This window comes from Microcebus murinus, chromosome 2 (genome assembly GCF_040939455.1).
Source record: "Microcebus murinus isolate Inina chromosome 2, M.murinus_Inina_mat1.0, whole genome shotgun sequence".
Lineage (NCBI taxonomy): Eukaryota > Metazoa > Chordata > Mammalia > Primates > Cheirogaleidae > Microcebus > Microcebus murinus.
The window spans coordinates 100,101,025-100,226,787 of record NC_134105.1 but is presented as its reverse complement, the minus strand read 5'-3'; the positions used below and the strand labels follow the sequence as shown (position 1 = coordinate 100,226,787).

General features: G+C 44.7%; 11 protein-coding genes across 22 annotated transcripts in view; 5 read left to right on the top strand and 6 right to left on the bottom strand.

The window, feature by feature from the left end:
• Positions 1–4,540: 4,540 nt before the first annotated feature.
• VPS72 (vacuolar protein sorting 72 homolog) lies at positions 4,541–18,336 on the top strand. Its single transcript, XM_012767551.2, has 6 exons — positions 4,541–4,753; positions 9,322–9,474; positions 9,652–9,766; positions 10,154–10,330; positions 17,261–17,405; positions 17,756–18,336. The coding sequence occupies exons 1-6, from the start codon at positions 4,637–4,639 to the stop codon at positions 18,141–18,143; spliced, it is 1,095 nt and encodes a 364-aa protein (XP_012623005.1). The 5' UTR covers positions 4,541–4,636; the 3' UTR covers positions 18,144–18,336.
• A 415-nt stretch (positions 18,337–18,751) lies between these two features.
• Positions 18,752–23,441, top strand: TMOD4 (tropomodulin 4). The gene is made up of 10 exons (XM_012767552.2): positions 18,752–18,887; positions 19,888–20,052; positions 20,259–20,415; positions 20,714–20,830; positions 21,397–21,486; positions 21,671–21,801; positions 21,896–22,003; positions 22,397–22,540; positions 22,786–22,930; positions 23,331–23,441. Exons 2-10 carry the CDS (start codon positions 19,930–19,932, stop codon positions 23,351–23,353), a joined length of 1,038 nt encoding a protein of 345 aa, XP_012623006.1. The 5' UTR covers positions 18,752–18,887; positions 19,888–19,929; the 3' UTR covers positions 23,354–23,441.
• A 516-nt stretch (positions 23,442–23,957) lies between these two features.
• SCNM1 (sodium channel modifier 1) lies at positions 23,958–36,363 on the bottom strand. Of its 2 annotated transcripts, none has more exons than XM_076000119.1 (7): positions 36,274–36,363; positions 26,396–26,466; positions 25,936–26,024; positions 25,741–25,838; positions 25,534–25,622; positions 24,609–24,794; positions 23,958–24,112 (listed from the first exon to the last, which is right to left on the bottom strand). In XM_076000119.1, the coding sequence occupies exons 2-7, from the start codon at positions 26,410–26,412 to the stop codon at positions 24,013–24,015; spliced, it is 579 nt and encodes a 192-aa protein (XP_075856234.1). In that variant the 5' UTR covers positions 26,413–26,466; positions 36,274–36,363; the 3' UTR covers positions 23,958–24,012. The 2 variants fall into 2 exon arrangements, with proteins under 2 accessions (XP_075856234.1, XP_012623007.2); XM_012767553.3 differs by lacking the exon at positions 36,274–36,363 and adding an exon at positions 26,730–26,899.
• Positions 27,010–36,804, top strand: LYSMD1 (LysM domain containing 1). Its single transcript, XM_012767554.3, has 3 exons — positions 27,010–27,829; positions 35,505–35,869; positions 36,280–36,804. Exons 1-3 carry the CDS (start codon positions 27,650–27,652, stop codon positions 36,416–36,418), a joined length of 684 nt encoding a protein of 227 aa, XP_012623008.1. The 5' UTR covers positions 27,010–27,649; the 3' UTR covers positions 36,419–36,804.
• A 693-nt stretch (positions 36,805–37,497) lies between these two features.
• Positions 37,498–40,283, bottom strand: TNFAIP8L2 (TNF alpha induced protein 8 like 2). The gene is made up of 2 exons (XM_012767556.2): positions 40,203–40,283; positions 37,498–38,579 (listed from the first exon to the last, which is right to left on the bottom strand). Exon 2 carries the CDS (start codon positions 38,545–38,547, stop codon positions 37,993–37,995), a length of 555 nt encoding a protein of 184 aa, XP_012623010.1. The 5' UTR covers positions 38,548–38,579; positions 40,203–40,283; the 3' UTR covers positions 37,498–37,992.
• An 8,454-nt stretch (positions 40,284–48,737) lies between these two features.
• SEMA6C (semaphorin 6C) lies at positions 48,738–63,324 on the top strand. 5 transcript variants are annotated; one of them, XM_076000117.1, is made up of 21 exons: positions 48,738–49,026; positions 50,993–51,042; positions 51,384–51,438; positions 52,745–52,916; positions 55,851–55,965; positions 56,243–56,306; positions 56,454–56,510; positions 56,871–56,972; positions 57,200–57,290; positions 57,498–57,617; positions 57,804–57,892; positions 58,178–58,395; positions 58,673–58,804; positions 59,450–59,602; positions 59,856–60,029; positions 60,303–60,449; positions 60,702–60,779; positions 60,907–60,962; positions 61,138–61,182; positions 61,541–61,636; positions 62,074–63,324. In XM_076000117.1, the coding sequence occupies exons 4-21, from the start codon at positions 52,799–52,801 to the stop codon at positions 63,108–63,110; spliced, it is 2,892 nt and encodes a 963-aa protein (XP_075856232.1). In that variant the 5' UTR covers positions 48,738–49,026; positions 50,993–51,042; positions 51,384–51,438; positions 52,745–52,798; the 3' UTR covers positions 63,111–63,324. The 5 variants fall into 5 exon arrangements, with proteins under 5 accessions (XP_075856232.1, XP_075856229.1, XP_020139623.2 ...); XM_076000114.1 differs by lacking the exon at positions 61,541–61,636; XM_020284034.2 differs by lacking the exons at positions 51,384–51,438; positions 61,541–61,636.
• Positions 63,325–77,876: 14,552 nt separating this feature from the next.
• GABPB2 (GA binding protein transcription factor subunit beta 2) lies at positions 77,877–104,597 on the bottom strand. 3 transcript variants are annotated; one of them, XM_020284041.2, is made up of 9 exons: positions 103,772–104,596; positions 96,536–96,681; positions 94,972–95,139; positions 93,878–94,072; positions 90,480–90,630; positions 82,637–82,750; positions 80,606–80,791; positions 78,414–78,538; positions 77,877–78,267 (listed from the first exon to the last, which is right to left on the bottom strand). In XM_020284041.2, the coding sequence occupies exons 2-9, from the start codon at positions 96,641–96,643 to the stop codon at positions 77,965–77,967; spliced, it is 1,350 nt and encodes a 449-aa protein (XP_020139630.2). In that variant the 5' UTR covers positions 96,644–96,681; positions 103,772–104,596; the 3' UTR covers positions 77,877–77,964. The 3 variants fall into 3 exon arrangements, with proteins under 3 accessions (XP_020139630.2, XP_075856227.1, XP_075856226.1); XM_076000112.1 differs by lacking the exon at positions 93,878–94,072 and having other exon boundaries at positions 103,772–104,597; XM_076000111.1 differs by lacking the exon at positions 82,637–82,750.
• Positions 104,598–107,790: 3,193 nt separating this feature from the next.
• On the bottom strand, positions 107,791–117,328 carry MLLT11 (MLLT11 transcription factor 7 cofactor). 3 transcript variants are annotated; one of them, XM_012767534.3, is made up of 2 exons: positions 117,250–117,328; positions 107,791–108,207 (listed from the first exon to the last, which is right to left on the bottom strand). In XM_012767534.3, exons 1-2 carry the CDS (start codon positions 117,250–117,252, stop codon positions 107,929–107,931), a joined length of 282 nt encoding a protein of 93 aa, XP_012622988.1. In that variant the 5' UTR covers positions 117,253–117,328; the 3' UTR covers positions 107,791–107,928. The 3 variants fall into 3 exon arrangements, with proteins under 3 accessions (XP_012622988.1, XP_012622989.1, XP_012622991.1); XM_012767535.3 differs by lacking the exon at positions 117,250–117,328 and adding an exon at positions 112,825–113,023; XM_012767537.3 differs by lacking the exon at positions 117,250–117,328 and adding an exon at positions 112,566–112,742.
• Positions 113,716–121,851, top strand: CDC42SE1 (CDC42 small effector 1). Its single transcript, XM_012767538.3, has 5 exons — positions 113,716–113,873; positions 116,865–117,181; positions 117,721–117,831; positions 119,204–119,292; positions 119,584–121,851. The coding sequence occupies exons 2-4, from the start codon at positions 117,128–117,130 to the stop codon at positions 119,276–119,278; spliced, it is 240 nt and encodes a 79-aa protein (XP_012622992.1). The 5' UTR covers positions 113,716–113,873; positions 116,865–117,127; the 3' UTR covers positions 119,279–119,292; positions 119,584–121,851.
• Positions 121,852–122,596: 745 nt separating this feature from the next.
• Positions 122,597–125,110, bottom strand: C2H1orf56 (chromosome 2 C1orf56 homolog). The gene is made up of 2 exons (XM_012767495.3): positions 124,044–125,110; positions 122,597–122,730 (listed from the first exon to the last, which is right to left on the bottom strand). The coding sequence occupies exons 1-2, from the start codon at positions 125,019–125,021 to the stop codon at positions 122,710–122,712; spliced, it is 999 nt and encodes a 332-aa protein (XP_012622949.2). The 5' UTR covers positions 125,022–125,110; the 3' UTR covers positions 122,597–122,709.
• A 200-nt stretch (positions 125,111–125,310) lies between these two features.
• The window catches only part of BNIPL (BCL2 interacting protein like), a 12,242-nt gene continuing 11,789 nt past the window's right edge, over positions 125,311–125,763 (bottom strand). For all 3 annotated transcript variants that reach the window (XM_076000108.1, XM_076000107.1, XM_020284100.2), the window contains one exon: positions 125,311–125,763. This exon is cut by the window's right edge and continues 185 nt beyond it. The gene's annotated coding sequence lies outside the window, so the exon portion shown is untranslated.

Sequence of the window (125,763 nt, the reverse complement as noted above, 5' to 3'; positions counted from 1 at the left end):
TTTTTTTTTTTATAGAAACAAGGTCTCACTCTTGCTTAAGCTAGTCTTGAACTCCTGGCCTCAAGCAATCCTCAGGCCTGGGCCTCCCAAACTACTAGGATAACAGGTGGGAGCCACCGCACCCAGGTCGTGGTCTTTTTTGATAGGTCTTCATTTATGCATTTATCAAATATTTACTGAACTTCGTCATTGTGCCCAGCATTGTGCTTATGGCAAACAAAACATAGATCTATTTCGAATGCTTTTAAGGAGGAAGGTAACACATGCACACACGTTAAACTAAATAGTAAACATGGCAGTAAAATCAGAAAAGGGCTGGTAGGAGTTCTTAGTGGCATATGATGTTTTGTAATATTCGACAGCCTAATGTCTCTGACGTGTACTTAGTAAGGGCTCAATTTGTGGAATGAATAAATAAAGAGGAATGGAAAAAAATCCTAGGTTTTGCAACCTCCAAGATGTCGTGGTTATCCTCTTTCCAAATATCTTCTCGGTCCTCATAAGGGAACGTAGGACCCAAGCATCCATAGACTGTCCCCATACATTTACCTTAGCCTTCTATCCCTCCCTCATCAAGATCTGAAATAATTGTTTCCTTGCTGCCACCTGCTGGATTATTCATCCTTCTTTGGGCACTGAAGGTAGACAAACTTGAAATGATTAGATTGCCATTTGTAATTCCTCAGCAGTGGAATTGTGTAGTGTTGAAGTATTTTATGATTGTCTGTGCCTATACACTCTACCCAACTACAGAGGATAGGAATTAGTGTGGGGTATACTGTTCAGCACCAGATTTGGCTCATAGGTATTCAAAAAATAAATAATTGTTGAATAAATTATCCTTGTTTCCAGAAGAGGCATTGTGTTGCTACCATTTCCTGAGTTACTTCAGAAAATAAGCTTGTGTTGCTGGGTGCTGTGTTCTGTGCCTGTAATCCAAGCGATTAGGCTGAGGTGAGAGGATTGCTTGAGCCCAGGAGTTGTGGGCTGTAGGGCACAGTAGGTGTCTGCACCAACTTTGGCATCAATATAGTGATCTCCTTTGAGGGTTGCTGGTAGTGGTGGTGGTGGATCAACAGGTTGCTGAAGGAAGGGTGAACTGGCCCAGGTCAGAAACAAAGCAGGTCAAAACTCTTCCTGCTGATTGGTAATGGGATCACACCTGTGAATAAGCACTACACTCTAGACTGGGCAACATAGCAAAAATCTGTCTATACAAAAAAATTTTTAATTAGCTGGATGTGGTGGTGCATGCCTATAGTCCTAGGAGGTTGGGAGGCTGGGAGGCTGAGGTGGGAGTATTGCTTTAGCTCCAAAGTTCAAGGCTTCAGTGAGTTATGATTGTGCCACTGCACTCCAGTCTGGACAACAGAGCAAAACTCTGTCTCTAAATAATAAAACAAAATAAATTTATTTAATTTAAAAAGAAGTCAGCTGGTTCAGAGGTAAAGCTGTTTCTGATTCAAAAATTGGAAATAGACAAATAAATCCCTGAGTGACCAAGACAGTCAAACAGGGGAATCTTCTCTGTGGAAACTGATCTGTGAATTTGATTTCAGCCCTCCTAAAAGGAGAAATCCCTGTTATGTAGCTTCCTAGGGGTGTTTTTCCCTTCTTTGTGTATCAGAAAATGACTACTATTACACCTACTGCCTTGTATTATGTCAGTCTTTTTACTTGTTGTCTGCCTCATAAGACTGAACTCTTCAGGGCAAAGATTACAGCTTATCCACTTTTCTATCCCAAGCATCTAGAATAATGCCTAGCACAGAGGAGATGCTCAATACATGGCTACTGAATATGTGAATGGAAGAAGGCAAAATTCAAAAAGTGGAGCTTAGGATATTTAAGAAGCTGGTGTCTCCTATCTTTTCCTCCTAAACTTTGTTTCTGTCGTCACTCCCACTCAATCCTTTGGGTGCCCTCTGAGTCATGGAGCCACTCTTCCCCAGTAACATTCCAAGCATAGCAGAAATGGGGTGACGTGGCAGGGTGTGGAAGCAGGGGCAGAGCAGGATACCTTGGCTTGGTGCCCCGAAGGAAATGGAAAAGGGAGTTCACCAATACATACTTTGGGGAAGGGAGGCAATCTGGTGACCTCAAAATAGGACCATGCATACAGACTTGAATGCATTTGAGCATGCACAAATACCTTTATTAAAGCATCCTTCATGTTTTAGAACAGTACCTAAGGTCAAAATGAAGGAGCTGAGGACTGGCAGACACAATGTAGAGGCAAGAATAAGAGTATGGGTACTTTTTTCATTCAATTAGTCATTCATTCATTCAGTTAAGATTATTTAGCCCCAGCTATATCTCAGGCACTAAGAGAGTTCCTGGTATAGACAGATGAAGATAAAGCCCCTGCCCTCAAAATGATCACAGACTAATGAGAGAAATAGACACATAAATCATCAGAATAAAATGTAATAGGTGCCATCATAGAGTTTGTATAAGGGCTATGGGTTGGTAACTATATTTTCAAAATAAAAAATGGGAACAGGATCTTGACAATACAGCAGACTATTTGGGATTGGAACTATTCCAGAGAATCTAGAAGGCATGATCTCTATGATTATGGGAACTGTGCCTGGAAGGAGAAGAATAGATGTTCGGAAAGACTTCACTGTCTTATAAAATTAGAATTGTGCCAAATATGCAAGAAAGGAAAGGAATTCTAAGGAGAAGGAAAAGCATGGAGGCATGACAGACAATTGGGTGTTGGGGGAGTGATGCTGGAACAGAATGATGTGGCTGGCAGGAGGTGAGGCTAGAAAGACAGAGAGAGGCTAAATTATGAAAGATCTTGAATGTCATGTTACTAGTAATCACCTCCTAAACGTGATTTAAAGCATGTAGTAAAGCCCGTTTACTACGTGCTTAATAAACACTGTGCTAAGCAGTTTACAAGGATTATATCTCTTAATCTTCTCAACAATCCTAAATAAGAGATAGGTATTATTATTAGTGCCACTTTACAGATGATAAAACTGAGATACAGGAAAGAAAAGGAACTTGTCCAAGGTAACATAGCTAGAAGACCTTGAGGTTCATGCTCAAATTCAGGTCTGGCTGGCATTAAGACTCTGTTCTTTTCTTTTTCAACTTGTTATCTATCTATCTATCTATCTATCTATCTATCTATCTATCTATCTCTATCTATCTATCTATCTATCTATCTATCTATCTATCTATCTATCTATCTATCTATCTATCGACAGGGTCTTGCTCTGTTGCCTGGGCTAGAGTGCAGTGGCATCAGCATAGCTCATTGCAACGTCAAACTCCTGGGCTCAAGCCTCAGCCTCCCGAGTAGCTGGCACTATAGGCACGTGCCAGCATACCTGGCTATTTTTGTTGTGTTTTGTTTTGTTTCAAAGACAGGGTCTCAATCTGTTGCCTAGGCTGGTTTGGAACTCCTGGCCTCAAGTGATCCTCCCTGCCTGTACTCCCAAAGTACTGGGATTACAGGCATGAGCTACGTGTTCCTGGCTTATTTCACTTAACATAATGTCCTGCAGTTCCATTCATGTTGCAGCAAATGACAGAATTTCATTCTTTCTTATTATTTTCTTCTTTTTTTCCACTCTTTTTTTTTATTTCGGCATATTATGGGGGTACAGATTTTAAGGTTTCAACAAATGCCCTTTCCCTCCTCCCCTCTTCACTCTTTTTTTATAGCTGAATAGTATCCCACTGTATATATATAACACATTTTTAAATCCATTAATCTGTTATTAGACACCTAAGTTGATTCCATATCTTGGCTATTGTGAATAGCGCTGCAATAAACAGGAGGTTGCATACGTCTCTTCCATGTTATGATTTCTTTTCCTTTGGATAAAGGTCCAAGGCTGTGTTTTTTTTTGTTTGTTTTTTTGAGACAGAGGCTCGTTCTGTTGCCCAGGCTAGAGCGCCATGGCATCAGCCTAGCTCACAGCAACCTCAAACTCCTGGGCTCAAGCGATCCTCCTGCCTCAGCCTCCCGAGTAGCTGGGACTACAGGCATGCGCCACCACGCCCGGCTAATTATATATATATATATATATAAAGGTGTCGCTCTTGCTCAGGCTGGTTTCGAACTCTTGACCTCGAGCAATCCGCCCACCTCGGCCTCCCAGAGTGCTAGGATTACAGGCGCTGCGTGAGCCACCACGCCCGGCCCAAGGCTGTGTTCTTAACCACAGTACTATGCTTTCTACCTCGAGGATTTCGAACTTTATCCTGTAGATAATGACACACAAAAAAAGAAGAGGGACAAAGTCTGGGTTTTTAGAAAGGTTCCTACTGGCAGTAGAGTAGAAAACGGACTGGAGAAGAGGAAAAATGACCTCTTCTAAAACAAAATTTGTTGACTCCCAAATTCTGGACTTAGGGCTGTGGGGGGATCCTCGTGTGACAGAATGGACTCATTCAGCAAGCCAGATGGCCAGGTGCCAGGGCAGGAGGCGTGACTGAAGAGTGAACAAGGCACAGAGGGTGGAAGTAGGAGCTCCTCGACACTCTGCTGCTTCTGCCTGTGGACGCTCGACTTCCGCCGCTGGCGGCCACCCGCAGGTAGTGGTGTTGAGCGCCGAGCTCCGAGAACAAAGCTAGGTGAGGGGCTGCTGGTGGCAGCGCAGTCTCGGTAGGCGGTATGAGTTTGGCTGGGGGCCGGGCCCCCCGGAAGACCGCTGGGAATCGGCTTTCTGGGCTCCTGGAGGCAGAGGAGGAAGATGAGTTCTACCAGACGACTTATGGGGGTTTCACAGAGGCAAGAGCTGGGCCCAGGAACAGGGAGGGAAGGAAACGAAGAGGAGTCCTGAAGGGAGAAACCCTGGACAAAGAAGAAGGGGGCGGGGAATGGAGGGGCGCTCTAGAAGCTGATAACTGCAGATGGCGTGGGCGAGTCGGGGCGATACAGTTGATTTCTAGAAGGGAGAGCCCTGGATGGGATTGGAGGGGTCAGGGAAGAAGCTCTCAGGAGGTACCCCAGAGTACGACAGAAACCGACTGTGTATTTCTCTAGTTGCATCTCTCACCGCACTTCCGACATCTAACATTACGCAGTGCACATAGTAGTCACTCAGTGTATGTATACTCTTTGGCTCACTGGCGGGTTATTCACCTAAGGTATACAAATGAACTGCTCCAGAAGTAGAGGAGTTTAGCCCACTCCTTTTTCAGCTTTTAAGTTTCAATTTAAATTTTTTTTTAGATAACTCTTCTTTGACTATCCTAAAAAAGTCTCCATTTATTTCTTTCATAGAACATATTTCAATTTGTAATTAAGATTTGTTTTGATTACTTGTTTATATTTTCCTATTGCACTGTAAAGTCTATAAAGTTAGAGATCTGTTTTGTTCAACATTATTGAACGCTGTTACGTTCAGCGTCTGGTCTAGGCTGGCACTTGCTTAATTTTTATTGATTGAATTTATCTGTTTATTACATATGTGTTGAACAGCCAGAGCATGCCATCGGTGGTAGGTTATGATAGGTTCTAGGGAAACAGAGAATATTAAAAACACTGCTCTGGGCGGAGCGTGGTGGCTCTTGCCTGTAAACCTAGCACTCTGGGAGGCTGAGGCTGGAGGATCACTCAAGGTCAGGAGTTCGAAAGCAGCCTGAGCAAGAGTGAGACCCGTCTCTACTAAAAATAGAAAGAAATTAATTGGCAAACTAAAAATATATTTAAAAAAGTTAGCTGGGCATAGTGGCATATGCCTGTAGTCCCAGCTACTTGGGAGGCTGAGGCAGGAGGATCGCTTGAGCCCAGGAGTTTGAGGTTGCTGTGAGTTAGGCTGACTGCGCGGCACTCTAGCTGGGACAACAGAGTAAGACTCTGTCTCAAAAAAACAAACAAACAAAAAAAAAACACTGCTCTGTCTTTAAATGTTCCATGCCCCAGTGGGGATACTGGTTGGGTTAACAGTCAGTTAAAATACTTTGTGATAAGGACTAAAACCATAGGTAAACATAGAGTGGTACATAACACATGTGAACCAGAGTTGTTGGTTGGGAGAGGCATCCCTAGGGGGATAATGTTTAAGCTGAAGGCAGTATGACAAATAACTCTTGGCTGGATGAAAAGCAGGGGGAGGAAAAACGATAGTCCCTGGAGGGGGTGGGGCAGAGTGTAAAAGGCATTGAGATTCTCATCTGGCACCTGCAAGTCTACTGTCATTCTCCAGAGACAGGATCCTTAAACTTTTTAAACAGGAGGCCAGTTCACTGTCCCTCAGACCGTTGGAGGGCCATCGAAGAGTGCGGTGCACATTCCACACGTGCACTGTGGGCCCTGGACGAGTTGGCTGCTAAGCAGGACAGGCAGCGGTGGCAAAAACACCAGGCGGGCGGGATAAATGTCCTCGGTGGGCCACCCACAGGCTGTAGTTTGAGGATGCCTGCTCCAGAGCATGGAGAATAAAGATTGGTAAGGCTGGAGGGAGTAGGCATGGGCCAGAACTTGTAGGGCCTCATGAGCCAGCCATATTAAGAAATTTTGCTTTTCATCCAGAAGAATGAAGAGTCACCAAAGTTCCATGATCAAATTTGTACTTTAGAAAAAATATTCTGTGATGAGAATGGTTTGAAGGGGGCAGTGGTGATAGAGAAACATGGACAGGCGGGTTCAAGAGAAATTAAAGAGGCCGGGCGCAGTGGCTCACGCCTGTAATCCTAGCACTCTGGGAGGCTGAGGTGGGAGGATTGTTTGCGCTCAGGAGTTCAAGACTAGCTTGAGCAAGAGCGAGACCCCGTCTCTACTAAAAATAGAAAGAAATTAGCTGGACAACTAAAAATATATAGAAAAAATTAGCTGGGCATGGTGGCGCATGCCTGTAGTCCCAGCTACTTGGAAGGCTAAGGCAGGAGGATCACTTGAGCCCAGGAGTTTGAGGTTGCTGTGAGCTAGGCTGATGCCATGGCACTCTAGCCCAGGCAACAGAGTGAGACTCTGTCTCAAAAAAAAGAGAAATTAAAGAAATAGAAGCCACAGGACTTGATGACTGTCTGGGGGGTAATTACTTACACAGCCCTAACCAACTAGTTTAAAATAGAACTTTCTCATCCCTCCTCTAAGGCTATTTTCCTATTCTTGTCATTTTACGAGTCGTTATTTAATATGTACCCTTCATGCTTCCAAAAAGGATTTAAGGAGGCTTACAATATAAACAAAAAGTAGAAACAGTAAAAATAGAGACAGATCAGAAGCAATTGTACCAGGAACCTAAGCTAAAATGGTAATAGCAATTGATATTAAATTTAACTGTGAGCTTCCTGGCAGCCAAACTCTGTATTTCTTTTTTTAGTAAGAAAGAAGCATACGTGTTCTTCAAGAGTGACAACTTATTCAGCATTAAATCCTAGGGAAAATTTATCATTATATAAGATGTATATAAAATAATGACTTTCGTAGATGATATAAAAATATCCAGTCATGTCTATTAATGACTTTCAATAAAAGCCAAAGCAGGCCGGGCGCGGTGGCTCGCGCCTGTAATCCTAGCTCTTGGGAGGCCGAGGCGGGCGGATTGCTCAAGGTCAGGAGTTCAGAACCAGCCTGAGCAAGAGCGAGACCCCGTCTCTACTAAAAATAGAAAGAAATTAATTGGCCAACTGATATATATATAAAAAAAATTAGCCGGGCATGGTGGCTCATGCCTGTAGTCCCAGCTACTCGGGAGGCTGAGGCAGAAGGATTGCTCGAGCCCAGGAGTTTGAGGTTGCTGTGAGCTAGGCTGACGCCACGGCACTCACTCTAGCCTGGACAACAAAGTGAGACTCTGTCTCAAAAAAAAAAAAAAAAAAGCCAAAGCAATGGTAGCAAATCCATAATTTAGCAAAAAGCATTTTGATTGGGCACTAAGCTAATGTGTGGTTGATCTGCTACCCTCTGGTGATATGGCTTAATACCAGATTAGAGCCGAGGGGATTAATGTGTTCCCAGGCTGTCTTTCACAAACATCAGTTGGGAGGAAATGATGGTCATCAGTACAAGATTAAACTCTGGCTGGCTTGGAGTGTCAACCATCTGTGTTAATTGCTTGCTTTGGCAGCGTATGTACCAAGATTAGCCTGTTATTTTGCATCATTGGTTGAAGAGAGCCACATGTTTGAGGTGCCACCCGGCCCAGTTGACTCCCCCTCCCCCAAGTGGTTTTTTTCTGGTTTTCTTTCCAGTGGGACTACAATTCTAGCCCTAAACTGTATCACCTCAGGTCTAGGCAGTACTTCAGGTTCTTTGGCCTATCCACCTCCAGAGCTTTCTGAAATACCACTTGTATATACTGTTACCCCTCCTTCAAATCTTCAGTGGCTCTCCATTATCCATAGTACCAGTACTCAACTGTTTTTCTGTCCCAACACACCTGAGGAATGACACGTATTTCTCTCAGTAACTTTAGTTTACCTCAACAATGATAATTAACTCTGGGACAAGTAAGGAGATAGAGAAGATTGAGAGTCACTGGCCTGCAGGTTAAAATCATAAGTTTATTAGCCTTACATTTAAGTTTCTCCATAAACCAATGCAACCTTCTTTTCAGATCTTACAGTTCTACAAGGCATCAATGTTGGAAGGAGGCTGTGCTGGAGCCAAAGGCAGTCAGCTAAAAAGGAGGCATCTTGCCAAAGATAAACCTGCTTTACTTAGGTCTAAATCCTTATTCCATAAATATACTGTACACATTATTGCTTCTGCACCTTTACTCTTGCTATTCTATCTGTCTGTGATTCCCTCTTCACTCTTGGCTGTCTAAATACTATCAGTGTTTTAAACCATGGCTCAAGTCCTCTTTATTCTTTAGAGTCTAAAGCAGGATTCAGCAAACTACAACCTGTGGGCCAAAGCTGGTCCACTGATTTAATCTGCCCTTAAGAGAAAAAGTTTCCTGACCCCTAACCTAAAGAATGAAACTCAAGGGTTTAGGTCTTCTCATACCACCAGCCCATAGCAAGTATGCCTCTTCCCCAATCTCCTGTAACATTTTATTGCCATTTGATACTTTATATATTATCTGGTGTTTCAACTTCTTTTTAAGATTGTTTCCTGTCCCCTTCACTAGACTGTGAGCCCTCTAAAGCAAACCGTAACCTTTTTGTTCTCCAGTACTTAACACGGTATATTGCAGGTAAAGGGCAATCAGTTAATGTTAGAAGGGGGTGGTGGTGGTGCTAGAGCCAAAGGCCATTAGCTGGAAAGGCATCTTGCTTGAGGAATATGAAGGGCTGGATTAGGAAGGAGAGTAGGGCAGCCCTTATCAGGAAAATGAAGATTCTTTCCCTCCTGAAGGGACATGAATGATTCTCATGCCAGCCTTCATTTCCCTGTGTCCTCAGGAATCAGGAGACGATGAGTATCAAGGGGACCAGTCAGACACAGAAGATGAGGTGGACTCTGACTTTGACATTGATGAAGGGGACGAACCATCCAGCGATGGAGAAGCAGAAGAGCCAAGAAGGAAGCGCCGAGTAGTCACCAAAGCCTATAAGGTGCATAGGAATCCTGGTTTTCTTGGATTTCTTTAATTTCTATTCTTCCTTTCATCAGGTCTCTACTCCCCAAAGCAGACCCATTTCCTACAATGCTAGTTTTCTCTTATGAAGATCCTCATCTTCTTTCTCCTTATCTTTTCTATTCCATGGTGTCTAATTCCAATCTGTCCCCAGGAGCCTCTCAAGAGCTTGAGACCTCGAAAGGTCAGCACCCCAGCTGGTAGCTCTCAGAAGGCCCGGGAAGAGAAGGCACTGCTACCTCTAGAATTACAGGATGATGGCTCTGACAGTAAGTAGGGATGTTGGGGTCAATTGACAAAATTGCAATATGATGATAAGTTAAAATATTGTATTGGTGTTAAATTTACTGATGTTGATAACTGTACTATGGTTATTTAAGGAAGATCCTTATTCTTAGGAAATACACATTGAAGTATTTAGGGGTAAAGGCCATGAAATGTGCAACTTTACTCTCAGATCATTCAGGAAAGAAAAACCACACAGAATACAAATGGGGCAAAATGTTAATAGTAGGTGATATGGATAAAAGATACATTGATATTCTTTCTATTATTGCAATTTTCTGTAAGCTTGAAATTATTTCCAAATATATAGGTAAATAAGTAAAATAAGTGAACATGATTTCAAAAATTTCTTCTCATCTGACTCTTCTCAGGTCGGAAGTCCATGCGTCAGTCTACAGCTGAGCATACACGACAGACATTCCTTCGGGTACAGGAGAGGCAAGGCCAGTCACGGCGGCGCAAGGGGCCCCACTGTGAGCGGCCACTGACCCAGGAGGAGCTGCTTAGGGAGGCCAAGATCACAGAAGAGCTCAACTTACGTTCACTGGGTCAGTCTGTGGTTTTAGTAAAAGTGGGTAGAGGGGCTGAGGAACCTGAGAAAAACCGTGACCTGGATGACCAGAGAACTGGAGAAGTTGAAATTTGGAACCAGGGAATCAGAAGAAAGAAATGGGAAGAGTAGTGATTAGGAGCAAAGGCCTAGGCAGTTCTGAGGGCTTTGAAGAACAAGCTATACTGAGGTACTTCAGTGTAAAATAAGAATTGTATAGAAATGAGTTCAAATCCTAGTTCTGCTATTCACTGGTTTTAAGACTGAAGCCATATTACTTAACCTATTTGCATCTTGCTTTCCTTGTTCACAAAATGGAGTGATAATATCAGTTTAATGATAATCATGAGAATGGAAGGTCAGTAGTTCGTTCATGAGATAAATTGCTTTAAAGTAAACATTCTTAAAAATCTCTTAATTTTATGTGCTATTAGGTAAAGAACAGTATAATATATTGTGCAAAAACATAACTTCTTTATAAAATAGAGTCTCAAACCATAAGAGGTATGTGAGAAATAGAGGGAACAGCAGATTCGTGCCTCCTATCACATGCTTTCTGGGGCATACTTTCATTAAGTAAAATAGCAGGTAGAATTACCTGTAGTATTTAGTATGTTATTTTTCTCTTTCTGAATCTGTTCTCTCTCTCTTTTTTTTTTTTTACCAAGCATATATAGCTGAACATGCATAAATCAATGTGATTTCACTGTAAAGTGGAAGATTATTTACCTAGAATATCTGGGACCCAACCCATTCCAGTTTAATGATACTTCTGAAATTTAGACAACTTTGCTCCAAAAGACCACAGTGACTGAGAAAAGATTTAGTTCAGCCCCATCTTAAGGATGTAGTCTTGTAACTCTTTTTTTTATTATCTTGGTGTTAAAATAGGACATATAATCTTTTTTTTGAAAGTTGGGGAGTGAGGAGGGAGTTCAGTTTCTTTTTTTTTTTTTTTTTTTTTTTGAGACATAGTCTCACTCTGTTGCCCTGCCCTGGGTGGAGTGCAGTGCTATCATCATAGCTCATTGCAATCTGACTCCTGAGCTCAAGTAAGTGATCCTCCTGCTTCAGCCTCCCAAGTAGCTGGGACTACAAGTGTACACCACAATGCCCAGCTAATTTTTCTATTTTCCGTAGAGACAGAGTCTCACTCTTGTTCAGGCTGGTTGCAAACTCCTGAGCTCAAGTAATCCTTCTGCCCTCGGCCTCCCAGAGTGCTAGGATTATAGGTGTGAGACACTGCACCCAGCCAGGGACATAAAATCTTTATCTATATAATAATAGCAATTCAGTATTTTAAAACAATAGGTATCTCTTAAAACATATACAGTAATGACTGAGAACCATCATAAGCAATGAGGTCACCTAATGTGACTGTAGTTACAATTTGCATCGTTTTTTTTTTTGTTTTTTTTTGAGACAGAGTCTCACTCTGATGCCCAGGCTAGAGTGCCGTGGCATCATCCTACCTCATAGCAACCTCAAAGTCCTGGGCTCAAGCAATCCTCCTGCCTCAGCCTCTCAAGTAGCTGGGACTACAGGCATGCGCCACCATGCCCGGCTAATATTTTCTATATATTTTTTAGTTGACCAATTAATTTCTTTCTATTTTTTGTAGAGATGTGGTCTCGCTCTTGCTCAGGCTGGTTTCAAACTCCTGACCTCGAGCGATCCTCCCGCCTCGGCCTCCCAGAGTGCTAGGATTACAGGCGTGAGCCACCACCCTGGCCACAATTTGCATCCTTTGTCCACATTTATTGGTTTGGGCCACTGTAAGGAGGGTGACTCCCAGGCTTCTGACATCAGTAATAGACATAGGAGACCCCGAAGGGGGAGCAGATCTGGCAGGGGAAAAAATAATAAATTAATTTTTGAGCATGTTGAATTTGAGGAGTCCGTGGTAGTTCATGCAGTGTGGAGAGGTCAGTTAAATATGCAAATCTTATGTTCCAACAAGAGATCTTGGCTAAAAATATATATCTGGAAGTCTTTAGAATATGAGGCAGGTCGCGGTGGCTCACGCCTGTAATCCTAGCACTCTGGGAGGCCGAGGCTCACGCCTGTAATCCTAGCACTCTGGGAGGCCGAGGCGGGCGGATTGCTCAAGGTCAGGAGTTCGAAACCAGCCTGAGCAAGAGCGAGACCCTGCCTCTACTATAAATAGAAAGAAATTAATTGGCCAACTAATATATATAGAAAAAAAAATTAGCCGGGCATGGTGGCGCAGCCCTGTAGTCCCAGCTACTCGGGAGGCTGGGGCAGAAGGATCGCTTGAGCCCAGGAGTTTGAGGTTGCTGTGAGCTAGGCTGACGCCATGGCACTCACTCTAGCCTGTGCAACAAAGTGAGACTCTGTCTCAAAAGAAAAAAAGAATATGGATGGTAATTGATGACATTGTAGTAGATCAGAACATATAGGGAGAAGCCATATAGTGAGAAAACAGAGGCCCAAGAGGGTCCTGCAGACACTATTTAATAAAATGTAATGGTTTCACACAAGAAGAGGAGCTTAGAATAGAACCTGAGGAGTCGCCAGGGAGTTTGAGAAATCCAGGAGAGTTTATGTTAAAAACACCAAGGAAAGAGAATGTTTCAAAAGAGACTTAACTGCTGGATACTACTGAGACACTGATTAATAGGAGAACTTACAAGTGCCCATTGGTTTTGGTAACATGGAGGTCAGAGATGACCTTATGGAGCATTTTTTGGGGACCAAGCCATATTAAAGTGGATTGGGGAGTGAAACTTTTTTATTTTTTATTTTTTTATTTATTTTTTTTTTTAAAAAGAGACGGGGTCTCGCTCTTGCTCAGGCTGGTTTTGAACTCCTGACCTTGAGCAATCCGCCCGCCTCGGCCTCCCAGAGAGCTAGGATTACAGGCGTGAGCCACCGCGCCCGGCCGGGAGTGAAACTTTTTAAGTTTGGCTGTGAAGGGTAGGAGAAGGAATAGAAACTATAGGGCAGTCTAAAATTAAGGTTGAACTGTTTTTATTTTATTGTATTCAGAGATGATAGAGATTACATCTTTGGTGAGAAACAACTGAGAGAGTTTAGAGATAGAGGAGAAAGAAAGGATATTAATAGTGAAGATTTTTGGAGAAGTAGGAAGCTGGGGTGGGAGCTAGAGCATGGTGGAGAAATTGGCCTAAGTTAAGAGGGAAGAAGGGAGAAAGGAAGGGTGGCTTATAGTTGGTAGGTTTCTAATCCAGAGCAGGACATTGCAGTGATTCTTATCTGATATCTTTTTCTCTGTGAAGAAAGCACTATCTGTCAAACATTGAGGATAGAGTTGGAACGTTGAGAGTGAGGATTATTTGAAATAGTTATTGAACCTGCTGAGGTTGGGACCATGAATTTATGTTTGTTCTAGTCTACTCTGTTGTGTAATTTTTCTCCACTAGCACTCCAGATCTGGGCAAGGGAGTTATTGATGAGAGAAAGACTAAAATGATAGTTGAGGAACCTAAGCTCAATTTTTTTTTTTTTTTTTTTTTTTTTTTGAGACAGAGTCTCACTCTGTTGCCTGGGCTAGAGTGCCATGGCATCAGCCTAGCTCACAGCAACCTCAAACTCCTGGGCTCAAGTGATTCTCCTGCCTCAACCTCCCAAGTAGCTGGGACTACAGGCATGTGCCACCATGCCCGGCTAATTTTTTATATATATATTTTTAGTTGGCCAATTAATTTCTTTCTATTTTTTTTAGTAGAGACAGGGGTCTTACTCTTGCTCAGGCTGGTTTCAAACTCTTTTTTTTTTTTTTTTTTTTGCCATGAGCTCCTAGTTTCTAATCAAACTCTTGACCTTGAGCGATCCACCTGCCTCGGCCTCCCAGGGTGCTAGGATTACAGGAGTGAGCCACCACGCCCAGCCCTAAGCTCAATTTAAAAAGGAAAATGATCAGGCTTGGTGGCTCATGCCTATCATCCTAGCACTCTGGGGGGCCAAGGTGGGAGGATCACTTGAGCTCAGAAGTTCAAGACCAGCCTGGGCACAAGTGAGACCCTGTCTGTACAAAAAATAGAAAAATTAGCCAGGCATGGTAGTGTGTGCCTGTAGTCCCAGCTACTTGGAAGGTTGAGGTGGGAGGATCACTTGAGCCCAGGAGTCTGAGGTTACAGTGAGCTATGATGATGTCACTGCCAGGGCAATAGAGCGAAACTGTCTCCAAAAAATTAAAAAACAAAAAGGAAAATGAAGGCTGGAAGGGGCTGATGGATAGAATGAGAATGCCCTAGAGATACTAAAGAAATAGAACAGAGTAGTGGAGTAGACAGACCTAAAGGATAGGATTTTGTGGTCAGAGCATGGGATGTATGATTGTTAATATTTCAGAGATGGGAAAGTTTCCAGGAATGACATATTCTAGGCTGTAGCTGTAGCATAATGGAATAACTAAAGTGTCATGGACAAAAAGGTTGTTAGATAATGGGGTGCTGAAGAAACCGTGGGGCTGGAGTGTTGAAGGGGCTACTTACATACACATTTTATTTTATTTTATTTTATTTTATTTTATTTTATTTTATTTTATTTTATTTTATTTATTTATTTATTTTTTTGAGACAGAATCTCACTGTGTTGCCCGGGCTAGAGTACCGTGGCATCAGCCTAGCTCATAGCAACCTCAAACTCCTGGGCTCAAGCAATCCTTCTGCCTCAGCCTCCCAAGTAGCTGGGACTACAGGCATGTGCCACCATGCCTGGCTAATTTTTTTCTCTATATTTTTAGTTGGCCAATTAATTTCTTTCTGTTTTTTTTTTTAGTAGAGATGGGGTCTTGCTCTTGCTCAGGCTGGTCTCGAACTCCTGACCTTGAGCAATCCACCCGCCTCAGCCTCCCAGAGTGCTAAGATTATAGGTGTGAGCCACCTTGCCCAGCCTACATGCACTTTTGCCGTCACTAAGGTGACCTAAGATGATAGGAGTTGGGGTGGAGAGAAAAAGTGGATAACACTGCCAAAGTCTTTAGTGAGTAAGGAAATGACTGTCATTAGGATACAGAAGTTAATCTAGACTGTTGGCACAAGTCTTAAAAGAGAAGGGAGTTTGCAGATGGGTGGGAGAGTAGTGATCTGAAAGCTGTGTCATGGGGCTCAATAGGACAAAGGAATATCTTGTGTGAGATGTAAGAGAATGAGCAGCCTCCACCAGAGAACTGCAGGGTGGAGTGATGGCCTCAGTGAATGACCAGGTTTCCGGTGGTAAGGCAAGTTGTGGAAGGAATTCTGAGTGAAGAGGCTTGAGGATATAAGTGAGCTATCTCACTATAGAGCAGGAGTTTGAGAGGGTATAGGGAAGTGTTCAGTAGGACAGGGGTTGGAATGTTGTCTCAAGGGAGAGAAAGCAATATTACCAACGTGAATTCAAGTTCAAGAGAAATCCTATCCCTGAAGATGTTTCCAGAGGACCCTTTTATGGTCAGACTTTAGAGGATTGCGTTCACCTTTCCCACCTTTAAGAAGGACACAGAAATTTGGGCTTCCTTCAGAGGAAAGGGATCAGGAATATTTTTGATCTATTTATTCATTAACAAATATTTATTGAGTGCCTGTAATGTGCAGAATGTTTTATGACCTTGATAATATGTAGGTAATGTGAGTCACAGTCACTGCCCTTAAGGAGGAGACATGTGAATTGCCATTAAGCAGTGTCACAGAAGCCAGGCAGGTAACATAAAGAGTGCAGCCAGCCAGGAGGATTGTGGTATAAATTGAAGAGAAGTGCCTGAAAGGAAGAACAATTACTCAGCTCAGCTAATTGTTGCCCTGTATGCAGACCCAGGATTCTCAGATTTTCTTGTTTATTAAGAGAGACTAGAAATCTCTATATTTAAATATAATTTCCTAATTCTTTCTTTCTTTATTTTTTTTTGAGACAGAGTCTTGCTTTGTTGCCCAGGCTAGAGTGAGTGCCCTGGCGTCAGCCTAGCTCACAGCAACCTCAAACTCCTGGGCTCAAGGAATCCTGCTGCCTCAGCCTCCCGAGTAGCTGGGACTATAGGGATATGCCACCATGCCCGCTCATTTTTTCTATATATATTAGTTGGCCAATTAATTTCTTTCTATTTATAGTAGATACAGGGTCTCGCTCTTGCTCAGGCTGGTTTCAAACTCCTGACCTCGAGCAATCCGCCCGCCTCGGCCTCCCAGAGTGCTAGGATTACAGGCATGAGCCACCGCGCCCGGCCAATTTCCTAATTCTTAAGTGTCAGCATCTAATTACATTTTTCTCTAAAACACTATATAGATCAAACACTTAAGTGCCAGCTAGCAACCTCTGCCATAAACAATAAGTACAGTAATAGAAGAGTATACTAGGGAAAGGGGTGGCAAAATTGAGGGAGTGACTGAAAACCATGCTGTATGAGGAATGGTTTAATGGAATGGGTGTTGTGATCAGCGTAGAGAAGACTCAGTAGAAATATGGACACTCATTTCAACTATTTAAAGAGCTATCACATGGAAGCCAGATTAGCATTTTGTCCTTTATGAGTTTAAAAGGTAAAACTGTCTTCAGGAATGTATTTCAGCTCAGAAGAGGAAAGAACTCTGTAACATTATAATATGCCATTTTGGATGAGAGTGAGTTCATAGAGCAGTTACAGAGGAGATTCTGGTATCTGGGGAATTAAGAAGCTCCTCATCAAAGGGTGCCTTCCAACACTGAGGTATTACTGGTCTGAGTGGGTGAGGGTCTGAGTGTACTTGAGAAATGAGGAGAAGAGAGTATGTTGAGAGGGGAAAGCAGAAACTTATGAAGTGGGAGATGTCAGAGGGCCTTAGGGGACTTTTCATAGTTGGCTCGGGTAGTTAGTTGGCAGTGACAGCCTGGAAGATAATTGAGAGATCATGGGAGGGATAGAACCATCATGTGGGAAAAGGGGAACCTCTGACCATCCATCCCATCTTTCCTTCCTTTGACCCTGAAGAGACATATGAACGGCTGGAGGCTGACAAAAAGAAGCAGGTTCATAAGAAGCGGAAGTGCCCTGGGCCCATAATCACCTATCATTCAGTGACAGTGCCGCTTGTTGGGGAGCTGGGCCCCAAGGAAGAGACTGTTGATATAGAAGGGTAAGTGAATCTTGGGGGAAAAGAGAATCCGTCGTCAGCTCATGTTCTCTCAGCCCCATCTCACTTGCTTTCCTCACATGGCTCTCCCTAACTGTTGGATTTCTTTCAGATTCCTTCCTCCCTTCAGCTCATTTCTTTCTTAATCCCTTTTCATTTAGCCTTGTTCTTCAACTCTTTCTTTTCCCTTCTAGCCTAGCTTCTTTTCCCCCTATTATTTAGTAGGTTCTCTCGGAATGTTCTCACCACTGTGCCTTCATTTTCTCTTTCCTCATCTTGCTGATTTCTTTCTTTCTTTATCTGTTGTCTTCTCTCCCCAGCTTTTTGTGTTTTTCTCTGTCTTTTGCCCTCAGACTTGATCCTGCTCCCATGGCTTCTGCGTTGACTCCCCATGCTGGAACTGGACCTGTCATCCCCCCTGGTCGCTGCTCACGTACCTTCATCACTTTTAGTGATGATGCAACATTTGAGGAATGGTTTCCCCAAGGACGTCCCCCAAAGGTCCCTGTTCGGGAGGTCTGCCCAGTGACCCATCGTCCAGCCCTATACCGGGACCCTGTTACAGACATACCCTATGCAACTGCTCGAGCCTTCAAGATCATCCGTGAGGCCTACAAGAAGTACATTACTGCCCACGGACTGCCACCCACTGCCTCGGCCCTGGGCCCTGGCCCACCACCTCCTGATCCCCTGCCTGGCTCTGGGCCCCGAGCCTTGCGCCAGAAAATTGTCATCAAATGAAGAGATGTGTAGTCCTTACAAACCTCTTTTTGGCCCTTACTTGGGCCTCTTGACGTTCCTTCTCTTCTTGCTTCTCCCCTTGTCACCTCTGTTCTTTGCCCAACCCTTTTCTATATTTCTTTCTTGATCTTTTCCCCTAGTTCCCACTGGTTTTGTTGTGTTTTTTAATCTAATAAAATAGAAAGATCCCTTTTGTCCGGTGTGCAATGTAGAGTTGGGAACAAGAAGTATTTGTGAATGTGTGAATATATATGGATGGGTCTTTGTATTTACTTAATAGCATTTATTATAATCTGTCCTTTTTAAATTATAAAGTATTCATTACTCTAACTAGATTATAAATGCCTTAAAATTAGACACCAAAAGAAAATCCTTACATTGACCTTTATATCATCTTATATTCACTGCTTTGACTATAGCAGACATCAAATAAGTACCGACGGCCTGATTCTAGTCGAACTCCAGTGTCTAGGACTCTGCCTTGTAAGAAAAGAAGGGGAGGAGGTGCCATGGCTGTTAATGGCCACTAGAGGCTCTCAGGGCTGGGCAGGGTATGGGGGCTGTGTATATGTGATCTCCCACTACCCCCCACCTGGCCAGAGCTAAAATAATAAAATGCTGAGCTCACTGTGCCCCCACCCTTTCCCCCGGCACTGGGCTCCTCCTGCTGCCAGGACAGTGCTCCAGTAGAACAGACGGACCAACCAACAGGGGGAAGTGAGAAGGGAGGTGGCCACAGGACTGGTAGGTGGGGAAGGCAGGGGGCTTATGGGCAAGAGCCTGGTGGGAGATGGGAGGAGAAGAATGGCTCCTGTGGGGAATGATACGGAGTATGTCTCTGTCTCTGTCTCTGTCAGTGTATGTCTCTGCCACTGTCTGATCCCTTAACTGTGTATAATTTACATTGTCAATGTGTCACACACTTTATAGATCTTTCATATTCTGCATGATGTATATGTGTAGCTTGTATTTTTTATATTGTAAAAGATTGTGCAAGTTTAATCTTCCCACTGTTTTTAGAGAAATTTTACCCCATTTAGAAGGCATTTCCCACCCATTGGTCTGGTGTCACCTTCCTATCCAAAGCTAGGGACAAATTATGGGGACTGTCGCTTCTCCTGAGGCCTTACCACATTTCCCCCAATCTGAAAGTTCCATAGCTTTTCTGAGCCTTGCTTTCCCTTAGGATTTAGAATTTTAGCATATAAAGAAAGTGAAATCTTGATCCCCCACAATAAAAGCGGAAATTAGGGTAGGGTAAGAGATTGTTTCTTCCTCCCCACCTCCAGTTTTTCTTGCTTTCTTTAACCAGTTTAGGGAAAAGGCTGGATTATGGGAAAGAGAGAAGGAATTTCCCTGAAGCTCTGTGTCTCCCCCTTAACCCCTTTCAATAGGACCTGGGCAAGGGGCCAGCTGTGTTGGCAGGGCTTCCAGCAGCTGTGCTAGGGCAAGAGGCACTGCAGGCTGAGGTTATATGGGAGGGGTACTACGAGGACTTCTCCGTCATACAGTGGGGAGACAACCCCAGCTTGGATGCCTGGGATCCCCATCCAGAGTGGCTGGAAGCTGGGGAAGCAGGAAGAAGGAGACTCTGGTTCTAACCGTAAACAACCTAACCTTCCCCTGTCCTCCCATCTCCAACTAGATTTCTAACCTCCAAGGTATCCAATTCAGTGTTCTGCCCCCAGCTGGTTTCTGTGTCCCTACTGTGTCCATGTCCAACCACTTTTCTCATGTCCCCCAGGCTCTGTGAGTGCCACACATTGGGGAGGGGGTAGGGGCCATCATGTCATCATATCAGAAGGAACTGGAGAAATACAGAGACATAGATGAAGATGAGATCCTAAGAACCTTGAGCCCTGAGGAGCTAGAGCAGCTGGACTGCGAGCTACAGGAGATGGACCCTGAGGTAGGGGCTCTAGCACAGAGCACCAGGGGCAGTCCCAGGCATTTGGGAAGGGTGTTGGGGTCTGGGTGGCTGAGATCAGGGCTACCTACAGGACCTGGAGTCCCAAGAGGGCCAGGAAAAAGGGGTCTGGAGATGTTTTAGGGAGCCCTAGAAGTACCCCAGGTCAGAGGGGAGGTCTGACTTGCTCCCCAAAACTCATCCCTAAGAACATGCTCCTGCCAGCTGGACTAAGACAACGTGACCAGACAAAGAAGAGCCCAACGGGGCCTCTGGACCGAGAGGCCCTTTTGCAGTACCTGGAGCAGCAGGCACTAGAAGTCAAAGAGCGTGATGACTTGGTGCCCTTCACAGGCGAGAAGAAGGGTATGGGGACCCCGACATCCATGCCTCCCAGAACCCAAGTGGCTGTCTCTCACATGTACCCCCTCCTCCTCCAGCTTCACTCTCGGCCTTCCAGCTCCTAGCTGCCCAGGGACTTGAATGTTCTGACACTTGCATGCCAACTTGCATTCTTCAGTTCTTATGAGGGATCAGAACACTCAGGCTTTCCAGTGTTCCCTAGTGACCCAGCATTCTACCTCCTGGAGAAGGAAAGGAAGCCAGAGGCCAGGAACTTGGAAGAAATTACCTCTACCTGAACCATCCTTCATCTCCTCATCAGGGAAACCCTATATTCAGCCCAAGAGGGAAATCCCAGCACAGGAGCAGATCACCCTGGAGCCTGAACTGGAGGAAGCACTGGCGCATGCCACAGATGCTGAAATGTGTGATATTGCAGGTGGGCAGCTGTGGGTAGCTGGAGGGTGGGAAGATTAGGATGTAGGGACTAGTGAGGAAGGCCCTGAACCAGGACATAGATGTCTGTCTCACTGTCTCAGGCAGTGAGTTTATAGTTTTCTTACTTATTTTTGTTTATATATATATATATATATATATATATTTAACATATATATGTTTATATATATGTTTTATATATATTTTTTTGTTTATATATATATATTTATATAACTTATATTTAATAAGTTAACATCTTGAACAATTTTCCAGGGATTGTAAGAGCAAATAAAAGTGGAGCTATATTGGCTGAAATCAGTTCTCTGCAGACTCCTTTACCTTCTAGTGGTGCCTTAGGGACCTTCCTATAGCCCTTCCTCAATGTTTTAGAAACTACTGCCTTAGGCAGTTTATAGAAGGGACCCCTGGGGCTGAGGGTGGGTGGAAAACCTTTTTGGAAGAATGGAAGTGGTCAGACTTTAAAATTGTACCAGATTCACAATGAGGTAGTAAGGGGGTTAGAAAAGGTCCCTTCTCATTCCCTGTGCTACCTCTGCTTACCCTCTCCAGCAATTCTGGGCATGTACACACTGATGAGCAACAAGCAATACTATGATGCCATCTGCAGTGGAGAAATCTGCAACACCGAAGGCATTAGCAGTGAGTGTGTTTGGGAAGCGTGGTCCCTAGGGCTCTGGGCAGGCAGTCCCATAGTTTGGGAAAAGGTAGCAAAGAGTAAAGCAATGAATCCAGCAGAGGACATGTTGCATGAGTGATAAGAGAACCAATGGGGAGGAGATTGTGGGGGACATGTTGGGGTTCCCTTCCTGTACTCACCCACTAGGTGTGGTACAGCCTGACAAGTATAAGCCAGTGCCGGATGAACCCCCAAATCCCACAAACATTGAGGAGATACTAAAGAAGGTTCGAAGCAATGACAAGGAGCTAGAGGAGGTGAACCTCAATAACATACAGGTATTTGACTCCCATCCTCCAAACAGTAACACCAGGATAACTCTGCTGACATATGAGAGTCCTTAGCCCACTATCTCCTATTCTCCTCTGATAGGACATCCCAATACCCATGCTAAGTGAGCTGTGTGAGGCAATGAAGACAAATACCTATGTTCGGAGCTTCAGTCTGGTGGCCACAAGGAGTGGTGACCCCATTGCCAATGTAAGGCTAGTTGAGGTCGCCAGCCCTCTCCCCACACATTACCCCTGGAAGGGCTGTCATAAAGGGTTGTGCTAGGGGATCCTATTCCCATCATGCCTTCTTAGGGCAGCCCTCCTGAAGACTCCAATCCTCAGTCCTTTGGATAACAACTCTGAAATTCTGAGATCATTTTCCCAAAGGGCTACAACCCTTTCTAACACCCCCAACTCCTCTGCACACTTAATTTCCCTGCTTTCCCTTACTACCTACCCTCACTTCTGTCTCCCGCTAGCCCCACTTACAGCTCCTCCAGGACTCTTCTCAAAGAGCTGTGTTTCCCTCTTGCTTCTGTTCTTTCTCTCCTCAGTCATCTGTGAAACTCCCCTAATCCTAACCCAAGTCCCTACTACCCAGGCGGTGGCTGACATGTTGCGTGAGAATCGTAGCCTTCAGAGCCTGAACATTGAATCCAACTTCATTAGCAGCACAGGGCTTATGGCTGTACTGAAGGCAGTTCGGGAAAATGCCACACTCACCGAGCTCCGTGTAGACAACCAGGTCAGTGTTCCCTTCCCCTGGTCTTAGCATTCAGCTAATACTCATTTAGCCTCTTCCCTGAGCCAGCTGCTAGGGCAGCTATCTTACTTAATCTCATTTGAATTCTCCTCTTGATTGTCTCTATGAGAGGAGCAAAGTCAGCACCTTCCTTCACCCACTTTGGAGCCTCCCAAAGTGGTCTGTGGTATGGGATGGTGAACAACCCAAAGAGGGTGACCGACAGCTTTTGCCTCTCCCTCCCCCAGCGTCAGTGGCCTGGTGATGCAGTGGAGATGGAGATGGCCACCGTGCTAGAGCAGTGTCCCTCCATTGTCCGCTTTGGCTACCACTTTACACAGCAGGGGCCACGAGCTCGGGCAGCCCAGGCCATGACCAGGAACAATGAACTACGTGAGTAAACTCCAGACATCATGTGTGAAGAAGAAAGAGAGCAAGGAAGTATGGAAATGGGTGGATCCTTCTGAAAGCAGACATACTGACAAACAGCCTTGGGTGTTACCAAAGAGATATTCACATGAAAAGTTCAAATCCCATGAATGATCAGAAGATAGATAGAAAAGTCCCCCTGCCCCAAATATATACCAGTAGAGAAGTGGAAAAGAAGCTAGACATAATAATGTTTATTTGTTTATTTGTGGTATGGTTTCTTGCTAATGCAGGATGGGCCTGTCAGGTGGCCTAAGACACTACCACTTTATGAGTCTGGCTAAGGAACTGGAAAGGAGAAAAGTACCTTTGCAGAAAGCAGGAGCTAGAACAAATACTTATATTTACTCTTCCTCCTTTATAGGTCGCCAGCAAAAGAAGAGATAACATTACCTTTACCAACTAGAGCTGGGAGCACTGGACACTTAAATCCTCATCTATCCCCCTTTCCTGTAAATAAAAGCCCTCTGTCCACTCTGCATGCCTTCTTCCTTGGGCTTTGGCGTGGGAATCTTGGCGCTAACCCCCAAGGGTTACTGCCAGTTCATCAGGGGATTATTTATACTCTGGGGATCAGCAGGCAGAGAGGTTCAGGTTACTAGGAAGAGGTGGGTGGGGGAGCTCCCTCCCTTGGTGTTCCCCATAACCCTGCCAATGCCTTTATTCTCTTCTACTTTCACAGGGTATTTCTCAGCCTATTTCCAGATGTGGCCAGCCCCCCCCCCCAAGTGCCTACCCAGTAGCCCTCATGTGATATGAAAGGCAAAAGGACTTTTTGAGTGGAGGTAGGGAAGGAAGCAGACAACATGAAGGGCAAAGACCTCTTTTTGACAGACTTATTAATAGGGCACTGAGCTGCATGCAGCTGACGCTTGGCATGACTTTGGTAGAAGGTGGGGGAAGGGTTATAAGTATGGGGAGCAGGGGACGAGTGACCAGGCTGAGAATGAACAGATCCTGAGATTGGACAACAAACCAGACTTGAGGAAAGTTAGATTCCCAGAACCCAACGTAGTTTACTTGTGAATGAATGGGGAAAGAAGGTGTCAGTCCAAAGGGAGATCAGGGGGTTCCTCCTCATCAGAGTCAAACTCAACATTTTCATCTTTTACCCATCGACCTCGTCCATCTGGGATCCATCCAGAGCTGGAAACATCAGAGAAAAGAGAATTGGTCAAGAAAGAAGTTTAGGCCGGGCGAGGTGGCTCACCCCTGTAATCCTAGCACTCTGGGAGGCTGAGGTGGGTGGATTGCTCAATGTCAGGAGTTTGAAACCAGCCTGAGCAAGAGCAAGACCCCGTCTCTACTATAAATAGAAATATGAATAGAAAGAAATTAATTGGCCAACTAATATATATAGAAAAAATTAGCCGGGCATGGTGGCACATGCCTGTAGTCCCAGCTATTCGGGAGGCTGAGACAGGAGGATTGCTTGAGCCCAGGAGTTTGAGGTTGCTGTGAGCTAGGCTGACACCACAGCACTCACTCTAGCCTGGGCAACAAAGCAAGACTCTGTCTCAAAAAAAAAAAAAAAAAGTTTATTAAAAAATTAGTGGCAATAAGAAAACAATTGAATAGGTTTGAAAAAAGAAAGGTCAGAGAAAAAAGACAAAATCTGAGGAAAGTGATTTGGCATATTCACCTTCGAAGGGTGAGGTAATGATCCAGGGCTCGTCTTCTCGTAGGGCTCATAGGTGCTGGGGCTGAGACAGTAGCTGACTCCTTTGCCTGTGGGTCAGCCCCAGGCTCAGGTTCCCTACTGATCTTCCCACTTTGGAGTTCAACCTCTGGGGGAAGACAGGAGACAGAAGGACCAGGGGCTTCTGATCTGGGTAGAGAAGAATCAGAGTCTATAAACACAGTAAAGAGCCAACTCTCCTACTCCCAACCTCAAAACAGTACTTCCTAAACTGTGATACTCAAGATACTAGTAAGTGTTCTACATAAAAAGGATTTTAGAATCATGAATTTGGGAAATGCTAGCTTAAAATTTTTAAAGTTCTTTTAATCTTAAGACTTTGTAGGCCAGGAGTGGTGGCTCACGCCTGTAATCCTAGCACTCTGGGAGGCTGAGCCTGGTGGATTGCTTGAGGTCAGGAGTTCGAAGCCAGCCTGAGCAAGAGAGACCCTGTGTCTACTATAAATAGAAAGAAATTAATTAGCCAACTAATATAAAAATTAGCCGGGCATGGTGGCACATGCCTGTAGTCCCAGCTACTTGGGAGGCTGAGGCAGGAGGATTGCTTGAGCCCAGGAGTTTGAGGTTGCTGTGAGCTAGGCTGATGCCACGGCACTCACTCTAGCCTGGGCAACAAAGTGAGACTCTGTCTCAAAAAAAAAGACTTTGTATAGCCCCTAAAATATACTAATGTTATTATTCTTGAAGTAGGATAACAAAGTACCATTTCCCAAACTTTATTTAAAAATCAAGAAATTCTCTTTTTCCTGAAATACAAACTAACATCTTCAGAACACTAATATTCCTCAGAATACAGTGTGGGAAACAATAATTTTACAGCCATCTATCTCCTGATCCTTCCTACTTCTGGATTTCCCATTCCACAGACCTGTACTTCCGGCGGCAGCAACTGTTATAGTGGGGAGCTCTGTGCAGAGCACTCTGGGTGATAAGTCGGGTCTGTGTTAGCAGAGGAGCCTGGTAAGGAGATGACAGACAGAGTCAGAGCCTTCAGAGCTAGAATGAAGTCAAAGCCTTTTAAGCCTGGCGTGTGCAGCAGGGTTCTGCCTAAAATACACCCTCCCCCTCTCATTACCTCAGCTTTTGTCTCTTCCCTTCTCAATTCATTCTGCTGTTTGGGATTTTGCTTCATTCCCTTTCCTGCCTGCTTCTTGCCATAGAAAAGCTGCAGGCCTGCAGAGAAAGGGAAAGAAAATTAAAAGCACCAAGAGTGGTTTGCAGAGATTTCAAGGGTTTATTCTCTGTCTTCCCTGTCTTCCCCTAAACTTACTGGACAGATGTTTCTTGCCTGCACGGTGGGTAGTCAGCATGGCCAGGGTGTCCAGTACAGGTCGGTGGGGACAGATGGCACAAGCAAAACTGGAGTGGGAGAGGGGATAATTGGTCTGGGGGTAGGGTTGTTGGGGCAGAGGTGCTGGGTGGGGGAGGTCCCTGCTGTAGCTCCCAGCCTATCTTAGCAGTCCTTTCCAAAGCTCAACTCCCAAGTCTCCTAATCCCCACCCTTTCCAGTCCTTACTCCCCGCCAAAGAATCCTAGATACTCCTGATCTCCTTAATACCAAAAGTTTGTTGAAGCCGAACGCAGTGGCTTCTCCAGTCCCAGTTACTTAGGAGGCTGAGGTGGGAGGATGGCTTGAGCCCAGGAATTCAAGGCCCATCTGGACAACATGGACAACACTGAAAGACCACCATCTCAGGAAACCCAAGGCTTGATCCACTTCTTGCCCTCACCGTCCATCCCGTAGCATCAGCGCCTCATCCTCTGGGATGTAACTGGCCAGGAGGTCCCCGACTCTTCGTCTCTGCAGTGGGTATGAGAAGTCCAGACGGGATCAATGGGATGGAAGGGAGGGATGAAAGGGGAATGGTAAGGATGAGGACTCAAATGGAATAAGGACCATGGGGAGAACAACAATCACAGGGCGAAGAAAGGGTCACTACCAAGCTCTAGTCGCCTGGCTACCTCCCGCACCCCTGAGCTGTTGCTAAAGCAACGAGACAAAGCTCCTTCACAGCCTTCAGAGAGCAGCTTCAGCTGCTCCAGACCCTCGCTGCTCACGCTTACTTTGAGCACATTGAGTTGACTCCAATCATCTCCTTCCCTCTTGAAAGACATCACGACTGCGAGTCTCAGAAATGAGAAATTCTGTCGCATCAGTTTTACCACTCCTCTAGGCCACCGTAGCAAGGTGCGACAGCTCTCCTTTTTCCGGTCTCTTTCTGGTCGGCCCCCGCACTTCCGGGGATGCACTTCCATGCATGCACTGCGCGATACCGAAAGCAGCCTCCAGCGCGCTGAGGGGGACTGCATTTCCTATGGTGCCATGCGACTCCACAAACGCGGAGCTTTCTGGGAAATGAAGTCTTTCTTTTTTTCCCCAAAGAGCTTGCCGCTCAGCTGATCCAGGCCCTTGCGAGGCGTTTGGAGGGACTAGAACCTAGATGTCGAGCAGGAATTTTTTGAGGGTGTGACCTATCTGATGCGGCGCGGGCCTTTGAGGATCTCTGAGTGGAAAGTGTACTAAAACGCTATCGTCGCGCGTTTCATTTGTGGCGACGGTCCACCTGGGGTGGGCCTGATTTGTTCTTAACCCTAGCAGACAAACCCCAGGACGGGGCGGTGCCGGAATGGGGGAGCGGCCCGAGACCAGGCTGCCAGACGTGGGAGCAAACTGAAGAAAGAGTGTTGAGGAGGGTGTTTAGAGTCCAAAGGTCAGAGGTCAGTGTAGCAAGGAGGGGTCGAAAGTAAGAGGGGTGGTAACTCAAGTAGGAACTGAATACTCAGGGGACAGATTTGTGGGTAAGGGGTCTGGAGGGAGGAGAAGCAAGGTGCTGGGCGTAGTGCCAGGGCAGGTGGGGAAGCTTGAGAAGAGAAAGGGGAAAGAAATACCCTGAATATCCATTCCAAGACTTCAGGCCCATCACTCTCAGTCATTTAGTGGAGCCCCCACCAGTTGCAACCCCAGGTGTCCTCAGGGTGAGGAGATGACTTCTCCCTCTAGACAGCCCCCAATCGGGGGATCAGGACTGCTTCAAGGGAGCCGGGCTCGTTCTTATGGAAGCCTGGTGCAATCGGCCTGCTCCCCAGTGAGGGAAAGACGCCTGGAGCATCAGTTGGAGCCCGGAGACACCCTGGCTGGACTAGCACTCAAATACGGGGTGACGGTGAGTCTTTCAGGATTGGGGTGCGGACAACAGTTAGAAGGGATTTAGTCCTCGAGAGAATGTAGTGGCCCTTTTAGGCAACCTCCTCCTAATTGTGTTGTAGTCTCTTCTGGCTTTACCTTTTTATTTTCCCATCTCAGTGTTGCACTGTCTGGTTTTATTTTCCCATCTCAGTGTTGCACTATTCCGATGGAGAGGATTAGCTCCTATTTATTATGCCAGAAACTATGCTAGGAGCTTTCTATACATTAGCCCATTTGACCCTCACATCCCTATCAAGTATACAATTATTGTTCCCTTTTTGTATGTGAAGAAACTGAGAATTATTTATTTATTTATTTATTTTTGAGACAGAGTCTCACTCTGTTGCCCAGGCTAGAGTGAGTGCCGTGGCGTCAGCCTAGCTCACAGCAACCTCAAACTCCTGGGCTCAAGCGATCCTCCTGCCTCAGCCTCCCGAGTGGCTGGGACTACAGGCATGCACCACCAAGCCTGGCTAATTTTTCTACATATTTTTAGTTGGCCAATTAGTTTCTTTCTATTTTTTTTTTAGTAGAGACGGGGTCTTGCTCTTGCTCAAGCTAGTTTCAAACTCCTGACCTTGAGCAATCCACCCGCCTCGGATTACAGGAGTGAGCCACTGCGCCAAGCCAGTAACTGACATTTAAATTGGTTAATCAATTTGACCAAGATCAAATACCTGAGTGTCAGAGTTGTGATTCAAACAGGTCTAACCCTTTTAACCACGCAGAAAATTTTTAATTGAGAGTGATGAAACATTTACAGCAAATAATGGAGAGCTGATTTTTAGTTCTAACTACTTAAAGTAGCCAGGCGTGGTGGGTCACGCCTGTAATTCTAGCACTGTGGGAGACCGGGAGAGCGAAGCGGGAGGATTGCCTGAGGTCAGGAGATCAGCCAGAATAACAGTGAGACCCCATCTGTACTAAAAATAAAAATAGCCGGGCGTGGTGGCTCACGCCTGTAATCCTAGCTCTCTGGGAGGCTGAGGCGGGCGGATTGCTCAAGCTCAAGGTCAGGAGTTCAAAACCAGCCTGAGCAAGAGCGAGACCCCGTCTCTACTATAAATAGAAAGAAATTAATTGGCCAACTGATATATATTTTAAAAAAATTAGCTGGGCATGGTGGCGCATGCCTGTAGTCCCAGCTACTCGGGAGGCTGAGGCAGAAGGATCGCTCGAGCCCAGGAGTTTGAGGTTGCTGTGAGCTAGGCTGACGCCACGGCACTCACTCTAGCCTGGACAACAAAGTGAGACTCTGTCTCAAAAAATAAATAAATAAATAAATAAGTAATTAGCTGAGTATGGTGGCATGTACCTGTAGTTCCAGCTACTTGGGAGGCTGAGGCAGGAGGATCACTTGAGCCTAGGAGTTTGAAGTTGCTATGGTCTAGGCTGATGCCACAGCCCAGGCAACAGAAAGGTGGTTGGGCGAGGTGGCTCACTCCTGTAATCCTAGCACTCTGGGAGACTGAGGCGGGCGGATTGCTCGAGGTCAGGAGTTCAAAACCAGCCTGAGCAAGAGCGAGACCCCGTCTCTACTAAAAAAAATAGAAAGAAATTAATTGGCCAACTAATATATATAGAAAATATTAGCTGGGTATGGTGGCTCATGCCTGTAGTCCCAGCTACTCAGGAGGTTGAGGCAGCAGGATTGCTTGAGCCCAGGAGTTTGAGGTTGCTGTGAGCTAGGCTGACACCAGGGCACTCACTCTAGCCTGGGCAACAAAGCGAAACTCTGTATCAAAAAAAATTAAAATAAATAAATAAAATTGATAAGGTTATCCACTCAACCCCTCACCCTGCACCAGCACCAGCCATATATTGTTCCATCACAAACAAATATTGAATTTAGCCAACATTTATGCTTATTGTATTTAGAGCTGTGTGGTAACTCTTGGGAGAGGAAAACATAAAAAAAATGTGTAGTTTCTGCCCTCATGTAATTCACATGAGAAATTGACAGGGACACAAATAATTTTAACTTATATCTCTAAAATCTGGCATAAGCTGGGTGTGGCGAATTTTAAATCTCTAAAGTCTGGCATAAGCTGTGCATAGTGGCTCATGCCAGTGACTCGGGAGGCTGAGTCAGGAGGATCACTGGAGGCCAGGAGTTCAAGATCAGCCTGGGCAACATAGTGAGACTCTGTCTCTAAATAAATAAATAGATAGATAGTCTGGCATAGACCCCAACCCACAGAAGCTTAAAATATGAGGGTTTTTTGTTTGTTTGTTTTGAAACAAGGTCTCACTCTGTTGCCTGGGCTAGAATGCAGTGGCATCATCTTAGCACACTTCAGCCTCTAACTCCTGGGCTTAAGTGATCCTCCTACTTCAGCCTCCTGAATAGCTGGGACATGCACCACCATGCCCAACTAATCTTTACATTTTTTTGTAGAGACAGGGTCTCACTATGTTACCCAGGCTTATCTCAAACTCCTGGCCTCAAGTGATCCTGCTTCAGCCTCCCAAAGTGCTAGGATTACAGGTGTGAGCGACGGTGCGTGGCCTTTTTTGTTTTTTAGAAATGGGGTCTCACTGTGTTGCCCAGGCTGGAGTGAAGTAGCTATTCACAAGTACGATCATAGCACACGAAGCCTCCACATACTGGACTCAAGTGATCCTCCTGCCCCAACCTCCCAAAGTAACTGGGACTATAGACATGTGTTACCGCACCTGGCTGAAAGATGTTTTTTGAATGAATGAATGAAAATGTGGCTAAGATCTCCACACGTGGAGATTGGGAGTACAGGAAAGAAAACATTTCAAGTAAAATAGTCCCCCCTTGGCCGGGCGCGGTGGCTCACGCCTGTAATCCTAGCTCTTGGGAGGCCAGAGGCGGGCGGATTGCTCAAGGTCAGGAGTTCAAAACCAGCCTGAGCAAGAGCAAGACCCCATCTCTACTATAAATAGAAAGAAATTAATTGGCCAACTGATATATATATAAAAAAAAAAAATTAGCCGGGCATGGTGGCTCATGCCTGTAGTCCCAGCTACTCGGGAGGCTGAGGCAGAAGGATCGCTCGAGCCCAGGAGTTTGAGGTTGCTGTGAGCTAGGCTGATGCCACAGCACTCACTGTAGCCTGGACAACAAAGCGAGACTCTGTCTCAAAAAAAAAAAAAAATAGTCCCCCCTTATTTGCAGGGGTTATGTTCCAGGACCCCCAGTGGATGCCTGAAACCATGGATGATACTAAACTCTACATATACAGTACTGTGTTTTTTCCTGTACATACATGCTTACGATAAGGTTTAATTTATAAATTAGGCATAGTATTCTTACACTTTGGGGCCATTATTGTGTAAAATAAGGGTTACTTGAGCATAAGCACTGTGATACTCTAACAGTCAATCTGATAAGATAGCTACTAAGTCACTAATGGTCACTGGCAGTATGGATATGCTAGGCAAAGGGATGATTCATGTCCCAAGCTGAACAGTGCAGGACATCGTGAGATTTTATCATGCTACTCAGAATGGCACACAATTTAAAACTTCTGAATTGTTTATTTCAAGGCCGGGCGCAGTGGCTCATGCCTGTAATCCTAGCACTCTGGGAGGCCAAGGCGGGCGGATTGCTCGAGGTCAGGAGTTCAAAACCAGCCTGAGCAAGAGGGAGACCCTGTCTCTAATATAAATAGAAAGAAATTATTGGCCAACTAATATATATAGAAAAAATTAGCCAGCCATGGTGGTGCATGCCTGTAGTCCCAGCTATTCAGGAGGCTGAGGCAGGAGGATTGCTTGAGCCCAAGAGTTTGAGGTTGCTGTGAGCTAGGCTGACGCCACGGCACTCACTTAAGGCTGGACAACAGAGTGAGACTCTGTCTCAAAAAAAAAAAAAAAAAAAAAAGAATTGTTTACTTCAGACTGTGGTACACTGAGGGTAAGGGGGGACTAATGTAGAGGGAATGGCCTAAGCAAAGGAAGTGGGTATGAAAATACAGGGCAGCCCCTAGGTCTCAGCAGGAACTTAAGAGGTATATAACAACGAAAACGGGGCTACCGGGGATTCAACAATTTATTTATATGTGTGCTTTTTAAAATTGTATAATTCATTTATATAAATATTCAACAATTATTTATTGAGGCCTTCTAATAGCTCTAAAATTTGTGAATACAAGAAAGCTCTGGAATCTAGTGAAGAAGAGTTTTAGGTTCTAGTTCCATGTTTCTGCTTCCTGTCTGAGTCACTTCCCCTGTCTGGGGTCTTGGTTTCCTCACCATTTGTAAAATGAAGAAAATGTGTTAAATAATGATAAGTACTTATTACCTACCTATCATTTAAGAAACACTTAGTATGTGCCAAGCGCTATACATGAATTATCGCATATTATCTTCCTAAAACTATGAGGTAAGTGTAACTATCCCCATTTAAAGATGAAGAAACCAGGGCTTAGAGAGATAACTTGCCAGAGACCACATGGCTAGTATAATTGGTAGAGCTAGGATTCAGACTAGGTTGTCTTCTTCTAAAACCCTCACTTTTAACTGCTTTATTATACTAGCTAGATTCTAAGGACCTTTCTAGTTCTTAAAGACTGTGGCTTGATGCCCTGTGACCCCTCTAGACAGTAATAAAAGCAACAAAATTCACGAATTAATTCATAGCATCTTGGAGCTAGAAAGGGACCTAGGATAATATCTAGGCAAAATAAATTTAATAGCATCAAAGCACTTGGCAAAATAATAGTAGAAAAGTGCAACCCAATTTTAACTTTTTTATTTATATTAATTCAGTTTTATTTTTCACACATTATAGTATAAGAGTTTATTAGTCAAGTTTATTGTAGTAGCCTTGACCCAGGGTAGAAAGAGCTTTAATATTTGACAGATATAAGAAATATCATTTTCCAAACATGTGCCAATATGGGGATGAATTTTTAGTAAAACTGGCTCTCTGGCTTCTGATAATAAAATACTAGTATACTATTTCTGCTGTTTCTTTTCTTTTCTTTTTTTTTTTTTTTTGAGGCAGAGTCTTGCTCTATCACCCCGGCTAGAGTGCAGTGGTGTTGTCATAGCTGACTGCATTCTCAAAGTCCTGGGCTCAAGTGATCCCATTGTCTCAGCCTCCTGAGTAGCTAGGACTACAGGCATGTGCCACTGTGTCCAGCTAATTTTTCTATTTTTAGTGGAGACAGGGTCTCCTATCTCCTAAGCACCACTCTTGCTTAGGCTGGTCTCAAACTCCTGGCCTCATGCTGTCCTCCCGCCTCAGCCTCCTTGAGTGCTGGGATTACAGGTGTGAGCCACCACGCCCAGCCTCTGCAGTTTCTGTATTTTATCATCTAATTTATTTTTTCATATAGCTTTAGCTTTATGAGCCCCTGCTATGTGCCAAGCTCTGTGTGATGCTAAGGAGCACCTCAGGGATACAGTGACAGCGAGTCACCATCCCTTCCCTTAAAGGACTCATAGGGTTTAAGCAAGGCAAATATTCAAAGAGGTGAATAACACTCTCTGGGAGGCCGAGGCGGGTGGATTGCTCGAGGTCAGGAGTTCAAAACCAGCCTGAGCAACAGCGAGACCCCATCTCTACTATAAATAGAAAGAAATTAATTGGCTAACTAATATATATAGAAAAAAAATTAGCCGGGCATGGTGGCGCATGGCTGTAGTCCCAGCTACTCGGGAGGCTGAGGCAGAAGGATTGCTTGAGCCCAGGAGTTTGAGGTTGCTGTGAGCTAGGCTGACGCCACGGCACTCACTCTAGCCTGGGCAACAAAGCAAGACTCTGTCTAAAAAAAAAAACCACAAAGAGGTGAATAACAGTATAATAGGATAGGTATTATTACAGCAATATTTATAGTATGCATTGGGAGCCCTGAAGAAAGTAACACAAAAGGGAGTGATAGTTGATGAGTAGATGTTTTCTAAGCAGAGAAGGGAATAGTGGGGAGGCATTTCAAGCAGAAGGAGTAGCATGAATAATCAAAGATCATGGAATGTTCAAAGAAAAGTAAAAAGTTCAGGATAGAAAAATGTATAGGTAGCAGAAGAAGAGAAATGAATCTAGGAATTTTCTTTGGGGGCTAGATTGAGAAAGTACTTGAATGCTAATTTGGATTTTATCTTTTAGCCAATGATGAGTCATAGGAGGTTTATAAGCAGGGTAGTGAGTTAATCCAATTTATTGTTTTTAGAAAGATAGATGCCAAGAGGAGAATGAGTAGAAATGGCGAGAGGAAGACCCGTTAAACTGTTGCAGTAACCCAGATGAGAAATAGTAAGGATCTCTTCTAAGCCAATTGCAGTAGCATGAAGGTGAGACCAGATGTGAAAGATTTTTGAAGCATTTTTATTGATCAGTTGGTATGGGTGATGAAAGGAAAGTATGAGTTAAGGATAATATTGATATTTCTACCTTGAAAGCCCTGGTAGATAGATGATGATGCCAGTCACTATATTCAGTAATGAATAAATAGGTAAATAGGTACAAAATAAATATTTGATTAGTGAAATTTTTTGTAGAGATGGGGACTTGCTATGTTGCCCAGGCTGGTCTCGAACTCCTGGTCTCAAGCAATCCTCTCATCTCAGCCTCCCCAAATGGTGGGATTACAGGCATTAACCACTAGCCTGGCCAAAATTGTTACTATTATAGTGTTTAAAGCATTTCCACAAGGAGTAAAAAGGTTGAGAATCCTAGTTCTAGCATTAACTTGCTAGATAACCTTCAGCAAGTAGCTTAACCTCTCCGAGCCTCTCAGTTCCTTGATTTTTTTTTTTTTTTTTGAGATAAGATCTCACTCTGTCCCCAGGGCTAGAGTGCAGTGGCATCATCCTAGCTCACTGCAACCTGAAACTCCTGACCTCAAGCGATCCTCCAGAGTAGCTGGGACTACAAGGCACTCACCACCATGCCTGGGTGATTTTTCTATTTTTTGTAGAGATGGGGTCTCACTCTTGCTCAGGCTGGTCTCAAACTCCTGGCCTCAAGCTAGCCTCCCACCTCAGCCTCCCAAAATGCTAGGATTACAGATGTGAGCCACTGCACTTAGCCCAGTTCCTTGATCTTTGACAATGGTTCTCAAAGTGAGGTCCAGGGACCCATAGGGGTCCATGAGACTCTTCAGGGAGGGGCCCACAACGTCTAACTGTTTTCACAGTAACAATAATAAGATTTTATTTGCCTTTTTCATTCTCATTTTCTCATGAGTATACAGTGTTTTCCAGAAGCTGCATGATGTGTGATATTGCAACAGATTGAATGTAGAGGCAGATATAACAATCCTGTTGTCTTCTGTTAAATTGGACATTAAAGTGAATTGCAAAAATGTAAAACAATGCTTCTCTATATTTTTTTTGTTTTGAAAAATATAGTTATTTTTCACTAAAATATGTATGTTAACATGTAATATATTATTTTTAAATACATTTAAAAAAATTTCTCAGCTTTGATAATACCTTAAATACTGATAGCTTTTCAATAAATAAAGGCTTTTTACCACAGTGATTTTTAAAAGGGCCCTAAGATCAAAAAGTATGAAAACCACTGATCTATAAAACAGGAACTATCAGCCCTCTGTTCTTTAGCTTGATTGTTACAGGGTTAAATAACTCTCTGTACAATCACTTTAAAAAGCTCAAGCTGCAATGTAAGATTGATCATTATTACTGTCATTAATTTTGGTAACTTTTTTTTAAAGATGGAACAGATTAAGCGTGCAAACCGTCTTTATACTAATGACTCCATCTTCCTGAAGAAAACCCTCTACATCCCCATCCTGACAGAGCCCAGAGACTTGTTCAATGGTTTGGATTCTGAGGAAGAGAAAGATGGAGAGGAAGAGGGACGCCCAAGTAAGGATGAAGTTCAGCCACACTCAGCTGAGAGAAAGAAACAAGAGATAGTTTCAGGACGTGCCAATGGTGAAGTCCTCCCTGCACCTGGCCAAGAACCCCCCACACCCATCCATGACCTCTCTGCATCTGATTTCCTTAAGAAGCTTGACTCACAGATCAGCCTGTCAAAGAAGGCTGCTGCTCAGAAGCTGAAAAAAGGGGAAAGCGGGTGAGTCTTGAACGGTTCATTATACATCCCTCCATAGACTCCTCCGTCCCTCCAGTCTTACTAACCACAGACACAAGTAAGTCAGCATAGTGCCAGCAGACGCAAGGTGATACCTTCCTCCCAGGTGGCCCCAAGACGATGAGCAGAGCCAATGGATACTGGAATGGGCAGAAGCAGCGGGAAACTGGGTTCTGTATTCTTTTTGGAGTAAAAACATTGACTGTTTTTAATGTCTAATCATCCTTGAAGGAGCATTAGGGTTAGGATTTATCCTGAGGGGATTCAGATTATCTTAGAGCAACCAGCTCATGTTAGGATAGGAAGACAGCTTCCCATGTACCTCTTCACTTGGCCCATTCTCAGGTTCTTCCTTTGATCTGTCACTCTTTCTCTCCTTTCCTCACCTGCAGGGTACCTGGGGAGGATGCAGGTCACCACCTGAGCTCCCCTCGGATGCAGCAACGAGCAGTCCTAGGTCCTGTGCCATTGACACGTACTTCTCGGACCCGGACACTACGGGACCAGGAGGATGAAATCTTCAAACTCTGATGTCCCCAGAACTGATTGAGAGAAGCAAGATGTTGAAGGAACAACTTGAGGGGGAGAGGAGCCCGAGGTGAGGCTCAAGGACATGGCTTCCCAGCCCGCCTCTCACCACTCCAGCCATCTTCCCCAGCCTCCTTCTCTGCCAGGAATTCCTTGGCCTGAGGGAGCTTTATGGGCAAGAGTAGAGGATGGGCACTAGACCCCTTCCTAATTCTGGACTGAATCTAGAGTTGTCCTTTAGATTCAAAAGTCTCTTTTTACATCCCTGCTGCCTTTCCTACCCCTTTCACCATTCCCTGGCTTTAGAGCAGGGAAGCACAGACTCCCCCTTAACTTCCTCTTCATCTCCAACTATGTTATCTAATTTATTTGGTGCTATATTGAACTAATATTTATTTGCTGTGTCCTATTCCTTCCCACTCTTAGCTGAAAAATGGGGTGTCGATAGCCCTGGGATGAGGGGAACCCGGGAACAGTGAGCCAGTGACTACTGGTTCCTCACCTTCCCACCTCCTCAGCCACACATGTTACTCAGCAGCAATCAGTGATCTAGCCCCATCCGCAGAGAATGGCAGACTGTGCCAGGCCTTTTCCTCAATCTCGAAGTAAAGGATTTGGGCTCAGTCTTGACTAACCAATTCCCTTTGACTTTTCCACAACTCTTGCTCTGAGAGAAGTAGCCTTGTAGGGACCTGAACTCTCCTTTCCAACAATTCACCCTTCTAACCTGTTCCTCTGCTCAGCCTGTGGTGGGGCTAAGGGAAGGAAGAATTTCCCTGCAGTTTGAAGAGGACAGTTGAGGAAATCTCTTTGTTATACTCTCTCCCCACCAGAGCCTGTCTGTCTATGCCTTGCTCCTCACTGTGTATTTATTTGCAATTTGTAGCACTGATATGTGGTACAGGTTTTTTTTTGTTTCTTAAACAGAAGTAGGCAAAGAACCTTAATGATACTGGAAATATGCCTCAGTCTTCTGTAGGAGGTGGTGAGAGGTGAGATGGATGGTGTTTTTATATACCTCCTTTCCTCTGTGATGATCGTAAGGTATAAGAAGCTGGAGAGATTAAACATTGAGCCCTGTGCATGTTTTAGTAGTTTTATTTCCCCTGAGAGAATCTCCCTTGCCCTCACCCCTTCTTTCTGCACTGTGAAACACAGCCTCTGGTATCTGTCCAAGCTCTGTCTCTAAGGGCCACCTTACCCCCTTCTGTCTTTAGTGTCCCTGGAGGGGTTATATAGGTTGTGCCCCCTCCCGTGGGTTCATAGAGGAGGGGCTTTCCCTGTTTCAGAAGTCCCTTATGGGAGAAATGGAGATCCAAGTATCACTTCGTCTTTTTCATGCAGCTCTGTTTCCTGTCCTGGGGCTACAGTGGGAGAGGGGCCTCACCCCTCAGCATTGCTCCTTCTCCACCAGCTGTTTGGGGGTGGGGTGGTCTCAGAGTCAAAGTGCTCTTGGGAAAGAATGAAGCCTGAGGATTGAAAAGCATTAGTGCAGATGAGCAGGGTTAGGAAGCCCATTGTCTGTTGTTTCTCAGTCAGCCATTTTGCCAAGGTGAAATGTGCTAGATTTGGGGCTCTCAGAGCTTCCCTTCATCCAGCAGCTTCCTGAGCCCATCACAAATCTTGCCACGGTGCTGAGTGAAGTCAGGCCCATAGAGGGCCGTGAGCAGGTCTGGGTCAGAAAAATGATCAAACACGTGGCGGATGCGACCGTGTGACTTGGGTGTGAGGTGGTGCTCCACTAACTTCAGCAGCACATCCCGGCACTCGGTCAGTTTGCCCGCCAGAACAGCAGCCTCGAAGGTGAAGTCCACCTCGCCAAAGCTAAGTGCCGTCATGGCTCCCTGCCGCAGCTTGTCTCGAAAGTGGGTAGCCAGGGCCAGCTCACTGGGGCTGAAGCAGCCGCTGCGGTGGAGCACAGCCACCTTGACAGCCACCTTGATCAGGTCCTTGATAACCCGCTGGGCCTGGGGCCTGCTGTGCGTGTACTCCTTAGATACACGGTAGAGCTCATCTAGCACCTCACTGCTTGTCTCATCAATGAAGAGATGAGCCACAGACCGACCTGCCATCTTACTCAGTAGCTTCTTCTCTGCTTGCAGTGCCAGACTCTTTGAGCTGAAGGACTCCATGGTTCCTGGGAACTCGGGTATGTGGTCAGTCACTAGAAGAAGAAAGGCCACAAGCTTCCTTAGAAAGAAAGAAACGGCTTTTCCCCTTTCTGTTGCTTCTTTGGTTTCTATCTCATCATCTTTGTTTGTCATCTCTTTCCCATGGGGCTTCCTCGTTCCCTGTTCCTGCTTTTTCCCTTTAGTGCTGTAGGAAATCTTGATCTCCAAAACAGCCTAGGAGGACAGTGATGGCTCTGGCTGGAGGAATGTGAGCACACAGGAGGCTGGCCTACCGTGAGCTCAGTCTCAAGGGGAAGCAGACTATTGCTGCTGCAATGGAGAAGGTAGGGCTTACCTGGCAGATAATTCTTACAGCTACCATTTGTGAACACTGACTATGTACCATACATCTATGAGGTATAGGTATTGCTCTCCTTATTTTACAGTGTGCAAACTGAGGCTTATGTTAAATAATATACCTGAGATCAAACGCAACTATTTTTCTGACCCAAAAGTTCCTGTCAGCTAGTGTGCCGTATTGCCTTTAAAGAATGAAGAAACATGGGAGTCCCAAGAGTCTTAATGAGAATAATAATTAACATTTACTGGAGACCTACTATGTGCCAAGTGCTGTATGTGAATCGTCTTGGTTTTCTCAACCCTCTGAAAGGTAGGTATCCTCATTTTGTGATGAGAAAACTGAAGCTAAGAGAAATTAAGCAATTTGGCCCAAGTCACTAGTAAATGATTAAAATGGGCTTAAAAACACATAATCCAAAGAAATCTCCTTCCTTGGAATGCGCTCAGTGAGGCTGAAGCGCACTGAGGAAGCCTGAGAAACAAGCACCTCAAGCAGGGTAGGCAACACTAAAGGTCTACAGTCTTCTGCTGTTTGAACGGAGGGCCCTTCTGGTGGCATATCAGCTGCACATGTCCAGGGTTCTCTCCCCATGGTGTTCGCCTGTGGTTCTTCTGGTTGTTTTGCTTCTTACTTCCCCCTCCCCTGCTCCGCAGGATGTGGCTGTGACCGCAGTGAGGAGCAGCCTTATCCTCTCCCCCAAACCAAAATGGGAGTCTGAAGAGGCAGGGGAGACGGGTAACCATGGGGGTTTCTTGCCCAGCCAAATCATTCCAGTGGGAGCCTAGAACTTTGTTTTGCTCCCAGCTTGCCCTGGGGCTTTCTGGGCCATGCTCCCCAGCCGGAAGAGGAGATTGCTCCATGTGAGCCTTCCTTCCTCCTTGGCCTTCCTTTTACCCAGCTCTCCATTGCCTCCGTTACCATCTCATATTTGGTCCACTCCTCTCCCTCTCCCTGTTTCAGTCTCCCTTTTTTTCTTATCTGGGTCCTCACTGTGATCCTCCGGCCTGGCCATGCTTTCCCTCTGGCCCTTACCAGTGGATCTCCATGTCTCCTGAGATTTCCTGGCATTTCTCTGTCACACACCCGGATCCATCCCCATATCTCAGCCCTGCCCCCCGCTCCCTTCCCAAACCAGGTCTTTCTTTTAGAGGCTGCCTTGCCTCCCGAGGGAAAACTAAGCTCTACAGGGGACTCAAGAATTCTACAAGTGACAGTTTCCCAATATGGCAAGCTAAGGCTGAATGAGCTAGGGACCCTTCTGCCACCATCACCCCTGAAGTCTACCCTTCCCCTTCTGTCATTGCTGGTCCCTCACCTGCTGTGCTGGGTGCCAGTCTTGCCTTGGATGTTCCCGGAGAGGTGACAGAATGGAGAAGCTCCCAAGTGAAAGGCCCTTTGGCTTGGCCCCACCCCTTGAGCCCCGCCTTCCTACTCTGCTCAACCTCCGGTTCATCACCACTGTCACTAAGAAGGCCTATGGCCCAAGAGCAACCTAGAAAAAGTCTTGACAAAAGTAAAAAAAAAAACCAAAAAAACAGAATTTGCGGGGAAAGTCTTGATTCTTGAGGTGGGGAGGAGAGTTTTGCACATCCTTGCTCTCAAATTATCTCCTTTCTTTACTTGCTGCCCAGTTCCTTGAGATCCTGTCCTTATATTTCTACAGCACTGGATAGAATGTAGAGTCCAAACTGCTAGGGTGGGGGTCAGGAGGGAAAGTTCAGAAAATTGAAGGGTGGTGCTGGGGGGCAATGTTACCACAGCATATTCTTCCAGTGCCTGGCAGGTAGGGGCACAGACTATCCCCCCTCTTAATACCAGAGGGAGGAAGGTAGTGGGGCCAGGGCTGCTGAACCTCATGTGACCAGCAGGTGTCAGCACAGCACTGAACCACTAGAGGAACAAGCTTACTGAGTTTGTAGCCGCTAAAGTGATAGAAAAAGGAGAGGGAAATCACAATTGTTGAATGAGGCGAAAATATTTACCACCAAGAAGCTTACAGGCAGAGCACAGTGGCTCACACCTGTAATCCCAGCACTTTGGGAGGCGAAGGCAGGCGTATCACTTGAGGCCAGGACCAGCCTGAGCAAGAGCAAGATCCTGTCTCTACAAAAAAATAGAAAAATTAGCCAGGTGTGAAGGTGCACCCTGTAGTCCCAGCTACTCAGGAGGCTTAGGCAAGAGGATCACTTGAGCCCAGGAGTTTGAAGCTGCATTGAACTAGCTGCATTGTACTCAAGCCTGAGCAACAGAGTGCAACACTGTCTCAAAAAAAAAAAAAAAAAAAAAAAATCTTAACAACCTGGTCAGAGAGGAAGACTTAAGTATAGATAGCTGTAATGCAAGTGAAACAATGCCGTTACTTAAATAGAGGTTTAAAGAATCATGAGAGTAAAGAAGCTTAGATTAATTCTGATAGGGCCGAGGAGGTAGGCTTGGAAGGATGGATTCAATTATTTAAGAGCCAGAGATGGGAAAGAAATGCTTCCCAGGTGATAGGGGCAGGAATAAACACAATACAGGGCATTCTCAAGAAGTAGTGATTTATTTTATACGTCTGGAGCACAGGCTGTTTAAGAGATAACTGAAGGAAAAAGGTCGGGCGTGGTGGCTCATGCCTGTAATCCTAGCACTCTGGGAGGCCAAGATGGGCAGATCATTTGAGCTCAGGAGTTCAAGACCAGCCTGAGCAAGAGCAAGACCCCATCTCTACTAAAAAATAGAAATTAGATGGACAACTAAAAATATGGAAAAAATTAGCCAGGCATGGTGGCGCATGCCTATAGTCCCAGCTACCTAGGAGGCTGAGGCAGGAGGATTGCTTTGAGCCCAGGAGTTTGAGGTTGCTGTGAGCTAGGCTGACAGCACTCTAGCATGGGCAACAGAGTGAGACTCTGTCTCAAAAAAAAAAAAAGAGAGAGAGAGATAACTGAAGGGAAAAGACTAGATCGTGGTGGCAAGCCTTAAAGAAGTTGCTCAAGAGTTCAGACTTTTCCTATAGGCAGTGGGGCAGCATTAAATGTGTGTGATCAGGGGAGTGAAATAATTAACTCAGTGGGAATGTGTTGGATGCTTCAGTAAATTTTTAGCTGAGGAAAGGGCATACTTAAAGGAATTGATCAATGGTTTACTTAATCACAAGATGAGAAGCCATAAGAGACCTAAGGATTTGGTGATTTTACAAAGTAAGTTCTAGAATGAGAAGGATTGGGAAGTTGGTTGGTTGTAGAAAGTTAAAGAGTAAGTTGAGGTTCAGAAGGAGACAGCATACCACTGACTCCAAAGCCATTGGTTCTCTTCCTTGGAGATAGTAGCTGGGTCTCAGCTCCTTTCTGTTCCACATCTCTCTTCATCACTCCCAGGTGCCAGAGCTGAGGGTCCTTCATACAGCTTGGATTAGAAAATGTTGATAACTTTTTTAAGGAGTTTGGTGTCAAAGGGTTGAAGAGAAATAGAAAGCTTAGGGAGATGGAAAGCTGGATTGAGAGAGGGACTATGTTTAGCTTTTAGTTGAGAATGTTTGTAGGCTGAGAGAAAGAAGCCAGTGGAGAGAGGAAGGCTTAGAAAATGCAAAGGGGAGGGAATGGTTATGGAGTAAGGTGTGGGGGCAGATGGAAAAGAATGGACTAAGAGTTTAAGGGAGGGAAGTGAGAAGTAAAAAAGGGAGCTAGCATTTGTTGAGTTTACTCTGTTGGATGTTATGTGAATATCTCATTTAATCTTCATTTAATACCCTCATTAATTAAATGTCACTATATCCTTTGTGCTGAGGCTTGAAGAGGTTACATAACCTGTCTTTTAGTTACAAAGGCAGAAAATGGTGGAATGAAGACCTTTTGTGATTCTCAAGCCTATATTTTTTTCTGATAATTACCTGAAAAGGTTATGAGGTAATAACATCAATCTCGTAATGAATGTGATAACAGTCTACTTCTGCATGCTCTATCAATACACTGATCACACACTTTGGGGACAAGACTAGGTTGGACTACCAAAATCACAGGAAAAGTAAAAATCCTTTTTGTAAGAAATGTATAGTTGGAAAATAAAAATAAGGGAATGAAAATGCAAGAAGATGCAAATATAGTAAGAACTTCTGAATCCAGAATTCTGCTAGTAACTCTGTCTACTTTCCTCTCCAGCTTCAATTCATGTCTGTCCCATCTTGTAGTCTGCTCTAGCCATGTTGGAATTCTCTTAGTTCCTCTAATACTTGGTGGTATGTCTCTTTTTCTCCCCCACCTCCTACCCTCCCCTTCTTCCTCCACTCTAGGCCTTCCCACTTCTTGTCCCTCTGCCTAGAACTCTCTTCCCATCCTCCTCCCTGTCCCATTAATTCCATTAGACCCCTCTAGTAGGTAGTCCCATAAAACCACATACCTTATTGTAATAATCACCCTTCACTGTAACTTGCAACATTATTAACTGCCTTACTACTAGACTGGAAGCTCCATGAGGGCAGAGGTTATGTTTTAGTTTCTGCACAGTGCCAAGCACATACTGTGCTCAATAAATATTTGCTGAAAGATGGCCAGGCACAGTGGCTCAAGACTGTAATCCTAACATTCTGGGAGGCCAAGGCAGGAGGATCCCTTGAGCTCAGGAGTTCAAGACCAGCCTGAGACCAGGAGTTCAAGAGTGAGACCCTGTCTCTACTAAAAATAGAAAAACATAGCTGGGCATGGTGGCACACACCTATAGTCCCAGCTCCTTGGGAGGCTGAGGCAGGAGGATCGCTTGAGCTCAGGAGTTTGAGGTTGGAATGAGCTATGATGACGCCACTACACTCTAGCTCAGGTAACAAAGTGAGACTCAATCTCGAAAATAAATAAAATAAATAAGTAAATGCCAAAAGAATAAATTCAAAACATATCCAAGGCTGAGCTCAATGGCTCATGCCTATAATCCCAGCACTTTGGGAGATTGGGGCAGTAGGATTGCTTGATGCCAGGAGTTCAGACCCGACTGAGCAACATAACAAAACCCTGTCTCTACAAAAAATAGGAAAATTACTCGGGCATGGTGATGCATGCCTGTAGTCCCAGCTACTCAGGAGGCTGAGGCAGGAGGATCCAGGATCACTTGAGCCTAGAAGTTTGAGGTTGCTGTGAGCTATGATGACACCACTGCACTTTAGCCTGTAAACAGAGCTAGAGTGTCTAAAAAAAGAAAAATGAAAGAAAGAAAAGAAAAAACAGCTCTAAGAATCAGGAACCAGGAGATAAGAGGAAAATGGTAGCAACATAGCAGTCACACGTAATAATGTTCATTTACTTCACTCATGGGGAAGTCTCTCTTTTATTATCTCGTAATCTATTCCCATTTCTAGTAATCTCTGAACCTATAGCATATAATTAGCAGCAAATTAAAATAGGAAACAGGAGTTTTTAAAGGCAAGAACACTGAAAAAAGAAAGAAAAGAAAAGCAAGAAGCTAACAAGGAGAATTAAAACAGATAACAAGAGAAGACTAGGAATACAAGCAGACAATTGAAAATGACAGTCTTTTAGTCCACGTAGAGGAGGAGCAAACAGTAATAACTACATATGTCCTAGGCTTTGGGCTTACTATTTTCCTGGATGATTAAGTTCACATTGCCAGGCGTGGTGGCTCACACCTGTAATCCTAGCACTCTGGGAGGCAGAGGTGGGCAGGGTGGATCGCTCGAGGTCAGGAGTTTGAAACCAGCCTGAGCAAGAGCGAGACCCTGTCTCTACTAAAAAGAGAAATAAATTAATTGGCCAATTAAAAATATATAGAAAAAATTAGCCAGGCATGTGGCATATGCCTGTAGTCCCAGCTCCTTGGGAGGCTGAGGCAGAAGGATTGCTTGAGCCCAGGAGTTTGAGGTTGCTGTGAGCTAGCCTGATGCCATGGCACTCTAGCCCAGGCAACACAGTGAGACTCTGACTCAAAAAAAAAAAAAAACTATTAAAAAAAAAGTTCACATTGCTGCCTCTGAGTAAGCAAAAAATAGTTAAATGATGGTATCTTAAATGTGTGAGACACATTTGAGTTTACAGAACATTTCATCTATATTATCTCACTCAATCCAGAGAGGTAGGCAGAAAGGTAACATGTCCACTCACAGATGACAGACTCAGCCATAGGAATAAGTGGTTTATCCAAAGCCATTCTCCAGAGGTAGAGCTAGCTAAGTCTTAATGACTCCAAATTGTGTTGTTTCCACTATATAATTCACAGGAAATTAATAATACCTTTAAAAATAATCTCCATTTGGAACAGAATGAAGATGTTTTGCACTTAATTGGATAAACTTCAGTTGTCTGGAAAAATATTCAGAAAGGAACAGTCCTGTGTTTGGTTTAGCTGAGGTTTCACCATAGTTAGGATCAGTACTCATATCAGTTCAGGAAGAGAAAGTTTAATGTGATTTAAAGCAGTCAAGCAGGACTTCAGCTTGACATAGCTGAAGATAGTTCACAGCTTTTAATTTTCTTTTTTTATTTTTGGTTTTAATCTTCGAGGCACTTATTCTTCCTCTACTTACTGTATGCCAGGCATTATGACTAAGTGCTGGGGTTAAAAACTAAATAAAAGGCAGGCTGGCATGGTGGCTCACACCTGTAATCCTAGCACTCTGGGAGGCCGTGGCAGCCGGATTGCTTGAGGTCAGGAGTTTGAAACCAGCCTGAGCAAGAACGAGACCCTGTCTCTACTATAAAAATAGAAAGAAATTAATTGACCAACTAAAAATGTATACACAAAACATTAGTCAGGCATGGTGGCGCATGCCTGTAGTCCCAGCTACTCGGGAGGCTGAGGCAGGAGTATTGCTTGAGCCCAGGAGATTGAGGTTGCTGTGAGCTAGGCTGACGCCATGGCACTCACACTAGCCTGGACAACAAAGTGAGACTCTGTCTCAAAAAACAAGGAGTTTGAGACCAGCATGAGCAAGAGTGAGACACCGTCTCTACTAAAAATAGAAAAATTAGCTAGGTGTGGTGGTGCACGCCTGTAGTCCCAGCTACTTAAGAGGCTAAAGCAGGAGGATTGCTTGAGCCCAGGAGTTGAAGGTTGCTGTGAGCTAGGCTGACATCATGGCACTCTACTCAGAAAAACTGAGTGAGACTCTGTCTCAAAAAAAAAAAAAAAGAAAGAAAGAAAGAAAAAAGAGTCACTTGGATTTGTCCTTTGAAATAACTCTTAGATTCATCCATTTTTCCCTAAACCCAATCCTATCATCCTTATCTGATTGCCCCTCTCCCCTCATCCTTGGACCTCCCTGTCTTCTTGCTAGCAGGTCTGTCTATTGCTAATAAAAAAACAAAACAAAATCTGACAAATTATGCCTTTATTCTGGAATTTAAAATGGCATCCTACTTATATCAGATTATTTCAACCTACTTACCTTTGCATTCCAGGCCTGCCATAATTTGTCTTCTTTTTTCCTTTTCCCTGTCTCCTATTCCTAACTCCTACAAATCAGCCTCATAGAACCTTTCGCTATCTATGTTTCAGGCCCCATGCTCACCAAGTAAAATCTTTTGCTTAAACTGTGTCTTTCTTTGGAACATTTTCTTCTTTCTTTTGTACCAACCCAACTCCCACACCAAAGTTCTCTTGTATTCCATGATAAAATGTATCCATCATCTTTTTCTAGGGTGATCATAGAGAATATTTATTATCTTTTCTTTACATTTAAGAATTTATGCTCAAAGTAGCCTTTTTTGAGACTTAGTATTGCTTTTTTTTTTTTTATTTTGAGACAGTCTCACTCCGTTGCTTGGGCTAGAGTGCCATGGCATCAGCCTAGCTCACAGCAACCTCAAACTCCTGGGCTCAAGCGATCCTCCTCCCTCAGCCTCCCGAGTAGCTGGGACTAGAGGCATGCACCACCATGCCCAACTAATTTTTTCTATATATATATTTTTAGTTGTCCAACTAATTTTCTATTTTTTTTAGTAGAGATGGGGTCTCGCTCTTGCTCAGGCTGGTCTCGAACTCCTGAGCTCAAATGATCTGCCCACCTCAGCTTCCCAGAGTGTTAGGATTACAGGTGTGAGCCACCTCGCCCAGCCAGTATTGCTTTTTAATCATTTAGTACGTGTAAATATTATTTTATTCAAATAGATGGTCATTTGCTTAAAGACTGGGAGCACATTCCACAGTGGATTGTGCAGTAGATTGTGTCTGAAGTAAGTGTTTAATACTTATTGGATTGTATTGAGCTTTGAGCTGGGCCCTAAAACTTTAAATGAATTATACTGTAATCCCCACTCACTAATCTATTCAATAAGCAGATATTTGAGTACCTAAACCCTGTGCTAGGAGCTGGGGAGATTTCTTTTAACCTCTTAGTGCCTGTGTATTCGGAGGTGTCTTTCTCCCAAAACTTCTTTTCAGCCTATAAAACAACCCCAACTGTCTGTCTGCTGAATTGCCTTGGACCCAAGATCCCTCAGCAATTAATCTTGTGTAGGTATTTATTGTTCCATTGTTTCTGATCCTGTTTATCTTACTGGTTCACCTGTCCTTAGATCTGTGTCTGTCTGTCTCAGTGTGTATATATGTGTTTGTGTGTGTGTTTATGTTTCTTGCTTACTGTGAGGCTTAGCCTTGTTGGTGATGCTACCCACTTTGATCTCAGTCCAGTTAAAGCTGTCCTAGCAGTGGCAATTCCCTGCCCCTCCTTTCCTCTAGTCCAGAGACTAAAATGTGGGTGGAAGTGCTCACTCAGATAAAACTATCTGAGAATACCAATGTCTCCCAGGCCACCCACTTTCCTGGGAATTTTGAGAATGTCTTTTGTCCCAGCCCCACACAGGGAAGAATCCTAACAGGCAATACCAAGGTGGAAGCCAAACAGTTCTGTCTGAAGTGGTCTCATTCTTCCTCCTAACTGACATTCCCAGAATCAAAGGGTCTTGATGAAGGATAAGGATGGAAAAGGATCAGTTTTGCTGTTTGGAGGGACATCCAGAGTCCACTGGGGAAAGATGGGACATGTGTCTGTGGGTGCAGTAAGACTACCTGGGGTTAGGGCAGATGGTCACTTTCTCTCTTTTTGGGATCTCTGTGTTGCTCTTCTTTCTGTGTGATTCTGAGTCCATTAGTCTTGGTCTCCACATCTCTTTTGGGTTCAGCCCTTCTCACCTGTCCTCTTCCATCAGCCAGCAGCCCGGACTGCCCATCATCGTGGCTTCCTGACGTCTTAGTTCCTGGCATAGTGGCCCGAGCCCATCCTGCTTTAACTGTAGAGGTGGCAGGGGAGGAGATGATAGGGACAAGGAAAACCTCCTGCTGACACTTTCTTTTCCTTTCCCAGGCCTCAAGCCCCCAAGTGCATGCTAGGCCTTATTATTGGGGTCAGAATGAACCTGAGAAGCATATGGAGAGAAATAAGTAGGTTGACATAAAAAGCGTAAGGAGGAAAAACGGAGTGTTGGGGCAGAGTTAGGGAGAGGCGGGAGACTCCCTAGGGAGCAGGGTCGCCAAAGCCTTTAAGGAAGGAAGGGAGGAAGGATCGCGCAGGCTCTGACGGCCCAGCCCAGCCCAGCCCAGCCCAGCCGAGGCCCCCAGGTTTCCTGTCTCTCTCTTCTGCCAGCTTCTGTTCCTTCCTCTTGTAAGATTTCTCCCCAGAGCCTCTGCTCTGTCAGCTTGTCTCTGTTTCTGTACGTGTCTCTTCTTCTGTCTGGGTGTCGGCGGCTGTCCGCGGGCCTGTCCATCTCGCGCCTGTCTCTGGTCTTCAGCTCACCCTCCCGGCCTGGCCCTCTGGGTGGACTGTGCTCCCGGCGTCCCTCCCCCGGGCAGTGCTATTGGCTGAGAGGTGACGAGAAGGCGGTGTCTCGCCGACCTCCGAGGGCGGGATTAGCTTCTCCGACTCAGAGGCGGGCAGGAGGTGGGTCCGGCTGGGAGGCGGGCGGGGCGGCTGGGGCCGAGCCCAGAGCTCCGGGCGGTCGCATTGTTTTCCTCCGCGGATCCTCGGCGGGAGTCGAGGTTGCGACTTGGACCTAGGGCTCTCCTGACCCGACAGCTGCCCGAAGCCCAAATCCGAGCACCATCCAATTCGGACGCGTATCACATCTCGCCTGAGCCCCAACCACGGATTGCGAACTCTGCGAGGCGCGTGGCCGCCGGCCGCCCGCTGCGGTCTCTATCCCGCTGACCCGGATCCCCGAGCAAGTACCCCGAGCAGGGACGGGGCTGCAGGGAGGCGGGGAGGGACGGGGCGCGGCAAGCCCGGGGCAAGCTTCTGAAGTGCTGGAGGGACCCATGAGGGTGTCGGCGCGCTGAATGCCTGGCAGGCGGAGGGGCTCAGCGAAGTTGGGGTGCAGGTAGGGAGGGGGGACCGTGTCCGAGCCTCGTCACTGCACTGCTGGGCGCAGGGTCTGGACACCTTTTCAAGTGGGCTTTCTCCGAGTCATGTCCCGCTTGGTTGGGGAGCACGAAAGGGTATTATTTGGAGCGGCACTGAGGATGGAAAACCTGGACCCTTGCCTCCCCCGAAGGGAAACTAAGGCTCTGAGACCCGCGGAGAACTACACTTTCGATGCCCCCACCGGGATGGGAAGGGGACTCGTCATTCCGGACTTTGTGTCACGGCTGCACCTCTGTCCCTTTGCAAGCGGGAGTCTGGGCACCACCCCAATGGGGTTGCTTTGGCACAGAGTCAGGAAATAAAGCCCCCAAGCAACCTCGGTCCCAGCGCCCATCTCCTTCCTTCACTCCGCTCGGCCCGGGGCTTTGTTAGACTGAGGTCTCCCGTGGAGGCGATCCGAGCTGGCTAGCGCCTCCTGAGCCCATGGACCCCGCTCAGCGTCGGCCCCGGGCCCGCCCTCGTCGGTTCTCGGCCTTTGGCCCTGTTTCCCTGGCCTGGGAGACCCGCCTCTGCTCCCCAACCCCCGCTCCCATCCCCACTCCGTCTGAGCCTGCAGGCCCCTCCAGCCCCTCCTCCCGCTAACGTGGCTCTGGGACCCGGTCCCGGCCCAGACTCTGCTACCCGCCCCTCCTCGGAGCCCCAGATCCAGTGAAGGGGAGACACGTCGAGCCCCTGGCCCCAGGCCCACCTCTTTCGAGGCTCTAGACACCTGGATTATCATCGCTGGGGGTTGAGTGGAAGGGAGGGTAGGTGCTGAGCCTGGGGCTGAGAGCTAAAGGTGGGAGAACTGTCTTGGAGAAGAGAACCCGCCGGTTCCGCAAGGCTCCTTGGCGCACCCCTGCTCCCCCTGAGGAAGGTGGACTGGAGCGGGCGATCAGCCCGAAGGCTTCCTGCTATTGTCCCCAGTCCGCTCTCCTCTTCTCCATCCCTTCCCCATCTCAGCTAGACTCTATGACCCCGGCCACTCCCCAGAGGTGGCTGCAGGGCCAGGAGAGAGAGGGGCTGTTTCCTCTTCCCAGCAAGGGGAGAATCCAGAGGGGAGAGAAGGAGTCGGCCAGGTCTGCCCCTTTTGCTTCAGATGGGGAGGTATGAAGGGATTCCTCCAGGACAGAGTAAACCTTTCTCCAGGCCAGAGGTTAGATGAGAGCTGCCCAGATGCTGCTCCCCAAAACAAACATGGGAAGCCCTCTTAAAAATGTATTATAGTTGAGCCTAGGGAGTCAATGCAAAGGCCAGCCAAGTGTTTTTAGAGGCTAAACGAATCCAGCCTAAAGTGGGGGATATGTGAAGAGAGATTGGGTGGGAGGGGGCAGGGCCTGCTCTCTCTGGAAGGAAGGAAGGGGCTGGGGGTGCTTGCTGTCAGAGCATTTTGCCTGGAAATGAAGAGCATGTAAATGAGATGCAAATCAGCCTCTATTGTCCCTAGCTAGGGTGCTTTTGCTAGGAAGGCTGTTGGATTCTGAGGGTTTTAACATGGGAGTGGTCTTCATGCCCCACAAACTCTCCCAGTAACCCCTTTCGCCAAGGCTGGCCCTGCAGTTCCAGGAGTTTCTGGCTAGGGGCTATCCCCATCTCCTGCCCCCACATCTCTGGGCATGAAGCCACCACCACCTTTGTAACTGAACTAAATGTCACCTGTTCCCCCACTTCCAGAGCATCATCTTCCCTACCCTAGCCTCAATAGACTTTTTCTGAATTTTCTTGAGAGATGTGGTAAGGAAGGTGTAACTCAGTCTCTTCCTTCCTTTTATCCCGTCTTCCATCAGGTCAGAGGTCTCCTATCCCTCTCAAACCCCCACAGAAGTCACCTCCCCAGGTAAGGAACGGGCAGCACCTCCCGAGGACAGGGGATGGAAGCAGGCGTGGCCAGGAAGCAGGAAGAGGGTTTAGCTATTCTCCCCACTTGCCAGAGACCAGAGTTGTTTCCAGGGTGAAGACATCAGTTGCTCAGGGCAACTTGGTTGTGGAGGGGGGCGGGGGATAGAAGACAAGCCCTGTCCCTTTCTCTTCCCCTGGGAGCATCAGCATCCGGAAACGGGGTGGGAGGAGGGAGGAAGGCCCAGTCTTTCAACACCAGAGGGTCGTTAGCTAGCTGACTACTTTGCCTCTGGGGAAGGGGGTCATCATTAGGTGTTCCTACCCCTTCCTCTCCTCCAGCTCTCTTGGGACCCCACCTGACGTCAGCCTCCCCACCAGTGACGCTGGATTGAGGGTGAGGGGACACTTGGGTCCTGGCTCCAAGAGTGGAATTACTGGGCAGATGGAAGGGGACTGGGTTTGGAAGCCCAGGGTCTCTCTTTTAGGGTACATGGTGAGATGGGCAACTAAGGATTGGTGAAGGGCAGTTATCTGTTCATAAAAGAAAGGATTCTCATCTTCCTGACCTGATTTCTGGAGCCAAGCCAGCCCCTCACTTCAATTTTAGGAGAAAGCAAGAGATTGGTGTCCACCTCCCACTGTGGATCTCAATGAGGGTCAGCTGGCTGGGGGAGGCTGATGGCTGGGAAGGAGGCCTACCTCACCATTCCTTCCATCACATCCATCTTTTCCTGGACTTTAGGTTACAATTGCCTGCCTGTCATTGAATTATTTATATTTCAATTTCAGAGGCAACCTGATGAGGGAAGGAAGGGAAAGAGTGGCACGTTCAGCCTTTTCACCTCACTGGTTCCTTCTGTCCCTGGTTCCTCATAGGGGGTTGGTGTGCTCTTCCCCCCTTTAAGTACATACACCAGTTCATAGGAGCCAGAGAGGGAGCAGGGGGCTGGAGAGGCTGGGAGGGGGCACAGTGGGTCGGGGGAAACAGCTGCAGCCAGAGCTAAATTTAGCCTCTGATCTGGCTTTGATGCAGATTCATTTTTGGCTAAGATAGTTGCCCCCTCCCCCCATCCCTACTCAGCTTCTTCCCTAGCAGCAGGAAGGGCCCCTGAAGCATGAGCTTAGATCAGGACAGTGACCTCTAGGCTGCCTCCCCCCACTCTGTCTTCCTCAATCCTAGAGAGGACAGTGGCAGCCACACAGCTGCCCCTGCCTGGGCACAGTGCCTGCATTGCTCCTAGGGTGCTGTGGGGGTCTGCATGGGAGGGGGAGGCAGACGTGGTGCCCTCTTCCTCCTCCTCCCAGTGCCAAGGAGTCACTATTTATAATTTTAAGGCTTCAGTGTCTAATTATAGCTGAGAAGGGGTTAGCAAGAGGGGGGCCAGGAGGTGTCACCTACTGAATGTCCCAGACCCAGTCAGGAGAGAGGAAGAAAGGCTGAGTGAGAAGGCTGGGAGGGGGAGCGGGTGTGTCCTGTCCTTACCTGGGGTCACAGGCCTCACTCCAGCCAGTTTGGGCCAGTTGGAGAGGGAAGGGCCTTGAGTGACAATGACAGCTGGCTGGGACAGGGGCAGTGCCAGAGAGAGGGTTCTTTCCCCTGCCCCACAGGGTCTTCTGGGGATAGACTGGGAGAGGAGCCTGCCTGCATCAGGGGTGGGCGGAACTTGGCCCCTCCCCCACTTTTCTGTGTCTCCTTTCAGGGCCAGCATATGGGTGAGGGGTCACCCCCTGGGGCCTGAGCTGCCCCACACAGGATGCCCCGTGCCCCCTACTTCATGCCCTTGCTGCTACTGTTGCTGCTGCTCTCACTTCCCCATACCTGGGCTGCCTTTCCCCAGGACCCCCTCCCGCTGTTGAGCTCTGACCTGCAAGGTGAGTGCCCCAGAACCTACCTTGCCCCCTCTCTGTGGGCAATTAGAGACCAAGACCCCATGTGCGTGAGGCAAGGTGCAGGAAGGCTCTCAGTTTCAAGGAAGCTAAGAGCCTGACCAACAGAGGAGGGCCGACAGAGTGAACTGACACCTCTGATCAGTTGTTTCTCATCCTGGCTTGGTTTATTCACTTAGAGACAGCATCATTTGGTGTTTAAGAACATGGACTTGGGCTGGGTGCGGTGGTTCACGTCTGTAATCCTAGCACTTTGGGAGGCCAAGGCGGGTGGATTGTTTGAGCTCAGGAGTTCGAGACCAGCCTGAGCAAGAGTGAGATCCTGTCTCTACCAAAGATAGAAAAAATTAGCTGGGCATAGTGGCGCATGCCTGTAGTCCCAGATGTTCTGGAGGCTGAGGCAGTAGGATTGCTTGAGCCCAGGAGTTTGAGGTTGCTGTGAGCTAGGCTGATGCCATGGCACTCTAGCTCAGGCAACAGAGTGAGACTCTGTCTCAAAAAAAAGAACATGGACTTGGCCAAGTGTGGCAGTTTATACCTATAATCCCAGCACTTTGGGTGGCTAAGGCTGGAGGATTGATTGAGGGAGAAGTTCAAGACCAGCCTGGGCAACATAGTGAGACACCATCTCCACAAAAAATTTAAAAACTAGGCCGGGCGCGGTGGCTCAAGCCTGTAATCCTAGCACTCTGGGAGGCCGAGGCGGGCGGATTGCTCAAGGTCAGGAGTTCGAAACCAGCCTGAGCAAGAGTGAGACCCCGTCTCTACTATAAATAGAAAAGAAATTAATTGGCCAACTAATATATATATATGAAATTAGCCGGGCGTGGTGGCGCATGCCTGTAGTCCCAGCTACTCGGGAGGCTGAGGCAGAAGGATTGCTTGAGCCCAGGAGTTTGAGGTTGCTGTGAGCTAGGCTGATGCCATGGCACTCACTCTAGCCTGTGCAACAAAAGCGAGACTCTGTCTCAAAAAAAAATAAAAAAAAAATTTAAAAACTAGCCAGGTGTGGTGGTACATCCCTGTAGTTCCAACTACTGGGGAGACTGAGGTGGGAGAATCCATTGAGCCTGGGAGGTCAAGGTTGTTGTGAGCTACATTAGCGCCATTGCATTCCAGCCTGAGTGGCAAAAAAAAAAAAAAAAAAAAAAAAAGAACATAGATTCTCAGCCAGACCAAACCTTAACAGGTTTGAATCCCTGCTTAGCTGCTCAGTAGCTGTATGACCTTGGTTTGGTTATTTAACCTCTCTTTGCCTTGGTCTTCTCATCTGCAAAAGGCAGATAATAATAGTATTCTAAAATAATAATAATAGTATTCTAAGCCAATTGGGCTGGAGCTCTCCTGTAGTACCACCTACTGGGGAGGCTGAGGCAGAAGGATGGCTTGAGCCCAGGAATCGGAGGCTGCAGTGCACTATAATCACACCTGTGAATAGCCACTGCACTCCAGACTGGGCAACATAGACCTGAAAAATAAAAAAAAGCAAGTATTCTATCTTATGGAATGATTTAGGGAACTTAGGGATTACATGAGATAATACATGTAAAATGCTGACAATACTTGCTGGCACAAAGTAAATGCTTTTTATATGTTTGCTATTATTCTTAGCTACAAAATGAAGGTTGGGACTAGTTCAGTGGTTCCCAACACCTCTTACCTCCCTCTCTACCACTTTTACCACCTGTAAGCCTAGGTCCTACCATGATAGAAACCACAAACCGGCCAGGCACGGTGGCTCACGCCTGTAATCCTAGCATTCTGGGATGCCGAGGCAGGTGGATTGCTTGAGGTCAGGAGTTCGAGACCAGCCTGAGCAAGAGTGAGACCTTGTCTCTACTAAAAATAGAAAGAAATTAATTGGCCAACTAAAAGTATATAGAAAAATTAGCTGGGCATGGTGGTGCATGCCTGTAGTCCCAGCTACTTGGGAGGCTGAGGCAGGAGGATCGCTTGAGCCCAGGAGTTTGAGGTTGCTGTGAGCTAGGCTGACGTCACGGCACTGTAGCCTGGGCAACAGAGTGAGACTCTGTCTAAAAAAAAAAAAAGAAAGAAAGGAAGGAAGGAAGGAAGGAAGGAAGGAAGGAAGGAAGGAAGGAAGGAAGGAAGGAAGGAAGGTAGGAAGGAAGGAAGCACAAACCCACTTTTCCTGAGAAGAAAAATTTATTTGCAGTTCCTATTACATATGTAGGGTTTAGAGTAATTTTAAAGATGGATGAACTTTAAAATTGGGTTAGTGGGAGTAATTGTTGACGGATAGATAAAAGTAGCGAACACTTGTACGTGCCAGAGTAGTTCCAAGAACATTATGAATGTTAAGTTGCCTATCCCTGAACTCTGGGCTCCCTCTGGCCACCGATGATTGTAGTTGCCATGATCAGGCCAGGTAGCAGCTAGAGTTAGTCAGAGGAGGCAGAAAGGTTGGAAGGCTGGGGTAGCCTGTGCAGAGCCTGAGGGGAGGGTGCAGAGAGGGCTGGGGATAATGGAGTGAGCAAATGCTCCAAATGGGACAGTGTGCAAGGTAGGCTGGAAGGAAATTGCTGGCCCTAAGGCAGTTCCAAGAAGGGACTGGGCTCAGTTCTAGAGGCAGAGGGCCCTGGATCTGAATCCTGGTGCCTGCCATTTCCAAGCTAAATAAACGTATGCAAATTCCTTAATGGCTTTGAACCTCAGGCTCTTCATCTGTAAAATGGAGCCCATGTTAGTACATTACTCATAGGGTTAATGAATTAAAATGAGACAACACATCTGAAGTGCTAACACTGTGCTTAGCACAGATTAAGTATTCAGTGTTACTGGTAATATTTTCATTAATAGCTTTTAGGCACCTCTAACATCATTTATCCACTCTGTCCATGGCTGCGTTTCTTCTGAGGGGAAATATGTAGTAACCTGGCTGGCCGTCTCTATGTCCTCTAGGTACTTCCCCATCATCCTGGTTCCGGGGCCTGGAGGATGATGCTGTGGCTGCAGAACTTGGGCTGGACTTTCAGAGATTCCTGACCTTGAACCGGACCTTGCTAGTGGCTGCCCGGTAAACTGACCATGGCACAGTTGTGGGGCAGACATGCATGCTCCTGGGCAGACATGGGACCTGCATGGCCACTGTAGCATCTTGCAGGGGACACATGCAGGTGCACAAGCCATGGGACATGGACATGCTTGGACCCAAAGCACAAATGCCAAGACATGGAGTAACAGGGGAGGGGAGGGGACAGGAGGTGTGCACTCTTGTGCTGGAACAGCTGACCATGGGAGCTCAGGTGGGGTGCCTTGGCTTGACTCTGACTCCTCCTTACCTGCCCCTTCAGGGATCACGTTTTCTCCTTCAATCTGCAAGCCCAAGAAGAAGGAGAGGGGCTGGTGCCCAACAAGGTGAGGGGCTGTGTGAGAGGAGGGGCAGGCATGGAAAGGAGGCTGGGGAAGATCTAATGGGGGTCAAGTGAGTGGGAAGAAGGATCCGAAAGGAGCCATAGTGAGGAGGGATCCAGGTTGCCCCATTTCTTCTCCTTCTCCCTTCAGTATCTAACATGGAGGAGCCAAGATGTGGAGAACTGTGCTGTACGGGGAAAGCTGACGGTGAGCAGTAGAATGAGAATTTGGAGGGAAGGAGGATTACCCTGCCTCCAGGCTCTGTCCAAGTGGTCCTCTACCATGCCTGATTTCCTTCCCATTTTTCCCATCCTTGGCCACAGAGGGAAATGAGAAGGAAAGAAAATTGATAATTTTTAGTTTTCTTTACATGCCTCAAAAAAGAGAAACGTAAGGCTCAGAGAAGCCACAGGACTTAGCCAACGCCGCAGGACTAGCAAATAGCTTACTTGAGACTTTATCCCATATTGCTCCTCACTGGCTTAAGAGGAGTAGCCTTCCTTCCTGTTACCCCCTAGTCCCAGTCCCAAGGACCCTGTCACTGACCCAGAACTTTGGGTTCTCTAGGACGAGTGCTACAACTACATTCGTGTTCTTGTTCCCTGGGACTCCCAGACGCTCCTTGCCTGTGGAACGAACTCATTCAGTCCTGTGTGCCGCAGTTATGGGGTACAAAGGAGAGGGCGGGGGTCAGGATGGGAGTTGGGGGGAAAATCCATGATGGGCAATCAGTTTGATGAGAAGGGAGCAGGAACTGGGGTCAGGGAATGGGAGTGCCCAGAATGCAGGGATCCAGAAGGGGTTGGGGAAGGAGGCAAGGGGACATGAGGGAGTGGGCTATGGAGTCAGACTCCCAAGACCCTGAGGTTCCAGGAACCTGCTCCTTCTGCCCCCAGATAACTTCGCTGCAGCAGGAGGGTGAGGAGCTGAGTGGGCAGGCCCGATGCCCCTTTGACGCCACCCAGTCCAACGTGGCCATCTTTGCAGGTGTGCATGGGCATGTGAGAAGCAGGCACGTGGCTGGAGGGAGCTCCCACCTTAGCTCCTCTCCCAACTTGGTCTTTTCTGGCTGCCCCTGAGTGGAGGGTTGATGTAGGGGCTGGGCCAGGCCTAGGTAGGGCTGTGGGAGGCCCAAGAAGTGGCAGATACAAATACCTTAGCCCTCCTCTGACCCCACCCTCCCGATCCCTCCAGAGGGCAGTCTGTACTCAGCCACGGCTGCAGATTTCCAGGCCAGTGATGCTGTAGTTTACCGAAGCCTTGGGTCTCAGCCCCCACTCCGCTCTGCCAAGTACGACTCCAAGTGGCTCCGAGGTCAGGGAAGGTCTGGGGGAGGGAGACTGTTCTTGGGGAGGAGGTGCAGAGGGAGGACTGTGGCGGGCAGCAGGCAGATGGTGTGGTAGTGTGCATGTGTATAGTGGGGAGAGGCGATCGGCAGCTAGGAGTTTCTGAGCAGATATCGATACTCTTCCATATGCTCTCCTGTCACTCCCACCTTAGAGCCACACTTTGTCCACGCCTTGGAGCATGGAGACCATGTCTACTTCTTCTTCCGAGAGGTGTCTGTGGAGGATGCCCGGCTGGGGAGGGTAAGGATGTGGGCACCAGGGGTGGGTAGCTGGAGGGTTCTGCTGGATCCTGAGGAGCCTGTCTGAGTTGGAGGAGAGCTCCTGATCTTCATCTTCACAACACAATCCCAACTTGGAACAGCCCCAGCACTCTGCCCTGACATCCTGCTGTGCCCCTCACCCTTGACCCAAGTTGACCTACCACACCATGCCCTTCCTTTTCCTGTGACCTTCACATTTATCTCTCACCACATTGCTTTCACCCAGCTGGCCCTGTGGCTCTCTTTCACTGTTCTCTTCCCCCAGGTGCAGTTCTCCCGTGTAGCCCGAGTATGTAAACGGGACATGGGTGGCTCACCTCGGGCCCTGGACCGCCACTGGACGTCCTTCCTGAAGCTGCGGCTTAAGTGCTCTGTCCCTGGAGACTCTACCTTCTATTTTGACGTCTTACAGGCCTTGACTGGGCCTGTGAACCTGCATGGCCGCTCTGCTCTCTTTGGGGTCTTCACCACGCAGACTAATAGGTTGGTACCAGACCAATAGGTTGGTCAGGTGACTAGTGTGACCTGATCTGTCCCGTCCCCCACAAGCATCCAAACTCTTAAAGCCCACTGATGGGGACAGTGAGGGGAAAGCTCCAAGCAAAGCCATATTGCTGTCCTGTCCACCTTCCTTTCTCCTAGCATGGCACCCAGTGGCTGCCCTACCTCCTCACATGGTGTATGAAGGGTAGCCACCCTTCTTACCTGGGAGTTGTGTGGTTCCTTTCAACATCTATCCTACTTTTTTTGGCTCCCTCAGCATCCCTGGCTCTGCAGTCTGTGCCTTCTACTTGGATGATATTGAGCGTGGGTTTGAGGGCAAGTTCAAGGAGCAGAGGAGTCTGGATGGGGCCTGGACCCCTGTGTCTGAGGACAGGGTCCCCTCACCCAGGTACCCAGGATGGGGGCGGCTTTTGTGGGGGCAGAAGCAAGCAGTGTCTGTTCCCAAGAAGGGGTTGGGAGGAGGGGGTAAGATGTCCAAGGCCTGGCTGGGTGCGGTGGCTCACGCCTGTAATCCTAGCACTCTGGGAGGCCGAGGCGGGCGGATTGTTTGAGCTCAGGAGTTCGAGACCAGCCTGAGCAAGAGTGAGACCCCGTCTCTACTAAAAATAGAAAGAAATTAATGGGCCAACTAAAAATATATATTAAAAATTAGCCGGGCATGGTGGCGCATACCTGTAGTCGGCTACTCGGGAGGCTGAGGCAGGAGGATTGCTTGAAGCCAGGAGTTTAAGGTTGCTGTGAGCTAGGCTGATGCCATGGCACTCTAGCTTGGGCAACAGAGTAAGACTCTGTCTCAAAAAAAACCAAAACAAAACATGTCCAAGGCCTGGGAGGGAGCTGTAATGGGTGGGCAGTGGGACTGAAGGTCTGCAACAGGGAAGGGAAGCAGTGGCCTGAGTGTATGTGTGTGGGCAGGTGAGGCTTACCAATCATGTTTGGGAGCAGTGGTGGGGCAAGAGGGCGGAGGGCATAGAGCTGCACCAAGCCCAGGATCTCTGCCCTAAGGCAGCCCTTCCTATCCCATTCCCACCAGGCCAGGATCCTGTGCAGGAGTAGGTGGGGCTGCCTTGTTCTCATCTTCTCGAGACCTCCCTGATGACGTCCTCACCTTCATCAAGGCTCATCCACTGCTGGACCCTGCTGTGCCACCTGCCACCCATCAGCCTCTCCTCACTCTCACTAGCAGGTATGACAGTGAGGTGTAAAAAAACCACTAACAACCACCCTCCTGCCCTCAGCCACTCTCCTCTGTCTCTAGCCTCACAAGGTAAATCACATGGGTGGGGGGAAGAACCATGAGAGTAGAAAGAAGAGTTAAGAAGGGAGCCCTGGGGTGTGGAGGAAGGGTGCAGGTATGGGTACCAGAACACCTGGGCTCTCCTTGAAATGTTCAGGCTTCCACTAGGCAGGTTACCCTGACCTGAGGCCTATTCTTTCAGAGCCCTACTGACCCAGGTAGCTGTGGATGGCATGGCTGGTCCCCACAGTAACAGTACAGTCATGTTCCTTGGCTCCGATGATGGTACAGTGCTGAAGGTGCTGCCCCCAGGTGGGCGATCTGGGGAACCTGAGCCCATCCTACTGGAAGAGATTGATGCCTACAGCCCCTCCCGGTGAGGCCCTAGGAGGGCAGGCCCCCTGCAGAGCAGGGATGAGATGGAAGGTGGCAGATGGGGATGTGGGAATGGGTTGGAAACTCCAACATTGGCTTTGCGGGGCAGGAGCTTTGGGGTAGAGAAAGGCTTGGTGAGAAGACTTGGACAGTGTGGTAGGGCCTGGTGGTTTATGGGTAGTGCTCAGACACTTGTGCGCCTTCCCACTTTCAAGTCACTAGGAAAATAGTAGCCTTGCCTGCTCCATCTCTGATTCCTATGGCCCCACCCTAGGTGCAGTGGGAAAAGGGCAGCACAAACAGCACGACGGATCATAGGGCTGGAGCTGGACACTGAGGGTCACAGGCTCTTTGTGGCTTTTTCTGGTTGTATCGTCTACCTCCCTCTCAGCCGGTGTGCCCGGCATGGGGCCTGTCAGAGGTAAGAGGGGCCTGAGGCTAGGGCCTGCCTGGGCCAGGAGCACAGAAATACAGGTCTTGGAGGTGGCAGGGAAATGTAGGGGATGGTTGAAGGTGGGCAGCAACCAGAGTCTAGAGTAGAGATTAGGGTGGATGGGATAGCAATATTGGGCTGGGAGCTTCCTGTAAGCCAGGGTGAGAGTAGAAGAGGCAGCAGAATGGATGTGACTGGAGTGGAGTGGGTCCCAGTCTCACATGACTCAGTTTTCCCCAGGAGCTGTCTGGCTTCTCAGGACCCTTACTGTGGATGGCATAGCTCCAGAGGCTGTGTGGATATCAGGGGACCTGGTGGGTAAGTTAGAGGCTCTTGGATCTCCTGAGGATAACATTCCTCACCACTAAGAGAGAAAACTGAGGGCCAGGGTGGGAGATGGGGACAAAGTGTCAAACTGCACCAAGCCCCTTCCTTTCCCTTCTAGGACTGACATGGATCGGGCTGGGAAGCAGGAATCCACGGACCATGGTGACTGCCAAGGTAAAGTGAAGGGGTGGCTGCATGCAGCCGCAGCCAGATTGCACATGGCCATGTTGGCCACAGACAACATCCCAGGTGTGGGCTTTTGTCTTTTTCTCCTTCTGTGGCACAGCCACCCCCATCAGTTCTTCATGAAGCTTCCCCCTGAAGCTTTGCTCTTTCTCTCCCTTCATAGATGGAGCTACTGGGAGTAGGTCTGGCCCCGGGGATTCCGCCTATGGTGAGTTCTCCTGTCCCAATTTCACCTTCCCTTGCATAGCCCACACACCCAAGTCTGTGCTCTGTGGCAGCAGCAGACCAGCACCCTGAACACCCTGAGCCTCAGAAAACGGCCAACATCCTCCAAATACTCAGCATATAGCTCAGTGCTTGGCACATAGTAGGGTACTTAAAAAATAGTTTTTGAACAAATAAATGAAAGAATGTCCTGCATGGTGAGCCCTTCTCCACCCCCACAGGAAAGTAGAGGGTGGAGTTCTGGACTCTTGGGTTCCAAAGGAGGGAGGAAGGACCCCTGGATGGGTGTCAAGGGTGGAGATCAGGAACCTCACTGGCTCTGACCTGGTCTCTGTTACCAGTGCTTCTGGGTCCTGGCCCTTCCCCTGGGACCCCCAGTTCCCCAAGTGATGCCCACCCTTGGCCCCAGTCTTCCACTCTTGGAGCTCATACTCAGGGTAAGGGGGATACCTGGGAGGGATAGGAGTGATTGTTGGGCTGCTGATTCTTGGAGAATTCTAAGGGCCTCACTGTGTTTGGTGTTTGGTGCTCACTAACGCCTATTTGGAGCCCTTCCTCCCCAGAGCTGGGGATCCCAGCCCCACCCCTTCTGCACTGACAGTTTGGCATTTGCTCTTGGCATGGCTACAGGGTCTAGAACTGGGATGGGGACTCCCCAGGCCCAAGCTCTAGCCTGTGTGTAAGTCATAGTGCAATGGGCTGTGTGTTGAGGGATCAGGGGAGGTGAATCCTGAGGAAGGTCGAGGCTGTGGGAGTGAAGCCAAATAGCAGCAGGAGAGTCGATGTTAGACCTCGGAAACTGCGGCACGCTCCAGGCCCAGCACCATCCCACGCACCCCGCCTGCCCCTGGCTGAGCCTCCTCCTCCTCCTCAGGCGTGCGGGACTTCCCCCCAGCCTCGGCCTCCCGCTCGGTGCCCATCCCACTCCTTCTGGCCTGCGTGGCCGCAGCCTTCGCCCTGGGCGCCTCAGTCTCTGGCCTCCTGGTCTCCTGTGCTTGTCGCCGCGCCCACAGACGTCGGGGCAAGGACATCGAGACTCCGGGGCTCCCGCGCCCTCTCTCCCTTCGCAGTTTGGCCCGGCTACACGGTGGGGGCCCAGAGCCCCCGCCGCCGTCCAAGGACGGAGACGCAGCGCTGACGCCACAGCTCTACACTACCTTCCTGCCTCCTTCGGAGGGCGTACCCCCGCCGGAGCTGGCCTGCCTGCCCACCCCGGAGTCCACGCCAGAGCTGCCAGTCAAACACCTTCGCGTCGCCGGGGGTCCCTGGGAGTGGAACCAGAACGGGAACAACGCCAAGGAGGGCCCAGGCCGCGCGCGGGGCGGGAACACAGCGGGGGGCCCTGCGCCTCGCGTGCTGGTGAGGCCGCCGCCCCCAGGCTGTCCCGGGCAGGCGGTGGAAGTCACCACCCTTGAGGAACTGCTGCGCTACCTGCATGGCCCCCAGCAGCCCAGGAAGGGGCCGGAGCCCCCGGCCCCTTTTACTTCTCGAGCGCTGCCGCCTGAGCCTGCCCCCACGCCCTCCCTCTTTGCGGGTTCCAGCCCTCTTCCCCGGGAATGCGCCCCTCCCCTGAGGCTGGACGTGCCCCCGGAGGGCAAGTGCCCGCCTCCCACCACCCGACCCGCTCTCTCCGCGCCGGCTCCCCGGCTAGGGGTCGGGGGGAGCCGAAGGTTGCCCTTCTCCACGCACCGTGCGCCCCCTGCCCTGCTCACTCGAGTCCCCTCAGGAGGCCCCTCCAGGTACTCCGGGGGTCCCGGGAGGCACCTCTTATACCTGGGCCGGTCTGAGGGATACCGGGGCCGCGCCCTGAAGAGGGTGGACATCGAGAAACACCAGTTGTCCGCGAAGGCTCCTCTCGTGGGGCCCACCTCCCATCCGGCTGTCCCTAACGGCAGCCGTTTTAACCTTTGAAGGGAGCTGCCCCCACGGCCTCAGTGGGGCTCAAAGGCCGTAAGCATGGACGCTTCTTCAAGGACACATCACCTCCCCCTCTCTTGTACCGCACCTCCAGTCTTCCTGGACTCTGAGAGTCTCCCGAGGTCCCTTCTTGCCTCGGGTTTATTTATTGACTGTCGACTGTATTTTCCCCTGCCCTCGAGAGAGAGGAGTGGGAGGTGAGAAGCTCATCCCCTCAGTGAGCCAGCATTTCGGGGGGAACTGGCAGACTCCCACTCCCCCCTCCCTTCCAGCCAAGCTGCCTTAAGTCGCCCCTCCGGGCTTCCTCCACGGACTGGGCCCCAGGCGGGCCGCATGGCGGACGGACGGGGCTGGGGCCACGCGCGCGTTGTGTAGAGTTCTCGGGCCTCTTGGGACTGGGACGTGCCTCCTCCTACTGTGTAGGAGCCTCTGCTTCCCAATACAGCTGTGTCCCCGAGCCACTGCCTGACTTTACTCGCGGCGCGGAGGAGGGGCGGGAATCGGTAGGCTCTCTAGCTCTGGGCGCTATTGCCCCTGAATCTCGGCCTCTTTGGCCTAGCGCTCTCTCCCGAGTAATTGGGCCGGCTGCAGTCCCACAGGGGTTAATCAGGAAAGGTTTCCTGAAGGAGGCAAGCGAAGAAATGGTGTTGAGATGAGCCAGGGCCCAGGAGACCTACAGGAGAGTTTAGGTGGGGTTGGGAAAGGCACTCGGAGCTCGTTTCTGGATTTAGGTAAGAGGGACTTTTTTTTTATGGCCTATTCTATGGGATGGAGGGCGGGGGAAGGAATTTTTTGAGAAATAAAATGAAGCTGCAGCGTAAGTGATTGAAGTTTCACATCAGGAAATCTTGTCCTAAGGAGGATTTGGCTGGACGAATTTGGTCGCTTGAGAGGTAGGCTGCAAAAAACCTGCAAAGGATTCAGCCCTATTAGAAGCAAGGAGCAGTTCCCCTTCAGATGGCTGGAGGAGGTGTCGAGAGCGCGTATTTCCTCACACGCATGCGCAGCCTTCCCTGGCGGAGCCTCCCAGCCGCACTCGGTCCCCGCGCGCGGGGGATCTGCTAGCGTGTGGCCGATGCTCTCATACTCAGGCTAGGGCTGGCTGTAGATGCTTGTCCGTTTCCCGGGAACCAATGGGAGGGGCAGACGGGCCCACCTGCCCCGCCCACCACCCTCGCCCTAAGAACGCTTAAGGCCTAGCGCAGGCGTTGGCCTCCTGTGGGGATTTACCAGTCAGGGTTTTCGCTGGCGCTTGGCGGGAGTACCCGCCCAGTTCGAGCCCCAGGCCTTTCTCCCACTGGCTCCGCCTGGGGGTAGGGCCAAGCCCTGCAGCTAAGGAAGCTTCACAAATTCCTCTCCCAGTTTGCAATGTAAATCGCCTTGGCGGGAAACTGCTCAGAACAATTTGGTGAGAACCCTGAGATTGTTCCTAGTTCAAAACTTTTGCTCTAAGCTTCCGTTTCCTCATCTGAAAAATGGGGTTGAGAGGCTTAAGTAACATTAAAACGCTTTCTGAAGGAGAAAGCATGGTACCTTGTGAGATAGTCATTCCTCCATACGCAACACTTAGGCTATTATTGACTTTACCATCTGCTTATTTGAGCAACTCGTTTCCATTTGCACCCTTACAACCTTCATTTGTAGATTTACTCTCAAGGTCGTAAAATATCCCCTGAACATTCCTTTCACCTCAGTTAAGCTTTTTTGGCCAAATTTGGTTGACCTCTAGAGTTTGGAGCTTATTTCACCGGGTTGCAGATCCATTAGGCCTCAGTTTTTCCTTTGTTGGGCCTTACTTAAACCAAGATGCTTTGGGGCCAGTGCTAGTTTCCTACATAGTAGAGGAGAGCAAGGAAGGAGTGGAGATTCTTTTCAGTCACTTCATTATTTTCTTCAAACCACGATGTTAAAGCAAGGACAGAAAAATTTCAAGGCAGCATCCCATCACAGTCCTCTGAAGGACAAATCTCACAAATATAATTCTTGCCTTGAAGATGGTCACAAGCAAAAAGGGGTAAATGATCCTCACGATTAAATATAGATCCAAAAGATAAGTACATGACAATAGAAATTTAATCTTTAATTCTTTGCTGGCAGAGGCAATTTAGAGGTAAAAGTCCTGGTTGTAGTTTTATTGTAAACGATGTTCATTTACTGGTATTTATAAGAGTATGGTAACTTCTCTAGCCAAGAGTGTCTATACTGAGTGTCTAAACTCTGAGAGCTATGTTGCAGTGAGAGCAGCAGTCCTTGGACTCCAGCACTTGTTTTGTATGTGACCTTGGCAAGTTCAATTAACCTCTTGGAGCTTCAGTTTCTTCTGTAAGGAATGGAAAGAACATATGCCAACAGGTATTTGTAAAGCACCATATAAATATGTAGGCTTAAATTAAATGCTTTGTGGGATGGCTATTTGCCCAAAATAGACTACTACCAAGTATGCAGTTCATCAATTTGTACTCAAGAAATACCTCTTCCTGGCAGTGAGTAGTGGACAATAAATTAAGGGGATGAATTCTAATAAATTATTATCACTGTCAATAGAGGAATTAATGAATCTGGCCAGGCACAGTGGCTCACACCTGTAATCCCAGTACTTTGGAAGGCCAAGGTGGGAGGATAGCTTGAGGCCAGGAGTTCGAGACCAGCCTGAGCACAAGCGAGACCCTATCTCTACAATAAAATAGAAAAACTAGCCAGGCTTGGTGGTGCATGCCTATAGTCCCAGCTACTCAGGAGGCTGAGGCAGGAGGAAGACTGCGTGAGCTCAGGAGTTTGAGGTTGCAGTGAGCTATGATGAAGCCACTATACTCTTGCCTGGATGACAGATGAGACCCTGTTTCAAAAAAAGAAAGAAAGAAAGTACTCCTGCCAGGTGGGAATAATTTAAAAAGAAAAAAGAAAAGGAATCTGCCGGTAGTTTAAAAAAAAATCAGAATATTGGCTCAAACTTTATCTTTAGAAAAGCCAGAATGTGCCAACAGAAGGATACAGTCATCATCCTCAGGGATTCCTAAGCTGATTTCTCAGAGGCATCCTGGGAGGTTATGGAGAAACCAGGGCCCCAGCAGGCAGAGTCCATCAGCTTGTGTTAGGCTTTGGGGACCTGAAACACAGAAGGTTCTGCAGTCACAGAGCTTGAAAAGCTTTTCAGCATCTTGGTTTCTTTGGGGCCTAAGTCACAGGGGCCTGAGCTATTATTATTTCTCAGGTTTATGTCTCCTTGATGCCACCATCATCCCATCTTGGGAACCACACAGGTATGAGTCACTCTCTCTGCTTCTGAATCCAACAGTTGACCCTTCAGAACTATGATTCATAAGAATTTAAGGTTATATGCATAAGAGTAAAGTTCAAGTACATGGATAAAACATGAAGCCTATGAATCTAATCACCTACATTTACCAGGTATATTGGGCAGGGTACCAACAGGAGAGAGTGCTCAAATAATAAAGGGCTATTTTATTTTTTTAAAGGCTAGTTAAGTCCTAAACTTTAGGATTAGTTAAGGGAAGCAGTGGGGGCTGGGCTTGGTGGCTCACGCCTGTAATCCTAGCAATCTGTGAGGCTGAGGCAGGCGGATTGCTCAAGGTCAGGAGTTCAAAACCAGCCTGAGTTAGACCCCGTCTCTACTAAAAAGAGAAACAAATTAATTGTCCAACTAAAATATATATACAAAAAATTAGCTGGGCATGGTGGCACATGCCTGTAGTCCTAGCTACTCGGGAGGCTGAGGCAGGAGGATCGCTTGAGCCAGGAGTTTGAGGTTGCTGTGAGCTAGGCTGATGCCAAGGCACTCACTTTAACCTGGGCAACAAAGTGAGACTCTGTCTCAAAAAAAAAAATTTAGAAAAAAAAAAAAAGAAAAAAGAAGCAGTGGGAGTGGAGAAAGAACAAAGGAATCTGTAACTGATTGTGATCAATTAGTTGTAAACACCACTGCACAGGGACCAGCCACAGAAGGGATATTTTTAAAAGGTATGGGCAAGGGATAGGTCAGTAACTAGAGGCTAATAACTGCCTTAGGCCTGAAAAGACAAGGGAGGTAGTGGTTACTAGAACCTAGAGGAGGGAGATTACCTTGACAGGACTGGTAACTTTTTTTTTTTGAGACAGGGTCTTGCTGTCACCTGGGCTAGAGTGCAATGGTGTCATCATAGTTCACTGCTGGAACTACAGGTACATGCCACCATGCCTGGCTAATTTTTGTTGTTGTTGTTCAGGCTGGTCTTGAATCTCAGCCTCAAGCAACCCTCCTGTAGCCTCTGCCTACCAAAGTGTTAGGATTATGGGTAAGGGTCACCATTCCCAGGCTTCTTCCCAGTTTCTTTCTTTTTTTTTTTTTTTTGAGACAGTCTCACTCTGTTGCCCTGGCTAGAGTAACATGGTGTCAGCCTAGCTCACAACAACCTCAGACTCCTAGGCTCAAGCAATCCTTCTGCCTCAGGCTCCCAAATAGCTGGGACTACAGGCATGTACCACCATGCGTGGCTAATTTTTTTCTATATATATTTTTTAGTTGGCCAATTAATTTTTCTATTTTTAGTAGAGATAGGGTCTCGCTCTTGCTCAGGCTGGTTTCGAACTTCTGACCATGAGTGATCCACCTGCCTCGGCCTCCCAGGGTGCTAAGATTACAGGCGTAAGCCACCACGCCTGGCCTTCCTAGTTTCTTAAACGCAATGAGACAAATTAAACTACCCAAGGCCAAGTGAAAGGAGTCTGCCCTCTGACAAAAGGGCGAACTCCAAAGGAAAGAACACTAATTAATTAACTCAATATAGAAACTGTAGTTTTAGAATGGAGAACAATTTTTACAAGTTCATGACTAGGCAAAGTCAAACTTGTTTTTACAATTATATAATGAGGATAATACCCACCTTACAAGACAGGTATGTATGTGTGCATGCAAAATGCCTATCTCATTGCTAGACATGTAGCAAAAGCTTAAAGCATGACAGCTATTGTTATTTACAATACTGAGGCTGGGCATCATAGCTAGGCTAGTGGGTCAGGCCTGTAATCACAGCACCTTGGGAGGCTGAGGAGGGAGGATCACTTGAGGTCAGGAGTTCAAGACCAGCCTGGGCAACATAGCAAGACCTTGTGTCTATAAAAAATAAGAAAAATTAGCTGGGCATGGTGGACATGGACATGTCTGTAGTCCCAGCTACACAGGAGGCTGAGGCAGGAGGATTGCTTGAGCCCAGGAGTTCAAGACTACAGTGAGCTATGATTGTGCCACTACATTCCACCCTGGGAGTGCAGCCCTGTCTCCAAAAAAAACTGAACCCTCTCCCAAACATCATTTTCCTTTACAGTAACAAATTCCTTAAACTTTAGGACTGGTTATAGGAAGAGAGTGCAGCCCCACACTTTTACTCAGAGTTCCCCTATAGTCTTTTTTTTTTTTTTTCGAGACAAAGTCTCACTCTGTTTTCCGGGATAGAGTGCCGTGTTGTCAGCCTAGCTCATAGCAACCTCAAACTCCTGGGCTCAAGCAATCCTGCTGCCTCAGCCTTCCGAGCAGCTGGGACTACAGGCATATACCACCATGCCCGGCTAATTTTTTTCGATATATTTTTTAGTTGGCTAATTAATTTCTTTCTATTTTTAGTAGAGACGGGGTCTCACTCTTGCTCAGACTGGTTTCAAACTCCTGACCTCAAGTGATCTTCCCGCCTCTGCCTCCCAGAGTGCTAGGAATACGGATGTGAGCTGCTGAGCCTCGCCTCCCGTATAGTCTTAACTTACACTCTGTTAGCTATTAGACGTCTTGCACAAACCCTACATAGATGTAGTTATCACTAGGTGTGCTAGTCAGTCACTTCAGTCTTCTTCTATATATTCCACTATTGATCTCCTTGAAGTATAGGGCTCTCTTTTACAGTAAAAGAAAATCTTAGGTTCTGGTGCATTTGATCATGGTTTTGGTAAAAAAAAATAAAAATTAAAAAAATTATGTTAATATATTTAAATTATTAATTTAAATTTAAAAAAAAAAAGAAAATCTTAGGGAAGTTCCCCTAATTCATGATTTTTCCCATCATTTAAGAATATCACCCATCATAGAACTCTAGATTCCTCTCTAGTTCCCTCTAACCTTCCCATCTTCCTAATTATGTCTCTCACCAGGACTTTAATTCAGTAAGTCTTTTAGTTTTTTCCTTCTCAAGGCTCAAGTTCCTGCACTTCTTCCCTCAGCACAGCCAAGACAGTATATATATATTTATGAGGTACTTGTCAGAAGTATTTTTTAATTGATATATGCACAGTATTTGCTGACTATATGTATTTACCAAAAAGCAATTATCTACACATAGCCTAGTACATGGTAGTTGTCTAATTTCCTAAATATTGACTTTGAGAGCTTGCCTGGAGGTTCTAGTTGTTGAACACAGATGCTTTTATGTGTTTAGCCTTGGCATCATCCTCTTTTTTTTTTTCAAAGAAAGCCATCCTTATTGCCAATGGAGCTTGAGAACATTATATACTAGATGGAGACACCCACCTAGCTAGTCAAATCAGTCCATTCAGCCTGGCTCTCACTGGGGATTGTGCTACTACTAGACTGCTCTTGGTATTTTCTTAATAAATGTGTGCTGAATTTAGACTGAGATAGCAGCAAGCACTCTATTAACCAAAAATAGCTGAGAAGCCACTCTTTCCAAGTCTCCCTGAGCCTGATGTTTCTTCCCCCTGTATCTTAGCATTGACTTTACTTCTACACAAAGCACAGAATCATTTTTTTCAGCTACTGTTCTCATCTGTTGGTTGTTTGCTTTTAGGGCAGGGGGTGGGGTATGAGAAAGAAGGAAGGAAAATGTACATTTAATAAGCCAGTCAAAAGGCTCTCTCATTCTCACTTCAATTCTTACCTCAACTTGCTCTGCCAGTCAAGAATACCAGACTGAGGTGGGGGTAGCTAGATAAGGAAAAGGCAGAGGGTGTGAATGAGTTACCTTCCCCCTCCAGTTTGCTCAGTCAGGTAGGGAAATAAGTGTTCTTGAGGTTTACCTGTAATCAGAGAGTCAAGAAAATTTTTGCCCAGGAGATAAAAAAAATTCAGTAACACCCTAAAATTGTAAGACTTTGACATTTTATTAAGAAACATCTTTATTTTAAATGATAGTACAAAAATTATATATGTAATATAGATCTGTATTAGTATAAATGCATACAAATTCTCATACACACACACACACACACACACACACACATATGAACTTACTCACCAGAATCAAACCCTATTTTATCCTAAATAAAGAACAGAAGTAGTCTACGACCATACCAGCCTGAATGTGCCCAATCTTGTCTGATCTCGCAAGAGAGAAGTATATTTAAGTTTTCCTAAAAACAAATTGTATATAAAACTGTCAGACAACCTGAAAAACTGAGGACATTATAAGAACAATCTAGGCACATTCCCCCCCTCCTGCCCCCAACACACATATAAATTGCCTTGGCAAAAGGAGAGCACATGGGCAAAGCCAGGAAAGAGTGTTGCTACCATTATTGTGGATAGAACAGACGCCTAAAACCAACTGGGAAGCACAGGCTATAGAAGGTGACCTAGATTAATGCTCAGAAACAGACCTCCTCAGGATAAACAGAAAATATATGGTAGGAAAGGAGGGGAGTAGAGAGAGAAAAGACAAGGCTCAGAAATTAGAAATGACCTACTAAGTTCTAGTACTTTGGAAAGAATCAATGAGGTAAAAACAATGGGGTCACAAAAGCTGGAGGGGGAAGAAATAGGGAATTTCCTGCCATTAACAAGCCAATTGCTACTGTAGAGTCTTGGAATGTCACCTTACCCCCAATCCTAGAGAGGCTAAACTATAAAAAAATAAAAATGACAAAAGGGCAGCACCAGAGGCTCAAAGCTATTTAATTCCAATTCACATCCCTCTTGCTCCTGGTCTCTTGTTAAATACATTGGCATAGGAAATAGAGTACTAATTCAGAAAAGGGAAAGATTCATCTCATAAAATGGAGATAGAGAAGAACCTAGAGTGCATACAGGTGGTCGTGACATATATTTCATTCTAAAGCTCCTTTTCTAGCTTATCTAGAGGTGGGCCTGCGTAAGAAGTAGAGAATAGGAAGTCTTCTCCAATAAGGACAAAAGCTGATTCCCACTCAATATTAAACTATGAAGAGGAGTTCACTATATGCCTCAAATCTTCTAGCTCTGCAGGTTTATAATGTTAGGAGAGAGTCACACAAACTTTTTCAAAATGATCATTTTTCAAAATGATTATTTCTAAACTGGGAAAGTAGATGGATGTATACAGTCTGTTCTTTCTGCAATGGCCCTCTATCTGGGGTTTCCTTCCTGTTCAGAGGTGTAAGATACTTTATGAATACCAGTCAAAACTGCTTCCACAGGAGTGGAAAAGAGGCCCGCCCTGTGCAGGGGCAGCTCCATCTCTATCCCTGATACTGCTCTGAATCTTTCAGCATACATGGTGTCATCACATATGCTAAACAAATTCCCTTTAAAGCAAGGTAATAGCAGGGTGCAGTACATGCCTGTAGTCCCAGCTACTCGGGAGGCTGAGGGAGTAGGATCACTTGAGGCCAGGAGTTCAAGGCTGCAGTACACTGTGATTGTGCTGGTGAATTACTACATTCCACACTGGGCAACATAGCAAGACCCTGTCTCTAAAAAAATAAAAATAAAAGCCAGGTATTGGTTCTCTCTGGAGCCTTATTCCTCGGGTTTTTCTATACTTCCTGTTAAAACACATTTCTTTTTTTTTGAGACAAGAGTCTCGCTCTCTTGCCCAGGCTAGAGTGAGTGCCATGGCGTCAGCCTAGCTCATGGCAACTGCAAACTCCTGGGCTCAAGCAATCTTTCTGCCTCAGCCTCCCAGGTAGCGGGGACCACAGGCATGCACCACCATGCCCGGCTAAATTTTTCTATATATATTAGTTGGCCAATTAATTTCTTTCTATTTATAGTTGAAATGGGGTCTCGCTCTTGCTCAGGCTGGTTTTGAACTCCTGACCTCGAGCAATCCGCCTACCTCCGCCTTCCAGAGTGGTAGGATTACAGGTGTGAGCCACTGCACCTGGCCTAAAACACATTTCTAAGAGAAGGGCCAAAGTAATGCTTTTTCTTTCTCAGTCCATGCTTCTTTGAATCCAAAGAAACCCTCTCTATGTGTTTAATGAAATAAAAATATTTCCAGGTTATACCAAGTACTTTAGAGTTGAACCTCAAAAAAAAAGAGAGAGAGAAAAGAGAAAAGTTGGAAAATTCATAAGTATTTACAAACATACCTCCTAACATATGCTTAGCAAAGAGGTATAAAAAATGCCCTAGTCTACAAAATTTAACTCCAACTGGAGAGCCATCTGGTCAGTTTGTTTCTTCTTTATTTTTATTGTTTAATTTATTTAGACAGAGTCTTGCTTTGTTGCCCAGGCTAGAGTGAGTGCTGTGGCGTCAGCCTAGCTCACAGCAACCTCAAACTCCTGGGCTCAAGCAATCCTGCTGCCTCAGCCTCCCAAGCAGGTGGGCCAACAGGCATGCACCACCATGCCCAGCTAATTTTTTCTATATATATTAGTTGGCCAATTAATTTCTTTCTATTTATAGTAGAGACGGGGTCTCGCTCTTGCTCAGGGTGGTTTCGAACTCCTGACCTCGAGCAATCCACCCGCCTCGGCCTCCCAGAGTGCTAGGATTACAGGCATGAGCCACTGCGCCCGGCCCAATTCATTTCTTTTACATCAATATAAAGAAAGAAAGTCATTTTGTGTGCCAGAGATTTCTAACATTACTGAGCAGACCCAATTTTAATAATACAATGACAAGGCTGAAGAAGGAGAAAGGCAATGTGAAAAATAACTGAATGCCTACCTGATAGAGCAAAAGAACACTTTTGCTCTTTTAAGGCACTGAGTTCAAAACATAAAAACCTAAAAGCCAGCCGGGTATGTGCCTGTAGTCCCAGCTACTCAGGAGGCTGAAGCAGGAGGATCACCTGAGGCCAGGAGTTTGAGTCCAGCTTGGCAACATAGCAAGATCCCATCTCCAAATATAAAAAATAAAAATAGGGCTGGGTGCGGTGGCTCAGGCCTGTAATCCTAGCTCTCTGGGAGACCGAGGCAGGCGGATTACTGGAGGTCAGGAGTTCAAAACCAGCCTGAGCAAGAGCGAGATCCCGTCTCTACTTTAAATAGAAAGAAATTAATTGGCCAACCAATATATATAGAAAAATTAGCCGGGTGTGGTGGCACATGCCTGTAGTCCCAGCTACTTGGGAGGCTGAGGCAGCAGGATTGCTTGAGCCCAGGAGTTTGAGGTTGCTATGAGCTAGGCTGACGCCACGGCACTCACGCTAGCCTGGGCAACAAAGTGAGACTCTGTCTCAAAAAAAATAAAAAATAAAAAAAATAAAAAAAACCCCTAAAGCTAAGGTCTCCCATATTTCAATTAAGAGACCTCAACTCTGGCATTACAATTAAGAGATCCCATAGAGGTAGTGATGGGAAGGGAATGCACATCTATACATTTATAACCAATTTCCCTGAAACCAGGAAAATAGAAGTATTCAAATTTATTTCTTTCAGCTGGGTGTGATGGCATGTGCCTATGGTCCCAGCTACTCGAGAGGCTGAGGCAGGAAGATCGCTTGAGCCCAGGAGTTTGAGGCTGGAGTGAGCTATGATTGCGCCACTGCACTCTAGCCTGAGTGACAGAGTGAGACCCTGTCTCAAAATAAATAAATAAATAAATAAAATTTGAAAAAAAATTTATTTATTTCTATTTTGGGGACAAAGGCTTAAGACCAAAATGCAAAATGTAGAGTCTAAAATTCCTGACATTAATACTGACATTGCTAAAGCAGCTTTCTTTTGAAGTAGACAACCATCTTAAGCTCCAAGTTTCTCCTCCTCAAGCACCAAGTTGAACTACTTGTCTGTTATTTGATTCTCAATAATCCAACCTTGCCAATAATACAGTTGAAATCTTCTAAGCGAGAAGAGTTAAGCAATATTTTCCCAACTTCTATGACTGATCCAGAAAGATATGCAAAATCATAAAATGGTATTGCCATTAATTCATTCCATATTTAATTTCTAACTACTTCAAGGCATCCTGACCTACCATTCTCACCATGGCAATGCAAATGGAGATCAAATCCTATTTCCCTTCTGTGGGATGCTAAAAGGTCTATTCCAAATAAATAAAAATGAATACCTTTTCCCTACCCACCCGTTTTCATGTATTTCCCTTCTTTCCCTCCCTACCCCAGCCTCTCCTCTATCTATGAGACCCCATCATCAAAAATGACTTGGCCTGTATCAGAGATTTTTTTTTTTTTTTTGGTGGGAATGACAGCTTCCACAGAAAGAGAATAATAAGAACTCCTAAACAGTTCCCCTAAAAATGAGGACTCTGTATGCTCAGAAATAAGTATTGGATGGATATTCCCTGCTCCCAGTTAGCAACTACCCCAGAGTGAAGTGGTTGGGCCTGGATTTCTTCTGCAGAGTTAACCTCTACCCACTTAATGAGGGTGGAGGGGGTGGGGGGGAGGGGGAATTAAAGTGAACATATGCACCAAGAACATAAATAAAAGATATCTAAAATGATACTTGGTTCCTTTATAGTTAGGCTAAGGCTCCAAAATGCCGCACATAGTAGCTTATTGTTAGCACCTGGTTCCCAAAGAGACTCAGAAAATAGAAAAACATTGCAAATGGGAACAAGATGATTTGACAGCAAATACATGATTTGATAATTTCATCCTCACCCTTACCTAGGCTACTCCACTGCATTTCCCTGCATTTCCCCAACAACCCAGAATAATCTCCAATCATCTGGGAAGTGCTCCATACTCAGATCCATAGAGAAGACCTAGCTAAGGTGGCCAGTAGCCAAGATTAATTTCAAAACTGATATTTTTGCCTATAAACTTTTAATAGCCAATTCTGTTTGTTAAATTTGGTTTGGGGCATTATGTTTTCAGTCTATTTTGAGCCCAAAATGATTCTGCACCTCTGGAACACTGCAGCAAATTACTTCACTAATCAAGGTAAATAGAACCATGTTAACTTGTCAAGCTTTTTTCCAAATTAAAAATGCATGTTTTCCCCATGATTGCTAATTAAGAAAACCATATTCTAAACAGTCATTCAAATGTTTACTTGGCACATCTCCTTCTGGTTTCTTCTTCTAATTTATAACCAAGCAAGCAAGCAAGCAAGCAACTGCAGAATGATGAAGGCCCAATTTCAAAGGCAATAACCTCTGTAATGTAACCTGTCCACAACCTCTCTCTCTCTCCATCCATAGTCCATTTCATTGAGAAAAACTCCATACTGACATAAAAAGAAAACCCAGCAATGAAACACTTTCCAAAAGTCTCTGGGCAGAGGGAATAGGTTTAGTGGGAGAGAAGGGAGGAAAACAGACAAAGCATCTGGCCAGAATCTTTGGTTCTTTACTTTATGGCACTGGTAGTTCTTACTCCCTTTGTCAACACACACTGAACACCTATAAGGCACAAAGCTCTGTACTAGGCCCAAGCTTAAGGAAATAGGGCAATTTACTCATCCAAAACCAAATGAAATAAAACCATACATCATCATCAGCATTTATCTCCACTCCTCCCTTTTTTTGTACATAGAAGGATACCAAGTAAGCACCACAGAAAAGCAAACTTATATTCTGAATGACACTTAGAAAATTTAGCTAAGTTTTATAAAATAGAGTTTGAGCTTTACATTACATAAATAAATGTTTGGAAGTAAGTTGTACTCACAACAGACTACCCTCCTGATTGTAATTTTATAAAATTCAGTCAGAGTAAAACCTATATTTCAAGACCAGAGTTTCATAGCCCTGCAAGCCTCTTTTTGGCCACTTCCTAGCACTGCAGAAACATAGCGTGAAGGATTCTAGTTTTCTATACACTTTTTCCACATGAACAAGTTTTTTTCCTCTCTAGTTTTTAAAAACTCTATTTCAGTTCTTTTTTTTTTTTTTTTTTTCTTTTTGAGGCAAAGTCTCACTCTGTTGCCTGGGCTAGAGTGCTGTGACATCAGCCTAGCTCACAGCAACCTCAAACTCCTGGGCTCAGGCGATCCTCCTGCCTCAGCCTCCCAAGTAGCTGGGACTACAGGCATGCGCCACCATGCCCGGCTAATATTTTCTATATATTTTAAATTGTCCAAATAATTTTTTTCTAATCTTTTTTTAGTAGAGACGGGGTCTCACTCTTGCTCAGGGTGGTCTCGAACTCCTGATCTCGAGCAATCCGCCCGCCTCGGCCTCCCAGAGTGCTAGGATTACAGGCGTGAGCCACCATGCCTAGCCTGTTTCAGTTCTTAAATTGGCTTCTGAGCTATGGATACACAGCAGATACAAACTTGCTGGCATTCAAAAATTTCCTTTTTGTGAAATTAACTCAGGATAGTTGGGAGTTCCTGCTCCTCTGGACATGGAATATATTCTTTTTTTCTTTCCTAAAGCTTGGCTCTAACATTCCTCCCAGTTAGTTTCTCCAACAGACACACATCATAAATCTAAGGCAAATTTTGAGGTCACTTGATGGTATAATTATTAAAGGCTCTTGGTGTGTATGTATTAGGAATGTTATCGCAAAATTTTTTAAAAGAAAGTCAGTTATTTAACACATTGACTGCCACACTACAAAAAATATTTTTTTTTTCCTTGGGGCCATGGTGTTTTATTGTGAAAATAGAATAAAGACTTTGAAAACAAAATGATCCTAATTTAATGAAAAATGTGTTATGTTTTATTGTTTTCTGTGTGTGAGTTATATGCAACTTGAAAAAGTTCATGGTGGGAAGGCAAGGTGGGCGGATTGCTCAAGGTCAGGAGTTCAAAACCAGCCTGAGCGAGACCCTGTCTCTACTATAAAAATAGAAAGAAATTCATTGGCCAACTAATATATATAGAGAGAAAAAAATTAGCCGGGCACGGTGGTGCATGCCTGTAGTCCCAGCTACTGGGGAGGCTGAGGCAGTAGGATTGCTTGAGCCCAGGAGTTTGAGGTTGTTGTAAGCTAGGCTGATGCCACGGCACTCACTTTAGCCTGGGCAACAAAGTGAGACTCTGTTTCAAAAAAAATAAAAAAGTTCATGCACTCACTTTAGCCTGGGCAACAAAGTGAGACTCTGTTTCAAAAAAAATAAAAAAGTTCATGGGCTGGGCGTGGGGGCTCATACCTATAATCCTAGCACTCTGGGAAGCCAAGTCAGCAAAAGTGAAGACTCCATCTCTACTAAAAATAGAAAAATTAGCAAGGCATCATGGTATGTGCCTGTAATCCCAACTACTCAGGAGGCTGAGGAAGGAGGATCACTTGAGTCCAAGAGTTCGAGGTTGCTGTGAGCTAGCCTGACGCCATGGCACTCTACTCAGGGCAACGAAGTGAGACTCTGTCTCAAAAAAAAAAAAGGAAAAAAGAAAAAGTTCATGCAGCTCCCTAGGTGAAGAGATGTATGAATTACATATGCTTCATGAGGCCTCGGGCTCAAAACTAAAACAACTCACGTGGCAGTTAATGTGTTAAAAAAAAAAGAATCAACCTACAACACCTGGCATTCCTTTACCTCTATGCTTAAAACAATGATATGGGCTAAGAAATTTGGTCCTTATTCTTTTGGCCCCTCAGAAGAAGAGTTCCCTAAATATGGCTTTGAATTTTCCAGTTGCATAGAAATCCTTCTTGAGCCCAAACACTGTACCCTGCTATAGTTTTCTTCTGAAGGACATTCTTGATTTTTATACAATGTTTGTCTTCTATATTTTTTTAAAAAAGAGGAATAAGATGAACACAGTGCAAGTTGTGGCCCTTGCATGTTAAGATGAAACAGTTTCCATGGAAACTCCAGTATGAGGAGGCTCTTTGGTCCCTCCTGACCCAGGCACTTTTGTCTCTCTCTCTTCCACCTCCCCCTCTGTGACTACTAGAGCATCTACTTCAGCCACCTCTTCAACCATGGTGAAATCTACTCCATTGGGCTGTTGTCGGGCAATGGCCTCCAGCTTAAGACGGTACTGTTCTGCTTCCTGTTCTTTCTTTAGGAGTTGGTGTCGGTATTCCTGGGCTCTTCTATTGGCCTCCTGAAGTTGCTGCTGTAGTAGCTCTTTCTGGCTGCCTTCCTATAAAAGTAAACCAGTCACCACCAGATAAGAATTCCTGATCATAAATTATCCAGACAGTAGACAAAAAGATGAAGGGTTCAGGCCTTAATAGTTATGGCTTTTGATTCTTTCTCTTCTCTCTATCACTGCTAAAAGAATATTACCTTGCTTTCCTCCACACTGTCTGTCATCTCTTCTATTCTTGGTTTCTTTGTCAGTGGCAACTTCTCTGCTTCTTCATCTTCAATTATAGTCTCCTCTGCAACCTGACCAGCAGGTACAGTTAGAACTACAAGCCAAAGGACACCAATTAAAGGTGATGAATACATGGTAAGCAAGGAGGTTTTATTTGCTTTTAAATTAGGAAAATAGGACCCGGTGCAGTGGCTCATGCCTGTAATCCTAGCACTCTGGGAGGCCGAGGCGGGCGGATTGCTCGAGGTCAGGAGTTCGAAACCAGCCTGAGCAAGAGCGAGACCCCGTCTCTACTATAAATAGAAAGAAATTAATTGGCCAACTAATATAGATATAGAAAAAATTAGCCGGGCATGGTCGCACATGCCTGTGGTCCCAGCTACTCAGGAGGCTGAGGCAGAAGGAACGGTTGAACCCAGAAGTTTGAGGTTGCTGTGAGCAAGGCTGACGCCATGGCACTCTAGCCTGGGCAACAAAGCGAGACTCTGTCTCAAAAAAAAAAAAAAAGAATCAACAGGTAAGGCATGGACCTGCAGAGAGAAACAGAAAGGATTAAAGGGACACTAATAATGGCTCAGAAAGCAAGGGTATAGATTTGCAGGCTGGGAAGCTATGCAGGTAAGTCCCAGGTCTGAGGCTGTTATATAAAGATGTCTGGAGAGTCTCTCTGAATCTGTTCTGGTTTGGGGATGCCCAATTCATTTATTTACTCAATTAAACTCTGTTTAATAAAAAAGATGTCTGACTCTAGGTCAGCAGCTATGGCCAATTCGTTTATCAATTTTGTAGGAATAATTTATCTAAAGAAGGTGTAAAGTCTTTATATAATATTTTTGAGAAACCTCTAATAAAAGCAGTTTGCTATTAACTATACCTAAATTCTTTGTCTTCTCATAGATAAATGAGAGTAGGGTCAACACACACACACACACACACACACACACACACACACACACACAACACATCTATCAGAATGGCTTAAAAAATAGTGATAATATCAATTGCTGGAGAGGATGTAGAAAAACAGGATTATTCATAAATAGCTAGTGGGAATGTAAAATGGTATAGCCACTCTAGAAATGAGTTTGACAGTTTCTTACAAAACTAAACATATACTTACCATATGACCCAGCAATTATACTCTTGAGTATTTATCCCAGAAAATTGAAAACAAACTTATTTCTTATTTCTCATAAGAACCTGTAAATAATCAAGTTGTTCATAACAGCTTTATTCTTAGGTAGCTGAAAACTGGAAACTACTCAATCCCATCAGTGGGTAAATGGTTAAACAAACTGTGGTATAGTTATACCATGGAATAATACTCAGCAATAAAAAACAATGAACTATTGATACAAACAACTTGGATGGATATTAAGGAAATTACTGAGAGAAAAAAAGGCAATTTCAAAAGGTTATATACTGTATGATTTCATTTATATAACATGTTTGAAATTTGAAAAGTATAGAGATAGATAGAGAACAGATTAGTTAATGGTTGCCAAGGTTTAGGAATGGGGCGATAAGGAAGGTGGCTATGGATCTAAAAGGGAAGGACAAGGAATCTTTCTGTGGAACTGTACTATATCTTTACTCTCGTGGTGCTCACAGAAATCTACACGTATCTTAAATTGCAATGAACTAAGTGCACATACATATAAATGAATGCATGTAAAACTAGAAAAATATCAATAAGGTTGGTAGATTATACCAGTATCAATTTCCTGGTTGTGATATTGTACTATAGTTATGTAAAATGATACCATTTGGGGAAATTGGGTGATGGGTATAGGGAATTTCTCTGTATTATTATCTTTTTTTTTTTGCCTGGGCTAGAGTGCCATGACATCAGACTAGTTTACAGCAACCTCAAACTCCTGGGCTCAAGCAATCCTACTGCCTCAGCCTCCCAAGTAGCTGGGACTACAAGCATGTGCTGCCATGCCCAGCTAATTTTTTCTATATATTTTTTTAGTTGTCCAGCTACTTTATTTCTATTTTTAGTAGAGACAGGGTCTCACTCTTGCTCAGGCTGGTCTCAAACTCCTGAGCTCAAACGATCCCCCTGCCTTGGCCTCCCAGAGTGCTAGGATTATAGGCATGAGCCACCATGCACGGCCTATATCTTTTAATAAACAATTGTTTATGTGGGATAACTCACCTTGCTGTCCATCTTGCATAGTTACAATAAATGGCTGGCCAATCCCTCCAGTAGGAATTGCAGTTTGGATATTACCCAGAGGGACTCCATCAGTCACTATAGTGATGACCCTCTGGCCTCCACTCCCCATCACTTGCTGGATTGATGAGTCAACAGAATTTCCCTCTATGATTTCCTCTGAATTGGCTAAAGATGACAAAAGTAAATTTAAAATTTCAGCTTTTTTAAAAAATAGGAGTACAGCAGTTTGATAATATTCAGGGAGAGGAAAAATTGGAAAAAAGTTAGATTCAACAGTTTCCAAAGCTTTTGTAAACAATGCTAAGTCAGAGGAGAAAAAATAGGGAATGCATTAGAATAGTATTTTTTAAAATATGTTCACTGAGATGTTAATATATTTTACTAAAGATGGGTTCTATGTATAAATACATTTTCAAAATGCTGGTTTAAATATGCTTAAATTTTTTTGTTTGTTTTGTAGGAAGTATTAGAGACTTCAGTAGCCTAATGGGCATTGTGATTCTCCAACAGGGTATAAGATATGCTGAGTTTCCGCAACATATTTGATCTTAGAACCCTTTATTCAGAGAGCATCTTAAAAATCTAAATAAATTTATGGAACTTAGAAAAATAACTATAAATTAGATAAGATCATTTCTATAAAAAAACATGTATATTTAATAGTGAATTAACAAAAAATAATATGTTAAGTAGTCAAAACACTGAAGTTTGACAGACAAAAATGGTAGGTGGCTTTTCCCATCTGATAGATCAAGAATATTAATAACAGCTAATGCTTACCAGCTATTTATTATGTACCAGGTACCTGACTATGAGCTTCACATGTATTATGTTGAATCAAGATTTTCAGTTTGATTAGTCAATATCCCAATAAACTAAGCACTATTAGGGGAAATAATTCCTACCACCATGGAATTTCTCTATCTAAAGAGTCACAGGTAGAACTCTGCAATAATAAGTCGGGTATGGACTATCTATATGAGACACATTTAGGTAGTTCAACACAAATAAAGCATTCACACCTCTTAGAAACAAAGAACAGTTAAATGTTATAGCTGAAAGAATCTCGACAGATAATCTAATCCAACCATCATACCGGAGATGAGGAAAAGAAAACCTGAGAAGTTAAGTGATTTATCCAAGATCAGAGAGCAAACCAATAGAACAGCAAGGACAAGTTTAATACATTGTTTTTCCCTCTGCTGTGCTGTTCACTCATACGTATCTGTGTAGAGATCTTTATGATTACTGCCAGTCAGAAAAATAGGATTGGAATTGGAAGAATGTTCTCACCACCCAAATGTCAATAGCAGAAAGACATCAGAACAATCCGCTTTCATTTGTGATGGTGCAGACTACTAGGGGTTCCAGAAAGATTTCTAGATGACTACTGAGCCCTGCTTGTTTGCCTCTACATACGTGAAGCCCTAAGCTTTCACCACATAGATCGCCAGGTCTGGCTAAGTGACTTGAAACCTTTTTGTTTTAAATATCAGAAGGCCAATATATAGCATATATCTGCCAAATTCCATTGAAAATGCCAAAATAACATCTCCAGTGAAAATAAAAAGCAAGCTCTCCTGAAGTACACAGGATATGATAATCAGAAAGGTAGTAGTTGGATGTATTTTGATACTTTAATATGAGATATCTAGGCTGCTATTTTGAATCATTCTATGATAGCATCAGTCAAAACATAACATACAGTATCTCCAAAAAGTCTGCTAATATAGGAATAAACATTTCAATCTGAAGCAACTAGAGTCAAGGCAAACAAACTTCAAACTGTAAAAATACAAAGGAATTATTCAGTCATTATCTAATATTATTTAGTTATCTGATTTTATCACTTAGTGATTTTTCTTTCTATGCTCAATGACTCTACATCCTTTTTTCCTAGCTGCTTCTAATTAACTACAATTCTTTAATATTTCATGCAAATTAAATCTGCTGGAGACTTAAAAACAAAAGAAGAAATGGTGATTCACCCAGCAGATATCCCTTACCTACCTGTGGCTCTGTTTGAATTGGAGAGGGGGGCTGATGCCTCAGCAAGAGCTGCAAGAGTGGCCAGCACTGAGGTTGTAGAATTTGAGAACTGTACTGTTGAGACAGGGGGGTCACCTATTTCAGTAAAAAAGGCAAATGAGGTCCAGTGTAGAGAATAAATTGAGGCAAACTAAAAATGGCTTATTAAATCAAACCTCAGCTTTTCACTCTAATATGCTTAATCTTGTTCTCTAATCCAAACCGATAACCAACTATCATAGCGTTAAAACTCTTTTAAGGTTTAAAAAGTTTCTCCCTTAAAGTGAATTAAATTAATGTGCTTGGTACAGGGCCACTACATTTCCCTCATTTGATCATTCTCTTGGCACTGTCAGGGTTGAGCATTAGTAGCTAACAGACCAAGAGTACCACCCACTCCCTAGGCTGGCTGTGCAGAGCTCTCCTTGGCAGCAGGCATTGTAAGCATATAAAGCATGCCTCACCCAGGCTCAGCAGTGGTGAGGGAACAACCCCCTCCTGTGCTTTACTCAGCCATGCTACCTCGGTTCATCAGCTAGATAGATGGGAAGAATATGATTCACCTTGAGTACAAGGACAGTTAAAAAGCTGAAGTTTCATATATCAAATGTCAAAGGGTTATATAATGGATTAATGCTAAAAACAACTATTTACTTATATCATGATATGCTTTTTTTTTTTTTTTTTTTTTTTTGAGACAGGGTCTTGCTATGTCACCTGGGCTAGAGGTTAGTGGCATCAGCATAGCTTACTGGAACCTCAACCTCAAACTCCTTGACTGAAACGATCCTCCTGCCTCGGCCTCCTGAATAGCTGGGACTATAGGCATGTGCCACCAGGCCTGCCTAATTTTTCTATTTTTTGTAGGGATGGGGTCTTGCTCCTGCTCAGGCTGGTCTGAACTCTGGGCTTCAAGTGATTCTCCTGTCTCAGCCTCCCAGAGTACTAAGATTACAGGCATGAGCCACCACACTCGGCCATGATATACTTTAAAAAAAACTGTGTTCATAACCATTTTTTCTTATATCTGTATACTATTTTCACAGCTAAGTTCTTAGAGGGAAGTCCATTAGGTCTGGCAACAGATATGCCTAACTTTTGTATAAATTTGTTTTGTATAAATTTATACAAAGTACTACTTGTTTTGTATAAACTTAACTTTTATAAGATGAACTGCATTTCCCTGTCTTTCACTATCATTTCAGAGATAATTTTGTGCTAGTTATGAATTTATTGCCTCTTAGCTCTAAATCTACCCTTCTTTGCCCTGCCTCGTGATGCAGGAGCTGGACCCTATAAACATTTTTCGTCAGCTGGCATGAGATTAAGCTTTGTCAGTATAGAAATAGTGGCTGCTCCCTGTGTATTGGCTATTCCTGTATTCCTTAGAGTTCTCCTCACCACTTTGTAGTTAACCTCTGTTCCTAATTTTTTTTTTTTTTTTTTTTGAGACAGAGTCTTGCTTTGTTGCCCAGGCTAGAGTGAGTGCCGTGGTGTCAGCCTAGCTCACAGCAACTTCAAACTCCTAGGCTCAAGCAATCCTGCTGCCTCAGCCTCCCGAGTAGCTGGAACTACAGGCATGCACCACCATGCCCAGCTAATTTTTTCTATATATATTAGTTGTGCAATTAATTTCTTTCTATTTATAGCAGAGACAGGGTCTCGCTGTTGCTCAGGCTGGTTTCGAACTCCTGACCTCGAGCAATCCGCCCACCTCGGCCTCCCAGAGTGCTAGGATTACAGGTGTGAGCCACTGCGCCTGGCCCTAATTTTTTTTTTTAAGAGACAGGGTCTTGTCTGGAGTGCAGTAGCCCAATCATAGCTCATTGTAACTTTGAACTCCTGGGCTCAATTGATCTTCCCACCTCAGCCTCCCAAATAGCTGGGACTATAGGCACATGCCAGCATGCCTGGCTAATTTTTTTATTTTTTGTAGAAATGGGGACTCTCTATGTTGCCCAGGCTGGTCTCCAACTCCTGATCTCAAGTGAACCTCACCTCAGCCTCTCAAAATGCTGCAATTTAGGCATGCACCCAGCCCTATTACTAGTTAATAGGAATAGTGTATAAATTAAACAAAATTTTAAATGATATATTTTAAAAATTAGAAATTATATATAGATAAATTTATATAGTTAAATTTTATAAATCATCATGTACTTTGTCTTCTGACTAGACTCTGACTGATACATTTATCTTCTTTTTAAATATATTAAATGTATAGCTCATTGTAACCTTGAACTCCTGGGCTCAAGAAATCTTCCAGCCTTGGTCTCCCGAGTAAAGGTACTCTTAATTTTTAAGTTTTCCCACTAGCTATGCTTAAAGATTCTTTCTAGCTTTTCTTCTGCCAAGAAGTCAATTATCTGTAAAATACTTAAGGAAACTTCTATTTAACACTCCTTATAGAAAATCCTTCCACAGAGCAACTTTTTGGATATGATTAATCTAGGTAATTTAACCAGTTTATAAATCTAAATTTCAGCAGATTTTCCTTAAAAAGATGAATTACTTGTATAGTACTCCTCAAGCTGAAACCATCTTTTTTTTGAGACAGAGTCTCACTTTGTTGCCCAGGTTAGAGTGAGTGCCGTGGCGTCAGCCTAGCTCACAGCAACCTCAAACTCCTGGGCTCAAGCAATCCTCCTGCCTCAGCCTCCCGAGTAGCTGGGACTACAGGCATGCGCCACCATGCCCGGCTAATTTTTTCTCTATATATTAGTTGGCCAATTAATTTCTTTCTATTTATAGCAGAGATGGGGTCTCACTCTTGCTCAGGCTGGCTTTGAACTCCTGACCTCGAGCAATCCGCCCACCTCGGCCTCCCAAAGTGCTAGGATTACAGGCATGAGCCACCTCGCCGGGTCTGAAACCATCTTAATTAAAGCTTTTGGTTGACAACTCTGGGAGTAAGGATGGAGACAGCAATATCTTAACTTTATTCTAACACTATCATAAAATACCCAGGGAACCAAATATTCTGAGTGGAACACAGTGCTTGACCTCCAGTAGGAGCCTATGTCTATCAAATGATTCCATGCAGAGCAAGATTCAGCTACAGCTTAGTCCCAAATTTTCCTTAGTTCGTGCTTTTCTCATATTCAGTCTGTCATACCAAATGCTGATATAAACTCACAAATCCTCCTAACCTGAAACAAAGAACAAGCAATTTTTACATATATGTCCCTCACAAAGGTTGGAATATATGTGACTGTAAGTCATTAGCAATCAAAAAGCGAGGCTGTTGTTATTTTGCTACAGTTAAAAAAACAACACCGAATCTGTGCAGAATGTATTCAGAGTTAAAAAAAACACCACCACAAAGAAACAAGGCTCTTATAATAAGTAATGTTCAAGTAGGCCAAGCATCAGGCCACCAAGCTAAAGGAGAATTGCTGAGTAGAACTGCTTCATAAGAAAAGCATTATAGGCTCTTTAGCATATGAAGATTCCAATCTAAGTGTGCTCCCCTATAATTCAAACATAACAACTCATCCAACTTCCCCTCAATAGCAAAATGAAGAAAGAACATTTGTGAAAATTCAGGTTTAATATTCTGATATCCACAGTTGAAACTGAAAAGAGACAATGGAAATTACTTCTTTAGACTTATTCCAGTGAACTATGGGAAAATAAAATAAAGTACTTTATTGTTCAAGACTGTGTAGTTTCTTTTCTTTTTGGTTAGAGACAGGATCCTGTTCTATCACACAGGTTGAAGTGCAGTGGCATGATCGTAATATACTGCAGCCTTGAACTCCTGAGCTCAAGAGATCCTCCTGCCTCAGCCAAACCTGGCTAATTTAAAAAATTTTTTATATAGACAGAGTCTCACTATGTTGCCCAGGCTGGTCTTGAACTCCTGGCCTAAAGCAATCCTCCCACCTTAGCCTATCAAAGTGCTGGGATTACAGGCGTGAATGAGTCACTGTTCAAGAATGTAAATTGTGGCCTAGCGTGGTGGCTCTTGCCTGTAATCCTAGCACTCTGGGAGGCTGAGGCAGGAAGATCACTCAAGGTCAGGAGTTCAAGACCAGCCTGAGCAAGAGCGAGACCCCATCTCTACTAAAAATAGAAAAAAATTAATTGGCTAACTAAAAATATATATATAAAAAAATTAGCCAGGCATGGTGGTACATGCCTGTAGTCCCAGCTACTTGGGAGGCTGAGGCAGAAAGATAGCTTGAGCCCAGGAGTTTGAGGTTGCTGTGAGCTAGGCTGATGCCATGGCACTCTAGCCCAGGCAACAGAGTGAGACTCTGTCTCAAAAAAAAAAAAAAGAAAAAAAAGAAAAAAGAAAAAGAACATCGCTTCCTTCTCCTCAATGTAAGATCCAATATCAAATAAAGTAAAATGTTTATGGATGCTGTTGTTTTTGGAAGGAAAAAGGTATTATCAGTGATGACTCTTGCTAGCTATTCAAAACATGGCTTATATAAATAAACTCCTCAGACCAGGATTTAGAAAGGTGTGCTATGGTAGGCTAGACAATCTCAATGAGTTAGTGATAATTAGATCCAGAAAAACTAAGTAACTTGCCCAAGTTCATATAGCTAGTAAGTGTCAGCACCCAGATAGAACCTAATTAATCTGATTTCAAAGCTTATGGTCTTTATGAACTAATGTAAAGCTATTTATATTTGACTTCGGAATGTATGTTACAATTGTACAAAAACAGGAAATTCATCTTCATAATTTTATTTTACCCTGATTAATGTTTAAGTTAGTCTGCCTTCCCAAATCCCTAAAGTTTGATGGTGGCATTGATGATGACTGATATCCTTAATTAAAAATGTTAAATTTGAAAGCAAATTTTGCGATCTGGATTTTAGTATCAAAAATATCCATTAAGAGTTCACACCTATAATCCTAGCACTTTCAGAGGCAGAGTTGGGAGGATTGCTTGAGATCAGGAGTTTAAGACCAGCACCACAGTGAGACCCAGTCTATACAAAAAATAGAAAAAGTAGGCCGGGCGTGGTGGCTCATGCCTATAATCCTAGCACTCTGGGAGGCCGAGGCGGGCGGACTGCTCAAGGTCAGAAGTTCCAAACCAGCCTGAGCGAAACCCTGTCTCTACTAAAAATAGAAAGAAATTAATTGACCAACTAAAAAAATATATATACAAAAAATTAGCTAGGCATGGTGGCACATGCCTGCAGTCCCAGGTACTCAGGAGGCTGAGGCAGAAAGATTGCTTGAGCCCAGGAGATTGAGGTTGTTGTGAGTGAGGCTGATGCCATGGCACTCTCTAGCCTGGGCAACAAAATGAGAGTCTGTCTCAAAAAAAAGAAAGAAAAGAAAAAGAAAAATTAGCTGGGTGTGGTAGCATGCCTCTGTAAACCCAGCTACTCAGGAAGCTGAGGCAGGAGGATCACTTGAGCCCAGGAGTTTGAGGTTGCAGTGAGCTATGATGATGCCACTGTACTCTAGCCCAGGAGGGACAGAGATAGACCATGTCTCAAAAAAAAAAAAAAAAATCCATTAAAATGATGACCTCAGCTAGCCAGGCATGGTAACTCATGCCTGTAATCCTAACTCCTAACACTTTGGGAGGCTGAGGTAGGAGGATCACTTGAGGCCAGGTGTTTGAGGTTGTAGTGTGCTATGATGATGCCACTGCACTCTAGGATATGGGGCAGAACAAGACCTCATCTTAAAAAAAAAAAAAAAAAAAGATAATCCTGGGATACTTTCAGTTAATTCTTTAAAAAATATTTTTTTTAGTTTAGCTTAGTTTTTTTTTTTTTTTTTTAAGAGACGGAGTCTTGCTATGTTGCCCAGGCTGGACTTGAACTCCTGGGCTCAAGCAATCCTCTCACCTCAGCCTCCCAAGTAGCTGGGACAATTGATGCATGCCACCAGTGCTCTACTTCTCAAAAATATTAGTAGATAATGAGAAACAAGAAACCTGCCCACCATTCCAGAAAAGAAAATCCTTTAACCCAGCTGAATAACACACAACTTGAATTTGTCTTATTAACTTTTCTCCTTTCTTTTATCTGTACTGATTAAGCATCAGGTGGGCCAATCAGATAAAGGTAGAATTGCTTCATGAATAAGATGACATTGGAGAGGTCAGCTCTATTATGTGATGGTTTAGCAATTTCAATTTGCAATTGTCAATATAGAGAAGAAAGAAAGAAGAATAGGTCTGCCAAAAGCTTCATGATAAATACGGTATCGACCCACAGGAACCAAGGGAAAGAATCTCTATCCTGAACTGTGTTCAAATTTGCTTATTATTCCAGATCTGGAGAATTTCAACAGTTAGACTAAAGACCAACCCCTAGCTCTTTGCACGTTTGATAACACAACTTTATTGGCTTCTAAAGGCTTTTGGGTTATAAAATCACTTGCTTTAATCAGTGTGGCCTGAACCACTACAAATCCAAAATGTTGTGAATGTTCAATTTTTTGGATCATCCAGCTGAAAGCAAAATGATTTGAAATGATTGTTGATAGCCTATAAAATGAAGATCACTATTGCCCCCTTGTGGGCATGACAAGGTCAACCTTCCCTGAGAAATTATTGATATATTTTCATTTAATAGCTACTATTAAAGCCCTACTATAAAATGGATCCTGAAATATAAAAATCTCAAAGTCTCACAACAACCTCATAAAGTAGGTATTATTAGATCTCAATTTTACAGATAGGTAAACAAGGCTTAAAGATCTAAGTAGTTTTCCCAAAGTCAAGCAGCTGGTCAATCAATAAATATTTGAACACAATTCTGATTCCAAAATTCTGGGTATATTATGTATATTACTTCTTTTCTTTTACCAAACTGCCTCTCAATAATAATACTTCATTGAAGATCTTTCCTTTGATGTTGTATAAACTTAACTAGGAATATATATGTTGATTTTCAAATGAAAGTCAGAAACAGAAAAAGAAAGCAAAAGTCAATCAGAAAATTTATTTAAATGAGGACACAGATTCTTCCATTGTAAAAAAAATTTTGTAAAAGGAGATATTGAAAATAAACTCATTTGCTCCTTTTAAGATAGAAGTTTTTTTGTTTTTGTTTTTAGAGACAGGTCTCCTACTCCATCACCCAGGCTGGAGTGCAGTGGTCCAATCATAGCTCACTGAAGCCTCAAGTGATCCTCCTTCCTTAGCCTCCTGAGTAGCTGGGACTAGAAGGTTGTGCTACCACACTCAGCTAATTTTTCTTATTTTTTTTTTTAGAGATGGGGTTGCTCTATGTTGCTTAGGCTGGTCTCAAACTCCTGGCCTCAAGCAATCCTCCTGCCTCAGCTTCCTGAGTTGCTGGGGTAACAGCTACTGTGCCCAGCTTAGATAGAAGTTTTTGCTTAAAACATGCATCTCTCAAAAGATCAATACCAAGTACTTCTCTAAGCTATTTTGTTTTCATATATGCTCTCAAGAATAAACCAAGACTCATACTTTATTCAAATAATCATATTTACTTCTTTTATATTAGCATTCCAATAGCTACTTTTGTTTATTCTGGTTTATTTGTTACTACTTTAGACTATGAATGTTTACCTATTTCCTTTAGCAGTACTATATTGAGGCACCCTTATATTTTCTTTTTGGGGTCAGGTATAACACTTCAATAGATTAATCTGTAGAATATTTGACTTTTAACACAGTAAGTATTCATGTATAATGCCTATATATGATCTACCCTTCCCCCAGAAAAAATAAGTGCCATGGCTTTAAAATCTATCATAAATCTTCTGTTTTGGGAATCATTTAATAAAACAGTGGCCATCAGACCATTTGTCTCTAGGAAAACCTGGGGTTCTTTTCATTTTTAAATCTAAAATAAATGTCACATTATCAGAATGTTACCTGAGGTAGTTTTGGTGTTGGCTGAAGAAACAAGGCTAGTGAGGTTAACAACCTCTCCTGATGTAAAGATGAATGGAGCAGCCACAGTCACAGGATTGCTCACAGGGTTGGGTCTCTCAGGATTAGTATTCACCTGGTTCTGCATCGCTTCCTAATAAACAAGGCAGGATATTTCAATGTCAGAATACTTATTAGCTTTAGTTATACAGTTAGTGAACAGCATACTCCTACCCCCACGCCAATGCTCTATCAAGCAGAACTAGTTCTGGCACACAATGTCCCAGGGAGCTCAGAGTTTTCATTAAGACTACTGGTTTTTCCATACAAGAAGCACAGAACTAAAGAAGGAAAAAAAAAAGACTACCTGTACTTACTGATAAGAAAAGAGAATTTTTTTTAAGATAAAAAGAGAGTTTTTTCTATTAAAAGATTAAAATCTTTTTTTAATTAAAAAAAAAAGACTACTGGTTTTTTTCAAACCAGGACAAAAGAGATGTTAGGTTGTTTTCCCAAACTTGTTTCTACTTGAAAAAAATCAAAGGTATATTATTTGCAAAAACTTCTAGACAATTTAGTTAATCTCTCTGGATCCCTGGATCTTCTTTTTTTTGTTTGTTTGAAAAATGAAAGACTTGGCCTGAATAGTCTAAAAAGCAATTTCCAATTGTGATCAATTATCTACAAGTCAATGTGCTAGCAGGAGATCCCTGCAGAGTACCCAGAGAACAATTATTCTCTAGAGTTTTGTCCAAATACTTGTTCCATTCTGCCATTGAAGAAATCCCTAAGATAATATATAACAAGCAAATAAATAAGTACCAGATTCTAAGTCTAGTTCCAAATGCTACACTTTTGCTTCCAGGGATATTTGCTCAATTTTGGTGAAAAGATACTTGTATCTTTATTTTTTCTAGAAATATGATGCCAATAAAAAAGTCCAGTTATGAAAGGGCTCTAAACAAAGATTTCAAAAGTTGAAGAGGGTAACCAGTCTATAGGGAACCATCCATCTGTCAGAACAAACAAACAAAAAACTGAGAATGCAGCAGAAATGGCTATTTTTCATATATAATTAAGAGCTTCAATTGAAACAGGTTATTTATTCTCTGGATACTGTTAAATTCCTTCTTGAATTCTACCCCTTCTTCTATCCTCCACTATCACTTCTTTAGTTCAAGTCCTCATTGGCTTTTGCCTGGCCTAATAAAAGTCATCACATGCTTATTTAGCATTAAGTGTCTTCTCTTTCCCATCTGTGTGCCACACTCCAAACAATCATCTTTTTAAAACAAATTCAATCGGGTTCGATTCCCGGCCAAGGCACTAAAATAATAAAAAAAAATATTTAAAAAAAAGTAAAAACGAAAAATAATAAATAATAAATAAATAATAATAATAAAACAAATTTAATAGTATCAGTCCTCTATTTAAAAGCTTCTATTGGAAACCCATTGCCCATATAATAGTTCAAACTCCTGGCAGGGCACGGCACCTCATGTCTGTAATCCTAGCACTCTGGGAGGCAGAAGTGGGAAGATAGCTTAAGCTCAGGAGTTAGAGATCAGCCTGAGAACCACAGTGAGACCTTGTCTCTACTAAAAATAGAAAAATTAGCTGGGCATGGTGGTCCATGCCTGTAGTCCCAGCTACTCAGGAAGCTGATCGCTTTAGACTAGGAGTTTGAGGTTGCTACAAGCTAGGCTAACGCCATGGGCGTGATGGCTCACGTCTGTAATCCTAGCACTCCGGGAGGCCCAGGCGGGCAGATAGCTCAAGGTCAGGGGTTCAAAATCAGCCTGAGCAAGAGCAAGACCCTGTCTCTACTAAAAATAGAAAGAAATTAATTGGCCAACTAAAAATATATGGAAAAACTTAGCCGAGTATGGTAGTGCATGTCCTGTAGTCCCAGCTACTCGGGAAGCTGAGGCAGGAGGATTGCTTGAGCCCAGGAGATTGAGGTTGCTGTGAGCTAGGCTGACACCACAGCACTCTAGCCCAGGCAACAGAGTGAGACTCTGTCTCAAAAGAAAAAAAAACAACAACAAAAAATACAAAAAAAATCTCCTTTGTGTGCTATGTAACACCCTTGTATTAGTCTTTTCACCTCTCAGCCTACTTCTTGAAAACTCAGTTCCAATTCTACATATACTTTAATGCTTCCCTTAAGCATCAATACTCTCTCCTCTGTGCTCCCGTAATACTTGCTAGGTATCTGTTCATCATGTAGTATTGTAATGCTTTATTTCCTGTCTCCATTTTTATCATGCTGTGAACACTCCAAGGGCAGGGCATGTCCTATTAATTTTTGTTTCTCCCATCCTACTGTTCCCTGATATACAAGTGCTGTTTTAAGAAATTAATGGCCGGGCATGGTGGCTCACGCCTGTAATCCTAGCACTTTGGGAGGCCGAGGCGGGTGGATTGCTCAAGGTCAGGAGTTCGAAACCAGCCTGAGCGAGACCCCATCTCTACCAAAAATAGAAATAAATTAATTGACCAACTAAAAATATATATACAAAAAAAAAAAAAAATTAGCCGGGCATGGTGGCGCATGCCTGTAGTCCCAGCTACTCCGGAGGCTGAGGCAGTAGGATCGCTGAGTCCCAGAGATTGAGGTTGCTGTGAGCCAGGCTGACGCCACGGCACTCACTCTAGCCTGGGCAACAAAGTGAGACTCTGTCTCAAAAAAAAAAAAAAAAAAAAAAAAGAAATTAATGGATGAGATCACCACAGCTAATTTTTAATTCTGAGATGGCTTTAGAATTATACAGATGGTCCCTGACTTATAATGGTTCAATTTAACCAATTTTTTACTTTACCATGGTATGAAAACAATTCAACTTACTCAAGTGATCCTTCTGCCTCTGCCTCCCAAGTAGCTGGGACTACAGGCACACACCACCGCGCCTGGCTCATTTTTTCTATATATTTTTAGTTGGCCAATTAATTTGTTTCTATTTATAGTAGAGACTGGGTCTCACTCTTGCTCAGGCTGGTTTCGAACTCCTGACCTTGAGCGATCCTCCCACCTCAGGATCCCAGAGTGCTAGGATTATAGGCGTGAGCCACCATGCCCAGCCTGAAGTGACTTTTAATATTGTCCCAAGTCAAGCTTAACTAGAAAGGGAAATTTTCATGCAGGAAAAACATCCTAAAGCCAAACAAATATTTTTTTGTACTGGCCACAACATTGTTCTTTAATTACCATGAATAATTCTGGGCTTTACAGAATGTTGTTTTAAAAAGATACTAATGACACTGCACTGGATGATAAGATAGAAACATATTAGAAGTACTACTTTGATAAGATAGGAAAAATTCAGTTTTGATTCAACTCCTATAAGAAAATCTTTAACTTCAAATAAAGTATACACTGAGGAGTATAAAAAGAACCACACCTGGAGGATGACCAAAATCTCAGCATTGTTTTTTTCCAGGGCTATGTCAAAGGCAGATTTATCAAATTTGCTGAATGCATGGACATCAGCTCCATATTTGATAAGTAACTCTACAACATCCCGATGGTGGTGCTCTGTGGCCCAATGTAAAGCTGTCATCTTCAACATGTCCTTGGCATTCACATCTGCACCATTCTGTCATAGAAAAGCAATTTTTTTCAACAGATACTGATTATAGTAGCACAGGTGTAACAGTCTATCATTAAGTACAGAGGCTTTCCATAGAGATTGTACATACTCAAATTTAGATCATGTTTAAGGAATATCACAGGGAAAAACATTTCTCAAATTCTCCTAAATGCTGGTAGACATAAGGCTTTCAATGAGCAGGTCTTCTAAGGACAGCACTGGGAAATTAAACAGATGGGAGAGGAAGGGGGAAGAACAGATTTTTATTGCCTTTATTAACAGACAGCCAACTGACTCAAACAATGGGCATAAATGCAGAGACCACCTGCAGAAAGGGAATGAATAAAAATCAATAGTCTTTTTAGCATTTAAAAAATTAGAAAACAGGCCAGGCGCGGTGGCTCATGCTTGTAATCCTAGCACTCTGGGAGGCCGAGGCGGGCGGATTGCTAGAGGTCAGGAGTTCGAAACCAGCCTGAGCAAGAGCGAGACCCCCGTCTCTACTATAAATAAAAAGAAATTAATTGGCTAACTGATATATATAGAAAAAAATTAGCTGGGCATGGTGGTACATGCCTGTAGTCCCAGCTACTCAGGAGGCTGAGGCAAGAGGATTGCTTGCGCCCAGGAGTTTGAGGTTGCTGTGAGCTAGGCTGACGCCACAGCACTCACTCTAGCCTGGGCAACAAAGCGAGACTCTGTCTCTAAATAAATAAATAAATAAATAAGAAAACAAACTCCATAGCCATGATGACTCTTGAAAGAGAGTCATGCAATTCAATGCTATAAACTGTCCTAAACTTAATCCTTCCCAACCCAGTTTCCTACCACCTATTTAAGTAAGAAAACAACAAGGAGGTGGATGTCTTTTTTACAACATAGGTGCGCTACTATTCTTACTTTACCCTAACAAGAAGTTCCACAATGTGTGCATGTCCATCGGCTGCAGCCATGTGCAAGGGAGTCCGGTCCACTTTGGTCCGGGCATCCCTGCTAACGCCTGCTCGAAGGAGTACTTCTGCAGTGGAATAATGACCATGCTGAGCTGCAAGGTGAAGGGGTGATGTTCCAAGCTGTGGGAAAATAATACTCATTGAATATCCATCATGTGCAGAGTCCTAGATCATGACTGGAGAGATACAATTGAACAAGAGGTGAATCGTATGGTTCTTGTTCTTCAAGAGAGAACCTGGATGGGCCGACAGAATTTAAGAAATGATTTGATTTAAAAATAGACTAATTGGCAAATAAATATAGCACCAGTTAAATAAGTGTAAGTATAAGCTTTAAGTCAGGTGGATTTATCAAGTAAGATTCCCTGAAGGACATGATTTTAGCAGGGATTAGAAAAAGGTTTTAAAAAAAAAGAATCAAAAGAACATTCTGAGTTGGGGTAAAGGGAAAAGGTAGACAGGTTCAAAACAATTCACAGATAAGGGGTAGAGACTAGAAAGTTATATGTGGAATTTGGGTACCAATTTGATCAGTTAGAAATTTCTTGCCATAGTAAGGCAGAACAAAAAGACTGATGAGATGAAGAGGCAATAAAAATTTATTAATGGCGTATCAACAGCAATAAGCAAGTCTATTGTCTCAATGTAAATCTTTAAGAGTTATCTATCAGCATCCACTCTGGCCAGAGATCTATTCCTTTCTTTGTTGTGGTCTTTATTTTAAGCTTGTTTATTCTTTGCTTTTCATATGTTCAACCTCTCTGACTAGATTTAATTCGCATTGCCTTTTTCAGGTCTATTTATAGAAATGCTAATCTAATGGGTTTCTTTTTCTTCCTTTTTGTGAAGTGCTAAGAACCTGCTGGCCTCTGAAGTTATGAATTAATCACCCTAGAATAGAGGTCACTCACTCATCAAAACTGTTAAAATTAGGCAATGCTTACAAAATCTGTGAATGCTAAGAAAGCCCACATTATAACTTAGACCTGGATCTTTCGAAACTCTCTGATATCCAAGTTGATTGTCTAGTCTCATTAAATTGCATCTTCCTCTTTAATTTTTTTTTTAAGAATGGTATAGGAAACAAAATAGCTATACTATTCTTTAGACCAAGGAATATTAGAGAAAAGGAAACAAAGAGTTTGTTAGTCTAGAAATGCACTCTTATTATACTGATTTTGTTTAATTTCTAGCTAATTACAGAAGCCTATGACCCAAGTGTACTCCAGAGAGAATTAAGCCTTTAAAAAATACTCTAAAAAGCATTATAGGAAATTACAAGTATATAATACCTTACAATTATCACCTATATATCCACAGGAGACTCTTTTAATTTAGAAAACTAAAAGAAAAAGAAAACCACATATTCAGATGAGACAAAGAAAATAAAACTCTTGTATGGGATATGAAGTAGAAAGGGAATGAAGAAAAATCAAGAAAGTCTGTTTAGCCTTTAAGAAAAGGGTTGGTAAAACCACACATTGGAAATCATTAGAGACCTTTCTGCTAAGCTTACCCAGTCTGTGGTGAATGGGGCTCCATTTGCCATCAATGTTCTCACTTCATCATCTTGGCCTTTTCTTGCTGCTTCTAGTAACCTCTTTCCCAAGTCGACCAAAGACATCTTTATGCATAGGAACAAAAGTTTCCAGGTAGCTATAACTTAAACACAAGGAAAGCTGCCTGTAAAATGTTTTTAGAAGACTTCTTATACTTGAATATGTATAAGATACATGTCAAGTTTGCTATCTGGTAGTCACTTTGTTTCTACCTCATATAACACAAATAAGATACTTGGGATAGTTTCAGGCCCTAAGGAATAGTTCTTCACTTTTAATCTCCAGAAAAATATTTTGGAAATATGTCCGCCATACTACTTAAAGAACATGGTACAAAGTAATAAAGCATGCACCCTGGTTTTCAGGCAGGGAGCAAAAAGAATGCCCACTTGTGAAACTGCTGCTTGATGCAAATTATGGGAGCCCTTATTAGCAACTAATTACTCTTTCTGGAGGTTTTAGGTCTTTGGAAGGCATAATGAAACAAGATACATCAAAGTTTCTAAATCAAACTGCATCTCTATTAATCTTGTTTTTATCTTCTGACTATGGTGTAAAGATGTAATAGTCTATGGCCATACCACCCTGAACGCATCCGATCTTGTCTGATCTTGGAGGCTAAGCAGTGTCGGGGCTGATTAGTACTTGGATGGGAGATGTGATAATTCCTAAAGTTTAAGGAAAGCAAACCCTTACTGATCTGCTTAGGCCAGTAGTTCAAAAAGTGTGGTTCATGGACTCCTTGTGGTTCCTGACACCCTCTTAGGGATCCATGAGGTCAAAACTATTTTTATTATAATACAAAGACATATTTGCCTTTTTTTATTTTTATTTTTTTTATCATTTTAACATTTGCACTAATGATAAAAATGCAACAGTGAGTGCCTTTGTGCAATTGTGCTGGTGCCTTAGCACAAATCAAACTGTGCTATTAGTTAATTGTACTCTTCACTGCCATGCACTCTCACCGGGAAAAAGCCAGTTCTACTTAAGAATGTCCTTGATGAAACAGTAAAATTATTAATTTCATTAAATCTCAAAATCCAAATACATGTGTTTATAATTTCTGTGTGACAAAATGGGAAATATACATAAAATACTTTTGCATATTGAAATATTATGGTTTTTAGCTGGGCACGGTGGCTCACGCCTGTAATCCTAGCACTCTGGGAGGCCGAGGCAGGCAGATTACTCCAGGTCAGGAGTTTGAAACCAGCCTGAGCAAGAGTGAGACCCCGTCTCTACTACAAATAGAAAGAAATTAATTGGCTAACTAATATATATAGAAAAAATTAGCCAGGCATGGTGGCACATGCCTGTAGTCCCAGCTACCTGGGAGACTGAGGCAGTAGGATTGCTTGAGAACCCAGGAGATTGAGGTTGCTGTGAGCTAGGCTGATGCCACAGCACTCACTCTAGCCTGGGCAATAAAGCGAGACTGTGTCTCAAAAAAAAAAAAAGAAAGAAAGAAAAGAAAAGAAAAGAAAAGAAAAGAAAAGAAAAGAAAAGAAACATTATGGTTTTCTTGAGAAAAGGCACTGTGCAATTGTGAGCTGAAATAACTATTTTTGTCATAGAACATCTTTTTTGTATGAAAGAATGATGAATAGACAAACCAAGGACCATACAGCAGATATATATATATATTTTAAATGAACAAGCTGGATGTAGTGACATGCACCTGTAGTCCCAGCTACCCAGGAGGCTCAGGCAGGAGGATCACTAGAGCCCATGAGTTTAAGGCTGCAATATGCTATGATCATGCCTGTGAGTAGCCACTATACTCTGACCTGGGCAACACAGTGAGTACCTTTCTCCACAAAAAATTTAAAACTTAGCTGGGTGTAATGATGCATGCCTATAGTTCCAGCTTCTTTGGAGGCTGTCTGGAAAATCCCATTAGCACAGGAATTTGAGGTTATAGTGAGCTATGATAGAGCCACTGCACTCCAACCTGGGCAACAAAGCAAGACCCTGTCTCTTTTTTTTTTTTTTTTTGAGATAGAGTCTCACTTTGTTGCCCAGGCTAGACTGAGTGCCATGGCATCAGCCTAGCTCACAGCAACCTCAATCTCCTGGGCTCAAGCAATCCTGCTGCCTCAGCCTCCCGAGTAGCTGGGACTACAGGCATGTACCACCATGCCCAGCTAATTTTTTCTATATATATATTAGTTGGCCAATTAATTTCTTTCTATTTATAGTAGAGACGGGGTCTCGCTCTTGCCCAGGTTGGTTTTGAACTCCTGAGCTCAAATGATCTGCCCACCTCAGCCTCCCAGAGAGCTAGGATTATAGGCGTGAGCCACCACGCCTGGCCAAGACCCTGTCTCTTTTTTTTTTTTTTTTTTTGAGGCAGAGTCTCCCTTTGTTGCCCAGGCTAGAGTGAGTGCTGTGGCGTCAACCTAGCTCACAGCAACCTCAATCTCCTGGGCTCAAGCAATCCTGCTGCCTCAGTCTCCCAAGTACCTGGGACTACAGGCATGCGCCACCATGCCCAGCTAATTTTTTCTATATATATTAGTTGGCCAATTAATTTCTTTCTATTTATAGTAGAGACGGGGTCTTGCTCAGGCTGGTTTTGAACTCCTGACCTCTAGCAATCCGCCCACCTCGGCCTCCCAGAGTATTAGGATTACAGGCCTGAGCCACTGTACCCGGCCAAGACCCTGTCTCTTAAACAATTTTTTTTTAAAAATAAAAAGAGGCCGGGCGCGGTGGCTCACGTCTGTAATCCTAGCTCTCTGGGAGGCCGAGGCGGGCAGATTGCTCGAGGTCAGGAGTTCGAAACCAGCCTGAGCAAGAGCGAGACCCCGTCTCTACTATAAATAGAAAGAAATTAATTGGCCAACTAATATATACAAAAAATTAGCCGGGCATGGTGGCGAATGCCTGTAGTCCCAGCTACTTGGGAGGCTGAGGCAGGAGGATTGCTTGAGCCAGGAGTTTGAGGTTGCTGTGAGCTAGGCTGACGCCACGGCACTCACTCTAGCCTGGGCAACAAAGCGGGACTCTGTCTCAAAAAAAAAAAAAAATAAAAAAAATAAAAAAATAAAAAGTGAAGAAAGTGAGCCTGCCACTTCAAGGAAAACAATTCACAGTATTTGTTGCCAATTATCAATTATAATTTAAGCTTTCAAGGAATAAATTAAAATTTTGGAAAGCCTCTACTACCATGAACTTGACAGCTTACTACCAATTAAATATTTTTCTGATGAAATTAGTTGTGATATAAATGAATGTGATTTTTTGATATTATAAAATGCATCAACATTTGGATGATCTGCATAATTTGGTGAACCAATACTTTCCAAATGACTGATGTTATACAATCATGCATGAGTAACAAATTTCAAAGTGAATCACCAATGGCTTTTAAGGTAACAGAGTACAAAAGTTCACTGATTTGGTTTCAAATTCCTCATTGCAACTCTCTTTTAAGAAATTACCACTTGTCAAGTTTTTGTGTAGCAACAAAGAATGCTCACAATTATCTGAAAAAGCTGTTAAAATACTCCTTCCTTTTCCAAGTACATATTGCAACAGACTGAATGAAAAAGTAGATATGAGAATGCAGCTGTCTTCTACTAAGCCAGAAGTTAAAGAGAGCTGCAACGATATAAAACAATGCTATTCTATTTTTTTTAACTTGGAATATTTTCATAAAAATATTGATGTTAACATGTAATGGATTTATTAATTTAATATTTTAAAATAATTTCTAAATTAGGAAATACTTCAACCTGTATTGAACATCCCTAATCTGAAAATATGAAATCTGAAATGCTCCCAAATCTGAAACATTTTTCTTTTTAAGAGACAGGGTCTCATTCTGCTGCCCAGACTGCAGTGCAGTGGTATAATCACAGCTCACTGCACCCCTGAACTCCTGGGCTCCAGTGATCCTCCTGCCTCAGCCTCCCAGGTAGTTGAGACTATAGGTGTGTGCCACCACACCCAGCTAATTTTTTTCAGTTTTTGTAGAAATGCGGTCTTGCTACATTGTCCAGGCTAATCTCAAACTCTGGGCCTCAAGTGATCTTCCTGCCTCAGCCTCCCAGAGTGCTAGGATTATAGGGTTGAGCCACCATGTCCAGCCCAAAATTTGAAACTTTTTAAGCACTGACATTATACCACAAGTGGAAAATTTCACACCTGACACCGTTGCTTTGTGATGGTTCAGTGTACAAAAAAAACTCTTTGTCTTATGTATAAAATTATTTAAAATATTATATAAAATTACCTTCAGGCTATGTGTATAAGGTATACATGAAACATAAATGAATTCTGTGTTTAGAATTGGATCCCATATCCTAGATATCTTCTTATGTATATGCAAATATCCCAAAATCCAAAAAAATCTGAAATCCCCAGCATTTTGGAGAAGGGATACTCAACCTGTATTAATAGATTTAACACAATGGAATCCTCAACAATTTTTAAGAGTGTAAATGGGTCCTGAAACCAGAAAATCTGAAAATAACTGGCTTAGGCAAATCATGCAGCTACTTCATGGTTTAATTTTCTGATCCATATCATAGAGCTTTGTGCTCAAACCACCAGGGAAGTTTGTTCAAATTGAATATACTACCTGAGGCTCAGGTCCAGGCTCTCTGAGTATTTCCAGGAACAGAGTATGAACTTTAACAGTGTGAATTTCTATAATCTGATCTAAGTGTCAGTTTTTACTATTCAAAAAAAAGAGTAGAGAAAATTTATAGCAAACCCTTCTTATAGAACACTGATACATCATATTTTTCCATGGTTATCTTCCTTTTAAAATATCAAAACTGTGTTTCAACTTAATTATTTTTTTACTAATAGTTAAAAACAAGAATAAATTTTTAGATGGTTCACTAATTAGAAATGACTCCTTCAAATTTTCCAAAATATACGATAAATACAAGGTATATCACCAAGCCTTAAACACCTTGCAATAACTGATTCCAAAAGGAAATAATGTCCCACACAGGGATGTTCAGATATGCTGAATCAAAGTTAAATTAATCTATTCTAATAACAAAATTCCAGCTCTAATCTGTACCACACACAAAAAAATTCAGTTGCAGTTTGAGGTATCTGTTTAAGAAGTCTGGCTTGCTTCATGTTCCTGGGAAGCTGGTACTTCTGGAAACAAGACCCTTTAAATAAGTTGATTTTTATCCCACTATAACTGGTGTCTTCAACACCTGAACTCTTGCAAAATCCTTTTGAGCAATTTTTCTACTGTAGTCTGCCTTCACATATACATCTATCACTTTTCTTTAATCATATTTGTTGAGTCATGTATGAGTAGCACTAAATGGCAACCAACCCAAATATGTCATCCCATTCTTTAAACAAATCATGAAAAGCCTTATTATGCAGAGATATAATTAAACTTTGGGATTAGAATGTAAATAGGGTGTTATATTCATCACCTGACATGAAAAAGGTCTCCTAGAAATGTGTTCTTCAAGGTACTTTTCTCCCTCATCATCAATTACTCTTTTGAGTTAACCTGAAGCATCTATCTTAAGTAAAAGTAAAATGTATTTTTAAATAACAGCATTTTGAGCGGGACTATGTGCCATTCTCACTCTATCCTATCCATGCTGGCAGAACCAACAGACCAAAGATGTAGCCTAATAGACTGGAGAACAATCTAGGTATTTCCAACTCCCTCATTACTAACAACTAACAGCATTCTCCCTTACTGGATGTACCATGTTGCCCCGAAAATAAGACAGGGTCTTATATTTATTTTTCCTCAACAAGACACCCTAGGGCTTATTTCAAGGGATGTGTTATTTTTTCTAAGTACGGTACAACAATCTCCATTTATTCAAATATAGTTAAGTTGTCTTCTTCTGGAACATCATCATAACTCTTCAAACCCGAATTCCATCCTGAATTTCTTGTGACTCTATTTCCTTTAGAACCATTGGCCACAATCTCTCATGTTGAGCAATAGAGCTCTCATAGGGCAGATGAGAAGGGTTGCTCATCTTCTTTATCGCTTGACCAAATGCATGGGTTGTGCAGATACGCTGAGTAGCCACGCCCATCACTAGGTCTTATTTTTGGGGCAGAGCTTATATTGTGCAATTGCTTAAAAATCCTGCTAGGGCTTATTTTATGGGTGGGTTTTATTTTCCAAGAAACACGGTACCTCTGGTTTCCCTATATATAACGAGGAAACAAAACCTGGTCTGATTTGCCTTCTAGGATTTTGGAAATGAATTAAATAACAAAGCACACCCTTTCCCTCCGGAACAAACACACAAAAACTTTCAATAGTGTGTTTTAATAATTTATGAAGTGCTTGAGCTCTTGACAACAAACTATTATCAAAGAGTAATTACTCTGGTTTATGTAAGAATTTGGACAGGGCAGTTCTCTTCTCACTGTTATCAAAGTGGGATGGAAAGAGATGCTTAAGAACATCTCTACTGGAATGGGTAGATCAAGTGGCAAAGTGAAAATATATTCCCAGATGGCCAAAAATGTTAAATCGTTGAAGATAATCCATAGACTGTCTCCACAGATGTCAGAGAGAGACGGAGACAGACACGCCCTGGAAAGAAGCCCTTCTGGGAAAACGGAGAGGCATGGAATAACCTCTGGTTCAAGAAAATCCGTGAGAATAGGGGAAAGCTAATGGGAAGGAGAACTGCAATCGAAGAATCCATGGTTCTTTTTGTATTGCACACGTCCCCACCGGCCGGCCAGCTTACAAACAACTGCAAGAACTGGAGGCAGGGCCCTTACTGCTGCTGTTCAGATTACTGAGTTCACTGATATTCTGCAAATTATTGGTCAGAGAGTTAGAGTCCCCCTTTCCCCTGTATCATAAATCCTCCAGTTCCTCACACCAATGTTCTCAGCCCACGGGGGCGCAGCACTTGGCCCCTGCTCCACGCCGCCCCCTAGTGGTCACCTCTGCGGCCTCGGCTTCCCTTGGTCCAGCTCCCCAGCCCCAGGTCTTACACCCACCCCTTTCTTCACCTTCCAATCCCCTCCCCTTCCTCCCGAAAGCATCCCCTTCCTCTGCGTCCCCCTACCCCAGCTGCCCCCGCTTCGGTGAAGGGGCGCCGCTCGGTACGCACCCCGAAGTCCGGGGTTGGGCTTGGAAGCGGTGCGCCTTCTCATGTCACTTTCCATTCCAGCCCTGACGCCCCCCCAGGGTCCACCACGCATCTCTTCTTCCCCCTCACCTCCTCGTCCGGGACGCTGCCGGCTGTGCTTCCACCGAGCCCGCCAGTTTAGTCCCGTTTCCTTCTCTAGTTAAGACTCCCTGTCAATGACAGTTACTTTTTGGCCTTTTCATATGTGCATATTTGGGGGGCCTTTAACCCCCCCTCGTGGAGAAATGAAGGTAACAAAATGGCGGACCCGGAAGTGAAGGCGCTGCCGTATGATTTCTGGCGGAGGAATCTGTAGAGGGAATATGATTAGAAAACTCGTACTGCCACTCGAACAGAAAGATGATGCACTTCCGAGACTCATTTCCTATCTACTGAAGGACTTCTGAGGTGGAAAAATGTGTATCCGAGACATCTTAGACGGAACTATTTATCGAGGCGGAGGATTGTTGATTACGTGTCTTACGTGTCTTATAGTTCCAGCAGAGGACGGACACGATGGTTGTTTTGGCGCCAAGAACCCGGCGAACCGCTGAGGGGAAATCAGATTATGCATTAGTCCTGAAGTTTGCGTCCTGCCTTTTGGCTCCTTCTCCCGGGGGCTAGGCTCAGGATTGACAGGATAGCCTTGCTTCCTTGTCCTTGGACATTTCTGGTTTTACTCGTGAATTGGGCTCTGGTGCTTGATGGACACACGTTTCCAGTCAGAAGACCCCAGAGCCAAGCTGTCAGTGCGCAAATAACTGAGTCATTTGTACGGGGCGTTGGTGGTACCGGGGGAGCCTAGAATAGGATGGAGCATGCGTTTGCAAATCCATTTAGTCACTTTATTTACCATTTGATCCCCGTCTCCACCCACCATTTGCCATGACTACAGGACTAGGAGAAATCTGGGAAGAAGCCCTTCAAAAAAATAAGTAAATACACTTTACGAATTGGAGGAAAATAAAAAGATAGAAGGAAAAAAATTTAAAATGAAAAAAAAAAAAGAAAATCAGTAAAAATAGAAAAGGACACACTTATCCTTCTTGGCCTCATTCTTTTTTTTTTTTTTTTGAGACAGAGTCCCACTGTGTTGCCCGGAGGGAGAGCGGCATCTGCCTAGCTCACAGCAACCCCAAACTCCTGGGCTCAAGCAATCCTTCTGCCTCAGCCTCCCAAGTAGCTGGGACTGCAGGCATGCGCCACCATGCCTGGCTAAATTTTTTTAACATATATATTTTTTTAGTTGGCCAATTAATTTCTTTCTATTTGTAGTAGAGAGGGTCTCGCTCTTGCTCAGGCTGATTTCGAACTCCTGACCTTCAGCGATCCACCTGCCTTACAGGCATGAGCCACCATGCCTGGCCTATTGGCCTCATTCTTTATTGGACTTTGATCGTCTTTATTTATTTATTTATTTGAGACAAAGTCTCACTTTGTTGCCCACACTAGAGTGAGTGCCATCGTGTCAGCCTAGCTCACAGCAACCTCAAACTCCTGGGCTCAAGCGATCCTCCTGCCTCAACCTCCCAAGTAGTTGGGACTACAGGCATGCACCACCATGCCCGGCTAATTTTTTCTCTATATATTAGTTAGCCAATTAATTTCTTTCTATTTGTATTAGAGACGGGTCTTGCTCTTGCTCAGGCTGGTTTCAAACTCCTGACCTTGAGCAATCCGCCCACCTCAGCCTCCCAGAGAGCTAGGATTACAAGCATGAGCCACCGCGCCCGACCAACCATCTTTAGATAGTAGGTATAGGAGGACTAGGAGGCGAATTTACCTTTCTCCCCCCTCCTCTGAACAACTCTAGACCCTATTCTGTTCCTTTTTTTTTTTTTAGACTAGTCAAGTGCAGTAGTGAGAAGGGGGGAAAGTAGCAGAACAAGGAGTTCAATCTGTAACTGATTGTGAACAATCAAGTTAGATAACTCACTATTTTCAGACCAGCCTTTTTTTTTCTTTTTTTGGAAACAGAGTCTCTCTTTGTTACCCAGGCTATAGTGCAGTGACATCATCATAGTTCATTGCAAGGTCAAACTCCTGGGCTCAAGCAATCCTCCTGCCTTAGCCTTCCCAGTAGCTGGGACTACAGGCAAATGTCACAACCCCCAGCTAATTTTTCTATTTTTAGTAGACACGGTGTCTCTCTTGCTCAACCTTATCTCGAACTCCTGGGCTCAAGCGATCCTCCTGCCTCAGCCTCCCAGAGTGCTAGGATTACAGGTGTGAGCCACCTCACCCGGCCAGTTTGTGTCATCATTGTAGTATTTTCAGCATACTGCCCAATGCTATCCATACTGGTATTTATGGCTTCCCATTTTAAGTTTGAGATTCAGAATCTTGTTTCATTCCTGTTTACATCCTCTTGTCTAGCTCATTGCCTTTCATATAGTAAGCACACAAAAAGTGAAAAACTATTTGAAAAACTATTTTAAATAGTCTTTTGGAATGAGGTGAGATAAATAGATAATATATTTGGATGAATTAGTTTATTTTCTTAGGCACCTAAGAGAATTATTACCTGAAATATAATGTTGGTAGGGTAGAAGAGTGGTTGTAGCTTTAAGTACTTTTCTAATTTTAAGTTGATTTCACCATTTGCTTTGATATCTCTCTGTTCAACGCAAAGTTCACCTTTTTTTTCTTTTTTTGAGACTGAGTCTCCCTCTGTTGCTTGGGCTAGAGTGCGTGGGGTCAGCCTAGCTCACAGCAACCTCAATCAAACTCCTGGGCTTAAATGATCCTCCTGCCTTAGCCTCCTAAGTAGCTGGGACTACAGAAACATGCCACCATGCCTGGCTAATTTTTCTATTTTTTGTAGAGACAGGGTCTCACTCTTGCTCAGGCTGGTCTTGAACTCCTGGCCTCAAGCAATCCTCCTGCCTCAGCCTTCCAAAGTGCTAGGATTACAGTGTGAGCCACCTAACCCAGCCTGGAAGTTCGTCATTTAATGTATGTATAAATGCTATTCAAATCATTCTTCCTAAAAACTGAATATTAGAAAGATAAAATGTAAAAGCTGAATGTGAAAGCAAGGCTAATTAATTTTTTTTTTTTTTGAGACAGAGTCTCACTGTGTTGCCCGGGGCGAGTGTGGCGTCAGCCTAGCTCACAGCAACATCAAACTCCTGGGCTTAAGCAATCCTCCTGCCTCAGCCTCCTAAGTAGCTGGGACTACAGGCATGCCTGGCTAATTTTTTCTATAAATATATTAATTGGCCAATTAATTTCTTCCTATTTTTAGTAGACTCAGGGTCTCTCTTGCTCAGGCTGGTTTTGAACTCCTGACCTTGAGCGATCTACCAGCCTCAGCCTCCTGGAGTGCTAGGATTACAGGTGTGAGCCACGCCCCCAGCCTAATTTTTGAGATTAATACTGCTTCCCTGTGAAGAAAGAGAAAACTAGAATCCAGTCCTGGGATTGAATGTCTTTATTAAATAAATGAGTAAATGGCAGCACAAATCAGCAGCAATAATTTTGGAAGGCGTGGGGACAGGTGTTATGTCAGAATGTAATTGTTCATTTCATAGTTTCAATGTAACTAAAGAACTGCCCAAGGCCCATTGATCAGTATTATATATTGCAAGAGGGCAAGACTACAAAACTAAGGACTGAACCCTAATCCTTTTAGAAGACAGTCAAAACCTTACAGATTATTATAATGGTCAGCAAGATTGCACCTTGAGATTTGATATCTAATGTTCCTCAGCTAGTTTTCAACTCACAGCAGCAAATGTGTAGAGTAGGCTTGAAGAAGGAACACTCTTTTGAGAAAAAGAACTTAGCTATTCTTGAAATAATTCAGCATTTTTCCCTATTTTCATTTTGCATGACATATTATTTCCTCTTGTTTTATACCCTTAACTACCCCCATTTCTTTAAGAAAAACAGTGTATTATAAGCAGCAACAGGAAAGCAAGAGTCCTTAGGCTTTTAGAAATCCTGTTTTATAACAGTTAATAATCTGGAGTTAATATTTAGAGGAAAAAGGAAGAATCCCTGTGACCCCAATACTCCATTGCTTGTCCCCTTTACTTTGTGGCTTGAGGGCTTTTGAGAATTATGGAGTAGATAGATGGATAAATAAATAAATAAATAAATACAACTCAACTCTGGCAGATTCATCAGCACCACCAACACAATCGAAGAGAGAGAACAAGATTAAAATGGGAAAGGGGTAGAAAGGAAAGGGCTTGAAAGGGAAGACAATGAGGGCAAGGTGGTAGGAGAGAGAAGTCTTGGCCTTAGAGCAAGTCCAATTCAAAGGAGTGGATGCTGGCAATGGGAGCTCTCCAGAAGTTGAAGGTGCTGTACTCAAGAAGGGCATCACCTTCGGGGTTTTTCTCCTGTTCTGCTCCAGTTGCTTGCCCGGTCATTTTGCCAACGCTGTTGTCCTTGACCTTGAAGATGGATGTATCTGACAGACCCAGGCCTTCTAGCTCTGACAGATCCAGTTCTGGGATGGGCATCCTCCAGAAAAGAAAGGAGCTGTACTGGCTACTCACGGGGTCCCTCATAGCTTCCTGGAAAGAAAGCACTTGTCAGTCTTAATGCTACAGCAACTTTTTTGTGGCCCATAGTCTGCTTTTCTTGGTTAGAAACTCCATATCCCTGTTTCCCTCTACACATAAGCAAATTTCCCTAGGACAAGCTTCAGGAACCCTGCCTTTATTACCCTTTTCTACCATTTCCTAACTTCTCATCTTGGAATGACTTTTTTTTTTTTTTCTTTTTTTGTGATACAGGGTCTTGCTCTGTTGCCCCAACTGGAGTGCAGAGGCATGATCATAGCTCACTGCAACCTCCAACTCACAGGCCTAAACAATCTTCCTCAGCCTCCCAAATAGCTAGGACTATAGGCACACATCACCATGCCCAGCTAATTTTCTTATTTTTTGTAGAGGTGTGATTCCACTATGTTGCCCAGGCTGGTCTCAAACTCCAGGCCTCAAGTGATCCTCCTGCCTTTGCCTCCCGAAGTGCCACCAGACATGAGCTACTGAATGGTGCCCAGCAGAATGATTTATTTACTATTGCATCAAATTGATCTTGGGTCTGATTTTCAAGGCCTTCCAAAATCTGACCCACTTTTTTTTTTTTTTTTTTTTTGAGACAGAGTCTCACTCTGTTGCCAGGGCTAGAGTGTGGTGGCATCAACCTAGCTCACAGCCACCTCAAACTCCTATGCTCAAGTGATCCTTCTACGTCAGCCTCCGGAGTAGCTGGGACTACAGACATGCACCACCATGCCCGGCTAATTTTTTCTATGGATTTTTAGTTGGCCAATTAATTTATTTCTATTTTTAGTAGAGATGGGGTCTTGCTCTTGCTCAGGCTGATCTGGAACTCCTGACCTAGAGCGATCTGCCCACCTTGGCCTCCCAGAGTGCTAGGATTACAGGTTTGAGCTACAGCACCTGGCCTGGCCCACTCTTCCTAGCAAGTATACAGCCTTAACTATAGTTATGCTCATTCCTGGTTAAGTCTCTCCATTCTCCACCTTTAAAATACTTCCCAAGTTTCAAGGCTCTAATCAAGTTCCTAGAGGAATCCCCCTCTCCCAAATTCCTATTATATTTATAGTTACTTGACCTCTTCTTGACTTTGTTTTAATAGATCATGGTACTTGTGAAAAGGCCTTCCATGGCATTTCTGCTTTATATTTTCCTTCTTGCCTTATAAACTGTACTATAAACTCACCTCTTCCAGGACAACTTTCTTAAACTTACTCAGCTTCATCACTCTATTTCCTCCATCTTCTCCCCCAATGCCCTGTGGAGTTTTACCTGACTGCATCAGTTTGGGGTTACAGATCACTGTTACTGCATTTTATGTATACGGATGGTCTTATCTCCTATCTCCAACAGACTGGGAGTTTTCTTAAGGGTAAATACCAGCCTACTTTCTCTGTATGGCTAGTGCTGGGCTCTACACACAAAGACTGCTAATTCAAGGCTGCTAATTAATCTCCCCTCACTATTTAATACAATGAATACTTTGCCATTCCCATCTATTAGCGCATAGGTAAGCCTTAACAGTCTACTATCTCTTCTTCAGAGCAAAACCCAAGTGCTAAAAGAATTTTCCTATGCTGTAGGGTCTCTTTTCTCTGACCCCAAGGCTAGACTATAATTGATGATAGTGAGAGCAAATGGATTGGAAATTCCAGGTAAGAAAAGCTTAGATTGGAAGGAGATTTTAACAAAATTGGATACTTTTCCATGCTTTATTGGGTAGTTCTATCACCTTTTCTGTTCATGCTACCCACACTTTGCCTGATATTACATGACCATTATAGCTCCCTGCAGCCTCCGCCCTGCTACTTACTAGCCAAGGGAAGGGGCAAGAAGCATTAGTTGAAATGTTCCCAAAGGAGCAGAAAGAACATTCCACTGCCTCCAAAATTAGAACCCTAAGTTTCAAAAGGCCTTTCTCCAAATACCCCACTGGCTCTCACTAGGCCTGAGACTTTTAATAGCAGCCTTAAATAGGTTCCAAAATGCCCTCATATAATGTGAAATGACTCTACTAAGGCAGAAAAGAAATTTTTAATCTAGAATGTGGTGATATGTGAGGGGGGTGCTTTAGAAATGGTGAGTGGGGCCAGGCAAGGTGGCTCATGCCTGTAATCTTAGCACTCTGGGAGACCAACGCAGGAGGATCGCTTGAGGTCAGGAGTTTGAGACCAGCCTGAGCAAAAGCAAGACCAAGTCTCTATCAGAAATAGAAAAAATTAGCCAGGAGTGGTAGGGAGCGCCTGTGGTCTCAGCTACTGGGGAGACTCAGGCAGGAGGATGGCTTCAGCCTAGGAGTGTGAGGTTGCAGTGAGGTATGATGACACCATTGCACTCTACCCAGGTGACAGAGTGAGACCCTGTTTAAAAAAAAAAAAAAAAAAAGTGAGTGGGTTGGTTAGGATGTTTTTAATGTTAAAACTGAATTCTGAGTTGATCTTTTTCTTCTTAGGTTCACACTCCAAAATAAAACTGGGAACTGAGCATTACTCAGCAGAGAAGCTGCTTAGAATGATGCACAGACTGGAGCAGGGTGGGGGAGCATGTTGGAAAGGTGAGGTCATCTTCCTATGACATTCAACTCTGATCATTTCCACAGTAATTTGCAGAGACATTTGCACAGGAAGAGAGCTACAAAAATGGTTCAATACTGTTACTGTCTTCTGCCTACAGATTGTTTATTGTGTTAACAGTTATTTCCCTAGCTAGTTGGCTTCTTTCATAGCTCCTCCCTTACAAGTCTATTCCAGAGTGAGCTTAGTATAATGCTAGCACATAATAGGCTCTCTAAAAAACAAACTCAGTGGGAAAAAAATCAGCATTTTTAAACTAGAAGACACCTTACAAATTACCTAGTGACTTAAGTCTTATAACCAGTTTGTATAGAACTCAGGTCTCATAATTCCCAATCTGATCCCTTTTTGTGTTGTAGATAGTTGCTCCACTGCTTTTATAACCCTATACCCTATTCTCAAAACTTACAAGAATTCTTAGCTCCTGAAGAACAGATATTCTGTGGGTTAGGCACTGATTATTCCTGTAATTCTAATTTGAGTGGTTTAAAGCAAAAAGGCAGTATAGAGCAAGCTACAATCTGAGAAAGGGAAAAAGCTCTTTGACAAACTGACTCCTTTTCTTAAAATCAGAGTATGTATAAAAGCTGCCTAGATAGTCTCTGAGTGTTTGGCAGAGCTATCCTGCAATTTAAAAAGCTAAAGGAAATTTTATGAAAAAAAGGCCTAATATCTCTAGCTATGTTATTGACCCAGAGACATATACAGAAGATACCAAATGCATTCCAGAAAGACACTCATACAAGCATATGTGGCATTAAAATCAAGTCAAGAACATAAAGACTACATAGAAAATTGAAGTTAAGATACCAAAAGATATTTACTAATGTATATAGTAGTTAAAAGTTTGATTTAATACAGTATGGATTTAATTCCCAAAGTCCTCCCGATATTGCAAAAGGTCCCTTTTCAGCCAGCTTCCCCTTCCCCTCCCCAAATTCTCTCTGCCTATACTTCATCTATCTTTACATCTATCATTTGCTTATCTTAAAGGGTTTGGACAGTGCCTTGTACTACAATATAGGCTCAATAAATGCTTTCCACTATCCTTCATTTTAAATTATCCAGATATTTATGCAAATGTAATTTTTAAATATCACTGTCTTTTCTTAGAGATACATGATTAGCAAATATACAGATTAGAAATATATATACTCCCTCTTAGCCACACAGACATGCCCAAATACCCTTTGTCCAGGTCCTCTGTGGGCATCCAAGGCCTATTCAACAGGGCCTTGCTGTGTCATGCTGCCATTATGGGGGCTGGGGAAGGAGGAGAGGTGGTGGTGGTAGAGAATGAAAGCTCTCTGGTTTCTATTATGTGTGCCTCACTCTGAGTTTGGATTTTCCTATTAGCCATGTCCTTCCCCCACATATTCCACTGAGCTACAAATAAGCATTCCTTTTCCAGAATCTATCCTCATACCTAGCTCCTGTGGGCTGAGCTAATTACAATATAGGATCCAGCAGTTCTCTACACAGAGATCCCCACCTTTCCTACTTCAAGCTGCCTCTTTGGAGCAAAGATTTGAGTTGGGGAGAGGGAGATTGTCAATAGAAAGGTCAGGATTACTCTCAACACTATCCCATATCCCTTCCCCTAAAACTCCCTCCTACAAAGACAAATAGAAGACTATAGGAAAAAACTGCAAGTATGGGGAAGTAGAGGCTAGAGAGATATGGGAGGACTAGAGAGTCATCAAATAACTGGTAGAACAAATTACAGCTTGAAAAGAAAGATAACTGGACAGAAGATATTAAATAAACAGTCCAATAAATTACAGAAAAACATACCTGAAATAAGGAGGTAAGTGCTGAGAAATAACTGCATGTAAATTGCTGGAAATGAATGTCTGGGTACAGGATAACAAGGCATGGAAACGGTGAACAAATAACTGCCCATTGTTCATAGCGCCCCCTTTTCTCTTCTTGAACTGTTCCCCACCTCCTCCTTATTTGAGGTCTTCAATCTAACCAGAAGAAACTGCTCTTCTATCTTTGCAGCCCCCTACCCCCCTCCCTCAGTTTAGTTTACCTGTTATCAATGACTTACTAGCGTGTTCCAAAGATGGAGGGAGTGTCTCGGGGGCTCCGGGGTCTGCTCTGGGCTGGAGAAAAAGAAAGCTATCGGGGCTTTGACGGCTTTGTCTTCTCACTCCCTCTCTCTTCAGTGACTGAATCTGCCTGCTCAGTCTCCCCCTGCAATGCAGCCCCTCCTAAGAAGGGCGGAAGGACTCCCCACCCCCTCCCTGCCTGACTCGGCTAATTCAAATGATAGGTTCCAGAACACTTTAGGGAGGGAGAGAGGATTAAAGCATCTCGGTAAGCTTATTGGTCTGCACAATCATTCCCATCTTTTCCAGCATCCCTGTGCTGACTGGGGATGCAATGAATGAGCAGGCAATTGTCCTCCAAATTTAGGTTTATGGATTAAAAATATTAACACTAGACAACAATGGAAAGGAGGAGTGTCCCTTTCTTCCTCAATTTAAGGACTTCAGGTTACTAGGTGTTTCTGGGAATCAGAAAAATTCTGCACCCCTTCCCCCAATCCCTACTCTTTACGACTGTCCACCCTCACAATGGGTAAATAAACCTAGCCTTATTCCATTTTGGGTAGAGCACAAGAGACTGGCGGGAGCGGGGGTGCTTCTGCGAATCTCTGAACTTGGTTAGGTCTGGAGGATTTGGGAGTTCCACTTCGTATTGCCCCGCAAGCCCTGGCGTGTATAGGGAACGTGCGATTCCGGGGTCCCCAGTTAGGGTGTCAAGCCCTCATCCAGGCCTCCACATGCTCCGACTCCCCGAGCATGGGCGGCGGCCTTCTGGCCCGCGGAGGCCCCCTCCCATGTCCCTTCACTGTGCAGTGCCTCAGCAGTCCAGGGGGGAGCTGTGCTCTCGGCTCGGAGCTCAGCCGGACGGGTTTCGTAATCGCGTCGCTGCCGCTTCCGCCCTCCGCCAGCCCCACCTCTGCCGGCCCGCCCTCGGCTCCCCCACCGCGCGAAGGAGCTAGCCGGGGAACCCCTCACCGGCGGCCGCGGAGCAGGACTCCCCCGCCCCCCACCAGCTGTAGCTGGACGCCTTGATGTCGGAGAAGAGCAGGTGAGACCGTAGAGTTGGTCCCTGGGCCCGCCTGCCACGCCTGCCAGGCCAGGCGGAGACGCACCGGATGCTGGGGGTGGGGAAGGAGGGTGTCCTGGGTGGTCGAGATGCTGGGTCGGTGGGAAAAGGGGTCCCCTCCCAGGGTAACAGTCCTCATCCACTCATCCACGCTCGTGCGGTACGGTATGCAGGTTAAGGCTGCTGAAGAGGAGAAGAGAAAGAAGGGACTGGAATGTTGGGGGAGGTGGGAGAGAGGGTCTGAAAGATTCACAGAGAAGTCCCAATCCTAGTTCAGGGTTGGGAGGAGCAGAGAATTTCTGGGTAGAGTTTGGGGGACCGAGATAGATTCTATGTGATTGAATATATTGGGGGAGAGGAAACTTAGGGCCTAGTGCTGTTTCCTGATAATAAACCCCCACCAGACCTTTTCTGGGGAAGGGTAGGGTTGGTGCTGGGGCCTGTCACTTGGCTGAAATATGGGTCCACCCCTCTTCTCCAGAGCCCCTCAAGAACCCTCCATGTCTGGGGGTCTCCACACAGGGACCAGCTGCAGCCCTGGGCTTATAGAATTGCCCACTCCATTCTCCCAATTCTTTTTCTTTCCAGCTGCTTCTTGTGAGGGCTTGTCAGGCAGCGGGTTGGAGGCCTTGGGGCTGGAGGCAGAGAGACCAGGAAAACCGGTTTGGGGCTTGAACAGGACCAGAGAACTACCTCTGTACATCCTTCCTCCCTGGCACCTTCCTCCTATCCTTCCCTTGCTCAACACCTTTGAGGTCCTTAAGTCCTAATGTGACCTTGGTAGGGGTGGGGGTTGTCTTCCAGTTCCGTGTTCACTCGTCCTATTTGAGGCTCAGAGAGGCCAAGTTCTCAGTACTACTTGGCTATCAGGTTGTGGCCTTATGCTGTCTAATCCTGATCTCTCCTGTTGTTTTCCTAGCCCCTTCCCATTCACTGTGAAGCTGAAATAATGGGCAGTGGATTCGGGTGGCTCTTTCTCTGTGGCTCACTAGCTCAGGACTTCATTTTTTCTCAACCCACTCTTCTCTGGCTGCTTTAAAGGAGAATGAGAGCCAATGGCTTTCACTTCCTTTTCTGGCCTTGTTCCCCATTCCCCTCACCCTGTACTAATTCGACATTCACCCTGTCCTGTCTTCTTTACACTCTGACCCCACCCGTAAGTTTCAGAGACCCTAATGTCCTAGGGAATGGAATTTCCTGGTCACTTCTCATCATCATTGGTCATTTCATGCCAAGTCCCATACACACACTTTGCCTCCACCCAGCTCTGGTCAGGTCCCTGGAAAAGAAACAGAAACGTCCTTGTTCCCTGCACTGCCTCTTTCCTTCTCTCCTTCTCCTCCCCCTCTTCTCTCTTCTTCCCTCCCAGCACCATCCACCTCTATCCACTCAGCTTTGAGCAGGGTGGGGAAATGTTGCGGGGAGAGTCCTGTCTCAGTACAGCCTGTCTGGTGGTGTTGGGGGTTTCCTCTGATTCTTTATTGTTTTCTCCATTCCCCCCCCCAACTTTACCACCTGCCACCATCACCATCACAACAAACCCTATGACTGACTGACTGACTTCCCCACTAACCACAGCTCCCCTCTCTGGACAGCTGTGCTCTGACTTCCACCCTGTTTGATTGATCCTCCAGGGGTGGAAAGGGAAGTAAGAGAAAGCCCAAACTCCTGGGTTCTTTCCTTCCCTAGAAGTTGTATTTAAGTGTTTGTGTAATCTCATCTCAAGCTTGTTAAAAAAACAAAACAAAACAAAAAAAACCTCTCAGTTTTTAAGTCAGTCTAGGGTGTCAGAACATCAGGGGTTCCATGCTTGGGAGGAAGGGAGATTCCTGTTCATGTAATATTCATGAAACTGCCCTGTTTGGAATCTTTGATGTTGTCCGTACTATAAGACTGGGAAAATGCAGTGAGTATAGGAAGAAACCCAGATGTGCCCTACCCTGGCTGGCACTAGTAAAAAGAGAGGATGATCTTCCTTGGACACTAATATTATTGGAAAGTTCCTTGTGTCTGGTTGGCTGATGAAGCTTGGGGTGGACGTGGTAAGGAGGGAGGAGAGAACAGGTCACAGCATGAGGGCAGGAGGGAGGGAAGCCTGGGCCTTATAGCATGTGAGGCAGAGCAGAGTGGCACGATAGGACATGTGGAGAGGGTGGGGAGGCTGGAAAAAGATTTCTCATGGGACAGAAGATACCTGGCACATCTACCTACAACCTGTACACAGATGATCTATACAAGACACATGTGAAGATATGGCCATGCCATATATGTGCAAACAGGAGTGCAGTGATAAAGGACACAAATAAACAGAGTGTGCACAGCCTTCAGAAAGGATCTCAAGGTCAGGTAATAAAGGAACTGCTAAGTGGCTTCTGGGAGGAGTTGGATCTCACTTAAGGGAAATGAGGAGGAACAAAGGCAGCAAACTGAGAGAGGGAAGAAATTCCTCACTGTGGAATGTCTTTCTCCAGGTCTAACCCACTAGAGTTAGTCTCCTAGGACCTAGGTGGTCAAGGTTTCTCTTGTTCTTAAAGAAAATCTAGGTGTTGAGGGCAAGGTAAGGAAAAAGGGAGGGGACAGGGTGGAGTCCTTGTTTGTGAGAACAAAAAAACCACTATTTCCTCTTCAAAGTCACTTAAATGCCCCTCCCCTTCTGCCCCAAACCCAAGGAGAAGGGAGCTGGAGCTTATAGCACCCCCAAAAGTTGCTCATTTCTGCCACTATCCTTTGGTCCTCCCCCATCCTCTTACCCAAGTGCTTCTAGCCCCCTTCTACTCCCAGCTTCTTAACCCCTTGGTGTCTTTTTCGTTCTGTTCCTTTTTCTGAGAGTCAAACTGTGAGGTTCTTATATTTGGAACAGATTAGTGTTGGGGTACAGGCTGATGTACAAGGGCTTCTAAGGGAGAACTGGGAAAATACAGGCTCATCAGGAGGTTTCTCATTAACTTTTCTTTTTACATTCTGCTGATACAGGGTTCCAAGTCTGAGGAAGACATAACCTTGTGCCTGCCTGCCCACTTCTCTCTCTGGCCCTGTAAATCTCTCAGGATCTGAGACACTGACCTTCATTGTTTAAGTGAAGAGTTCTGAAGATTCTACTTTCTCTAGACCCATCCAGCTGAGTGAACCCAGGGTTTTGTTACACCTTAGAAAAGTGAGGAGTGGGTGGTCAAGGCACCAAAGCAAGAGCCCTCTGGGGCCCAGACAGAGGAGTGAAGCTGGAACCATCAGGGAACATGAGTGAATTTTGGCACAAACTGGGCTGCTGTGTGGTAGAGAAACCCCAGCCGGTGAGTCTCCCCATCCCCTCCCCAACTCACATAGGAATCAGTTACTGTATACTGTGAAGTAGACATACCATGTAGGACCTGCTGTCTCCAAATCACACTTCTTGTCTCCCTCTCTGTCAGGATAGTTTCTGTGGCCAGGCAGGTGTATATGTGGAAGAAGGGGGATTGGATAATGGAAGCAGTCCTATCCCTTCTTGTTCCTGTCCATCCTGAGTTGGGCAGGGGTTGTAGGTGGAGTGTAATGCCTCTTTTCCCCATTGTTTCCTCAGCAGTCAGAGGTGACTTTGACACGTCCTTTATTTGTCCAGTATCCACTCTGCAGGCCACTGCCTTCATCAGTCTGGTCCATGTCCTCTTTGTGTTGATGTTATTTCAGCTTTGCTTTTCATACCCTAGTGATTTCCCTATTATAATGCCACATGCCCTCTTCCCACTAGGCCCTTAGTTCTTCCTTTAGTGGTTTTCAAGACTCTTTTCCCTTCCTCCACTCTGACTGGAGGAGGGAGCTTCAGATATGACTTCCTATCTTCTCCCAGCAGAAGAAGAAGCGAAGACGGATTGACCGGACCATGATTGGGGAACCAATGAATTTTGTTCACCTGACTCACATTGGCTCTGGGGAGATGGGGGCCGGAGATGGACTTGCCATGGTAACAAGGGAATGGGGAGAAGTTGATATGGGGGTATGGTCTATAACTGTTCCTCTTTTTAGAAAGTACAAGCAAGGGATATAAACAAAATACTGGGGTAGGAAGAATCTGGGATTCTAGTCTGGTCACCAGTTATATAAATCTGAGACCTGGCATTTCAGGTCTCTGGGCCTGTGTTCTCTCATCTTTATAATTAGCAGATTGTTCTTCATTATGGTGGGGCATATTTATGTCTTTTTCTTTTTTCTATTTCTTTTTTAATTTGGGCCTTTCAGAGAAACATATTTATGTCTTAATAGTTCATTGGAGCCAGGCACGGTGGCTCATGCCTATAATCCTAGCTCTCTGGGAGGCCGAGGCGGGCGGATCACTCAAGGTCTGGAGTTCAAAACCAACCTGAGCAAGAGACCTCGTCTCTACTATAAATAGAAAGAAATTAATTGGCCAACTAATATATAGAGAAAAAATTAGCCGGGCATGGTGGCGCATGCCTGAAGTTCCAGCTACTCGGGAGGCTGAGGCAGTAGGATTGCTTGAGCCCAGGAGTTTGAGGTTGCTGTGAGCTAGGCTGACGCCACGGCACTCACTCTAGCCTGGGCAACAAAGTGAGACTCTGTCTGAATAAAAGAAAAAAGTTAATTGGAGGGAAAAAAATTAGTTGAGGGGCTGTTTCCAAAAACTATAATCCTTCCTTCTCCTAAGTAAGAACTGCTATCTTAGTGCCACAGTAAGTCTTAGGAGTGTTGGGGGCAGGAAAAAAGCTGAGTACTCTGTCCTAAATAATGTCTAAGATGCCTTTCGGCTCTCAAAAATGGGAAATACATTTAGAGATAGTGAAAGAAGTGGCTCATGCCTATAATCTCGGTGCTTTGGGAGGTTGGAGAATCACTTGAGCCAACCTGGTCAATATAGTGAGACTCGGTCTCTACAAAAAGTAAAAGCATATCCAGACATGGGGGGGGGTGCACCTGTAGTCCCAGCTACTTGGGAGGCTGAGGCAGGAGGATTGCTTGAGCCCATGAGTTCAAGGCTGCAGCGAGCTATGCTTGTGTGACTGCATTTTAGCCTAGGTGACAGAGCAAGACCCTGTTTCAAAAAAAAAAAAAAAAAGTATTTTCACCAATTATGAAACTCATATATGGGAGAGTCCTTTGTGAGGGGATCTTATTAGTAAAATATCCATTTCGCCTCACCCTCATGAAGGCCAGTATGAAGGCATTGAAACTTCCCTGGGAGGAATGGCAGTTAGTTTTAGCCTTTTCAGATTGATGTTACATTCAAGGGCCAGTCTCTTTCCTGGAGTGCACAAGGTAGACCTTTTACTGTGGGATGTGAAAATGTAAGAGGATGTCTCATGTGTGCTTTTTCACAGACAGGTGCAGTTCAGGAGCAGATGAGGTCCAAGGGAAACCGAGACAGGCCATGGAGCAATTCTCGGGGCTTGTAGCTCCAACAGGAATGGTGAGTGATTAGAGAATCCCATCTACCACCTCAGCCCCTGCCAACACATCCTGATACCCTGCTTCAGAACCCTGATCCTCTGATGCAGGAATGGGAAGTAAGGGGAAGGAGAGAGAATTAGTATGAAAGATTTAAGAATGTAGGATCCAGAAAGAGAGAGAGAGGGTGTTGTATAGACAGAAATAGAGAAAAGAGCACACTGTGGAAAACTAGGTGGTGCCTTTTATCTAAAGCCTTGGTTTCCTTTGAGGCTAATCTTCCTTCTTTAAAAAAATTTTTTTTTTAATCCAGGTTTTGGCATCTTGAAGCCCCGATTCTGTGTCCAGCCTAGAAGAAATGCTGCCCCCACCAGATGCCTCCTAGAACCAGTGACCCAAGGGCCCCTCTTTCCCCTATCTACCTAACAGTGCCTCAAAAGGCTTAGGGGGCTGGACTCCCTCTACTCCCTCTGGCTATAGCCCCTCCTGGAGATGGGGTCAAGGCAGCAGGACTGACCAAGTGACTACTGGTTGGCCAGAGGCGTTCAGCTGAAACCCTGGACACCCTCAGATCTGAGATAGGAGTTCTGGGAACCTGGAATGAGTTCCCTTTTCCTGAATGATGGTCTGGGTACCACTTGTTTTTAAACTCTTAACCTGGAACTCCTTAAATGGGGTAGGTGGGTGAGATAACCAAAGCTGATGCCAGTTTTGCCAAGAAGCTCCATACCTCCCTGCCTTTCTCCTCTTTCTTCCTGGAATGAACTAAAGCAGATGTCAAGCAGAAGGGGTGACTACTGCCTAGCCTCCTCTTTCTCTGTAGATTTCAGACCTTAAGCTTATAGACCCTCGGTCCCTCTGCCAACACCAGGGTGTTTCTCTATTTAGGCTTCTAATCCTATGTTTCTATAGCATTATTAGCTTCCCAGCAACTTTCCTTTTTTAAAAAAAATTAAAAATTTGAGTTCTCTTAATTATCTCCATCTACTTCTATTGCTATTCCTTCTGCCTTTAACCCTATCCCTGTTAGGAACCTTATTGTTTCCCTGATGACATTCCATGTAAGTTTTGGGGGACCTGTCCTGTTTGTTCTCTGCCACCCTCCCTGCTGGCCCAGGTGAGAGGAGGAAGAGAGGTCAGGAGAGAAATCCAGAATGCAAAAAAACTAGGGGTTATATATCAAGGTAGACTTCTGACTATTGAGGATGGGAGAGGTGGTGAGATAAATAGGTTGAAAACAATCATCTTTGAGTTTAGGGGTCTTATGATCCTCACAGATAGGAAACAAGGAGAGGGTCTAGAACAAGGTTTCTCAACCTAGAGATTTTCGGATGGATAATTCTATGTAATGGAGAGCTGTTTTGTGCATTATAGGTTGTTTAGCAGCATGCCTGGCCCACCCTAGTTATGACAACCCAAAATGTCTCCAGATGTTGTCAAATGTCTAAGGGCAAAATTGCCTCCAGTTGAGAACTGTAGCTCTAGAGTCAAAGATACTTTTCTCTTAAGTGATTTCCACCCTGCACCCTATCTTCGTCCTATTATTCACCTTAAGCCTGAGCCATGGATGAACTAGGACTCTTTATAAATTAGGCTCAATAGGGCTGCTTATTCAATGTGTTGCTTGTGTTTGTGTGGTCTCATGTCTTTGTGATGAACATGTACTATGCTTCTCCATTCTTGTCCCCTGGAGGAGGGGTTCCTGCAGTGTGGAGACATGAACAGGGTATTGTAGGATTGGGGTAGGGGGAGAGAAAAGCAGTAGACACACGCCACCTTATCCTCCCCATATTTTCAGTTCTATTTCTGTGCCCTGGTCCTAAAACCAGATACAAATAAGACTCAGGGAGTTTTGTCTGAAGACCAGGTCCCGCTGCCCACCTGGCTGAAAATCTACTTTAGATGAGAAAGCAATATAGGAGCAGAGTCTTTAGGCACTTTCAGTTTTCTCAGGTGTTTTTTGTTCTAGCCCTTTCCTCGTAGGCTAATTAGGAAGACAGAACAAGATAGATGAACTTCTGCCTGCTCTGAGACAAGAAGGCTGGGGTCTCTTATTATCTCTGCAGCCAGAAGCATCCTCTTTTATGGTAGTGGGGGTCAGGAATGTTGGAACTGGCATGCACTTTGCTGATTCCACCATCCATCCAGTTTGCTCCCACCTCCAGTACAGTGACTAAGGTTCTAATTTTTAAAAATTTCGGTGTATTTCCTGCTGCTTTTCAAGATTGGTCATAAAATTACATTCCCAATTTACTCTTAGCTTCAGTCTAGCTGGTTGCTCTCTGATCAGTAGCCTGAGTGTTACACTAGAGATCTAAAGTGTTAACAGGATAGGGTAGAAAGGTTGTGGACTCCTAGAATCTCTGGTCACCATGATCTTCAGCCTCATTCTGATACCTGTTCTTTGGACACAGTCTTGTCTTTTCTTTGGTGCTCTCTTGCCTTTAGCTACCTTCTCTAATGTGTATGCTATCATCACTTTAATAATAAAGTGATGGGAATGGGTTTGAGAGTCATAATTTATATTAAAAAATTGTTGGACTTTTAAATACATTTTTCAAATAAAAACTTTTAAGCAAAATAGTTGCAGAGCAATCACTACAGGTGTGTGTTGGATAAAAGAATAGACATGGCTGATGAAGGTGACTCCTCAAAAGTGGCTGAAATGGAATTTTTGAACCAACACTGTCCTATCTGAGGAGAGAGGGCCAAATATTATTGAAGGCAAGGAGAAGACCACTATCATCTTTCAAGGCTTGACTACTTGTTCTTCCTGTCCCCTTTTCTTAGGGTTTGAGATTTTTCAATTTTTAAGTAGTACTTGTTTAAAAACAACATTGGAAATGAGGAAAATGAGCAACATTAACATTTTTTTTTGAGACAGAGTCTCACTTTGTTGCCCAGGCTAGAGTGAGTGCTGTGGCATTAGCCTAGTTCACAGCAACCTCAATCTCCTGGGCTCAAGGGATCCTCCTGCCTCAGCCTCCTGAGTAGCTGGGACTATAGGCATGTGCCACCATGCACGGCTAATTTTTTGTATATATAATTTAGTTGGTCAATTTCTTTCTATTTTTAGTAGAGACAGGGTATCACTCAGGCTGGTTTCAAACTCCTGACCTTGAGCAATCCACCCGCTTGGCCTCCCAGAGTTCTAGGATTACAGGTGTGAGCCACCACGCCAGGCCTGCAACATTAACATTTTATCCTGGGGGACAGGGAGTTGGGGAACAAGCCAGAGGCTGCTAACTACACAGTTCAGTTTTAAGGTTGAAGAGATTTATGGTCTCTCCCTTAGATACCTCTGTAAAAAGACACAAGACCAAACATTGTATTTTCCAGTTTTGTTTTTCTGTACTAAAAATATATCTAGTAGGTGTTGGAATTGAAAAGGTAAAAGAGGTTGAGATGCTGACACCTCCTCTTGTAGATGAAGTGGCCATTACCTCCGGTTTCTGTCTATCTGAGTAAGGAAAAAAATAGAGAAAATGGGAAATTACAACCACATCTATATTCTTTTCCCTTCCTTGTTTCATCTCCCCCTCCCACAAGCTCTCATTCTTTTAACCCTACTGCCCCTTCATTTATACTTCTTTTTCATATTCGATAATGGTATTGGACACACAAGGAGAAAGACAAAAATAGAAACCAGCAAAATAACCAAGTATACCCTTTGTTTATTGCCTTTCCCTCTTCCCCAAAGGTCCTGTCATCCCTCTCAGTTGAGACTAGCTTATCAGATCAATCAGAACTTTTGGTAACTCTTGGTAAAGCAGAGGACTGTCCTTCCTTGAGAATTCAGTTGTTGGGAGGAATCTCAGAAGGACAGTTCTGGATGATGGTGATTAAGAGGATGAGCACTGGTGTCAAACAAACCTGGTTTAAATCTCACTTGTGGTTCTGCTGCTTACTAGCTTTGTAAACCCCAGTTTCTTCATTTGTAAAGTGGGGATAATAATACCTTGAAGGGTGTGAGGATTGATCCAGGTAAGGTACATATAAGCAAGACCTCAAATATTGGCTGTTGTTACTGTTAAGCTGCATTAATTAGGTCAAAACTATTAATATCCTCCATATCCATTAATTATCTGTGCATCAAGAAGTCTTTATTTTTTTTGAGACAGAGTCTCACTTTGTTGCCCAGGCTAGAGTGAGTGCCGTGGCATCAGCCTAGCTCACAGCAACCTCAAACTCCTGGGCTCAAGCAATCCTCCTGCCTCAGCCTCCCAAGTAGCTGGGACTACAGCCATGCACCACCATGCCCGGCTAATTTTCTCTATATATGTTAATTGGCCAACTAATTTCTTTCTATTTATAGTACAGACGGGGGTCTCGCTCTTGCTCAGGCTGGTTTCGAACTCCTGACCTTGAGCGATCCGCCAGACTCGGCCTCCCAGAGTGCTGGGATTACAGGCGTGAGCTACTGTGCCCCGCCAAGAAGTCTTTATATATTTGCAACCTTAACTATTTGGTTAGTAATCATCTAATGACCAATAAGACATGTTGCCTGATAACCAACCAGCAGTTGCTCAAGAAATAATAGGTGGAATCAATGGCTAACAATAATGTGAATAACCAGTGCACATTATGAATCAATAACCAAATAAATCTTCACATACTTGGGCTCTTAAAAAATTAAACAAAAATGACTAACTAGATAAGTCAGTAACAGTTCACAGGAACATGCTGGCTGGCTTTAGTAACAGAGTTTTGAATTATCAGGACTTTTCAGATCCACCAACAAGGATCCAGGCTCATCACCAAACACTTACTTACTGGTTGCATCTCTGTGAACACGGTAGAGAGACTATTCCAAATATCCTCCAGGCCAATCCTGACCCGTTTCCAAAAAGCCAGCGCGGGGTTGGGGGTGGGAGTTGGAGGTGGTAAGAGGGGTCGGCGTCTAGCTTGGATGCTGGGGAAGGTGGTACTGGTGGTGGTGGTAGGAGAGGCACAGTTGCTGCCAGAACAGAAACCTGTGTCCAGGGGACACTCCTCCTGAAGTCGGTTGCAGGCACATTGCTGGTAGGTGCAAGGTCTGTGCTCCGTCCTGAGTTGGCTCAGCGCCCCAACTCGAAGGCGCCCGGAAAGGCCTTGCAGCTTCCCGGACCTGGTTCGGCTCATGGTGCCTGACTTGCAGTGGCAGTGCCACGGGCCCCAGGGCATCAGCACCAGATGCAGATCCTCAGGAGGTGGCATGGCTGTGCGCGAGAGTGATGGCCACCGACTCGGGGTGGACCCGGGTGTCGACCACCGAGTCAGGCTGGCTGCGGAGGCCAGCTGGTCCTCCGTGGACTTACGGGTAGAGCGAGGCAGGCCTGTAATAAGCCTAATTTCGGGTTCCTGGCTATTAGCTATAAACGTGGTGGAACCCCCTGCTGTATTGCGAGTGGCACCTGGTGTCTCTGGGCTGAACTTATTCTTTCTGGCATTAATCACAACCCCCTCTTCCAAAGACCCATCCTCAAACATTGATGACCGGCTGTCGCTTGTGGACACCGTGGAAGCCAAGAGCTCGGCAGCTGCTGGGCCTGCCAGGCGGTCGGCATTGGCCGTGGCGTCATCCTCATCCTCCAGAATTATCTTTGTCCTCCGGGGAAGACGGGGCCGGGCGGTGCTCCGGTGGCGGATCGGAGGACCCCCAAAGCTGAAACTGATGTGTGGCGTCCCGGTCAGAGTCTGGGTCTGGTCTTCGGCCCCCGCCGCCCAGGACCCCAGACTCAGCAGCAGGGCCCAGAGCAGCACGCCGACCATGGGGCTGGGCGGCTTGGGGTTGGGAGGGAGGCCAGTGAGCGAGGCAGGACTCCTACCTTCGCTCCCTCCCTTCCGCTCTCGACCCACCAGGGTCGTTTGAACGGAGGCCCGCGGAGAGGGGGGTTCCGACGCGTGGACGCGCGCGCCACGCGCCACGCGGGGCGCTCCCGCAGCCCCAGGGGCTGAGGTGAAAATCCTAAGGAACCTTTGCTGCAAGAACTCCGTGCCAGAACCGCGAGACGGATTGTGATGTAAGGGGTTAGGGAAAGATTCGTTCATTTCCTTGGCGCAGAGTTTAAATCTCTCATCGAAGTTTATTAGCCGCTACAGATCTGAATTTACTAAGGAGGATAAATACAGGTTTTGAAAGCACTCCTTCCGAGGCTCACAGGCAGCAGACATGACTCAGAAGGAGAGAGGGCATAAGATGGTTCTTCAAGATTTAGCAAGCTGCCACTCCCGGCTCCCAGCAGGCTGGCTGGCTGTCAACAGTTAAGCCCCTCCCATCCAAGGTGAAAAGGATCACAGCCCCTTCACTTACAGAGGAGGAAAATGAGACCCAAAGAGATGAAGTTGTTTGCCCAGGGTTCTACAGCTAAAGCAGAATTAAAACCTAGAGCTCTGCACTTCCCATACAAAATACCTCTACACTCAGCCTTTCACTCCACTCCACTGAAATGAAAGTCACCCAGCAGATCAGGTTTGCAACCTCAACTTCCTGCTTGAAGGCAGGGTCACGGAA

Coding starts and splice junctions, on each gene's coding strand:
- VPS72 (XM_012767551.2), top strand. CDS start 4,637: ATGAGTTTGGCTGGGGGCCGGGCCCCCCGGAAGACCGCTGGGAATCGG. Junction 9,767..10,153: donor ACAGGATGATGGCTCTGACA/GTAAGTAGGGAT, acceptor GACTCTTCTCAG/GTCGGAAGTCCATGCGTCAG. Junction 17,406..17,755: donor GAGACTGTTGATATAGAAGG/GTAAGTGAATCT, acceptor TTTTGCCCTCAG/ACTTGATCCTGCTCCCATGG.
- TMOD4 (XM_012767552.2), top strand. CDS start 19,930: ATGTCATCATATCAGAAGGAACTGGAGAAATACAGAGACATAGATGAA. Junction 22,004..22,396: donor GTGGTGACCCCATTGCCAAT/GTAAGGCTAGTT, acceptor CCTACTACCCAG/GCGGTGGCTGACATGTTGCG. Junction 22,541..22,785: donor AGCTCCGTGTAGACAACCAG/GTCAGTGTTCCC, acceptor TCCCTCCCCCAG/CGTCAGTGGCCTGGTGATGC.
- SCNM1 (XM_012767553.3), bottom strand. CDS start 26,819: ATGCGACAGAATTTCTCATTTCTGAGACTCGCAGTCGTGATGTCTTTC. Junction 26,025..26,395: donor CTGATGCTACGGGATGGACG/GTGAGGGCAAGA, acceptor CTCCCACTCCAG/TTTTGCTTGTGCCATCTGTC. Junction 24,113..24,608: donor CATTACCTCACCCTTCGAAG/GTGAATATGCCA, acceptor TGATGTTTCCAG/CTCTGGATGGATCCCAGATG.
- LYSMD1 (XM_012767554.3), top strand. CDS start 27,650: ATGACTTCTCCCTCTAGACAGCCCCCAATCGGGGGATCAGGACTGCTT. Junction 27,830..35,504: donor CACTCAAATACGGGGTGACG/GTGAGTCTTTCA, acceptor TTTTTTTTAAAG/ATGGAACAGATTAAGCGTGC. Junction 35,870..36,279: donor CTGAAAAAAGGGGAAAGCGG/GTGAGTCTTGAA, acceptor CCTCACCTGCAG/GGTACCTGGGGAGGATGCAG.
- TNFAIP8L2 (XM_012767556.2), bottom strand. CDS start 38,547: ATGGAGTCCTTCAGCTCAAAGAGTCTGGCACTGCAAGCAGAGAAGAAG.
- SEMA6C (XM_076000117.1), top strand. CDS start 52,799: ATGCCCCGTGCCCCCTACTTCATGCCCTTGCTGCTACTGTTGCTGCTG. Junction 55,966..56,242: donor ACCTTGCTAGTGGCTGCCCG/GTAAACTGACCA, acceptor CTGCCCCTTCAG/GGATCACGTTTTCTCCTTCA. Junction 57,618..57,803: donor CGACTCCAAGTGGCTCCGAG/GTCAGGGAAGGT, acceptor CTCCCACCTTAG/AGCCACACTTTGTCCACGCC.
- GABPB2 (XM_020284041.2), bottom strand. CDS start 96,643: ATGTCTTTGGTCGACTTGGGAAAGAGGTTACTAGAAGCAGCAAGAAAA. Junction 95,140..96,535: donor CCCCATTCACCACAGACTGG/GTAAGCTTAGCA, acceptor ATTTTCCCACAG/CTTGGAACATCACCCCTTCA. Junction 78,268..78,413: donor ACAGTGTGGAGGAAAGCAAG/GTAATATTCTTT, acceptor TTACTTTTATAG/GAAGGCAGCCAGAAAGAGCT.
- CDC42SE1 (XM_012767538.3), top strand. CDS start 117,128: ATGAGTGAATTTTGGCACAAACTGGGCTGCTGTGTGGTAGAGAAACCC. Junction 117,182..117,720: donor TGGTAGAGAAACCCCAGCCG/GTGAGTCTCCCC, acceptor TTCTCCCAGCAG/AAGAAGAAGCGAAGACGGAT. Junction 117,832..119,203: donor CCGGAGATGGACTTGCCATG/GTAACAAGGGAA, acceptor GCTTTTTCACAG/ACAGGTGCAGTTCAGGAGCA.
- C2H1orf56 (XM_012767495.3), bottom strand. CDS start 125,021: ATGGTCGGCGTGCTGCTCTGGGCCCTGCTGCTGAGTCTGGGGTCCTGG. Junction 122,731..124,043: donor TGTTCACAGAGATGCAACCA/GTAAGTAAGTGT, acceptor TTCCTTACTCAG/ATAGACAGAAACCGGAGGTA.